We start from the raw sequence: 120,741 nt of genomic DNA on the forward strand, positions 1-120,741 counted from the left end.
ACGTATTCCGGCCGTGAAAGCCTTTGACAATACACTGAGATACTGTACCTTTATCCAAAAGTCATCTAGCTGGCCACTGTGGGAACAGAACACCTGACTGAGATCTGTCTTTGCTCTGATCCAGCGCAGCATCCTTTATGAGCCAATGTGTCTCCAGCAATTAATGTTTAATGCTGATGGTGAATAAATGACACATGGGGCCGTACAGTAAAATGCTAAGAGCTGGATTGCTCCTTCTCCGGATTGCAGAGAATCCACCAACTTGCTTTTTCTCAGGATAGTTCTCTGCACCCCTACCCCTTTCCCTTCCTGCCCCTGCCCCATACGGCTATTGCACCAACACTTTTCTTTGCAATCAGAAGGAGTTTGATAGCACCTTTCCAGACCAACGCATTTTATTAAAAGGCATCAGCTTTCGTAAGCTGCAACTCCCTTAGTTACATGCAACGGATCTGCAGATGCAATGAAGGCGTATTTTGTATGGGGAAGATCCGTTGCATCTGATGAAGGGAGCTTCTGCCTTTCCATAAAATGTGCTGCTCTAAAAACAATGCTACCAACCTCTTCTGATTTTTGGCTACCAGAGATTAACATAGCTCTCTCCTATGATTGATTTGGCTATTCTGGTTTCTTAGGGTGCTGGTTTATCCTCTCTACAACCCTGTGGGTTCTTCCACCAGGGACATCCCCAGGGTATGGTCAGAAAAGTCAAGATGGCCACTATGATGGGACGATAGAAACTCTGTTTTTTATGTGCGGTGCCCTGCGGCAGCCACCATCTTGACTTTTTTGACCATACCAGCAGACACCCCTGCTCCCATACCTATTCTTGCATGTGAGTGTCATCGGGCTGTATAAGGATCAGGGTCCAGAAATCCATTTGCAATGTGCTGTTAATACACAGAATGTCTCTTTCCTGATCTGGAGATCAAATGCAAGTCTCTGATACGGGAAGAGGGTGGGTGTTATTACAGAATCTGAACGAACTTCCTTACAGAGGCTTCTGCAAATCAGCGCTTTTAGGATAAAAGCTATTTTCATTTTAGTTTTCCAGATGGATGATGGACGATAAGAAATCATCACCTGCAAATTAAGACTAGTGAGCGCATTTCCCTCTATCCCACTCTTTTATGACACATCTCATCTGCGAAACTGATGTGGAAGAGATGTAGGCTGTATTCACACATGTTTAACTAGGTCAGGTAGAGATTTAGAAGTATTCCCCCTGAAATTGTAAGCTTGCTTAGTGTTAACCATGATTCCTCTCTCTGTGTGGGGTGTGCAAGTTAGCCTGTTGTGCCATCTGGACCCATTTAGTTGCTGCCTGGTTAACTATTTTGGAGCGAAGCTGGAAAATGGAATGATTTAGCAATAAGGTTCACTGGGTTGTGTGAATGCAGGTTCAGAATTAAGCCAGCAGATCAAAGCGCTTTGCAGCGTGTGGACTGCAAAGCCCAAAAATTTAATGTAGTGGTGAACTTTAGCTGAGATCGCTTTAAGAAGGCAACTATTCCATGAAATCAGCAATGTTAACTCCTACTAAGAAGAGTTCTAGTGTATCTTTGTTTCCTTCGTGTCGGTAGGAAGCAAACAAGAAAGCGGGTTGATGATTTATTTCTTGCATTTCTGTTACCGCTGGAATCAAAGCCAGTTCATCCCCTTCTTGTCCTGAAGATTTCTGGGAACATGTGGCTCCTTGTCCTGGGATTATTGAGAAAGAAAGAACTGAAGAGATCCCTCGAATGTATTGTTTATAAGCCAGCCGGGGATTTGTAGCCTAAGAAATCTGTCCTTAAAAATGATTTGCCCATCCTTTTTTTAAAGTTGGGTGATGGGTTCAGTTCTTAAGTTTGTTACCTGTTTCGCTGAAAAGGGCGCTCGTTTGCAAGACCAACAAGGCTGTGATTTTTAAGGATGGGGAGCAAAATCCTCCTGTATTCCCCCCTATCAGTTGTCCTTCAGTTTGATGCAAGGGAATTGCTTTAGAGCAGTGTTTCTCAACCTTGGCAGCTTGAAGATGGGTGGACTTCAACTCCCAGAATTCCCCAGCCAGCATGGCTGGCTGGGGAATTCTGGGAGTTGAAGTCCACCCATCTTCAAGCTGCCAAGATTGAGAAACACTGCTTTAGAGACTTCAGAGAAATTGTTACCAGATGTGAGCTGTCCTTATACTTGTTTAGTGAGTAGTTGACATGGCCAAGAGGTGGGTGTGACTGTCTGATCTTTCATTATACAAACTTCTCCCCATTTCCCATGCTTCCATTAAACCCTGTAACAGAACCCAGGGAGGAAATTCCTCCAATCTGGGCTTTTTCAAAACTCTCCTTGCGAAAGAATGAGAAATGTTGCTAGAATTGATCCTTTTCCAGAGAACTAATCCCCTTACAAATTGGGAGCGAAGACGCAAAGGCCCTCTGTGGCCAAGAATCATAAATGTTCTGAGATTTATCTGTTCTACTCTTAGGCACTGGGACTGGTTTTTTTCCCCCAAATTACATTGCAATTAAATCTGGGATGTGCCATTTTATTGTAACCCGGGGGTGATGAGAAAAGAAGAGATAGGGAGTTGTGAAGGTCCATTGTACACCTTATACGGGGGTGATCGTGTTTCTAAAGTTTGGCACTTGCCTCATTGTGATTAAGAATGCCTCTAACGATGAATGAGAAATAAATGTTGGCTGGGGGGGGGGGGCTTGAGTGGAAAAACAGGGTGTCTGAACCTTCCTTTTCCTTCTGCAAAACATCACAGGGCTGAATGCGAAGTTGGGTGGAAGTGTTTTAAATTTCCACATCTTTTGCAGCTTGACTGTGTCACTAACAGTTCTGCCCGTGGACAAGCTGTCAGTGTGCAATGTTTGGGGAGTACAGAAAGGCAAGTGTGACAGCCAAATTTGGCTTTCTAACAAGTCCCCCCCCCCTTTTTCCCCCCTGCAAATCCAGTTGCACATTTGGGGCCGCAGAGATCTTGTGTGCGCGGGGGGGGGGGGGGGATTCTAGGGAATGACTTGGAGCAACTTTTGCATTTTATCACCCATTCCCTTCCCTGCCGACGGCTGGGTGGGTGGCTGTCCAACTGATGGGGAGACAGGGTAGGAATATAAGACGAAATGAAGACGGGGCCTGAGCTAAAATGGCTTTGAGTTTTGGGTTATCCAGTGCTGTCCTTTCTTCCTACACCTGGGTGAACCAAACCACCATCCAGAAAATCTGCTGATTTATGGCATGTTGTGTGCACGCAGCCCCTGCCCTTTGCAAACTCAGGTTGAAGCTTTCGCGGGTCGGCAACTACGGGAACGAGCCGCCTTCGCGTCTTCTTCGCCGCCGGATCAGGCCGGCTGCCGCGGGAGGAAGGGGGGGGGGGCGCGCGCCAGCCCAGCCCGTCGGACGCGTCGCCCCAGCAACAGAACGTTGTGCTGGCCGTTTCCGTGGCAACCGGCGGGAGCTCCCAGGACCGCTCTGTCCTGCAAGCTGTCGCTTCTTCGCTCGCCCCTCGGGTTGCTCCGGCGCGGCTGGCGGGGAGAGGAGAAAGGGAGTTATGGCTTCGGATTTGGAGGAGCGGGTGCGCGCCGCTGTCAGGAACAAGCTACTGCTGATGTAAGGCCGGGGGCGCGGGGGGCGCCTTGTCCAAAATTGCACCGTTGGCAAAAGGAGTGAGCAAAACGGCAGAAGTTACAGGCAGGTGCCACCAAGCGGGCACCACGTCCTTAAAGTTGGCTTAACGAAGGAGCCTTTGCAAAAAAAAAAAAAAAAATCTCGGTGTCCTCCTTCATACCTGCTTGACATTTTAGACAATGCCTCCACCCTGTGTTTAAGTGGATGACTGTGTTAGCCTGTTTTCTGGAATTGTGTCGTCCTCTGCTAAGCCACCAGCTGAGTCTTGGATTTGTCTGTTCCAGGAAAATCCCCGAGAAAGAGAACGACTTTTTGCCTTCAGCTTGTTGCCTGCTAGAGAAGCAAAGAGAGCTGGCAGAAGTGGAGAAAACCTTCTTGGCCACGAAAGAGGTAAACCTGGCTAACCTGGCACCAAAAGGTGTGGACTTCTCTTCCCAGAATTCCTCAGCCAGCAGGGCTCTTGCTAAGAATTCCTGAGGCTGGAGTTGCATAAGGGGACAGCACTGGGATGGGGAAGCCAGCATTGAATGGATCTTGGGGATTTGTACCTGAAGGACCTATAGCGCGGGAAGTGGAACCGGGATTAAATCTTGGGGCTAAAGACCTAGGAAGCACCAACATGACCACGGTCAACCTGGTTCAGATGCAAAGCTGCCAAGTCTGTGCCAAGACTATCACTAACATTGCAACATTCTTCTTTTGCTTTTTTTCTGAACATAGTGAGAGTACAGCCAGCTGCATAGGTACATGGAAGGCCATTCTGTTAGTTAAATCTTTCTGCATTGCTTATTTAACTCTTAAATTTATATCCTGCCTTTTTTTCAAGAGCTCCACACATACATTAGGTCCCCTCCTCCCATTTTTCACTACAACAAAAACCCTGCTGAGCATGATGGGCCCAAAGCTATCCAGTGACCTTTCATGGCTGAGAGGGGAACTAGAAGCTGGGTCTCCCCACTCCTAGTCCAGCACCTTCCCCACTACACCACAATGGCTCTTGGCCTGAGAGGGAGGGACTGACGCAAAATCACCTTGGGGGCTCTATGGCTGAAGATGGACTAGAACCTGGTTCTCTCTGTTCCTAGTCCTGCACCTTCACCATTACCCTATAGTTGCTGTTGGGTTGAGAAGAAAGGACTAGCCCAGTGTCACCCAGGACCTTCTGTGGCTGAGGGACCACGACCTGGGTTCACTTCTTCATCACTTCACTTCTCCACCACTTGGGCTCTTGGGTTGGGAGGGACTGGCACAAAATCACCTTGGGGGCTCTATGGATGAAGAAAGACTAGAACTTGGTTCTCCCTGTTCCTAGTCCTGCACCTTCACCATTATACTATTTTGGATCTCAAAGAAGGAAAGGCCTTCAGCACTCAGTATTGTTGGGCAGTTGCCCATCCCAGTATCAACCAGGCTTGCTTCTGCTCAGCTTCCAAGATTAGATGCTTTCTGAGCAGTGTGGTTATTACATGAAGATACAGTAGATCAAATGTTGTAGTATTATGGGCTCCTCCATGGTAAAGTAAGTGCTTTATCATGGAGTAGCAAGCTCCCATGTAAAATATTGCTGAAACTAAAATATATTCCCAACTAGTACCAGGCAAGAACATTCTCTTGCTGCTTTTTCTCTATGAGTTTTCATTCCGTTGGATGACCGAATTTGCTGCTGACATTTCTTTCTGAGAGGATAATTTTGAAGGAAATCTCCAAGGTGGAATGTGATGTTCTTGCACCTACTTTGGGAGTGTTAATGTTCTCCTTTCACTGCACAACCCTCTCTCCAGCAACCTCAGGAGAGAACACTTTCCAGTGGGTGTTTTTCAGTAGTAATGTTTGTTTGTTTATTTATTTATATTTCAAATTTGTTATCGCTCATCTCACTGCAAAACAACTCTCAAAGTGCTAAGGAGGAGTCTAGTCAAGGAGAAATGGTTGATGAAGTACTTTTTCTTCTTCTTCTGAAGAAGAAGGTGCAGATTGGATGGAGAACTTCAGAAGTTCATTCTGCCTTGCTCTGTTCCAAACATTTGGAAGCTTTAAAAAACCCTGGTCAGATGGATCAAGGAAAGTTATGGCAGGGCTACAATGGCAGGTGAAAAAATATCAGCCTTCAAGAAAGTCTATCTTTTTTTTTCTTGTTCAAAAGCATTTGATCACATCTCTTCTTCAGCTGCTCTTCTCTGCCTCTTCCTGCCCCTTTCCAGGAGTTCCAGCAAAAGATGGAAAATTTTCAGCAGCGACGACAAGAGTTGGAACGCAAAGAGGGTCAGCTCAAACAGGCCATTTTGAAGTTTGACAAGTTCTTGAAGGTCTGTGGTCAGAAATGAAGCTCAGAGCTAGTGTCCCTGGAAAGGGTTCCTCAGCCACCAGCTCAGATGTCACTTTGGCTCAACGACTTTTTTGTTTTTCATCCCACCTTGGGTGTCACTTAGATTTCCATCCCATTCACTGCTTTCCTAGGGCTCTCTTTTTGTAATGGTCTGTGGGAATGACCTTGGGAGACAGGAGAAAGCCGCAGATTAGACAATGGCCAGACCGGCAGCAACTGAGTCTGCAGAAGGAATGGGGGGGGGGCAAACATCTCAAGAGGGACCCTCCCTGGTTTCTTGGACTGTAAAGGCAAACGGGGGGGGGGGGGGAGATGTACTTTCAGACTTGCAAGATTGATGTCAGCCTTGCAAGGTAGTCCAGACAAGAAGCACCCCCAGAAGTATTAGCTCTAACTTTATTGTAAGGTTACATTAACAGAATCTTGAATACTGTTTTACTGTCCTTTACTCATTTTTTCCCCTTTTTCCGATTTTTAAGCCTTCCTTTTTTATACAATTGCTATACTGTCTTCGTTGTCTTTAGTACGGTTTCTCAATTTTACTTTTCTGGTCTAAGGAAATAAAAGTTGGATTTGGAATTGGATTTGAAGTGGCGAGGATGGGCCCCAAAAGGGGAACAGCTTCCTGGCATGATCCGGGACCATTTGCTCTCTCGCAGGAGAACGATGCCAAACGGGGCCGAGCGATGCGCAGGGCTAATCAGGAGAAGCAGCAGATGGCTCAAAAGGAGGTGGAAGCTGAACGCCTCAGACAGGAAATCACCCGGTTGCTGACGGTGAAGAAGAAACTCGAACGACGCCTGGCAGCTCATAAGCCTTTCCCGGAGTATCTGCAGAAAGTCCTGGAGAAGGTGGAGCAGGTGAGGGGGGCGGGGTGAAGGGAAGGGGTGGAGCTTGGGAGAAGGTGGGAGAAGAAAAATCTCCAGGCAGGCAAAGGAGCACTCTAAGTCAACAGAATCAACCTCCAGACATACTTATTTTCCTTGTTTATTTATGTATTTATTTTGGTGCCTTCGAGTCAGTGTTGACTCCTGGTGATTGCCTGGACAGTCCCTCCAGTTTTCTTGGCAAGCTTTTGGATGGGGTTTGCCCTTGTCTTCTTCCCAGGGCTGAGAGAGAGAGACTGCCCCAAGGCCACCCAGCTGGCTTCGTGCCCAAGGCAGGACTAGAACTCACGGCCTCTGGGTTTCTAGCCTGGTGCCTTTAACCACCACACCAAACTGGCTCTCTCTTTTCTTAGTGTGTTTTATTCTTTTAAAATGTAAAGCACCCAGTGTTGTGCTAGAGTCAGGTGGCCTTCAAATCAGATCAGATCATCTGCAAAACATCTGTTCCCATCTCTTTCTCTCTCTTTGTTTTTCATCTGGATGATAGAAAAACGAGAACATAGTTTTCACCTTCTAGCTGCACCTGGTAGATGGACTTTGGATTCTTCATTATAGTCCAAAGGCTGTACCCCCCCAGGACTTACCTGCTTATGAGAATGCTTCAAACTTGGGATCTTCTTTTAAAAAAGCCAAAAGTTAAGTTAGGAACAGTATAATCGCTCAAACACATTATTTGATGGATTTCTTCAATGGGAACTTGTGCACTGGTATTGGCACTCCATTCTTCAGTTGAAAAGTTGCTGATGTAGGATCCGTAATGATCAAGATGCCCCTTCTCCTGCTAATTTATATCCTAAAGAAAAACAACATGAAAGGGAAAAAAATGATGGGGGAGGAGAAGAAAGGAAGCCAACTCAGGACCCTGTTCTTACACTGACTATGGAACTCTCTATTTCCCAAATTTTGTTGTTATTGTTGTTCACACAATATTTGGCTACAAGTGTGCCACACCTTAATTCAGCGTTCCTCAACCTTGGCAACTTTAAGATGTGTGGACTTCAACTCCCAGAATTCCCCAGCCAGCATGCTGGCTGGGGAATTCTGGGAGTTGAAGTCCACACATCTTAAAGCATGCTGGCTGGGAAATTCTGGGAGCGGAAGTCCGCACATCTTAAAGCATGCTGGCTAGGGAATTCTGGGAGTTGAAGTCCAGACAACTTAAAGTTTCTAAGGTTGAGAAACACCGCCTTAATTCTTTTCCTTGCTGTTCAGAACGGAAAACTCCACTGTACATGCACTTTTCAAACCTGGTACATGCACTTTTTAGATCATACATAACTCTTTTTTTTCTTCTCTAAGATCTTGGAAAACCTTTGTGGAATATCTGAATAAATGGGAGCATCTCTCATCCTGCCTTTATTCTCTGTCAGTCCCAAAATTGAATTCAGGAGTTTCAGACTGAAGTCATTTTTTATGGCTGGTAACAATACTTAGAAAAGAATAACCATTCCTTAAGCGGTGATGAACTGCACACGTTCTTGTCTTTTGGGTCCTCCCTTTTTCCCCCTTCTCCTCCCGCCGCAGTTTCAGGAAATCCCAGAGCTGATTGGTCGGTTCCAGACCCTGGTGGCCACCCAGACCAGCTTGGCCCAGAGGGAACAGGCTGCTCGTGAAGCTGTGGAGGAGGAGCGCGCGTGCTTGCAGCAGTACATGGAGGAAAGCAATAACCAGCTTCTGCAGCAAAACAATCTGGTGGCTGAGCTACAAGGCCAGCTGGAGCAAGTCCAGGCCAAGGTGTTTGAACTGGTAAGATCAGGGCATGGGTAGAGGGTAGGGTGGGATAGTGCGAATGGTGGAGGACTGTAGTCAGGCCCAGCCCAAGAACCACAGGGAAACAGTCCAACAGAGTCCAGTTCTTTTATTGCTTACACCATATAGACAAAATCTTGCCGGACTAAACCTGTACTACTCTAACCTAGTGGATCTACCCTGGGAGATTCTAGGGAGTGGCTATCCTGAACTTCTTACACTTCCCGCACTCCTGCTCCGGACTGTGTTGTCTCTTGTCTCTGCCCTTCTTGGAATGCGCCCCCCCTTTCCTGATAACCTTGCTCTCTCCTGCAATCTACCACATCGCACACACCCTTCGTAGATATATTCCATCACATCTATTGATGAAGTTGGTTGAAGCTCTTAAACAAAAGCCTTTGCTTTGTGGTTGTGTAGAGATATGCATTGTTGTTTTTTTTAAAGCCAAACAGAAATCCTCCGCACAGGTGCTTCAGGTTTTCTGTTTCAAAAAGCTGCATGATTATCTATACAACTTGTGTCAAATATACCATGAGGGGGAGAAGGGCCTTATGTGTGTATGGTGAACTGTGCTGATATGATGGAAAGTATCTATGAGGAGGAGAGTGATGTGGGAGATCAAGGCCACCAGGAGGGGAAAGGAGATAAAAGACAACACAGTCTGCAACACGAGCGTGGGAAGTGAAAGAGGTCTGGCAAGATTCTGTCTATCAGGTGTAAGCAAATAAAGGAACTGAACTCAACTGGACTGTTTCACCGTTGTTCTTGGGCTGGGCCTGACATCCACTTGGCAATGTTGCAGGGTTCCTGCTTCTAAATGCACAAAAGCTTTGTGGTTGGGCTCAACAGTTGCATACTTTTGCCCTACCCTGATGGTCAATTCATACAGAACATTAAGTTGTAGTAGCCTCATTGGCCCCAGTAGTAATGTATGGCTGTGAGAGCTGGGCCATAAAGAAGGCTGAGGGCTGAAGAATTGATGCCTTTGGACTGTGGTGCTGGAGAAGACTCTTAAGAGTCCCCTGGACTGCTAGGAGGTCAAACCAGTCAATCTTAAAGGAAATCAACCCTGATTGCTCATTGGAAGGACCGATAATGAAGCTCAAGCTCAGATACTTTGGCCACCTAATGCGAAGAGAGATCTCTTTGGAGAAGACCCTGATGCTGGGAAAGATGGAAGGCAAAAGGAGAAGAGGACGGCAGAGGATGAGATGGTTAGATAGCATCACTGAAGCAATGAGCATGAAACTGAGCAAACTCAGGGAGGCAGTGAAGGACAGGAAGGCCTGGCGCGATGTGGTTCATGGGGTCATGAAGAGTTGGACACGACTTAACGACTGAACAACAGCCTCATTGGCCAACCCCAAAATCATACATCATGCTAAACTGAAACCAAACTGGGCCATGTTTTAGCATGATATATGAAACAAAAGCCAGGATTTTCTCCTGCTTTTCCCCCTCCAGGAGTCGAACTGGATCTGCATCCAGAACACTGCTGCTGACAAGACCCTGGAGCTGGGACAGATCAAGCTGGCAGCTCTGAACCTCTTCCAGATGGTGGCCAAGCACAGGAAGCTACCAGCTCATGTACCACAGGATGACACGGAAGCCCAGCTAGATGCGGTCAGTGTTAACGGTGTTACATAAACGCTTTTAGCAATGGCAAAGTTACAGCGTGAGAGGTTTTAAATTATTAATAAGCTGACAATGGATCTTGCAAACGGAAGTAATGTAAGATGTTTATCTGGCAGCCATGGCTCCAAGCTGTGAAATTTTTTTGACCTTTTGCTGGTCTCAGTGCCTTGATAGATATCCAGGTCGTACACTTGTCTGTAGCCTAGAACATCTGGAGTAGCCATAAAGTAGATCTTGATATGAAACCATCCACATGTGGCTTTTTTCATGTGCCGTCAAGTCAGCATTGGCTCTTAATGACCACATAGATAGACCTTCTCCTAGGATTATTTGTCCCCGGCCTGGACCTTCAGGTCCTCCAAGATTCCACCCATTGTGACTATAATTGAGTCCATCCACATTGCTGCTAGTCATCCTCTTCTTTCCTTTCCTCTACTTTTTCCGGAACGATGGACTTCTTTGTATGATGTGTCCGAAATAGAGTAATTTGTGCCTGGCCATTTGAGTCTTGAATGGCCTTTGAGAAGTCTGGATCAATTTGTTCTAGGATCCATTTATTTGATTTATATCTTGCCTTCTATTGAAGTACTCAAAGCAGTGTATGTAGCACTTCCTCCTCCCAATTTTATCAACAGCCACCATCTTTGTTTCCCCATCCCACCAGGTCCAGCTTTGCATTGAAGATTTAACAGCAATACTTGCTGATTTCCGCAAAGCAGAGCCCCTACAAGCTTCACAGCCAGAAAAAGTGGTGCCATCTCAGTCCAGTACAACAGCCAGCCAGTCACATCCACTATCTAGGGTGAGTATTGCCACATCTGTAACTCACACTGTGAACCTCCTGATTTTAGCAGAATTACACTTTGTGGCAATGACCTTGGGAGACAGGGGAAAGAGCCACAGCCAGAGCAACGGTTGGATAAATGGCAGCTGAGCCTGCAGAAGGAATGGGGACATGGCTAATGTCTCAGAAGTCCCTAATTTCTTGGACTGTAAAGGTGAGGGGGCAGAAATGTACTTTCATACTCGCAAGATTCTCTTAATGTAACCTTACAATAAAGTTAGAGCTAGTACTTCTGGATGTGCTTCTTGTCTGGACTACCTCACAAGGCTGACACACTTGTATTTATCTGCATTTTTCCTTTCCCCAGTTATCCTCCATTTGGGGTTCTACTCGCAGAATCTGCAGCATTAGATGTAAACCACAAGTCCCCTATTGAAGAATTTCAGTGATCTTCAAAAATTATCCAGATCTCAGGAATTGCAACAACATACTTGGAAATGTTTGGGTCAGAACGACAGAATCTTAGAAACCAGATGGTTTTCAGCACCTTGGACAGTACCCATAGTTCCCTCCTCAATCCCCCTCCATCTTAGGGCTAGCAAACCTGCAATAATTCTTAATTAGCCTCAGAGAATAATATTCCCTAATATGGGCGCCCTTCAGATCAACTCATGAAATCCTTTGCCAAGGACCACATAGGTTGGGAGACTTCTAGAAGTTGAAATCTATTCATCTGGAGGACTTTCAGATTAGGAACTCATATTGCATATAGGTCTCTGAGGGAGGGGGAAAATGTCAAAAAATGCCTCATAATGCAAATCCTGTGACATCAGGACCCAAGAACGTACGGGTGGGAGTTGCATCCTGATGTCACTGCGCGCAGATTATCCTTCTGATGTCGTCCCAATTTGCTGCAGACCGCCACGACTGCAGCTTTTGGGACAAGAGCCCCTGTTATGTCTTTACTTATGTAAATTAATTCCATGTTAAAGGGGGCAGCTGTGCTTCGGGGTAGAGGGTGTGGAAAAATCAACATTCTTATCTGCGTGAGGTTTAAATTCAGCCGTTGTGCTGTAGGTTAACACGAGACGCTTTGATTTTAAAAATAAAAGTTGCTTCCTAACCAAGGAAAGTGGTGGGCCGTTGATCTAGGTGGTCAAGACCGCAGTTGATTTGCAAAGTGACAGGAGGTCAGGCAAATCTTGAGGTCAACAGGCTTGCTCTGAACTCATCCGTTTGCAGGGAACCCCTATCTTGCTTTAGCTGAATGGGAACTGATTCTGTACTACATGATGTGGCCAAGAGTGAAAGGCAGGCGCTCCAAAGCCGAATCTGCCTTTGTCCAAGCGCATAATTCAAGATAACTCTCTACTCCAAACCAATTAAAAAAACAGGAGGAAAGGAACGGACGGAGCATGATAAGAGCCATTTCAAACGCAGCAGCTGGAAGTTGAAAATAGTTTAATCTTTTTCTTTTAGACCCAGAGTTTACACAGTAAATAAGCGGAAGTCGGCCGCCGCAAGCAGGCATCCGGGACCCAGGACCTCTACATCCGTTTCCGCAGCTTGCCCTTCTTGGCAGTCCGGCGTCCGAAAGCCATTTGGCACAGCTCTTGCACACGTTGCCGGTTACGAGATTTCAAGCGCTTCATCCCTCCGCTCTGCAGGAAACGCTGCTTGGACATCTTTTTCCTTTGCTTGAAGATCTGCTCCTTGGTTTTCAGTTCAGAGTGGACCCTGCCTTGCTGGGAGAACGATGCAGGGTGGGATCCTTTGGAAGGGAACAAAAGGGTTGTGATGGAGTTGTGCAACACCTTGATTTTTAGGCAGGTTGCATTGTGGGACAGGGCAGGGATGGGCAGGATGCATAATGGTGGAACTACATTACAGGTAGTCTTTGACTTATGACCATTCATTTAGTGACCATTCGAAGTTACAGTGGCGCTGAGCAAATGGCGGTCACAACCAGTCCTCAGAGTTACAGCTGTCCCAGCATCCCCATGGTCATGTGATTGCAATCTGGGCACTTGGCAACCAGCTCGCACTTATGACTGGTTGCAGCGCCCTGCGATCATGTTATCACCATTTGCAAGCTTCCGTGCCGGCTTCCCCAGAAAGTCAATGGAGAAGCCAGCAAGGAAGGTCACAAGTCATCTCCCCCACCTGTCCACCCCCTCCCAACCCCTCTACGCTCACACTGGCCACTCGTGCACCCTCCCTGAGCCTCACCACACCTCCTTGGCATGCTCATGCACCCTACCCGAGCCTTGCTGTGCCTCCCTCGCACATCCCCACGCACCCTCCCTGAACCTCACCTCCCTGGCACCCTTGCACACCCTCCCTTGCACACACATGCACCCTACCCAAGCCTTGCTGCGCCTCCCTTGCACACCCCCCAGCAAGCCTCGCCTCCCTCGCACACCCTCCCTGACCCTCACCACACCTGCCTCACATCCTTGCGCCCTACCCCACCTGGCAGCAGCCACTTACCTGCCTGCTGGCCTCGGACTTGCAACTTCCTGCTGGCTTCCCCACTGACTTTGGCTGTGGGAAGCCAGTGGGAAGTTCCCTCGCCTAATGACCATGGGATTTGGTTAACAATGGCAACTGGGACTGCCGTTGCTAAGCGATGCGGTTGTGCTTTATGACCGTATTGCTTCATGATGGAAATTCTGGTCCCAATTGTGGTCGTAAGCTGAGGACTACCTGTATACAGTGAAATTTTCGATGCCTCCTAGCTGTGGCGCTCTCGGGTTTATTTTATTTATTTTATCTATTCCAGGCATTACAAACATTATTCTGCATTTCCCACTTAGAAAGAGAAGAAATTGTGGCACTGGAGTTTCTCCCAAATCTGCAGGCAAAGGTGGAAAGGCTTAAAGGCAGTGTCAGACAGTCCCCTGCCCCAAAGAGACATAATTATTAAAAGTGTCTGCTTTCACGAAGAGGAACGTATAATCTCTGCTCAGGACTTCAACAGCCTGTGGATCTCTTCCTCATCACGCAGCCAGAAACAAGGGTCTAGCTCTCATGGTGACACAGTAATTTCTTTTCTTTTCGTGCCTTTAAGTCAGCACTGACTCCTGGCGACTGCCTGGACAAGTCCCTGCAGTTTTCTTGGCAAGATTTCAGAAGTGGCTTGCCATTGCCTGCTTCCTGGGGCTGGGAGAGAGCAACTGGCCCATAGTCCCCCAGCTGGCTTTGAGCCTAAGGGGGGCCTGAACTCACCATCTCCTGGTTTCTAGCCTGGTGCCTTCACCACTACACCAAACTGGCTCTTGGGCAGTTTTTTAAGAACATTAAAAAATGTTTTCAGGTTTGAAAATAAAAAAAAACCACCCACAGCTGCACGGTAGCTGCAAAAGACTCCGTTGTTCTGAGAGTTTCTTGACTGTTCCTCCCCTTCAGAAGACTTTACGCTCCTACGCAGGGATTCAAACGACCCAACTTCACCTAAACATTTATTTTCATAGATAGGAACCATTACAATAAAAAGCTGAAGACATTAAGCCAGTGTTTCTCAACCTTGATGACTTGAAGGTGTGTGGACTTCAACTCCCAGAATTCCCCAGCCAGCCATGCTTCAAGTCGTCAAGGTTGAGAAACACTGCATTAAGGTCTGCAAAAGCTCACCTCTGCCCTTCTGCCTCTTCCTGCTCCTGTGATCGCCACCGAGCTCTGTGTCCGAATCCTGTTCATCAATCTTATTTCTCTTCTTCCATTTCTCATAGCTGCAGCTGAATAAGAAATCCAACCAACCCAAGTCTTCTTGAGCACCCCAAACTCAGCCCTTGGGTTCACCATCCCATTATTTTGCTTCCCACCCCCACCTACCCTCCCCCAGTTAAAATACATGTTGGGAAAAGGATGGTGGTGGACTCTCTTTTGACCCTCAACACTCATTGGATGTTCTAAGCTTCTGTTTAAAGGATGGGTGAATCCCTATTGACGATTGCAATGGAGGTGTTGGGACTTGCATCCAATCATGTGTGAAGATCAGACCTGGCTCACCCCTGCCTTAGAACGATTAGAGGTGGGTGGATCCTAGAGGCCACCTGGACAACCTACTTTGCTTGAGGTGAAAAACCAAAACAAGATCATCCAAAGTGCCTGCAACAGCTCCAGCCACCCATCAATTTTGCCCAACGTTCAGCCAAAACTTATTTCCCGCAATGCAACCCCAATGATCCAACACTGCCTTTTAGAATTTAGAAGACAATCTGCAGTCATTAAAACACTTCAGAGTCTTTCTTCTCTAGGTCAACCTACTTCAGTCCTTCCTTCTTTGTCCCCATTCTAAAAATGACTAGGAAGAGATATTTGTTCTCAGCTCTAATCTAAACTTTTTTCTTTTTTTGTATTATATGCACCAAATCACCGTTGAGTCTTAGACATAGATAGAAGACTTTCCCCAGGATGAAATCTAAGGATACAGGTTGGTTTTGTAGGAACTGCTGATGTAGGCGCCACTTTCGGTCCGGATCTTCTTCTTATCCTCTTGACCTGTTTGCCCAACAAATCGTTTCCGTTTCCGATCCCTGCAGGACAAAAAATCCAGTAAGGTAGGACAGAGGTTATTCCTCAAGAGGCTCAGCCACTGGGCTGAACTTCAGCTCTCAGAATCACCCAGACAACATAGGGGCACCTAGTTGGGGAATGTGATGATCTGCGGGGATGAGCTTGGGAGACAGGATGAAGAGCCGCAGACTAGGCAACGGTCAGATAAGCGGCAGCTGAGCCCAGAGAAGGAATGCGGGCATGGGAAGTGTCTCAGAAGGGACCCTCCCTAGTTTCTTGGACTGTCAAGGCGAGGGGGGAAAGATGTACTTTCAGACTTGCAAGATTCTCTTAATGTAACCTTACAATAAAGATAGAGTTCATGCTTCTGGGTGTGATTCTTGTCTGGACTACCTTGAAAGGCTGACGGGGAAGGACTGCACTTCCAATATTTCAAATGACACAGAGCTGGTAGTTTCAGGAAAATGATGCTCTAGCTGGATTTATTAATTAGGACACGTAGGTTATCTCTCCTCCCAAACAACAGCCGAATGAGGCTAATAAAAATTAAAATCATAACTACTGGAACACCAAAGCTATGCCCCACCCAGTCACTAGTTCGCACTAACTGAAGTGCCCTTCATTAGCAGTTCTCTCCTTCTTGGAGGAATATAAAAATAAAGGTGTAATAGAACTAACTCAATGCAAAGCAGACCTTATTTCTCATTAATATTGTCCAGGAAGTTTTACAGTACCCCAACAGCGAATTTACTGTTGCAAAGGCTTCATAGCTGCAGCTACATTTTCAGGAATCTTTTTGAAGTACTCAATCAACCGTGAGTGTTTAAAACAGACAATCAAGTCAAACCGATCCCAGTGTGAGATGGACAAGTCGCTACAACTTCCTTGACAATGCAACAGTTGTTCCCCATCATTTTCTTCCCAGTCTAGGCTATAGTCTGGGTTCTCTTAGTGGTCTCCCATCCCTTTTTGCTTCTGTGAGATTGAACAGATGCTAACACCTGCTGCAGGTGGGAAATCCTACACAATAATAAATGGCTTTAAAAACACAAATTACTTCCTTTTTTAAAAAAAATAACTGCTTAATTTTGGGGGGTGGGAACCAAGAGGCCCTTGATTCGATTCATCAGGAATGTTTTGAAACCAGAACTACCTTCCTGCCCATGTCTTTGGGGAGAGGGAAGGGGGGAAGCCATTGAAAATTTGCTCAGCAATTGGGTGACTCACCATTTCATGAGTTTTTTGCTCTTGTTCAGATTCTGGTTCTCATCCCCCATTAAGTCGAGGACCGCCGCGGATGCCTGCTGTTCAAAGGCGGTGCCTTCCCCACCAACACAGAGCCTGCAAAATCGAGAGAAGACACGTCCCATCAGTGGCCCTCTCGCAGTTCTGGATATCCTGCAGAAGTGGCTCTCTAGGGTTCTCCCCATTGTCTGATGTGTGATCCCTTTTTCGTTCAGGAAGTGGGAGGGGTTGAGCCCTGGAATTCCTTCTGCACAAAGCAGAGGGAGGGGATTGGAGAGCATGGGGGAGGGGTTGCATTCACAAGGTGGCTGCCTTCAAGATAGAGGCCTGCTTGTCATAGAACAGCTGCCACAATGGACACTAAACACCCGTTTATCAGGAGACAAGTACGTGAGCTTCCCCCTTGCTAACATGTTCTCCAAGATGTTCTCTATTGCCACAACTGCCAGGGCAGGGGGGTGTATTTCCAACCCAGCCCCTCATTTTTATTTAAGACATATTGCTGATGTGGGCCATAGAGGGATTCTTGAAAATCAAGACGTTAGCGGTTAGATATTAAATATTTTTGAAGAACTGGAGAGCAAGTAGCCGAAGAATGTCAGCAGCCCAGTGACTACCATGGTTCCACATTATCTACCTGCAAAGCCAAGGCTATCTCTGCTTAGGTAAGGGGTTCAACGTGCCCACCACCCCTAGCCTAGATTCTGTACATACCCACGCTCCGAAGCAAAGTCCTTGGGTCGGTAGGGGATGTAAAACTCCTTCTCCTTCTGCACGGAGAGTTTCCTTTTCTTCCTTGCCCTATTTTCTGATGGAAGATGCTTTCGTTTCTTCCCCACCACGCTGGAGAAGACATCCTGGTGCAGAAGTTCAGGAAAACAAGTTAGAGGAATCCTGATCTTATGGAGAAGGTAAGCCTTCCAGCAGCCTCTTCGTGACTAAAAAGAGCACTGCTCTCGGACACACGAAAAGTTGTCTTCTGTTGTTCTACCTGAATATGGTCTTCCCCGTCTTCCAATGGTTCTTCTGCGGCAGCCAGTTCTTGAGCTCTCACAGCAGCCAAGGACAACCTTTCCTCCTGCTTCCGCTGGTGTCGGTCGATGAACTGCCGGTCGCGGACCCGTTTGGCCCGCATGACGTCACTGGCCAGGGTTTTGTTGGTGGCATTAATTTCAAAGATTGTCTAATGAAGAAGAGCAGAGATGAAAAACGCTTCTCTGAACATCACACTAGGTAAGAGGATAGTGATTCTCCTTTACTCTAACATGGCCCCGCTCGTTGGATTCCCTTGAAACCGTCATTTTCTCAGCATCCCAGTTAGCTGCCCTCTTGATTTCCCATAAGGCCCTCAGCAAGGCTACATCAGGTGCATTGTGGGTGACTAAAATGGTGGCTCCCAAGGATAGCCATCCATAGATGATTAGAGGGCTGGTTCTCATCAGGGCTATCCAACCAAAGAGGAGCTTCACAAGAGGAACGCTTACAGAAAGTCTGAGCTGTTCCTGGATGAAACAGACCATGCCTACATAGAGGAACCAGGGCTAAAACCTGGCTAATCAAACCTCTCTCAAACAGGGCATGGAGTATTCAATAACTGCATTTCCACATCATGCCAAGCCAGAGTTTTCAAAACTTCATCTGCATCATGGAAATGACACAAATTGTGGTGGTGATGTATTTAGCAGGTAACTGGGAATAACACACACTGTTCCTGCAATTTGTTCATGAAAACCAGGTTCCGCTGTAATCATAAACCAGTCCAGGGCCAAGTTGCAAAAATTATGGGGGACGCATGGACCACTCTACAAGGTGTCATATGACTTCCAAAGGATTGTGAAGGCAGAAGTGAAATCTGATCCTCAAAGTCATGGCTACACTTACTGCCTTAGAACGGTATGTTTTGATGCTGTCCACGAATTTCAGCCGTGCCATCTCATCCTCCTCAAAACGCAAACCTTCAGAAGACCGAAAATGAAAGAACGGGTCAACTGTTGTGGCGTAGGATGCCTAAGACTGCGCTCCCACAACACGCTTAACCCTGACTGGAGGAATCCATTTCCTAGATATGCATGAACCATAAACTTCTCTAACCAAAGAGATTAGATTCACACAACTCAAAAATCCCACCCCAAAGCGAACCAAAGTTAAACCCAACCAACGTCCACCAAGTCTTTACATGACTGAGTTAAGCAGACTGCGTGTCTCCCAGTAACAGAGAATTCTCAATTCTCCCCACAATCAGATTATAAAATTAATCTGATCCATGAATATTTATAAAAAAATATATTTTCACCCCAAGATTAAATAGGTGAAACCAATCCCTAAAATCCAAAAGTTAGATAATGTTAAAAAGAACTCCCTACTTAATTCGATTTTGTCCCACTCCCACCCAGCCCTTGGAGTGATTCACCGCATCCAGAAATGCTCACTGAACAAGGGATGAATCCCTAGAAGGCTGAATTCCATTTCTTTGACCCTCTTGATGGATTCTGGGGAGGGACTTGGCCGGGATTTCTGGTACTGCTTTTGGGCATTATCAGAGATGCGACGGAGGTTCTGCAACTCAAGGGAACGCTCATGGTCAGTCTGTAGCAAGCTTTCCTCGTCATCTATGATGACCTGGGGAACACGGCCAAAAACACCATCTGAGTCTGAAAAGGAGAACAGTGAGGGGGTCAGGAAAAGCACGCATATGGTCCAAAAGGCAGGGAGGGGTTCTATTGAAAACCATGTGTTTGGTGGTGGCCCTCTAAATGAGGAACACCCGTCAGGTGGACCAGACCAGGAAATCAACTCCACAGGAAGGCTGAAACTACTTTTATTGAGACTGGCTGTAATAGCAGAATCTTGCAGGTCTAATTGTGCTGTATCTCCTCCTCCTTCTTATGCTGCAGTGAATTAGGGTGGTGTCTTCCTGAGCCACTTCCAAATGTTATCTCATTGTTCTGGACTTAAATGTTTCAGCCCCTTCTGCCTAGATAACAGTTCCTGCATATCTCTGCCAAGGTCACCTTCCCTACTTTCTACACCACCCTTTGGTATCAAGTTCAGTGTCCCCAGATCGATGATTCTTCCAAAGGAATTTCTGAGTTTTTAATCAAGTCTGTTTGGGGATTCTTTTGTAAATAATTCATTTATTCTGCTTTGAAGGTCCCAGCCAGGGAGTTGTTGTCTAGAGCTATTTACTCATGAGCTCTGGGGCCAAACCAGCATCCCCCAATGTTACTCAAATGAAATTGGGTGTTACAAATACTTCCACGTTCAGCAAAAATACATGTGGACTCACTTCTCTGTGTAGTGCAGCCTTTTTGACTTGTACTCTCTAGATCAGTGTTTCTTAACCTTGGCAACTCAAAGATGTGTGGACTTCAACTCCCAGAATTCCCCAGCCAGCCATGCTGGCTGGGGAATTCTGGGAGTTGAAGTCCATACATCTTTGGGTTGCCAAGATTGAGAAATACTGCTCTAGATGCAGTGAAAATCTGTTGTAGTCCATCCACCTTACTACTCCTCCAACCCCATCGATATATAGCCGTAAGGGCATTTTTTCTGCAGTATCTGACAGAACTAAAGCCAGATCATTTTTTCTATATAGCAAACATTTGGTTATCTATTCCTAGTTTCTAGGACAGGTCCTCTTTAAGTGTATAATTAAAAGAACTACAGTGAAACCTTGTTTGAACAGACTAATTGGGGGAGGGGGCTGTTATTTCCAGAAATTCAGTAAATCAAAGGGTATGCCTTCACAGTGATGCAAACAAATAATATTGCTGGCACCCTTTATGCCAATGACATGCACTGACAGATGTAATGTAATTTGTATCATCTGCATAACAATGTCTTTATGCAAATGGAAAGGGAGCCAGAAAATCAAGGTTTCCCTGTTTTAAGTGTAGTGCAGTCACTGGGACTCCAGACTTGAGATGACCTACTTACCTGTGGGCTTCTGATGAGGACTGGCGAGGACCAGAGGCCGTCCCAGAAATAAATGCAGGTCAAAAACGTAAGGGGTCTCATCTGGAGCCACAAGGGAGTAGGCTGTTCCACTCCTCCCCGCACGGGCCACTCTGCCTGCAGAGAGAAGACGAAATGCCCACATGATTCAAGCACTGAATGGGGCTTTTGCAACCATATATCCCCACCAGCTTTGCAAAGGTGTCATAATCAATGGGCTGTTCATTGCCCGTTCTGGAAAGTCAAAAGGTCTTGCACTGAAGATGTTACCCAGCTGGGTAATGAAATGTTTGCAAGAAAACAACCAAGCTCAGAGAACCCAAGGACTCCAAAGATCTTGTCTTCCATGTGTTTTTTGGATTGCCACTTCTGAGTCCCGTGGCCAGTGTAACGGTATGTGGGAAAGACTATGGGAGATGGGGTGAAGAAACGCTGCCAAGGGAATGGTCAGACAAGAGACAGCATAGCCCGCAGCTGGATAGTGGGCAGGGCAAGAGGCTCAGAAGGGGTCCTCCCTAATTTCTCGGGCTGTAAAGGAGACGGGGGCAGATTTGTACTTGCAATGATTCTCTCAATGTAGCTTTACAATAAAGTAGAATTAGCTCATCTGGTTGTGATTCCTATCTGGTTTACCCTGCGAGGTCGACATCAAACTTGCAGATCTGAAAGTACAATTCTCCCATTTCCTTTACAGCCCAAGGTAGTCCAGACAAGAAGCGCATCCAGAAGTACTAGCTGTATCTTTATTGTAAGGTTACATTAACAGGATCTTGCAAGTCTAAAAGTACATCTCTTCCCCTGTTGCCTTTACAGCCCAAGAAACTAGGAAGAGTTCCTTCTGAGATGTTTGCCACGCCCTCATTCCTTTTCCGGGCTCAGCTGCCTCTTATCTGACTGTTGCCTAGTCTGAGGCTCTTCCCCCTGTCTTCCAAGGCCATTCCCACATGCTATTACATTCACCCAGCTTCAAATACATGAGGGTTCTTGGCTATAGCAGTAAGTACGATCATAAATAAAACTGTGCAAGGCTCCAGACTTCAGGAACTCACCGACGCGGTGCAGAAAAAGCTTGGGCTTGGCTGGGAAGCTGTAGTTAATCACATTATCTAGAAGGGGGATATCAATCCCCCGGGCGGCCAGATCGGTGACAATCAGCACAGAGCATTTGCCGTGAGTGAACTTGCCGATGTTGATTTTGCGAGCAGTCTGATCCAGAGAGCTATAGACATGTGTGCAGTTCACCCCCTGCATCATCAGCAGCTGCAAAAATACCAATCCATTATGCCAGGAAAAAGTCAGTGAGACGTGGAAATCTGAAGGATGGTTCACACTAAACGCTTGAGCCAAGAATGTTTTTTTCCCCTTTCCCCTCCCTTTTTATTTCCTTAGTGCAGACAGTTTTAGTTCTCATCTGGACCCCAAGAGAAAAGTCAATCTCGTGTGGAAAAATGCCCCCCTCCCCAAATTTTGTGCAAGCAAATGCACTCTGAACAAATACGGCCCCCAAATGTCCCCAGCTAGATTCTTCCCTCTTTTCTATGGGATTTGTCCTCCTTCAGGGCTCATCTGGGCAGAGCTTCTGAAAGGACCACTGTTTTGTCTCTCTTCATAAAGCAGAGAGATTCTCCATCAGCGTGGACAGAAGTGCCTCCTTCTTGGAGAAAGTTGGAAGAAAAGCTGTGCCAGTTGCAAGAGGGTTGAGTCAGGGTCAAGTCTTTCGAGCAGCTGGCTTCCTTAACATTAATATCATGCAACCTGACAGGAGGAGAAGACAACTACCTCCAGACACAGACCAGATTAGGTTCTCCAACCCTTCCTTAATAAAATACAGTGATGGAACATCAAAGGATGCAGCAAAAAATAGTCTTAAGGAGATCTGTAGTGAAAAAGATACCATCAGGCATAATGCAAACCCTCTCCTTTCCCCAGGCAGCTGGGAACCATGCACATACCTCTTTCAGATATTCTGTGTGATGTTTGGTGGCCACAAACACAATGGTCTGGTCTTGTGGCTTTACCACTGTCCTCAGCAGATACAAGAGAAGGGACGGCTTGTCATCAGCACGCACGTGATAAAACGAGAGCTAGGGGACAGGAGGTTATTTAACACCAATTGCTCTAATTTAGTTCTCTTCCTGCCTGGAGGACTTATCTCAGCAACAAAGACCTGGGGTGCTGCCAATGTTTTTTGAACCATAAATCCTTTGCCATCGCCTCCGTTTTTAGAGAGTTATCCTACTGATGGATAGAGAGACAGAGTTTCCAGCCCCTTGACAATATCTTTCCAATGTTCTGCAGGGCTGGAAAGAACAAAACTCATACAGCCATGCAACCAACAGGTCTTCTATCTTCATATGAAGGGGCAGAGGATAGATGTCCGCTTAAAGCTATTACAATCAAAATTAAGAAGTCCAGAGTTTCATAACAGCTTCTTCCCTCCACCCCCAAGATTGGGGCATTTAATCTAGTTCAGCTATTATTCTGGTTGGATTGGAGTAGCGAAGAATTCAGCACATGATCCTTCAGTACCTCCTCCTTGGTAAGCTGGAGCAGACTGTTCTCTATGCCAGCTTTGTGGTAAAATTTGCCATGCGGTAAAATGCACAAGGCCTTTTCCAAACAGCTGTCCGGCTTGACTTTAAATACTCCGATTTTAACTTGGAACTATATACGTGTCTACCTCTCTTGCAAAGAGTCGAGAAAAATAGGGCAAATGTAACTAATCAATCAATAATGAGAAAAATAACAGGCCACCCAAGATCCCAGAAACCCAACTCTTCCACTGAATCAACTCTGCCCTGTTCCACGTTATGAGGAGCTGGTGACCATTCCCACCTTGAGTTGCTCGCTCAGCTTGGACTCCACATCCAGTCGGATTAATACCGGCTCTGTGAGGCCTGAGAAGAAAGGGAGAGGAAGACTCTGTCAGTCACCATTATGAGAAGGCTCCGCAACAGATTACAATATAATTGAGACGTTAAAGGCACAGAATACTGTTAGCCAAGGAGGAAAAAGACGAGATGATCTCAGCTAGCATCAAACCAAGGAAGAGAGTCACATCAGAAAGAACACAACACACTGCCTGAATAACATCCAGTTTCAATAGAAGAGAAGATCTGGAACTCAGTGTTGAACTGTGGAGTCCTTGGGGTTCTCTGAGCTTGGTGGTTTTCTTGCAGACGTTTCGTTACCTGGCTAGGTAACATCTTCAGTGCTAGCTTAACATCCAGTTCTCCAACCGCCCCTTGAGAAGATACAAATATACACTGCCCAGACAATTCTCTCACCAGCTTGAGCGAACTCCACAAGAAGTTTGGGCAAGGTGGCAGAGAACAGCACCGTCTGGCGACCATCAGGCAACCTCGAGACGATCTCCTTCAGCTGCTCTGCAAAGCCCATCTCAAACAGCCTGGCAGGGTGAGAGGAACAAACAGATTCAGCAGGAGATCAGAGAGCCTCAGATTTTCCCACCATTGCCAAAGATCCAGCTATTTCACTTCCCAGGGCAATGGTGGCTCTACCCCATGACGAGAGTCAACTTTTCTCCTTCCCAACTAAACTTCTTTTAGGCATGGAAGTTCCCTGGATGACTTTGGGGGACAGTCCCTCTCTCTCTGCCCAAGAGCTAAAGTGGTATAGTGACAAAGGTGCTGGAATAGGAGCAGGGAGACCCAGCTTCTAGTCCTCCCTTAGGCATGGAGGCCAACTGGTGATGTTTTCTCAGCCCATCATCAGCACTGGGCTCTGTGACAAGCCGGCTAAAGAAGGAGCCCCCTCATCCCATCATGCATGGCTTTACTGTGTCAACTAGGCCACTGAAACAACAAACAGACAAATGCTAAGAAGAAGAACAGCAGCAAAATCTGGCCGGTCTTGATATGGAGTTTGAATGACTTTGGCAGATCTGTCTCCCAAGGAGACAGTATAGACAAGCAAGCTCTAAAGTTTGCTTTTTAAAGTTATTGACAAGGGTCAGTGTCTTTCTCCCCCTCACCCCCAAGATGGAGGAACCCAAGGGTCCTGCCGCATTCCCCTCCGGAGGGTGGGGAGGAACCATTAGGGAGACGCACCCACCTGTCTGCTTCGTCAAAAACCACGTACTCCACGCTCTGCAACTTCAGCTTCATCTCTACTGCCACGTGCATCAGCCGACCGGGAGTTGCAATGATTCTGCGCAGAAAGCACAGGGCACGGATTGAAGCAGCAGCTATTTCTCTCACCCGGTTGAGGCCAACGGGGGCTGCACGGATGCCCCCATCCAGCACACCCACATTGGAATTACTGGGTCTTTTATTTAGAGATCTCCATTTGGAAAGCCACCCATGTCCTCAGTGACCACCGCCTACATTCAGGCCCGCAGACTTACATATCGGGGTTTTCATGCAGGGCTGCAAACTGATCTTCCATCCTATTAGGAAAACAAAACGAAAAAATTCAGAGGCTACTTAAGAAGAGAAGAAAATAATTTATTTCTTGCCTGTAGTTTTCAGCAGGCAGCTGGGCTTACACGGCCCTTGGAAACTCTCCCAGGGACCCAATGAATTAGATCCAGAGAAAAAAGCAGGGAGCCCCAGATTTATTTCTTTTTTTCCCCACCTTTTATTGTCACATTTTTAATCTTGATACATTGGTATTATTCCAATGCAGATTTCAGTGCAGAAGTGTTTCTATGATGAAAAATGATTAACATCCTATTATTTAGAAAGCTTAAAGGATTGAAAATAAAAAGAGAAAAGCAAACATTCAATCAGTATTAATTGCAATTTAGGATGTCAACATTACAAGCTGCCTTGCCTAACGACCATGGGATTCAGTTAATGACAACCACCAGGACTTCAGGGATTGCCATCGCTAAGCGATGCGGCTGCGCTTGACGACTGCATCACTCAGCGATGGAAATTCCGGTCCCAAATGCCGTCATAAGTCGAGGACTACCTGTAGTCATGAGTCCCAACTACATCCGGAAATTGGAAGGATCTGGCAGGGTGTCTTACACTTTACAACATTCGTCCTGCTTGTGCAGGTCTGGATTCAAGTCTGCCATGCTTATTTTTGGTGTCCTTGCCTCCGACATACTGATGCTCCCCCAAGACCATCAATGGGGAGGAGGAGGAAAGTTGTAGAACTACAACTCCCAGCATTCCTCACCTTTCACCAGGCTGTCTTGAGGCACTGGGAATTGTACTTTAATAGGGGAAACCAGAGACAAAATCCTTGGGGTGGGGGGCTAGTTGTGCCATTCCCAAATTAGCCATTTCTGGCAATGCTAGACTCAAATCTGCATCTTCCCCACCCAATCTTGCCAATGGTCAGAGATGATGAAAATTGTAATCCAACTTATGGGTACAGAGAAGTAGATCTGTTAGAAATGTATTACATTTTTAAGCCATAAAAGTAAGAACAATTAAGAACAAGACTTAGAAATGTCATTTTAAGCAATAAAAATTATGAGGGTGCAGATAAGACATCTTAAGCACAGATAATATATTTGTGCATGCACCCAGACACACCACTTACCTGTCTCCTCCAAGAATCAGGGCAGTTTTTAAGCCAGTAAACCGACCCAGCTGCAGGAGGAGAGGAAGGAGAATTAAAAGCCGGCTTAGCTCATATTTGATTCCAAATTTCACTCCACTCTCTCAGCCTGCAAAAATGGAGCATGCTAGTTTCTCTCTCTCTGCACAGGCATTGAGCCATCTGCCCCGGGAGGAGCTTTGGGAAGACCAAGGAGCCTTGTCTAGAGACTTCATCCAATTCCTTCAAGGCAATTCCTGCCAGGTTAAACCCTAATCCTTCGGGTTAGGCTCTGTTCTTGAGCTTAGGAAATGGGGCAAACTCAGACCTGTTGGTCTATTTTAGCAGCACTCAGAGGCAACTGTCCTTCCAGTTTCTAGGTCTGTGTAGAGAATAAGGAAGGCGAATTTGATGGAAATAGGCAAGAACCATTACCCAGGCAAAGGGGTCTAAAGCAATTTTAAGCCAACAGGAGCCAGAGAACATTCAGAAGTAGCTCACGCAGAGACCTCCCTAACTCACTGAACTATAAGGAAGAGGAAGAGGAGGAGACACAGCAGAGTCAAACTTTGGAGTCCTTGGGGTTCTCTGAGCTTGGTTGTTTTCTTGCAAACGTTTGCAAGAAAACAACCAAGCTCAGAGAACCCCAAGGACTCCACAGTTCAACCCTAAGCGACACATATTCACTTCTATTGGTACAGTCAAACTTATAGTAAGTTCAGTTATTGTAGCCCATCTCAATCAAAGTAGTTTTAGCCTTGCTGTGAAGTTGATTTGTCTGGTCTACCTAGCGGGGCTGACAGTCTGGTCTTCTAGTCCTTAGAAATGCTGAAAAATTATTCTGGCATGCAGCTATGTTGCTTTTTATCGGAAAACCTTCTTTGGGCAGCATGTTCAGCCTGCCAAGAAACTCCACACAATACAGGGCTTCAAAAGGTGAGAATATCTGCCTGCAGATTTACAATCTAAAACCTAACCGCTCACAAAGAAAAAGTTATAGAAAAGAAAAAACGGAGGGGGAGGGAGAGCAATATTGGACATCAATTCTGAGTTAAATTCTTATGCAATTATCAGCTGGAAAGTATTTGGGAAAAGAAGAGCGCTATTATCTTCCTTCCCCACCTGCTTTACTACTTGACATATTTAACTGCCTTGTTACATTTTCAAAATTGCAAGCAGTTCAGGAACAATGTGGTCTAGGAACATGGGATGCCACCGTTATTTATTTACATGTCGCTTCAACCATTGTGATTCGAAGTGGCTTACAAACCAGAAAATACAATGTTACAGTTAAAAAATACAACAGAAATAAAGGAAGGACAAAATAATTGCCAAGCTGATCATTACTGGTGTTAGATTTTAGGTTAGACGCCTTTTCAAGTCAACGCAGAACAGAAGTAACAAAATGCACGTTCTTTGTTTAGTAAGCTGTAATTGTTTAAATCAGAGTTTCTCCACCTCAGCCATTTTAAGACATGCAGACTTCTTAAAGCATGCTGGCTGGCTAATTCCAGGAGTTGAAGTCCACACATCTTAAAGGGGCCAAGTTTGAAAAACACTGGTTTAAATGATTTAAGCAATTTAATTCTTTAATTCTTGAAACAATTAAGCTCTGTGCCACCAAATCCCTGTCTGCATCGTTACGCCTGTGAGAAAATCTTGTGGTAGTACATTTCCACTGGCCAACTGCACTTCAGATGCACCTCTCCAGCACCACCTCGGAAGGTTTCAGCACGGTCACCAAATGTTCCTAAGACTCATTTGTGACAGATCACTGCGTAATTCTTTAATTCCTCAATTCCCACTTCTCCCTCTGATCTTTCGTAGTACCTCCTTGGTGAATTTAAGAGTCTGCAAAGCAAGCTCTCGGGTTGGGGATAGGATGAGGGCTCGTGCTCCTGTCTTGGCGCTGTGGGCTTTCAGTTTCTCTAGCATGGGAATCAGAAAACAAGCCGTCTTTCCGCTTCCGGTCCTCGCCATGGCCACCACATCCTTGCCGTCCAGGATCATAGGAATGGTCTGCGGAACAAGCCAACTTCACGTGAAGAAGAGGAAAATCCAACAGCAATTGCCACCTTTAAATCACAGCTTTCAATTTTACAGATAACAGAACAAACAGAGAACCTGTAGCAATTCAGACCGTGCAAAACCACGTAACGAAATGGAAGAGGGGCTGCAACATGTCACTCAGCAACTACTGAAAGTGCATGGATTCTCTACCTCCACCCCATTTTAAAGGAAGTTGACTTTTACCCCCTATTTTTTTCAGCCTGGTACGCCCAAGATTTTTTTTTTATTAAATAAATCTGTTACTGAGTGAATTAAATAATAGATAATTTACGGCCAATTTCATCGGTTTGACCAAATGGATGCAATCTGAAAGTTTACATTCAAGGGGGGAAAAACACATTACAGGTAGTCCTCACTTAATGACCATTAGTTTAGTGATTATTCAAAGTTATGACGGCACTATAATTAATTAACTGATCCTTGCACTTATGACCATCACAGTGTCCCGGGGTCATTTGTGACCTTCCCAGCCGGCTTCTGGCAAGCATAATCAATGGGGAATGCCACAAAAAAAATGTTGTAAAATTGCGTGCAGTCATGTGATGTTTCACTTAATGACTGTCCCACTTACCAATAAATTTTCCGTCCCTATTGTGGTTGTTAAGCAAGGACTACCTGTACTACTAAAGGATTTTAAAAAATCCAATAGGGTGCTTCCTGTGTTCTCACCTTCCTCTGAATGGGAGTAGGTATTTTGTATCCTTTTTTCATAATTCCTTTGAACACTGGATAGCTGAGACCTACGAAGCAAGAAAACAGTTATACTGTCCCTTTTTCCTTTCAAGATCAAAGGGTCTTCTCGGCCTTCCCAGCACACAGGTAGTTGCAAAGATGAAAGAAATTAAGAAGAATAATGCACATGGATTAGGCTGTCCTTCCCCTAAATTCCAAAAGAATATTACAGTTCTTTGGAGAGCAATTCTTCTCTTTCTCAGCAGCATCACTGCCCTATCGCCTCTCACCCCGAGAGATTTGGGATCCAGTCTGGCAGGAGTCTACCATCTTGTTTTACCCAGAATGCCCTGGGCACAGGGTTTATCCAGGGGACTACGGGGAATCACACGGTGGCAGTCAGTTGGCCTGGCAGCTGCCTTGATGCCTCCCAGGGCATCCTGGGACAAGGAGAAGACCAAGATGCAGAAGGATGCCAACTGGAGGAATCCGGTTACTCCTTGGAGAAGCTCGGAAAGGAAAAAGAAACCTGCTTCTCTGGTTCATCACTAATAAATTAAGTTCTCAGGTGAACATCTCAGCCAGCCCACTGGAGTCCCTTTAGCGATAGGCCCCCTTACCTCACCAAGTCCCAGAATCTCTCAACTCACCCATCGACTGGAAGCCTCCCGATTTCTTCTTTTTCTTGTTCTGGGCACGGACCAGTTCCTGGGTGTTGGGCTCCATCTCAGAAGCACAGTCAGACTTGGGTAAAGCCAGCTCTGGCATCTCGTAGTCCTTTGAACGCAACCGGGGAAAGACGGAAAATTTCAGATCCGGATGCCTGGGGGAAAACGCTACTGGCGGGAACGCTCGGATCCTGGTTTCTGCCTGGCTCGGAGGCTCTTCCTCCTGCTCTGCGGCTTTGTCAGCTGAATCTTTAAAAATCCGACCACGGGAAGGGGATGGTACCCTTTGGGGTTTTCCCCCCACGGCACCCGGGTGGGTTAAAGCAGGGCAAACCAGATTTGGGGCTTCCTCCCGGAGCAAAGATGCCACCTCTTTGCTCCCCAGATGCAAGCAGCGGCAGGAGGGTCTTCCCGGATGTTCTTCAACTACAACTCCCAGCATGCTTCCTTCTCACTCGTGCTCAGAGGGGCAGCTTTGCACCCTCTGGAGCAGTGTTTCTCAACCTGGGCCGCTTTCAGCTGGGCGGACTTCAACTCCCAGAATTCCCCAGCCAGCCATGGAGGAAGGCTGGCTGGGGAATTCTGGGAGTTGAAGTCCGCCCAGCTGAAAGCGGCCCAGGTTGAGAAACACTGCTCTGGAAAGCCACAGCTCAGCCCCCGCCCCACTTCTACCCCCCCAACCCGCCCCTTTCCAGAGGCCTCAGACATCAGGTGCCGGACTACAGTCCCCATGCCACGGCTGAGGATGATGGGAGCGCTAGTCCAGCCCGTCTTCCCCGCCCCGGTACCTGCTCCCCGTCGGGCTCCCGGCTTTTGCACCGACGCTGCCGCTTCCTCCTTCGCCCGGAGAAGAAGGCCGGGGCCATCGCTACCGCCCCGCTGAAACGCTCCTTCCGGCAAGGCGAAGCCACGCGCGTTCAAGCGGAAGGACCGGGGGCGGGGCTCGGAAGGGGGAGCCTGCCGATGACTGGATGCAGCGGTTTGCGGGGCGGGCGCTAGGTCCCGCCTTCCCCTCCCCGCGCGCCCTGGGGTGGCTAGCCTGCCTGTCAATCACAGCCCGGGGAGTGAAAAAGAGCTTCCATAGAGGAACGAACGTACAGAATGAGTCCTTCCGACTTGGAAGGCGCTTTCGGGTTCGCTGAGCCCCTGGCTGCAAAGGGCTCAGAAGCGCTCCAGTCCCGCTCCGGAGCCCCGCGCTGGAAAGACCCTCCTCAGCCCAGCCCACCCCAATCGCAATGTTCGGTTGGGGTGGGCTGCTCGGGGGACCACCCGCCCTACGAAGGGCGGCACACACACACACACACACACACACACACACGTATATCCAAGATCGATAGGTATAAATGTATGCGCTATATATTGGGCATATGTATGTGTATATACAGAATCTATATAGATATAGATATATATATAGATATGTATGTGTGTGTGTGTATATATATATATATATATATATAGAGAGAGAGAGAGAGAGAGAGAGAGAGAGAGAGAGAAGCATGTGTTTATATATATATATATATGTGTGTGTGTGTGTGTATAAATTTGTGCAACGTATATGCATACATTGGGGCATATTTTGTGTGTGTGTATATATAAATATATATAAATATATTTGTGCAATACATTTGTGGATTATATATATATATATACACACGCACAAATATACGTACTTTATGCACACAGACATATATATATATATATATATATATATATATATATTCACACACACGTCTGTGTGCATAAAGTGCGTATATTTGTGCGTGTGTATATATATGTGTATGTATGTATATGTGTGCGTGCATGTATTTGCGCATATGTGTACCAAATCCGCGCGTACCTACCTGCCTTGTCTCTATTGGTGCACATACACACGCGCGCGGGTGTGCAGGTACGTCCGCCCGCGCTCTCCGCTCGGCTTGCGCGCCCTGCCCGCCGCCAGAGAGGGGCCACCGGGCTGGCGAGCCGGGCTCGGCGGGGGCGGGGGGTGGCGGAGCGGCGGCGGAGACGCGGGGCCGGGCTGCGGAGCCCCCTCCGCGAGGGCTGCGCGGCGGCGTCTCCAAGGGGAACGCGGAGGCGCCGCTGCTTTCCCGCCGGGCTTGCAAGCGGCGGGGCGCGGCCGCGGGGCAAGCCTGGCTCAGGGGTAAGCCTGGCACGCACCCACCGAGCCACCCGCCCGCTGCCCGGCAGGAGCCCCGCGCCGCCCCTCCGGCAGCCTCTTCCCCGGGGCCACGCCAGCGCCCCGGAGCCCGCTGGTCTCCTCGCCCCCGTGCGAGAACAGCGCCCCGCGGGTGGCAGGCGGCCCAGGTGGCCGCGCTGGATGAAAAGGACCACCCTTCCCAGCGAGCTTGCCAGACAGAGCAGCCGTGGAGGGAGTGAGACCCCCAGGGCAGCCGGGTCGGGTCGTGGGTTAGTTGTAGCGGGGGGGGGGTCCGGGGGGGGGGTGGCCGTGCTTGGGCTGCAAAAATAGACCGCCCCTAAACAGCCCGGAAGATTTCTCCAAATTTCTTCCAGCCCCTGGGGGATTGGCAACCCGGACGTGGTAACGTGACTATGACTCGGGCACAGTGGTTGATCAATCTGGGCTTGTGGTTTAATGGGTGGGGGGAGCACGCTTGCTGGCTGGGTATCCAGACACACCCATGATTAAGCTGGCCAGTTAGTCCAGTCTGGGTTTACTACACGCTTATCTAGGCTGAATGGAGTTGGGTTTTAGTTCTAATGTTCCAACAGAAGAGAAGATCTTAGCTCGGGGCTGAACGGTGGAGTCCTTGGTGGTCTCTGAGCTTGGTGGCTTGTTTGCAGACGTTTCGTTACCCGACTAGGTAACATCATCAGTGCTGGTGAGTGTGGGGTTGGCTCCCTGTTTATATACAGTAGCTTGCCCTGCCAGTGTTGGTGTGTGTGGGGGGGTGTTTTTCTCCTTGGCAGTTCCTTGATTAGGGTATTGTTTTCTGCTTGATTGTTTGTCTGGTGTTAATCCCTGCTTATCTGGGCGTTGGCTGCTGGAGAGGATGTGTTCTGGTCTTTTGGTATCCTTTTTAGCTTTTTTATTGTCTGTTTTGAATGGTGTGTAAATGTGGTTTATCTCTATGTGTCTAAGGATGGTTGAATTGTCTGAGTGCCATGCTTCTGGGAATTCCCTAGTGCTTTTGGATTTAGCTTGGGCTCGGATGCTCGCAGTTTCCCTGTTGAAATTGGCTGAATCTCTCCATCTGTTGTGAGATTAAGGAGTTTTCATTGCATCTTCTGACTGCTAGCTGGTGTTCATGGATACGCTCCGCCAGTCTTCTGCCTGTCTGTTCTACTTCCATGTTTTGGGAAATCCAACATTTTCTTGCATGGATCAGGCCATCATGCTCAGCTACCGAATGGGTTATCGGTTAGCATGTTGGGCAAACACAATGGTTGTGTTTTGTTGACCCTGGTTCAGCCGGTTGGGTGAGCCCCGTCAGTTCTGCCCGTGCCCGAACAGGATCATTCAGTATTCACTTGTATAACTGAAGTCAATGCCATTTCCATTCCGTAATTCTCAGAAAATGGTAATTTTCTTGCACTCCAGCTGTTTGCACGTGTGGATGACAGCTTCTGCCTGCCGGGGTTGCATCCATGAAGGCCTCAGCAGGGTTGGGAGCTCCGTTGCAACGCAGAGGGAGAGCCTGTAGGATCAAGGCCACGGCTTCCTACGTGGACGAATCCCTCTTCGGCAGCCACAGAAAGTGCCAGCCCGCCGGACCGGAGTTTGAGCCACCCTGGAGGGATGGAAAGACTCGTGGGCAGAGACCCCTGCTGTGGAGTCCGGAGACCACGCGGGTGGATTCCAGTCCCTTGAATTCCCCCCCGCCAGCTAGCACCCCACGGAAGAGAAACAAATACAGGTAGGGGACATTTGGGGTGCCCTTTCTTTGCAATAAGGGTGAGGTGACACAGTCCCCCAAAGAGGGAGCATCTCATGAACGGCTTATGGAATTCACTGATTTATTTATATATCACGTTTATATAGCCGCCCATCTCACACAAAGCGCCTCTGGGCAGCGTACAACCCTTCACGATTAGGCGATTCGCTTGTTTCAGGAGAGCGTGTCTGGCTTTTCAGTTTAGGAACACGAGAAATTGCTTTCTTTCAGGCGCAAGTGTGACCGGGTTCCCATCTGCTGCTAAGGTTTAACCATGGTTTGTTGACCAAAACACAAGTTTACTAACCCAACGAGTTGAGTTCGTGCCACCAGCAAGGCATATTGAGTAGTCTAATGTTTGAATGCTGTGGATTTATGTACCGGCTATGGTTTCTGCTCCGCCTGGGATTAAGTTCTGAGTAGAAAAAATGTCCTTGCTGTCCTTTTCTTTCTCTAGAAAAAAATATAATATTTAGCTAAGTTTGCTTTCCTTTTTTTTTAAAAAAAAAGACCCTCAGGTCTGATGATTTTATTATTTATTATTTTTTATGATAAACAAGATACTAGCAAAAAAAAAAATCATATAGTTATTTCCACCATTTAGGCTCATTCTAGAATTCTTCTGGCAGCCAGAAGTATAATAAAAATATGTATATTTGTAAATATGGCATATGTAAACAGTGATTGCATGAAGATGGGAAAAAAGGGTTGTTGAATAATCATAACCTTTAGATGGAGACAGAAGAACTTATCGGAGAGAATAAAAATCAGGATGATCACATGGATTAGCCTTCAGTCAGTCTTTACATGTAGACATTCCTACTGGCCATAGTAGACCAGATGATGGGAATTGTAGTACCAACCCGCTGAAGAGCAGCAACTAGTTGGAAAAAACAGCCCTAATATGATCTAGAGACTGCAAGATTTTGCCTAAATTTCATTTATTTTGGGGAGGGGGAGGGTGGCTATATTAAAATTAGTTGAGTGTCTCTTAGACAGTTTTGGATCAAGTTTGGCTTTAGAGTGGATCTCACACAGAAGAGGAGGAATATTAGAGTCTTTTAAGGAGAAACTGCCCCAAATCATCATTATGGGAACATGTTCTAAATTCAAATAGATTAATGAATCATTTGCTTTTTTCACTTTAACTGTACATTTTTCACTTTAACTGTATTATTTAAAATGATTGCTCTGTTGTCACAAGGCACGGATGCCTAGTTCTCTTGGCAGTAGATGACAGATTCATGCGATGTGTGGACGAACACCTAGTGTATTTTCAGAAATGAAGCTTTCTTAGTTTCGAACATTTTTTCCTGTGGTTTTACCGACTCAGCCAATTGGGTGGGTTGATGAGTCAGTGCATTCTGCCACCTCTAAAGATGGGTTAAGCTCGTTGTCTGAACGTGTCTGTGTCTCTTTCCTTCCGCAAGGCTGAAAAGCCACACGCCGTCCTATTGCGATGAGACGCTGTTTGGGTCAAAGTCAGGAGGACAAGAATGGGCAGCATCGTGGGCAGCGAGAGAAGATGTGGCCAAGCTCCGCCCTTTGCTCTGGACTCCGCCTTCGGCTCCAAGAGACCCACCAGCCCTTTTCCATCATCCGAAGGAGATCCCCTTCTCTCAGGGGAAGGACAGATTGGAAGCAAACCACGGAGTAGGAACCTCTTTGGGGAAGCAGCCTGAGAACTATTCAGACACCGTCACGCACGGCATGGGAAGACCACGTTCCCAGTCCCTTACGAGGCTGGGTCATACTTCGGATCGATTTCATCCAGCGAGGTCAATTAAACAGCAGGATCAACGCACACTCAGTGGTTCTTTGAGCGCTCTTCCCACTCCACGTTCAAAGGGGCTGCCCGTTTTGTCTGCCCGGCCAAAAAGTTCACGTAAAGAAAAGCCCCCTTGGAAATAGAGCGGCCGGATGAATCCTGTAAATGGAGTCTCACTAAATCAGTGTTTCTCCAGCTTGGCACCTTGAAGATGGGTGGGCTTCATTTCCCAGAATTCCCCAGCCAGCCATGCTGTATACCGTATACAGAATAATTGCATCGATGGTGGTTTCTTCTCATCCATGTTTCTTTGGAGGCCCTTTGATGGTAGCTAGTTAACCAACAACCTTTCTCTGTGTGGGCAAGATGTGTGGGGCACGAACGATGCAAAGAGATCTGATTGTGAGGCTGATTAAGTGATGAGAACCGATGGTCTGTTTTTGCACCATTAATCCAGGAGGTCCCCATTTTTCTGGCATTACGGATATTCATACAACAGGGCGGGTCGTGCCCCCCACGGCAATTGCTAAACACCCAGGTTATTGGAAAGCAAGCCAGTGGGTTTGTTCTCTAAGGTTGCTTATGATGTCTGCATGAGACTTAGAGCGTTACGGTCAATATAGATGACGTTTCAGCCTCATGGTTTGCTTTACAGTATCTTAGCTTCCTGTATACTTTTTAAAAAAATTAAAGTAGTGCTTAAAGCAAAGTCAGGTGGGGCAAATAGCCTGGCTAGCACTAAGAGAGGTGTTTATGGCTACCACTGTGCTTTGCTTCGTTGCCATTAGTGAATAAGTAGCGGTTGGCTAAGTTGACATAACACGCGACCTTATAAACAAACCACTTTTTCCGTTGCTGTTTTGCTTACCGTGCTGGGTGAATCCAGACACTAACCCCCCCCCCCTTTTTTTTTTCCTTCTGCATTTCTGGGAAAGTGGAGGGGAAAAGAATTTTTTCTAAGCGGAGGGAGATTTTCTTCTCTTCCATTTCAGCATATGGCGTTTCCCCTGCCTTATGAGGGAGGGGAAAAAAGGCAGAGCAAACCGACACTGGGACAGTGTGAAATGATAATAAAATGGTGAAGTTATCCCAGCGGGTGCAAAATCACATGCCGGTGGTTCGTTCGGTGTGTAGGAATCAAATCCAATAAGGAATCGGGAACGACAGAGGCGGCTCTTAGCAAAGCAGGGAGAGTTGAGTGCTGATTAGACGAGGAGAGAGAAAAAGAGGTTTGTGGGTGATTCTGTTCTATTTTGCACCAGTTGGGCTGGGTTAGCACTACGGGAGCAGGATCAAACAAGAACCCAGCCCTTAGCTTATGGAACTCTCTTCGGCCTGGGTCCCAAAAGTGCAATCCACATTTGGGAAGAGGTCAGCTTAAAGAAGTGCCATGCCAGAGTTGGGCATGTTTGGCTAGCAAATGGGGTAACTGAAAACAAGGGAATCAAACTGCCTCTCCTTCGCTGTGCTGTTTGAAGACACCTTGTCGCCTAATGTACTTCTGAAATCAAAACCAAGTGGGAAGAAATGGCAGCAACTAACAATGAGAAATCAAAGGGTGCTGAAGGGCTGGTTGGTTTGTCAGCCCTCCCCAATTCTGCCCTCCCTTTTTATCACCCAAACAAGCGTGCTCGGTTTATTCCTGAGGTTCTCGGCCAGTACGTTCCATCTGCTTTTTCTTTGTATGTATTCTTGGATACGGGGGATGACATTTGGAGGATACAAGGCTGAATGTCCTGGATCAAAGAGAAGCATGGAGATCGAGAAAGAGATCTGTAGTCTGAAGCTCTCTGAGATGCTCCTCCCCTTTCTATTCAAGGCAAGAGCGATTTCAGGCTGGGAGAAATGATACAGCTTTACTACATCTCCATCTTTTTTAAATGATCAGCTTTATTAAAGAACATCCCACCCTCAGGAGGGCTCCATCTCTTCAGAGCTGCCCAGGGCAGCCTCACCACCAAAGCTCACTTCCTGCTGACGCTCTTCCTCCCCTTCCCCTTCTTCTTCCTTTTGGTCCGCAATAGTGACCTCACCAGGTAGCCCTTCCACACGGCTTGGATAAGAGTAGCAGCTCGGGCCAGGATGGCGAGCTCCTTCTCATCTTTTTCCTTCTGCTCCTGCTTCACCTTCCTCTCCTCCAAGATCTGGCCGTATTCCTCATCCAGCCGGGCAAATTTCTCCCGCAGCTCTGCCAGCTGCTGCTTCTCCACCACGTAGACCTCCTCAATCTCCTCAATCTCTTCCTGGGGAGAGAATCAGACTGTAGCGTTGGAAGGGACCCCGAGGATCATCCAGTCCAACCCGCTGCAAGGTGCAGGAAAGCCACTAGAACCATCCCTGAGAGGTGGCTGTCCAACCTCTCCTTAAAACCTCCAGAGATGAAGAACGAACTGTCTGCAGGTAGACTGTTCCACCATAATCAGAGAGCAAACCCCATCCCATTCTAGCACTGAAGATGTTATCTAGCCGGGTAATGAAACGTTTGCAAGAAAACAATCAAGCTCAGAGAACCCCAAGGACTCCACTGTCCCACTGGTGTACAGGTCTTATCGTAAGGAAATGTTTCTTAGAGTTAATCAATTCTGAGTAACTGTAACTTCTCATTATTCCTAGTCCTAATTTCTGTGGCCGTGGGAAATAATTCATCCTCCCTGGAGTTTTCCTCTGTGTACCTGAACATGGCTATTGCACCTTCCCCCAGTTATCTTGGTGCTTAAATGGAGTTACTGATGGACCACAATGGGCTTGACTGACTCATAATGCTACACCATAAACTATGGTTTAAAAACCATACCGAATTGAATTGGCCCAATTCAATAAACCAATCCAAATGAGCCATGTTATTTTAACACTCTGCGAACCTACCTCCCGGGGGTAGGTTTATGCCAGTCATCCCAGTTTGGTCACTGCCAGTTTGACCTGCTGGGGCTATTCCTCAGTTTGTTTTCTAAATTGGTGTGGCTCTTTTTCCCACTGCACACCAACAAAGGATGCTGAGCATCCGTCCAGTTCTATTACATCGCGACACAGGATAGAAGAGGAGAAAACTTGGAGGGAGGAAGAAAAAAGACATTTTCTTGTGCAAAACTCTGGCCAGATCCCCAGTTCCATTTCATAGTGGTCCTGGGAACTGCCCTCTAGTTTCCTTTGTGCTGAGGAAGGTCATTCTCCATAGGTTGGCTCCCAAATATTTGCATCTGATACAGTAGTAACATTCTGACTGCTCAGCTAGGTGATTTGGGAGGTCAAGCTGGCCCAACATATTGTGTTCCATCTCTACCACTTCTAGCAGAATATTGGGGCTGACATAGTTTCCTCATGAGGTCCAGGTAACCAAATCGTACTGCCCTGTCCAGCCAGCTGAGCCTTTCCAATGAATGTGGGAGGGCGGTGATATCTCACTAATGTCATAATCTCAGTGGTAGGAAAACTGTAATGGAGAATCATCCTGCATTTAAGACCTGGAAAACCTGGCTGATTATCGTTGCAAATGGTCTCTCAAGAGGAAAATGAAATAGGAAAAGAAGAAGCTCTTATAGTACCTGCTTTTCGATCATCTCTATATCGTATTTTTGGACCCAATTTTCTATCTCCATTTCCACCTTGTATTTCTTCTAAAGGAAATAAGTTCAGAGTAAAATGTGTCAGGCAGCAGAAATGATGATTATTTGCCAGAGCATCACAGTCATCTTAACTTAGGCTCAGAGGTTATCAGGGTGTGGTAACCAACCAGTGGCAATCCTAACCTGTTTTAAGATGCCCTGACTCTGTTATGTATGTTATGTATGAAGATAACATACAGACAGTGTTCACACAACATGCTAAACCATGGTTTATTGAATGAATCCAGGTAGTTGATTACACACAACACCCTGACCTGGTTGACGTGCTTTGACTGGATTGAGGGGGATTGTCAGGCAAATGCTGCCCCTGAACTGCAAACTAACCACAATAGTTTGGTTCCCAAAACATACTGAGAAATAAACCAGCCAACCATATTTTAATCTTAAATGTGTTGTGTGAACTCGGCCATATGTTTGAAATGAGCTGAAACTTAAAGATTTAGACAACTAAACTCTCTGTCTGTATCCCAGGAAAAATTCTGTGTCTTTAGCTCAGGCCTAAATTGTTAATGCCAAATTAACTTATTGCTTACCTGGGTCTCTAAATAGTCAACAATACACTCTGAAGTTATGGTTCTAGGCAAGGAGCAAAATCAAGGAAGACGCTGAGTCCCTGAGCTTGAGAACGACAGATGCTCTTGAAAATAAATCTGAATTAAGTTGTATTATGTATTGCCTGTTCATTGTGCCTTGTAGAGCACTCCCCAGCAGGCTGCGTGAATTTCTCTGCTCAGCCTCTACCCATGATTTACCTTCCGAAGGTTTAGTTCCAACTCCCGATTCTCAGAAACCAGGGTGTTGAATTGGCCTCGTAGCTGATGCAGTTCCTGTTGTAACTTGGCACATTTTGCCTGAGAACTGCGTACCTCCGCCTTGTGCTGTTTCTCTGCCTCCGTTCTGGTGCGCTGGATTTGGCTTTCAGAGAACTTGGCCAGATTATGCAGGTGGGTTTTCAGGTCTTTGATGGTGGCATTCTTCTTGGAAATCTGGGGAGGTGGGGGGGGGAGGTTGCTCGGTCAGTTTGGAGGCTTTGTGATCAAACTCCCAAGTGCAGAATCTTTTGGAAAGACCACATGGATCCAAACTACCCTTACAATAACACGGTTGAGGATATGTGGAGTAGACATTGGCCACAGCAGTCATAGCTGAATGAGACTTGTTTGCTGAAGTGTCCTCTTACACTTCCTAAAATCATAATCATTATTAGGGCCCGGATGTCTGTTTTAAGGTGAAAAACACATCAAGACTGTAGCATAAACTCTAAAATATGCTTAACATCAGGGCTGGCCCTACCATTAAGTGAAAGAAAGCATCTGCTGTGAGTAGTGTCAGGCATCAAATTAGGGATTAAGCCCTCATCTATCACAACCACTTAATGGAATTTAAAGTGGAATTTAAATTTAATGGAATTTAAACCCTAATTCATTGGAGCAGCTTGCTACCTGCCAGCTAAGCTTGGGGCATTTTCAAAGTCAAGCATGACACGATGCTGTCTACACAGATGGCCCTGATGGGAACTGCCCCCGCCCAAAGGTAGGGAGTCCCCCCAAGAAGGCCTGATCCCACCCACTTATAGTCCACCCACGTCTCCCCAAAAGTGGTAGTGTGCCCCTAAGCCTGTGACCTAAAGGTTGCCCACCCTCATCAAAATCACCTCAGAATGAGGACAACAGAAACCTGAGTAGAAGAAAACATTCCTTGTGAGTTAGGCGGATAATCTCACACCAGTTCAGTGTGAAAAGGCATCTATCCTGAACCTGGCAATTGTGGAAAGGCAGCTCCTTAGCATTTCTATCAACAAATATAGTCAAATCTATGCTCATTCTTTTTCCTGCCTCCCACCCTGCTTTCCAAGGGAACAAAACCCAGCCCATTCTAGCAATTAAGTCTAATTTTTGACTGGCCAAGTGTACCAAGTCAGCTTCCGTCCTTAGCTCCACCACCGTACCTCCTCATCCCTGTTCTGGATGGCTGCAGTCAATTCATCTTCCAGAGCTGCCAAGGTCTCTGTATTTTTCTTCTCCCTCTGAGAGGTTTCATGCAGAAACCGTTTTTTTTCTTTTTCTTCTAGCGGGGTGGTGAGGAGTTGCTCAAAGAGGAACTCCCTCAGCTTGGAAATACTTTTAATGAATTTTTGGACAGATGGGTCTCTGGTATGAGCAATGTCTCTCAGGGCTTGACAAGCGACCGTATTGGCATAAAGCAGGCGTACAATGTTTCGGACAGAACTTTTGAGACCTTGAGCCTGCAAAGTAAGGTGACCATCAGGATCCGCGATGCCAAAGAAAGTTTCTTTACTGCTGCCTATATACAAAATATCTTCTTCCTCCAGGCGAAAGAGTGTAGCTTCCAGCATGTTTGAGAGTCGCAGATGTTCTCTGAAGGCTCCAGTGAGGTCAGGACCTAAGACGGTGCTAAACTCGTCAAGGTTCTCAAGGACATGGGAGAACACGCTGACCAGCTCCACCTTAAAGATGGTCTCATCCAAGACAGATATGATCCTCTTTGTCTCCACAGTGGTCAGTTTCGTCCGACCAGGATCCAAGATCCTTAAGGGCACTCGGAGAGTCTGCTTTTTGGAGCGGCTTGAATCGATTCGCTCATAGGATGAAAAGAGCAACTCTGTCGTCATGTTTTCTGCTGGAGAGCTTTAGATGGGGAGGCAGTTTTTGATATTTCTGACAGTGGGTTCAGATGCTTTAGCACTTCTGATGAGTTGGATTCTGAGGGGTAGGGCAGTGTAATGGGAAGAAGGAATAACCTTGAGGGACAGGAGGAAGAGTCACAACCAAGAGGTCAGATAAAAGAAATTTGAGTCCAGGGCAGACATGTAATTTGAGAAAGCATCTGAGACATGACCCTCCCTAGTTCTCACAAAGATAACGGGAGGGAGAAAGGGGAAGCACATTCAGACTTGCAAGATTCTGCTACTATAACTTTATAATAAAAGCAGTATTAGCTTGTGGGTCTTTGATTTCCAAGTCTGGTTTACCTTGGAGGGCTGACAGCCAGTGAAAGGAAATGAAATTAATCAAATGGAATTAGAGCTAGAATGTAGTTCAGTAGCTTAAAAGAGACTCTGGAGTAACCAATCAAAGTTGCTGGGAATTGGTTGGCATTGAAATTTTAATGATGATGATGATGATGCTTGAATGGCCATGAGACAGGCCAGTGTTTCTGCTCCTTAAGCTACTCAAGGTATTTATTTATCATTATTTCAATTTAAATAGGGCAACTGGGAGGAACTGGCAGGGTACACACACTATACAAAGCCATACTTTATTGGAGACCAAACAGAACCTCCAAAGTTCTGCAGAGGAGGCAGCCAGGAGCTCGGACATATGGGACTGCAGGTCTCTCGCCCTAAGCAGGGTGGTTGGGGATCATGGGAGTTAGAGCCCAAGGCATCAGGGCGGGGATGGGTGGCATATCCCCAGCTTTCTGTGCCCCAGTGCTCTGTGGATGTGTTCAGCGACAGCTTCCATATTTCTGGACTGCAGTGAGGGGGGATTATGGGATCCATAGTCTGAGATACTGGCTCAACATGGGATGGGAGTGAAACCAGCTTTCCAGACAACCCCCCCCCCCACACCTCTTCCCAGGGGTTCTCTGGATGTGTCAGACTATAACTCCCATCCTTCCCAGGTGTATGTGTGGGGAAGCTTGCTGGGGATGATGGAAGTTGTAGTCCAAGGAATCTGGAGGGCAGCAGGGTGGGGAACACTGGCACAGAATTTAGGAAGGAATATTATAATACTTTAAAACGTCTGAATTGGCAACTGCTGCAGGCAAACAATAATAATATTAATTATTATTGATAATTATTAATAATATAATTCATGGAGAAAGTCTACGTGGTTACAAAGAGTCGACAATGACTTGATGGCACGTAATCAACCATAATATAATAATACAATATAATCTTATATTCTTATATAAGATTATTATCTATGATATAATAAAATAAGAATAAAATAATAAAATGAAATGCTGTAATAAAAACAGTAATGTAATAAAATATAATCGTAAAATAATGTGTATTAATGTAATATAAAACAATGTAATATAATGATATATAGTATTATTATGTAATACTATAATGCAATAATAAAATAGTAAAGTGATATAATATCAAATGATAATTAATGATGACTACTTAATTCAATAAATTAATTAATGGCATATTCCCATTCCTTTCCCCCTTCTCCGGAAAGCAACCCGCGCGGGTGAAGCGTCGTCTTAACGTTCAAGCTCACCCGCAACCGCGAACGGCCCCTCGATCACCACGACAACGGCTTCCCTTTCCGAAGTCAAGGCCGAGGCCTCCCGTTGCCAGGCAACCCTGGCCTGCCGTGAGACGCTAACCGGCCTTATCAGGGGCGGAGCTTCACCTAGCCAATCGAAGCCCTCGTTGCTTCCACCGCGGCCGTTACGTCGGCCAAGGCTTGTCCAATAAGGGGACGGAAGCGGTCAGAGCGTCGGCGCCGTGCCCCGCCCTCCTTCCACGTGCCGCTTAAGGGAGTCAGGATAGCAAGACTTACACTTACGCTAGCTTACACTTCGGGTTGTCAGTTGACCCTAGCGGGAGGCCAAAGGGAAATACAAAACGGAAAGCGAGCGAGCTTATCGCCTGGAAGTCGTCGTGAGTTCGTGCTCCCGGGCAGGGGGCGGAGGGGGGACTGATGAATGGCGTCACTGTATCTCAATAACCTCTAGGATGGAAACGTAACACCCTTCTTTGTACACGGTGCGGGCCGGAGAACTAGTCCAAATGCCCTAATTTAGCCATATTATTTTCTTCAAGCTTTTTTTATCATCTTATGAACAGGCTACTGACACTGATAGGCGAAAGAGCGCTTATACTTCATGTATAGGACTAAATGCTGGCCACTCAAATGGCGGAACCTGGATGGGGAACCGGAACTGACAGGCAACCATGTTTCCCTATCTCTACACTCTCCTAGAGACGCCGGAAAAGGACAGGCGAACAGCGCACGCGCACTCCTCGAGCCTCTAGGGCAAGCGGTAAGCAGGACTACTACCACAACTTCCGGATCCCAACAGGACGCTGCTGATGTGCTGAGTGGAAGCATTAATTAAATAGGCTACCCTTCTCTCCTCCCTCCACCCCCAGTCATGCTGGCTGGGGATGATGGCAGTTGTCGTCCAACACATCTGCAGGGCTGTGCAATGCTATCGCTGAGAACCTAACTTGCTTTATGGCCGGGGAACGGGCACAGCTAGCATTGCAAGCTTCAAAGGCATGTTTTAAAAAAATTAAGGATTAAAAATGGGATTGCAAACGTGCGAGCAGGCGTCGCTTCCTCCCGAGCAACCCCAAACAAACGGAGCCGCGCAAAGGTCTCCACCAGGCTTCGCGCCAGCGGCTCCAACGGAGCAAGCGGATCCCCCGCTGGACGCCTCCCGCAAAAGCCGGCCGGGCCAGCCCGGGGGCGTCTGAGATCCAGCCCGACGCCCCGCGCCCAGCCCCTTCGCCCACTTTTCGACCCCTTTGCAAAGCGGGGGGGGGATCCTAAAAAGCGGGACCACGGGAAGGAAGGAAGGAAGGAAGGAAGGAAGGAAGGAAGGAAGGAAGGAAGGAAGGAGAGAGAGAGAAAGAAAGAAAGAAAGAAAGAAAGAAAGAAAGAAAGAAAGAAAGAAAGAAAGAAAGAAAGAAAGAAAGAAAGAAAGAAAGAAAGAAAGAAAGAAAAGTTTCCCCCCCGTCTTGCCGTCTCCTCCGCAGCCAGGGAGGGCCGCTCTGCAAACCCCGCTGATGCAAACCCCGGTTAGAGGGCCGGGCTGAGGAGGGAAGTCCGCGGAGGGGGAGGAAGGCGACTCTCCCGGCGGCGCGCGCTGCGTTCACGCGCTCCCCGCTCGCCTCCCTCCCCGCCTCCTTCGGACTCGCGTTTGGCCGCTTCCTCCTCCTCCTCCTCCTCCTCCTCCTCCCGAAGTCGTCGGAAGGGCTGCGGAGGCCCGAGGAGGCGAGCGCCGGGCGGAGGATCCTCGCCGGGCGCCCGGGGCGCTCGCCTTGCGCGCTCTCTCGCTCGCCTTTCCCTTTTCCCTTTTGCAAGCGACCCGGGACTTTGGCGACGCGCGTGGGCGAGGGCATGGGGGCGCCGGCGGACCCGCGGGACGGGCTGCCGCTCTGAGCAAGCCGCTTGCGGGGCAGCGGCGGCGCCCGCCTCGCTCCCCCGCCCTGCCCTGCCCGCCTCCCCCGCCGCGCAGCATCCCCGCCGGGCCCCGAGCAGCAGCAGCAGCAGCAGCAGCGGTGGGGAGGGCGCCGGGGTCTCCCATGGCCGGGATCCTCGAAGAGGACGACGTGCCCCTCATCTTGACCCTAGAGGAGACCCGGGGCCGGAGGGCCGAGCCGGAGGGGGGCCCCAACGAAAGTAAGCCAACTTTGCTGTCCCCTCCTCGCCCCCGCCCCCGCCCCCGCCCCCGTCTCGGGCCGGCTGGGATGCGCCTGGCAAGCGCCGCGCCAGTTGCGTCTTCGGTGCGGGGAGGGGGCTCCGGCGGTCTTCGGGGCAGGAAAGGGGGTGGGGGTCCTCGGGGGCAAACGCGCGTGCCCGGGACAGGATCCCAGCTCGCTTCGCCTGCGGAGAGGCGGTCTGGGCTTGGAAGGCGGGGGCGGCGGGGGGCTGGACTCCACCGCCCAGCCTGGGAGAAGGGTGCTGGGAGCGCTCAGCTGGCACGTGGGTGCGTTCCGAGTGGGTGCCCGCGCCCTCACCCGCGCAACGGGGCTTTTCCAGCTCCGCAGAAACGCCAGCGGGGGTCTCGGGAGCAGCGGCGGCAACGCGCGGGCGACCGGCGGCTCTCTGGGCCTGGCGTCCTCCAAATGCGTTGCGCTTCTGTTCTCGGAAGCGGGGCTGGCTGGGGATCGTGGGCGGTGGAGTCCCCATCTGCCTGCGAGGCAGCTGGTCAGGGCACGCTATTTGCCAGGGGTCATGGTTTCAGCCTTGCTTTGGGGAGGGTCTTCTCGGAGCATCGAGGGAAAGGGCCACCACCGTGTCTTGTGTTGGCCGAGCCAGGGGTGTGAATTTGGCACCTGCCTGCAACCCCTTGAGACGGTGGCATCTCCAGAGAGGTCCCACCCACTCCCAAGCCCTTTCTGGAGACAGTGCCAAAGCACTGCGCCGCTAGTGGGTCTCTGGGCTTGCAGTTTTCAATTCCTCACTCCTGTGCGCTTGAAAAATGGCATCTTCTGCCTATGTACGGGTTTGTGTCTTTGTGAATGCGTGTAAATACAAGAAGTGTGGGTGTGCTGGGAAGTGGGAACGGTCATTTCTCCTTTAATGCCTCTGTGGAGGAGTAACAGCAGTCCTTCGTGTGTCCTTCAAAATCCCTGACGTTAGGCCATCCATTACAAGTAGTCCTTGACTTATGACCATTTGTTTAAAGACTGTTCAAAGTTACGACAGCACTGAAAAAAGTGGTTGCTGGTCCTTGCGCTTATGATAATCGCAGCATCTTTGTGGTCACGTGATCAAATTTTAGGTGCTTGGCAACCGGCATGTATTTACAATGATTGCAGCGTCCTGGGTCACATGATTGCCATTTGTGACCTTCCCAGAGGGCTTCCGACAAGCAAAGTCAATGGGGGAAGCCAGATTTGCTTAACAACCACAGCAAAAAAGGTCATAAAATCGGGTATGACTCACTTAACAACCATATTGTTTAGTGATGGAAGTTCCGGTCCCAGTTGTGGTCGTAAGTCGAGGACTACCTGTACCGTATCTTGGCTGAATAATGGGAACAGCTCTCCCTACCCGATTGCCCTCTACACTGGTGAACTTCAGTTCCAGAATTCTCAGCAGTACCCATGCTGGCCAGGGAATTCTGGGAGTTGAAGTCCACTCATCTTAAAGTTGCCAAGTTTGAAAAAGACTGACCCAAGGGAAAGAATTACACTTGCTGTCAATGTGGGTTAGTTCATTAGAGGTGGAGATTACTAAGAAAGCTTTCATGGGTTATTAAATGCCCAGCTTGGCATACATTTTTGAGGGCCAGCTTGTGTGTCTCGTTTAACTTGCTGGAATTGTTTCTGCGCCTTGGTTGCAACAGTGCAATCTTCCTGAATCTCTCTGCAATTAGTAATGATGGTTGATCCAAAGTTGAAAGATATATTGATTGTTCCTTTAAAAAACTTTAAAATCGTGTCAGATTTTAAAGCAAATTTTTCTCTGTCCACCCTTTGCTCACTGTGCATGAATTTTATGTTTCTTCGTGCTTCCTCCCTGCTTAATTTCCATCATCCTAAGCTAAACATTATATGGTTTTTCAGGGCTCGGTCAGTATCCATGATTTGTCAAAAACCCCTTGCTCCTTGGCATCCATATTCATCACAATATTCAGAACAGGGCTTTTCAGAACCAACACCAAGATAAATGAATGGGAAACAGCTATACTTTGTTCTAGGTTTGGGGGGAAAAAAGGCATTTTCACTGCTCTGTAGGTAGGCACAGATTCGGGTTATATCCCAACATTTATTGAATGCCTAAAAGGGAAAATACTTTTAAGGAAACGTTGCCCGTTGTTTGCAGAAAAGTAAAACTTCCACAGGATGGTGTGTGTGATGACACAACCTGGTAAGGAGTCTTAAGCGTGGAAGGAAAATGCAGTCGTAACTCTGAAAAGGAAAGATTAGTTCATGAGAATGCTATTTTCAAACCCTTTCATTATGTTTTTAAACGGTGTGTCCAAAGGCCTAGTTTTTATTTTCTGTTCGTCCTTCAATGCCATCAGGAGCTCTCTGGGATAAATAAGGGAGGCAAACACAATGCGTCGTGAAAGACATGACTTTGTCACCGATGCCAAGAGAGGAACAACAGCTGTAATAGTGTAGAGTTGCAAGCCTAGGAACAAAGAATAGATTTTAACAACCAAATTGACTCCTTTGTTCAGCTTGGGCCTCTGGGAAGAGATGCTCCTTGAGCAAACAGCCGCCTGGGGTGAATCAGCACGCGGAGGCAGGAGGGAATAAATTTGGCCCAAAGAAAGTAAGAAAATGCCACATTACGTCTGCTTGCATGAAACACCCCACTCAGTCGGGAAGAGGATGTCAACGTTCTTATTCAGATACCTGCTTTTGCCTTTTTGTAGTGAGTTCCAGAAAGCTGGCTTGGTCCAGCTGTTCAGGCGCTCAACTAGGAGCAGGAGAAGACCTGATTTCTAGTCCTGCTTGGGACGCGAAGCCAGCTGGGTGGCCTTGGGCCAGTCCCTTTCTCCCAGCCCTAGGAAGAAGAAAACAAGGGCAAGCGACTTCAGAAATCTTGCCTATAAAACTGCAGGGACTTGTCCAGGAGTCAAAACTGACTTGAAGGCATGTGCGTGTGCACACACACACACAGTTTAGATGTAGTTAATTGATAATTAATTAAATAACAGCAGGGACTGGTCCTTGTAGTTGCCAGGAATCAAGGCTGACTTGAAGGCACCCCCAAAAATTGAATGCATGTCTTGCATTCGAGGTGGCAGCCCTGAGATCAGCTGGGCTCATCTTGGAAGCTAAGTAGGGTTGGCCTGGGTTGGGACTTGGAAGGGAAATGGTCGGGAGAACGTACAGCTTCCCCAGAAAATTAAAAAAAAAAAAAAAGCTATGGAAGACCTGCCCAGAAAAATGTACTGGTGGAATCACCAGGACTAAAATTTGACTTGAGGGCATCTCCGGGGTGGCGCAAGAGAAGGGTGTAAAGTGCGCTGATGGAGGAGTGCACATAGGTCACATTCTGTACCATCCTGCACTATTCGGCAAGATAAATACACACAGTCACATTCTGTATCAGCTGTAACTTCCAGGTGCTCTTCAGGAGCAGTCCCATGCAGAGTGCATGTACTCTACTACAGGTAGTCCTCATTTAGCGACTGTTCACAGTTACAACAGTGATGCACAAGTAACTTTGTGACCAAACCTCGCATTGACGACCTTCACAGGTCTGTAAAGCAAAGGAAAGCTGAAGTCAGATTGTAAGCACAGCCGCGGTTTCACTTAGTGACTGCTTCGCTTAACAACCAAGGTGTTGGTCCTAAATGTGGTCGCTAAATGAGAACTCCCTGTATAATCCATCCCAATAAAATAGAATTCTAATCTTCTTGTGAAGACAGTTTCCTGATCTAGTCTACCCCATGAGGCTGACGCTATCAGAAACAGGAGGAATGTCTTCTTAGCGCCACCTCCGCCAGCAGAGAATTCTGTCACCAACATTAGTTTGGCAAAGGTGATTTTGCTTAGCAAGCCCACATTGGTGACTAAAAAGACTTGGCTGATCCCAGCCTCTCTTTTCTCCCCGCATCCAGGAAAATTGGCCAGGAGCAGAAAAATTGAGATGACGATGACGTGGATATTAATAAAGCCTGGCCAAATCATGTTTCCCGGGAGCCTGTGACATTCTAATCCTAGTTTTTTGTTTCCAACGCTTGTTCTGCGGGCTTCTGAGTCAGCTCCAGCAAGCGCAGAGCCACCAGACGTTGCTGAAAAGTTTCCGTTGTTTCGGAAGCGCAGGTTGAACGCTTTCCAGGGCTCGCTTAGGGTGCCGTGCGCGGTTTCCACCTGTTCCCAAAGCAACCAGCCAAATGATGGCGTGCATCTCGGTAATGCTCTCATTCCTCTGTGCAAACCAGCAAATTGTGTGTGTGTGTGGGGGGGAATGCCTGGGTTTTGGACATCTTTGCAAGCACGCATGGGTTCAGGCCAAGGACATGTATCTTTGCAAGTCAAGGGTGCACGTCTCACAGCCGTATGGCTGTCTGCGCCCTTCAACTCGATCCGTAAGGCCCTTGGAAACTTCTCTGACCAGGGTTGCTGAAATGCGCCTCCCCGCCATTGTGAGATGCGTTCAAACGGGAGCGTAAAAGAAGCAGGTTTGCTCTAAGAAAAAAAAGGGATTTCTAAAGGAAATTTAAAATTTAAATTGGAAACAAAATTAAAAGAAAATCAGGCCTCTCCCTAAGCACGGTTTGGCTGCAGATGCAATGTGATCTTGACTTGCTTCAACGTGCTCCGTGTGTCTTTGTGACTAAACTGAGGCTCCCCTTCCTTCGTGCCAACAAACAATGGTTGCTTGCTTTTGTTCTAAGCCATCATTAACTTCTTTGGCTTTGTCTGAATTCTCATCCTACGCTGAGCCTTCAGGGGTTTATAAATGCATTAAGCAGCCCACGTCGAGCTGCAACAAGACATCATCGCGTTTATTTTTTCTAAAAAGGAAACACAGCAAATATTTTGAGTTTAAAACGATACTTTAAGAACACACAGGAGTGGATCGAAGTTGCCACAAGTATGATAGGTTTTTAAGACCTCTTGAGAAACAAATCTTAACTCTGCAATTTTTAACATTGTTTTTATTCTTGCCTGCGGAATATACGCTTTGCTGTAGGCAACTTAAGCACAACCCCCTCCCTCCCAATGTTGGGTTTCTGAGAATTCACCACACTCTACCTGGATGACCTCACCTTTCTTCATGAGCTCTAGAAACTTGACATTCTCTGGGGGCCACATCTTCTCTCTCAATCACATCCATCACCGTTTTAACATAACAGTGTCCTGTCTTCCTTGGGAAGGGTATGTCTTAGGAACGAACAGGCAGAGAATATACCTGCCTAGAGTTTGCAATCTTGTCTCCCTGCTTTCCATCAAGATGGAGGCAACTACGATGGGATCCATGATATGTCCAGCCCTGCAACCGGAGATCGCTATCCTCAATGGAATCATGGAAGACAAAACTGGGAAATGAACTATCAGGAGGCGGCGATCTACTTACAGGTGGGCCATGGTCTTTCTGTTATGCCTTGGAAAAAAGAAGGGAAGGAAAACGGGAGGATGGGTGGGATCCCAGAATCCCCCAGCCTGAAGAACCATTGGCATCTAAAAAGCCTGCAGAAGAAGAGGAGACATGGGAGGGCTTTCAGAAGGGACTTTCAGTCTTGCAAGATTCAGTTAATGTAACCTTACAATGAAATAGAACTGGGATTCATTGTTGTGCTTCCTGTCTGGGCTAACATCAACTTTGCAAGACTGCAAGTATTTCTCCCCTCCTCTCCTTTTCCTCTCTGGAAAACGTGGGAGGGTCCCTTCTGAAACATTTCCCACACCCTCCCTCCTTCCATGGGTTGAGACATCTTTTACATGCTGGTGGTCCCATCTGCAGCTCTTCCTCCTGTCTCCCAAGGTCATTCCCCCATACCATGGCAGAGCCCCTAGGTGCATTGACCAGGCTGCTGAGAAGTCTAGAGCAGTGTTCCTCAACCTTGGCAACTTTCAGATGGGTGGACTTCAACTCCCAGAATTCCCCGGCCAGCCATGCTGGCTGGGGAATTCTGGGAGTTGAAGTCCACCCATCTGAAAGTTGCCAAGGTTGAGGAACACTGGTCTGGAGACTAAGCGCTAACTTCAGGAAGACAGGCAGAAGGAAAGGGAGACCTTCACAGCTTGGATAATAAAGATTGTAGGAGAAGCTTCATAGAACCCTGGGGGCAGGCCCTGTCTCTTCCATGGAGGGAAGTGAGTCATGAATCCATTGCTCCTCCATGTTGGCACAGGGCATCAGGTGGTGTTGGGTGTCTCTCATCCTCCCAGCAGTTCTACCTAGTGGTGAGAGAGATTGTGGGGCTGGACTGCCACAAGCTCTGATCAGCCAGAAACCCAGCTTCTCCAGCAGCACATTAGCTTCATTCTTCTTTTCTCCTGCCGTGATCGATTTGCCCATTCGTTGATCCCTCCTTTCCTGCAGGAGCACCCCTAGATCCTTTCTCTTACTTTCTTTCCTGCCACAGAGTGGGCTAAAAGATAAGTGACTGGTCCCGAGTCCCCTGCTCCGCTTCCATGGGGTGGACATGGACTGGAATTAAGACCTCCCAACTCTTATTCCAACCTGTGCAGCATCTTGTTTAGCTTCTTTTGGGGCTCCCTTTCAATAGGAGGAATAGGGAATTCTTTATGAGCATTTTATTTAAGGTTTCTGACATAACTGTGTGGGCTTCCTTCCTCTCTCCCCCCTCCCTCAAATATTCCAGGAAGGAGAGAACAACGATAAATTCGTCACCCATCCCAAGGATGCCAAAGCTCTCGCGTCCTACCTCTTTGTCCACAACCATCTCTTCTATCTAATGGAACTCACCACGGCGTTATTGCTCTTACTGCTGTCTCTCTGCGAAGCCCCCGCGGTTGCCATATTTCGCCTTGGCATTTACGTATGTAGTAGAAGGAGAGGGAGGGAGAAGGGAGTGCAAGACCTTGGAAGGGGAGGGAGAAGGGGGCGGAGAGGATCTGGGTGCAAGGCAGACGTGAGCTCCATCCCCCGCCCCAAGACAGCAAGAATTGCATTTCCAACGTATTGGGGAAGGAGAAGGAGAGACGGGCTGCCTAACAGCTTCATACCACATGCTAGTTTGGCTAAAATGAGATTCGGTGGTTTGTGTCTTGGAACCCCAACTGCTCTTTTGGATGTAGAGTGAATTAGGGCTTCATGTGAAGCCACGATGTGCTTTATTTGTTAGGACAAATAGTGGAGGAGTTATGTGTATCATATGAATCTAGAAATGAGGCTTTGTTCACTAGGGTGTAACATGGTCAAATAGATAAATTGGGGACAGCAAGGAGATTTGAATGCCATGGTGCTCAAGCAGGTTAGCAAAGTGTAAATGCTCACTGTAGTCATTCTCTTGAATTCTCTCCCCTTCTTCCCCTCTCTTTGCACACTCCACTACCCCATCCCTACCTGCCTGCCTACCATCCATCCATCAATCACTCCACCCATTGTTCCATCCCTCCCTCCCTCCCTCCCTCCATCCGTTGCTCTATCAAACTCTCCATCCATTGTTCCACCCATCCCTCCATCTCTCTCTCGTTCCCTCTCCATCCATCCATCCATCCATCCATCCATCCATCCATCCATCGCTCCATCAAACTCTCCATCCATCACTCCATCCATTGTTCCTTCCTTCCTTCCATCCATCCATCCATCCATCCATCCATCCATCCATCCATCCATCCATCCAATCATCTGTTCCTCCCTCTATCACTCTGTCCATCACTCCATTGCTCCGTCCATCGATCCACACACATGCATAGTTACAGAGAGTATGCTTGCATTGAGGAAAAGCCATGCAGTTTAAGTTCAAAAGTGTACTCAATATCCTGCCTTTTAAGGGGAAAAATAAATATAACAGTGCATCAGCAGAGCTTTGAAAAATTTAGCAAGGCATAAGAATGAACCAGGGCATTCTCCAGAAAGGATAGCTCATTTTGCAAGAACTCCATGCACTCTTGGATGGTGATGTAAGCTCCTTGGTTTTTATGAATGAGCTAAGGAACATGGATGCTCACCTCTTGTTTTTCCCCCATCTGGTTTCAGGTTCATGCCACCCTGGAGCTGTTTGCCTTGGCCGTTGTGGTGTTTGAGCTCTCCATGAAATTAAGATGGCTGGGTTGCCATACCTACATCCGGCACAAGAGGACCATGGTCAAGGTGAACCCTCACCTACTTGATCTGGGCTGGCAAGAACTGGACTGGTATTTTGACCTGGAAATAAATCCCACCATGTTTGTTCTTCTTCTTACGTATATATTTGTAAGCCAAGTCAAGAAACAGACACCATAAGAAATACTAAGGCTTACTTTACTGATAAGCCTATAATAACAGAATCTCGAGAGCCTAACAGCATTTCTCCTCCCCTCTCTCTTAGACCAGTAGAGTCAAGGTGGGGCAATTCTGAATTTCTTTCTTACCTTCCTTGTTTTTCTGGGCTCAGCTCGTGTTTTCCCACCCGTTGCTGCATATCTTCTTCAAGGCCATCTTGATGCTTCTCTGGCCCGAAGCCCAAATCTATCTGTTGTAGCTGAGCTATGTGGTTTGACAGTTGGGGAAGTTTTCTTCCTTCATAATCATCTTTCAGCTTTCAGCTCAGGAGATCAGAGTTCGCCATCTGCTTGCAACCAGCAGGAGTTGTTGGAGAACTTCTTAGAACAGAAGTTTATCGGTCTCCTGGGTTCCATGTGTTTGGCTTAAGCCATCCTTCCACATGATTGCAACTTCACCTTTTAATATAGAAGAGATTTTTTTTTTCAGTGGAGGCCACTTCATACTCATTTCTCCTGGGCCTTGCTTTTCACGGGATGATCTCCTGTTAATGTCAGGAAGCCAATTCAGGTGTAAGCAGAGCTCCATTCTAGCAAACGTTTGGAGGAATTGACAAACAGGGGCAAGGAAGTGCAACCTGAGGCCTCCGAGTGTCCTTCAGGGCAGAAGTGGGAAAGCCATGGTCCTCCAGGCTGCACTTCAGATCCCAACACCCCTCCCAATGGCAATGCTGGGACTTGTAGTTCAGGAACGTCTGGAAGCCACTAGTTGTCCTCCCATGGTTTTGATGGAAGGCACAATGCCATTCTGCCAAGGTTAAACCTGGAATGCCCTGATATCTCCTCTGTCTTCTCCCCATGCAGACCTGTGTCCTGTTCCTGCAATTTATAGAAGCGGTCGTGGTGTTGGTGCGCCAGACATCCCACCTTCGGATTACGCGAGCCTTGCGATGCATCTTCCTGGTGGACTGTCGTTACTGTGGAGCTGTGCGAAGGTAATGGAGAGGCCATCTTTGACCAGGCTGGTGTGATATTCTTGGTAACAGGACCAGTGTTCTCTTTCACTTGTGTTTCGATACAGAATTATGTGACCCATTGATTTTAGTCAGTCCTTTTTGTTTGATAGCAACTAACTGGAGGTCTGAATTATGGCAAACGCCAAATGTGTCCGTAATCTGAGTCATCCAGTTTCCTCCTTATAGAGTCATTAAAATATCTATAAAGCCATTGGCTACAGTCAAATATTATACACACTTAATCTGTGGCCACTGTTTTTTGGGAAACTGGAGTTCGCCTTGCAGAACAAAGGAACCATGGCTTGTGTGATCCCTTCCTAGTTTTCCACTTTTCATCTGCTCCTATCTGGAAGCTTTCCATGATGCTTCAAATCAACCCAGGAATAAGCCAAGTTTCTGTATTCAGAAACCCGGGACCCAGGAAGCAACACCACACTAGAATTTCAAATGATGGCTTAATCTTTCTTTTTCTTTCTTTCTTTCGATGGATTTGCAGATCACCCTAAGCCAGATCAAGCAAACTATGTTATGGCCTAGCACAGTTCAGACTGTTATGCCCCAAACAAAAATTACACATAGCAGGAAAAATCTCTCAGAGGAGAAAGGATGATTCCCCCCCACCCCCCTTTCTAAAGCAGTTTAGTGAAGGGGCGAGTCAGGTTTCTTTGCACAAGAATTTATTCTAAAATTTGTTTGTATGTCTATTTAACTCTTGGGGCCTTTAAACCATGGCGGAATTTTATTGGCATCTCGCTGGATGATTTTAAGGCATGGAATCATCAACGCATCAGAAGATTTTTCTCTAAAAGAATTACTTTTTTTTTTTTCCAGAAACTTGCGCCAGATTTTCCAGTCTCTGCCTCCATTCATTGATATTCTCCTCCTTTTACTTTTCTTCATGGTCATCTTTGCTATCCTGGGTATGAACATTTCGCGATTCTGTTCATTCATCAGGGTTTTTGGGGAAGGCAGGAAGAGTGGGGTGAGAAAGAAAATCTGGCCAGTCCAGTTTTCAGTGTTAGGGCAGGACCCTTTCAGGAAGGGCGGAAGCATTTGCAGCCAACTGAGATCCGAATGACAAAATGTGGGTCGAGATGTCACAATGCAAGTGCGCAATGCATTATGACATCACTCTGATGCACTTGTGTGTTTCATTGTGGGGGAAGGACAAAAGGCCCAGTGTGTGCATTGCAACATCACAACATAAGATTCATCCTTTCACCTCTTGCTCTGCCCGTGGACACCGTTGAGCGTAGGCCAGTTTAACGTCTGTGGAGAGATTATTCCATAGATTATTCCATATTCCACTATTCCTTCTTCCTCTTCCCCAGCTAAATTAATCTCTGCAGACTTTTGTAAAGTCAGCACGGCATCTTTTTCAAAATTCAAGGACTAAGTCATCTGTAATATCTTCACCTACCCGAATCTTGAGCTTTTCCCAAGCTAAGCCAAAGAAAATAGCAATATTTCCACTCTCTTTAAAATAGAAATGGGACCAGGATGGAAAGAGAGAAATGTGGATTTATGGAACATTTTCTCTCTATATTGCCTTTTTAAACGTAACTTGTTTTATCGTTCTCCATTCTCTCTTTATTTTTTCTAGGATTTTATTTGTTCTCTCCAAACAAATCTGACCCTGTAAGTAAATCATAAATTCAAGGACTCTTGAATGTTTGTTCTTGGGAATGTCTTTACAAATCTTAATCGGGACACTTTGAGACACTTGGTTGAAGTTTCAGTGGATTTCGGGTCAATGAAGGACAGTTCTGGATTGACTGTTTGGGTCAAGGCGCTGTGCTTCTCAATTCACTCAAATTCCTTCCCCCTTTTTAAATGAAGAAAATATCTCATCTATACAGAACTTGAAATTCCAACTGTGTTGGCATCGTTCTGCTTAATTGTTTTGCGCAAAAGGAATTTATGTCCACCTCGTGACTTGTTTCTCCACTGAAGTTACAGCCAGGGATTTTTAATGAATTGCTTTTTACTGAAGCAAGCAAAGACAAGAATTAAAAATACAGAATTGAAAATAAGAAAGGAAGAACAAAAGCAAGCGAAGAAAACACCTTAGGAATATGCCTAAGCATGTAGGCGTCTATGTATGAGACCTTAAAAAGAAATTTAAGGGTTTTATATGTGCACTGTGTCCCTCCAGAACAAGAGGGAAAAATGGATGGGAAAATTCTAACTTAGCTCAGAAATGATAACTGGATTGGAACGAAGTGGCCCTTAATGGCAAGATTCTTCAGAGTCTTTTTTTAAACTTTTGACACGGCAAGGCTTCACAGTTTTAAATACTGCAGAACTGAAGAAACACATTCTTTAATTGCTTTCTGGTACTGTACCCCACCTAGCAACCAAGGCATGTTTTCAGCATGAGCTTATATGCCTCAAGGAAGGGAGGTTGCAGGTTTTATCATTGAGCGTTGTTGGGTGTTGCTTCGGACAGGACTTGTCACTAGCGCCAAGCACGGAGCTAAATTATAGAGGGGTGATTTGTGTACAGTATTAGAATTTCCTGGTTCACATTGAGTCCAATTCTTTGGCCTAACCTACTCTAGAGACGATTGCTACTATAGGAAACATTTGATGCCATGGAGGAATGGAAGATGCTAAATCCGTAGCTTATTCATTTATTTATTTTTGCAACTTATTGCATACACTGCAGCTTGCTTTGGGCTCCTTTGTCATCCTGTGCAAATATGAAAAATATTGGGGAGAAGGTTGGGAACGTAACCTGTAATTTCCAGGATCCAGGGTTTGATTCAGCCTGGATTATAACTTTTCCCCATGCTGAGATCATCCAGTTGTGGGTTGAAGTTGTGGCTGTGGCTGGTCATTCCTTTTTTTTTTAATGTATCATTTTTATTAAAAGTTCTAAAGACAATAATAAGAACGACAGCAAAGTAAATTAGAACAGAAAAAGTGACAAAGAAAGAAAAGAAAGAAAGAAAGAAAGAAAGAGAAAGAAAGAAAGAGAAAGAAAGAGAAAGAGAGAGAGAAAGAAAGAGGAAGGAAGGAAGGAAGGAAGGAAGGAAGGAAGGAAGGAAGGAAGGAAGGAAGGAAGGAAGGAAGGAGAGAAAAAGCTAAAAGTGCAATAAAAAAGAAAAAAAGAAAGAAAAAAAGAAAGATATAAAGAAAGATATAAAGACAGAAAGAAGTGGCTTCTGATATTCTGACATTATAAGTACAATTATATTTTAACTTCTCTCTCTAAATTTACATCATGACTCTCTTCTTTCTAATATCTATCCTGTCTACTCATCAAAACCATAAATCACAAGTTCATTTTTCCCCCTTTTTATGCAAAAAGCCCATAAACGGTTTCCAGTCACCAACAGACGTAGATATTTTCTTTTCTCTAATCAAAGAAGTCAGTTTATCCATCTCAGCAAGATCTGTCCATTTCGCCAACTGTTCCTCCGTAGCGGGAAGTGCCGAATCTTTCCATCTTGGTGCATATCATAACCTCACCACAATAATCATAAATTGAAATAATCTTCCACGACTCTTTCCTAACTGTGTCCCCATCAACCCTAAAAGGAAAAGCTCTGGCTTCAACTGAATATGCATCTTTAAAAATCTCTGTATCAATGTATGTATTAGTTCTGGCTGCTAATTCCAAAAAGTTTTTTTCCAGTTGACAGCCACCATAATCATTAAAAATAAAAGGTCATGTAAATGTCGCCAAGTCTGGTTTTCTGTAAAACTGAGAAGCAATCAAGCTCCTTCAAGCCATGGGATGTTTCTGAGCTGGGACCATTGAGAGGCAACCATTTTGTTTTTTTCTTTCACCCGTGGTTTTTCTTTCTTTTGCAGTATTTCAACACTTTAGAGAACAGCCTGGTGAATCTTTTTGTTCTCCTGACTACTGCCAAGTAAGACTTGGGTCCTTGAGGAGTGGTGGTGGTGGTGATGGGAGGGTAGAAGAAAGGCATCAACATGACCTTTCCAGCAGTCCACGTTAAGTATCTTTCTTTGAAAGAGGGTGAATGGAGCTATTTCTCCTGTGTGCATTGAATCATCAGAGACAGAGGAGTGAGAAAACCCAACGCTAGTGTGTTTTTCAATATTTGTTTGGGAAGTGCAAACAAAATTGCCTCCTTGACAATCAATCAATCCATTTTATTTCAATCATAGACCAGCATAGAACTGATAACATAACGATTACACTAAAATAGAAATAAAAATAAAGTCATATTGATAGAATAAAAGAAGGTAACAATAGAAGAGAATATATGTAGCTCAGGGTTGCACTGTGGAGCCTTTGGGGTTCTCTGAGCTTAGTTGTTTTCTTGCAGACGTTTCATTACCCGGCTAGGTAACATCGTCAGTGCTGGAAGGGAGTGGGGTTTGCTCTCTGCATAAACACTGATGATGTTACTTAGCCAGGTAGCGAAACGTCTGCAAGAAAACAACCAAGCTCAGAGAACCCCAAGGACTCCACAAAAGAAGGTAAAGATCAAATTATTAACGCAAAATTACAGAGTGCAGGAATTAAAACACAAAAGAATCCTATAAAATTACAATTAATTTTACAATGAATAATTAATTTTGAATGAATGAACGAACGAATGAATGAATGAATTTCACCTCCTTGTGTAATGCAACCCTCAAATTTTCCCTTTATGTATAGATTTGATTGGTTGATACCCTGCCTTCCTATTCAAGGAAGTACTCAAGGCAGCTAACATAATTTAACAAATTAAAACCAAAGCTGTTCCTGCTCAGAAGTAGGTTTTTCGGACTTGATGTAGTCTTCCCTGGAGTTGGGCACCGCTTTGGAATCTGTCTCCCAAAAAAGTTTTGGACTGTGCCAAGGAGCCATGTCTTTCCTGGGATTTCATGACTGCTTTTTGGAGAACAAATCTGAACCATTGTACAGCCTTACACCATAAAACGCCTCTAATGGTCTCTCTAGCTGGAGATGACTCTTCGTTGGTTTCTCTTTTCATCTCTCTTTCTTCCGGAATAGTTTCCCTGACGTGATGATGCCCTCTTATTCCCGAAATCCGTGGTCCTGTGTATTTTTCATAGTGTATCTTTCTATCGAGTTGTACTTCATTATGAATTTGGTAAGTTGCTCGGCTACGCTCTCCAATCTTTTGTGTGAATGCTTTGTGATCTTTCTTCTGAAAGAGAACATCAAGATGCTTAGCCTAGAAGGATCTAGGCCTTGTTCAATTCCACTATGTGGACCAGACCAGGAAATCAACTCTACAGGAAGGCTAAAACCTCCTATAAATTAGCTACAATTACAGAATCAATGCTGTTAATTGGCTATAATAACAGAATCTGGCAAGTCCTTCTTATACTCCAGTGAATTAGGGAGGTGTCTTCTTGAGCAACTTCCAAATGTTATCTCATTGTTCTGGACTTAAAACATGTTTTAGAGCCTGGTTCCTGCATACTTCCATCAAGGCCAACTTCCTTAATCTGTACATCTTGTTCTTAAGAGACTCACTGAAAATGCAGATTACTTGATGACCAGATTAGCCCCAGTTTGCAGGATTTACACAATGGCATTGAATGATAAGCTGACCTGAGCACTTGGGTTTGCCTGACATGCTAAACCACAAAAAGCTAGCCAAGGTTAAAACAAACCAAGGTGAGCATGTTGAGTAAGTGGAAAGTCTGAATCTTTTAATTGTCCTGCAAACAAGCTACGATTCTCCCTTTGCAAAGTTTTTCAACGTTGACTCATCATGATTCTTGATGGATTGCTGCTAACATTTAGATGTCTAATGCAGCCTGTCAGCCTTTAGCTGCAGTGAAAACATCTAAGAACCTTGCAGCCCTTTAAAAATTGGAACTGGAATCCAGTTTGTCAGATATGTGACGTGGGTGTTTACACCACAATAACTGTGTTCAGTCTGAAGTAAAATCGGATCCCTGTAGTTCTGTAAAATGTATACCTGGTGTAGGCAGTTTGACGTTTTCCACAACTTCTGGCCTACAGGTTGCAGCTAGTCAAAGTTATCTTGGGTAGATGGGAGTGTTGAAACCGAAACTTCTAGAGAAGTTCTCTCCATAGCAATCTCAAAATCTGGATGTTCTCCAGATGTAGACTTCCAACTTAGATGAGATGGGTGGCCATACAAATCGAATAAATAAAATAAACTCTCAGAATTCTTGGGTGTGGCCATGCTTGCTAGGAGATTCTGGGAGTTGAAGCCTATTTTTTTATTTTTTATTCCACCTTTTATAGAGGAGCTCAAGGTGGCATACACAGTGGTCCCTCCCTCTATTTTTTCCTGTTTTTTCCCTACAACAACCCTATGAAGTTGATTGAGCTGAGAGGGAAGAACTGGCCCAGAATCACCCAGGGTGCTTCTTTGGCTGAGCAGGGACTTGGGTCTCCCCACTCCTGGTCTAGCACCTTCACACTACCCCACTCCAGCTTTTGGGCTGAGAGGGAGGAACTAACCCAAGCCACTCAGGGAACTTCCATGGCTGATTTGAATCTGGGTCTCCCAGCCCCAACTCCAGCACCTTCACTGTTGTAGACTGGCTGTTTCATACCTCTGGAAGATGCCCAGGTTGGGGAAAGCTGGCCCAGAGGAGTTTCCCAGCTGTGCCTGGAAATGCTAACATGCTCAGATTTGGTATCTGTTGATGTGAAGTATGCACACTCACATTGTAAGACTGTTCCAGCTCACTAGAAGGATGGAAGCCAGGGATGAATAACCTTTTACTGGAGATGGTTGCCATACACAAGTGGTCCAACCCACCATGGTAGATTAAGCCAATTAAAAACATATAAATATTCTAAGTCCAAGTTGGGTATGGGTTTTTTTTTCATTTTCATCTCTTAAGCTATAAGAATTTGTTCCTGGCCATAAGAACACACTGCCACATTCTTGGGTGCTAGACAGAACATTTAATTTACATGGTATTCCAATTTCTCTTTTTCTTCTTGCAGCTCCTTGCTGTTGTCTTTGATACATTCAGTGACATTGAAAAAATGAAGTTCCGGTCACTGTTGCTTCACAAACGCATGGCCATCCAGCATGCCTACCGCCTGCTGGTTAGCAAACAGGTAGGTGGTGCTGGGCGCATGTAGAAGAGGTTGCTGTTGGGTGTCCCCAAGAATAAAGGTGGTGTGATGGGATGGGAGAATAACCTTGAGGAACAGGAGGAAGAGCTGCAGCCAAGGCAATGGTCAGATAAGAGAAATCTGAGTCTGGGCTAGAACTGTAACCTGAGAAAGCGTCTCAGACTTGGCCATCCCTAGTTCTCTCTGGGGTAGAGGCAGGGAGTGAGGAAGCACATTCAGAGTTGCAAGATTTTGTTACTATAACCTTATAATAAAAGTAGTTTTAGTATTCATAACTTCGGTGTTCAGGTCTAGTCTACCTCAAAGGGCCAACAACAATCCTTTGGCTGTGGCTTTTCCTCCTGTTCCTCAAGGTTATTCTCACAGCCCATTCTAGGTGGTCTCCTGAGAACTGGATTCAGCTCCGGATGACCTCTGGATATGTCTATATAGTTTCTGAGCAACAGTATAGAAGTAATTCATCATTGTCTTCTTTCAGGATGTCTTTGGACCTCCCAGCCTAACTAACAAGGCTGGGATTTTCTGGTGGACTCCCATCCAAGTACGAACCCAGCCTTATCCCATTTAGCTTCCAAACTCAGAGAAAATCTGTCCAGGGGAGGGAAAGACAAGCCAGATGTTGGCACCTGCTGAGGCAGCCCCTCCAAAAGTTGGATCCCCAGTACACCTGATAGGTTCAGATCTTCCAATTGGAGTCACGCATCATGCTAAACTCTTGCTACCAACATGGCACCCATGGGTGTCCACGTCCACAGATACCTCCCTTGATGCCTACTAGATACCCTGCCCCACCTGTTTTTAAGAAGAAAGGGCACAGCTTCGAGCATCTGCAAAAATGCTTCTGTTGTAGTAATAATAATAATTGTAGTAACAATAATGCCGCAGACCCAGAGGCTTTCTTAGCCTTGTGTATTGGAAATGCACCCATCTGTCCAGGGGAGGGAAAGACAAGACAAGTTGAAGGGTGTCAAGCATCCTAGGATGCTAGAGAGAGGGAATGGGAAACAGGCTTTCCAACTTGCCTTCTGGTTTATGGGATTTGACCCCATAGCAGCCATGCTGTGAGCATGCCCAAGTCATACTTTCAAAATTCAACACGTGCCCACCTGTTGAAAAAGTTAAGAGGATTCCCATGGAAGCCCCATGATGGCTTAGGGCAGTATACAAACCTGGTCAGTTTCCCTGTCAAGCGGATCCCATTTTACGCACGGGGTTGCCAGATACTAACCACCACCGAATTCTCTACAGCTAACGGAGGAGGCAAATTGAAAAAAAAGCTTGTAGCGGCTACCCTCTGTACGTCCTCTGTGTAACTCACTCCTTTTGTCTCTAGAGACCCTGCGGGATTGCTTTCAAGCAGTTTGATGGCCTGATGCGCTTCTATGCACCCCGGATGAGCATTCGAGACCGTTATCTTACTTTCAAAGCACTGAGTCAAAGCAATGCCCCTTTGGTCAGGTGAGGGCACTTTTTTCTCCCCTTCTCCATGGGCGAAGATAGGAAGAATCTAAATGTTTCTTTTCCCAGAACAAATTACAGAATATCAAAACCAGGACTCATCATTCTTCAGAAAGTGATTCAGGAGAGATGCCCTGAAACACACTGGAATATGACTGTCTCTTTAAAGCAGCTACATCTTTGCTGAGGCTTTTGTGAGAGTTCGGAAAAGGATAAATATAGGTGCTTTAATGAGTCAACTCAACAAATCTGGAGGGCAATAGGATGGGGAAAGTTTCTTTAGTGGGTGAAAATGTAGGTAATGTAGGGATTTTCATTCATATGCCATAATGGAAGTAGTTTTATATCCAGGAAGAAAATTAACTTAAGAAATGAGTCTCATGTGATGTTAAATGCATGGTGTCCTTAACATGTTTTGTCAAGATCAAATAAAACAGGAGCTTTTTATCACACAGGTGAGGGAAATGCTTGTGTGTGTGTATACATGGGCATTTTTATGCTAGTGCATGTATGAGTTGCTAACAAGTATCTGGCAACCTTGTATGCTGAGCATTTAACACATTTTATAGTAAGGAACATTCTTCTAGGGGAGAGCAATGAAATTTTCTCAGAAGAGGAACAAGATCTTTGCTTGAACCTGTGCCTCCTGATTTTTGCAAGCCCTCAGCAAATCTGGTGGTGCAAAATTCCTTATTTTTAGCTTTCTATTAGCTGAGTTGGCACGTATGGACCGCTTGCACGACATCTGTGTAATGAACTTTCCCCAAGACTTTGATTTAAACTGTGTGCAACCCACAGTCCCAAACGTGGGACTGGGCCCTTAATGTTTGAACTGGGGGGGAAATAGCCAGTTTGGTCTAGCGGTGAAGGCTCCAGGCTAGAAACCAGGAGACTGCGAGTTCTAGTCCTGCCTTAAGCACGAAAGCCGGCTGGCTGACTTTGGACCAGTCCCTCTCTCTCAGCCCAACCCACCTCACAGGGTTGTTGTTGTCGGGAAAATAGGAGGAGGAAGGCGCATTAAGTATGTTCGCCACCTTGAGTTATTTATAAAAAAATAAAGGCGGGTTAAAAAAATCTAAAAAAATATAGGATTGCGAAATCTGAAGACATGTTTGAATTGGACCACTGAATGAACCTCAAAAATGCACCCTCTTAAAGTGAACCATTGTCTCTTTCAGTTTGAAGGATATGTATAGTTTCTACGAAGTTGTTGGTTTAAAATGGAAGGTAAGCTGTTGGTTTGACTGTTTGGGTGTCTTTGGCTTAGGGGTGCTGGATGGGAGGTGACCCCCTAGAATGCTGAGGATCAAAAGGGACACTCCGTGGAGGAAATGAAACACTGGGAAGTGTGTATTTATTATTTATTTTAGAATCCTGGAGGCAGAAGGGATCTTAAAGGTCCTCTGGCCCAACCCCTCCTCCCTGTCAACTCCACTACTCAATATCTCAGCCTCTGCTTGAAAGCCTCCACTGAAGACGAGCTCATCCTCGCTTCTTCTGTTCCACAGAGGCACCCCCTATTTCCCCAGGCCAAAAATGGCATTTGCCCTTTTGCATGAAATTCCCGCCAGGAGACAGTGGGAGGGCTCACATCCCCCAAAATAGTTGGGGCCAGGATAAAAACGGCCTTGGCTTGGATTTCAGTGAAATGAATGTGAATTAAATGTGGTTCTAATAAAATCTCGCTCTGAACGAAGGGCGTTTGCCTTTCGTTCCTTTTTTGAAAAAAACGTTAATTCAGTGGGAACTTTTTTAAGTCCTTGGGGTTGACCCCAAGTTTTCCCGGGCTGTGCCTCCATGTTCAGAGGGTCCAGGGAGGGAATTGGGGGGGGGCGGTGATGATGAAAGCCCCACAGTGCTCTGCGTGTACAGAAGGGACAGAACTGTCATTGCATCGGCCTCACGCTGCCTTCACCATTATAGCAAAAGTATCCTCCGGATGCCTCTTCCTACGTTCTGCGCTGTGTGTAAAATTATTCCACCTAAATGAACCCAAGCTGATTTGGGGGTTACTTTCTTTCCCAGGCGAAAAGAAACCGTGAGCATTGGTTTGACGATCTTCCAGGAACAGCTTTCCTTATTTTTAAAGGTAAAACCCAGCAGTTTATGATCCGGGTCTGACGGTCCTGTCTCGAATGCTTCAAACGCTCTTCTAAAAAGAGTGAGCCCGTATTTTTCCCACGATACTGGAAGTAGAAAGGGACATGCAAAGTTGGGCTTGATAATGTCATGGCCAATGTAATGGTATGTGGGAAAGACCTTGGGAGACTGGGCCAAGAGACACTGCCAAGGGAATGGTCAGATAAGAGGCGGCATAGCCCGCAGCTGGATAGCGGGCGGGGCAAGAGGCTCAGAAGGGACCCTCCCTAGTTTTTTGGGCTGTAAAGGAGACGGCGGGTAGATTGCACTTTCAGATTTGCAAGATTCATGTCAGCCTTACGAGGTAGGCCAGACAGGAAACACAACCAGATGAGCTAATTCTACTTTATTGTAAGGCTACATTAACAGAATCTTGCAAGTCTGAAAGTACAATCCTCCTGCCGTCTCCTTTATAGCCCAAGAAACTAGGGAGGGTCTCTTCTGAGCCTCTTACCCCACTCACTATCCAGCTGTGGGCTATGCCGCCTCTTATCTGACCGTTCCCTTGGCAGCGTCTCTTGGCCCAGTCTCCCCACAGGCAAAGGTCTTTCCCACGTACCATTACATGGACACATCTGTGAAGATTTCTTGGTGACAATATATAGAAGTGGTTCTTCTCTGCTTTCTTCTGGGTTTGTTTGTGTTTTACTTCTTGGTCTAACCTACAACTCTGATATCCTGTTGGCCTCCCATCAAAATCCCAACCAGGTCCATGTCATCAGGCGTGGGAATCTGGAGGTATAGCGGAACCCATACAGTAGTTATACTGAGTGTAGATTATTTTAGACCCCAGCTGTGGATTTTGTTAATTTGATTGTATTGCTTTTGCACGTTTTTTTAAAATATGGCTTGATTTATTTATTTTTTTTAGTTTTTAAATGGTTGTAAGCCTCCCAAAATCACGGAGTTGAGATCGGTGGCTATAAAAATGAAGCAATAAATCAGGAAACAAACAGTATTTATTTATTGCTGAACCCAGATAAAATCAGCCAGGCTGGCTTCTTCTTGAAAAATACTGATGTTAACCCTGTAGAATTGTAATAGCTAGTTTGAGAGGCACTGTGTTTCTTATTATGTTAAGCTGGAGTGGGAGGGTTTTTTTTCCCACCCAAAAGCCATATTTCTTAGTTAGGGGTAAGGCAAAAGGGGGATTGCTTCTTCTCACATCTCTCTTTTTCCCCCTTTAGATCCAGCCTGGGGTATTTCAGGGAAACTAGCAGAGAGTTAGTTGGGGCAACAAGGATCGGAAGCATAATTCTTTTTCCTTACCTCTTCTTCCTTTCAACAGGTATTAACATATTAGTGAATTCGCGGGCCTTCCAGTATGGCATGTGTAAGTGTTCACTCCGTTTTAAGGGGCTGGTGGATAGAGTTACACAGTATATCGAATGGTGTTTTGTTCTGGCAAATAAACATTGCAGTGAAAAACGAATACAAACTAAAAAAAACTAAAAGAATAAAAAGAAAAAGAAAAAGTGCAGAAAAGAAGAAAAAATAGCAAGAAAAATAGAAAAGAAAGAAAAAATATAAATATAGTAAAGAAAAAGAAAAATATGTATATAAAGAAGTGACTTGTTTATCACAAGTATAAAGAATTTTAATAACTTATCACCTTCTCTTAAAACACAAGTGATCTCTTCTTCCCATATCCCAAACTGAGCAACGTATCTTTAAAGCTGGTCAATTAATCATTTATTAATAAATATATTATAGTTTACAGCAGTCTTCTCTAGACCCCTGCCCTCCAAATGGGTTGGACTACAACTCCTTTGGTTCACAGACTGTAGCCTACAATCACAATTTTTTATAAAGTTGGGAGTGTAGCACAACACATCCCTGGAAGACAGTTTCAGTTCCAAGTTGCAACAGATTCAGGTTGCTCCAATGGCCATTTAGTATGGCATAAATTGAAATTCAGGAATAAATCATGAAGAATGAATCTCAGAGTTGGCATGTTTCCCTCTGCCTTCCACATCCTCTTATACTTTTGTGCTATTGCTTTTGGATTGAAACCTAACAAAGGCAAGGATTGTGTGGTTGGGAATTAATGTGATGTAAGCTGCAGTGTGAACCTTAACTGTTGGGGAGGAGGGTAAAAATGGTTTCAAACCCATTGGCCCAAAAGTTGGCTTCCATGGGAGCATCTCACCGATACATGTTGGTGGAATTGAGTCTTTCCTGCCTTGTTTGAAAGCTATGCTGTTGTTTTCCATTATGTCTTGTAGATATTCTGGTGGCAGTGAATGGTCTCTGGATTCTAGTAGAAACCTTTATGTTGCGAGGTACAACACAACATAATGAATTTCTGTTTATTGAGCTCATCTTCCCTTCCCTTGGACATGATTTCAGCTGTCCTCTGAAACTTTCTGCTGTTTCTTTTTCAGATGGAATATTTTCTCGAGATGTCCCTTGGAGTTACGTTGTCTTCCTTACAAGTAAGTCTTCAGCAACTTGATTTCCAAGGGAGCATTTGGAGGTATCCTTAGAGAATAAAAATGATGGGACGCTAGACTCAAAAAAGAAAAGAAAAATGGAGTAAGATAACTTGGGTGGAAGGGAGACTAGAGGAAGGGGCACTCCTGGTGTTCTGTGGCTGCTGTCCCCCCCACTGGTGCAATTAAGGAAATGTGTGCAACCTTCTGTGGATCTCATGGTGTGAGAGCTCCTACAACATCTTCTCAACCTTCTAAAAATGCCCATTGTCTCCCCAAAAGTTGGGGACCCTCAATACAGAAGGATTTAGCCTGAGTCCTCAACGTTAATTCTGATCTTCAAGCTGCTACATAACTTGATTATGTGGGATTACTAGGGAAATCATGCAAAACAGAAAACCCAATGTATAATGGTAAATAGGTCGGTCGGTCGGTCTTTATTGCGGTCTTTGACCAACCTGTGTTCATATACAGACACACCTACAAAAAATACATAAAATATACATTAAAAGAAGTTAAAAGAGAGAAGGAAAGGAAGGAGAAGGGAGAAAAATTTAAAAGTATCAAAAGAATGCAGTTTTATTGGACAATTTTGGTTGACGATTACAAAAACAATCACAACACTTCCTCTTCTCTGTGGACAGTCTATGGAGTTGAAGTGCTGTTGAAGATCACGGGTCTGGGGCCTAAAGAGTACCTCTCTTCTGGTTGGAACCTGTAAGTATCTCACCATGTAAGGGATTTGGCCTCAGAGACCCATAGGAATGTAACTTGCAAATGCCTCCCAGAAGATCCACTTCTGTATCTGTTTTCTTTCAGTTTTGATTTTGCGGTCACTTTGTTCGCATTCTCGGGTCTCCTGGCACTGGCGTTCGACATGGAGCCGTTCTACTTCATTGTCGTGCTGCGGCCTCTGCAGTTACTGAGGTGAAGATACAGGATGGGCCAGATACATGCAGAACTGGAGAACTGGGGGTCCTCTAGATATTGAGGAATTACTGCTCCCAGCATCCCTTGCTCTTGGCCCCTAATTGCAAGGGATGCTGGGAGTGGCAGTCCAGCAACATCTGAAAAGCTGTTCTGAGGTAGAGAGAATTGGTACCATAGAGCTGGTAGGATGAATGATTGGACTCCAGGATAGCCCCGAATGGAAGAAACCATGGGCTGGAGATAAGTGAAGAATAGTTGTGACTGAACAACAACAACAACAACAACAACAACAACTCCTCCTCCTCCTCCTCCTCCTCCTTCTAATAAGTGAAGAATAGTTGTGGCTGAACAACCTCTTCTCCTTCTCCTTCTCCTTCTCCTTCTCCTTCTCCTTCTCCTTCTCCTTCTCCTTCTCCTTCTCCTTCTCCTTCTCCTTCTCCTCCTTCTCCTCCTTCTCCATCTCCTCCTCCTCCTCTTCCTCCCTCTTCCCTCCTCCTTCCTCCTTTCTCCTTCCTCCTTCTCATTCAATCCCTGTATCTCCCAAAACCATCCTTACAGTATCTAAGATTGTGCCCTCCAGATGTGATAGGACCATAAGTCCCAGAATTCCTGAACAGTGTTGCCCATGAGAAATATGGAAGAACCAAGATACTTGTAGGGCATCATCAGGTTGAGGAAAGCTGAATGAAAAAAATAAATAAATCTGAGGTTGCTGTAGTTGGAAAGAGATCTTCTGGGGCATGGTTTCTAGTCTGCAATGCACTAAGCTAGAAGATATTTTGGTTTGGTTTAGTATGTTATATGAATCCAGACATTATGGTTTGGAAACCGTGTTTTATTTAGTGTGTTGTGCAAAACCACCTGTGATTTATTCAATAAACCAAAAAAACTACATGGATGTGTACATGTAGTTACCCAGAGCTGAACTTAAAGATGTGGTTGATTGCGTAGGATTCCTGGATTCACACCTAGCAGTTAACCACATCTTAAGCAATCAACCACATCTTTAAGTTCAGCTCTGGGTAACTACATGCACACATCCATGTAATTTTCTTGGTAACAGTGGAAAAATGGTTGGTTGGTGGTCTCCCATCCAAATACTTACCAGATCTATCCCTGCTGAGCTCTCCAAGCCAGCTCCAGTCAGACCGTATGGGGAATAGTTGGAGTGTTGTGCAAGTAAGCACATCGTGTTTAGTTCATTGCTACCAATTGATTTATTTTGAGAGCGGAAGCATTTTGGCACACTCAGAAGCAGCCGTTCTCCAGACAGTAGCGCAGGTTCCCTTTCTCTTACTACAGGCTGTTTAAGCTGAAGAAACGTTACCGGAACGTCTTGGATACCATGTTTGAGCTTCTTCCCAGGATGGGCAGGTAGGAAGAGCGAAAGATTTATCTTGCTTCCAGTCTTTGTTCCTTAACGTGCTTTATTAATTACAATACTTGTCTTCCGCTCTTCCCATAGCTACGTTCAATCAACCTCAGAGCATAGTAATCAAATGATACTGAAAACAATAGCCCTCGTAACACATAGCCATATAAAAAGATATTCAGCATTAAAACCAACAGAATCGCAAGAGAGGAGGGAAAACATGAAGAAAAATGCAATAACTCAGGAAATTCAAAGGCTACAGAAATAGGACACGTTTTTTGCACGCATCGGTTTACATAAGCAAACTTGATTGTGGCCCCAGTCAGCATTTTTGAAGAAACAAGCCCACAATGATGGCTGGGTTGGTCCAGGAGGGGTGTGTGCAGAGGGAAATCTAATGACCCAAATGAGCAATGCATTTTTTTTTATTTATTAGATTTTTTTAATCCCACCTTTATTATTTTTATAAATAACTCAAGGCCGTGCACCTACCTAATACTTGTTCCTCCTCCTGGGGGAGTTTTGCAAATCTGTGCCTGAAATGAGCAGAAACTAGATTGTGCCAATTCAGAGTCTTTGATGGGTTAGAGAAGGTTCATAGGAGGGGAACCAAGACGATCATGAGACTTAAGGACGTGCTATGAAGACAGGCTGAAGTAACTTGAGATGTTCAGTCTGAACAAAAGAAAACTTAGGGGAGATACGGTACCCATGTTCAGGCATGTAAAGGGAAGATGGACAGTCTACCCATGGAGGTTGTGGGTTCTCCATCCCTGGAGATGTTTAAGAAAAGACTGGACAGTTACTTCTCAATGGTAATGTAATGGGTTTTCCCACACACTGCAGAAGGCTGGTGTCGCTCATCCTTGTAGTCCTTTCCAGCGTTATGATTCAATGAGTTGTTCTTAGCTGAAGTCAGAAATAGAAATCCATCATTGAAAAACCACCTTGTTGAATGGCACCTTGGCTAAGCCCTGCCTTTTTCCTCTAGCCTAGGTCTAACGCTACTCATCTTCTATTACTGTTTTGCCATTGTTGGCATGGAATTCTTCTCAGGAAAACTCTACCCAAATTGTTGTAAGTAAGTATCTCCATGTTCCTTCTCTCTGAAAAATATACATGGACTCAGGTCAGTGTGTTAGAATTGAAGGGACAACCTCAGGTCATTCAGTTGTTTAGCTCCAAATTTTCAGTCCCAGCCAGCTATGGCCAGGGATGATGAGAACTGGAATCCAGCAACATCTTGTGGGCCTTGGATTGCTCGCTTGTCAGATTAGGAGAAGGGAAGCCAGAGGGATTGAAATCACACGGACACCCCAAGTTGTAAGATTTTGGCCATTTTGAATTAATACACTATTAACTTAATCCTGGAAGGAACACCATTTTCAGATGCTCTTGATGATGTCTGTGGGTGTTGGGTGGCCCACCTTGAGTTAGTTCACAAGGTAGTGCAACACTTGAAATGAATTAAAATTGTACCCATGCTTCCTTCCCCACCTTGAATAAAGAAAACGGAGGGGATTTTTATGAAGAGACTCAGCATAATGTAGTGGTTAAGGCGCCAGATGTGGACTTAGGACGCTCAAGTTCAAGTCCCTGCTAAACCACTGAACTCACTTTGTGACATTGGGCCAGTCACTCTGTGTTTCAGCCCAATCTGCATTACTCTGACGGTGATGTGGGTGTACAATTAAGGGGTACATTCATATACTTTATGTAGGTCTCTCAGGAAAGAAGATATTGATGCAATAAGTACATAAAAGTCACCTCCCTGTGGGCTCTGTTGAGGAAAATGGGATCAGAATCCCATCAATTATGGAACAGTACAGTCACAGACCTTTACTTCTCTGCCCTTCTGTGCCCCCTCCTTGTAAAAGCAGGTTTTTGAACTGCCTCATCTCTCAGTTTCTTCTTTCCTGTTTCCTCATCTAGCACCAGCACGGTGGCAGATGCCTTTCGCTGGATCAACCGCACCGTTGGGAACAAGACTGTGATGGACCAAGGATACTACTATCTCAACAACTTTGACAACATTTTGAATAGTTTCGGTAAGAGCACCAGCCTACTTGGCTTTTTTTAGTGTGAGCCCTGTGCTCCAGGACAGAGAAGGTAGGATGATCTGGTCTTTGGTCTAGGATCCTGGTTCTCTTTGTAGCTGAAGAACCACCCAAAAGTTCTGACAGAAAACGTAGATAATACAGTCTTTCCAAAATCCCTTGTGATACTAGATCATACTAGATACTGTCATGCTAGATGGATACATGCCAAGGGTGAAAATAAAACCACTTGTCACTTGTATTTAATTTCTTGAACCGAGGCTTAGAAGGCTGCATCCTGTGTTTGCATCACGTTTTATCATGCCAAGCCAAGTCAATTCAAGTAGTAAAGCAATACTTCCATCAGTTTTGTGGTTGGCTTTGCACAACACACTAACCTAGGCTAAAATGCAGTTGATTAATTTGAGTTTTTTGCTGTGGGAATTTAGCCATTGTCTTTGCGCGTTGGGTGAATTAGGCCATCACGTGAAACCATCGTTGACTGTTTGGGTGCCACCTGTTATGTGCAGATAGCCATAAATTTGCTTCATGCAACACACTTAACCCGAGTACTGAATGAACTGGTGTTCTGGGTTTGCATTTCTTAAAACATGCATTAATCAAATGGTTGCAGGTTCACCCAACACACTACACCACAAAGAACTATGTTGAATATTAACCAACCTTAATATGTTTAGTGAATGCAACCATTGCTCTTCAGTTGACCTACCTAAGCATATTCTGTGAAATGCCCCCAACATCCCTTTGCTGAAATTCAGCAGCAAAAGGACCATTTTCAACAGTGAAACATTGGAGTGATTGTAAGCTCAGTGTTGGTGACCTACATGTTGTGTAAACTGTACCCCAAGACCTCCAAAGACGGCATTGTTCAAACCTGATGTGCTCTAGTGATGTTCCTGTATCAACAGTTATAAGCTTGTTCCTGCCACTCGTGGAGCAATACCCCCCCCCTTTTAAGAAATTAACATATTTTGGGAAGGATGTTCTTTACTCTTTTCATGGATTTCATGGATCCTTGAAGTGGAAATGTTGAGTGAAAGACAATTGTTTCCTGCTCATTGTCTCCCTACCTTTCTTTTTCTTATTCAGTGACCCTATTTGAGTTGACCGTAGTCAATGATTGGTACATCGTCATGGTAAGTCTACAAAGAACCCCTCCTTGGCTGGAGCAATTCCATGTCTAAATTCCCCCACCTTCCGGGCCCTTTCAGCTCCAGAGTATTGCAATGAATAAGCCAAATCACTGGCAAGAATGAGTAATGGTTAGAACAATGCTGATGGCTAAGAAAATGCAGTTTGAAACTCAAACTTGAAGCCACCTAGATGATCTTGAGCCTATCATTTTCTGCTTATCCTAACTTTCAAAGGTGTTGTGACAAGAGAAGGGAGGGTGGGAGTGAGAGAAGATCTGGGCATCATGCCCTGAGTTCCTTGGCAGATAGATGAATTAAAATTTGGGTATAAATTTTAAATCAATCAATCAATCAATCAATCAATCAATCCGAGATGTTCTGTTGGGAAGATATTGACTGGTTTCCTCGAACTGATCTTTTTTCTTACAGCAGCATTTTAGCTAAGATTATAATATCATACATCTGAAAGAGATTTGGAACTGTTGAACTTGGTGAACTGATCCATTAGCATGGCATGCTGGGAAAAAAACCTTCATTCCTTACTAAAGAATGGCAGTGTTGCCCTTTCTAATATTTAGCTGAGAGCAATTTGCAAGGTCCTTTAAAACGAAGTGGCAGTTAAGGACATAGAAATAAGTTGAGGAAAAGTAGAAATCGGTAATGAGATTGGCGTCATACGCAATTTTCAAAGCCATTTTAAAAAGGCAGAGTTTTCTTTTTTAAATCATCACCACCACCTAGTTTTGGAGTTTTCTTTTGTTTTTCAATTTCGTGGTTCCATCTCTTATTCTGTGGCTTCCAGCATTACAATACCCACCAGTGCAACCAGTTACATTTGCACATCGAAATTAGTTTAATTGTATACAGAGGGTTTAATTCGTGGTTAAACATAGATAGGATTGCAGTAGAAGGCAACAATATTGCCTGAATGTGACCCTTCTTCTCAAGCATATATAAAATTTATTTACTGGGAGGGTGCCTTTGTATTCCCATCTACGACCCCTCACTAAAAGACCCTACTTTCCTTTGTCTTTTCTAGGAAGGCGTGACCTCAGAGACTTCTCACTGGAGCCGTCTTTATTTCATGATTTTCTACATTGTGACCATGGTCAGTGTATTCAGCCAGATGCTTCAATATTACGATGCCCTTTTGGACAACGGTTACGATTACATCCTTTTGATTTTATTTTTTTAATGTAATTTTTATTAGCGATGTTTACCGAAGTAGAAGAGAAACATGAAAATATACGAAGAAGAGTTAAGAAAAAGATCAAAGAAAAAATGCAAAGAGCAGTACAGATAGAACAAGAAAAACGATAATTAAGCTACTTCTGTTCTTTTTCCCAGTAGTTACAAACTTAGGATCTCTCTTCCCTCTTTAAGATTATATTACATAGTTCCCTTCTGTCCCATACGCAATCCTTTTTAATCAGCAAATCTAGAAATCACCATTTCATTTTTTTCCCATTTTCAGCAAAAAGTTCATAAAAGGTTTCGTTTATAAAAGTACTTATTGTTTTATTCCTGTTCAAACAGGTCAATTTTGCCATTCTGCAAATTCCACCATCTTCACAATCCAATCCTCCACAATAACATCCTTTTTATGTTGGCTAACTATAGGATAACTGTACAACTCTTCCAGCTGCTTTGATAGCTGATATTTTGAAGATTATTGTAGCCATAGGCCTAGGATGATGGGTTCAAGAACTATTTTGTAGCTATAGCTAGTTGGCCGAGCAGTGTAATGATTTCTGTCCATATGAGTTTAAAAAAGAAAGAAATTTACAGTAATTATTTCTGTAAACCAGCTTGAATGTCTTTTCCAGTTGTCTTCTGGAATGCTTCAATGGACTTTGTCTTACTTTAGTGGGGTGAGCCTACGTAGATTAATCCTGAATATCGTCACCTCTGTAAATGATGTAATTTCTGTCACTTGAATCAATTTCCACATTGGCATGGTGATATAATTATGTCCATGATGTATTTTATGTAATTGAAGTTGGCTTACATCATTTATGTAATGGTGTCATTACAGAAATGATATAAACACTTTGGATACAAAGCATTTTGTCCGTTATTTTGAGGTGATGTCCGAAGGAAAAGTTTGTCAGTTGTATCTGAGCTCTGGAAGGCTGAAATCTGTTAAACTGAGAGGTTACTATATTTAATTCATAATTTATTCCTTCCCAGAGAAGGCCCATGTTCATCCATGCATCCTGAAATATCTCTAACTTTCCAATGGAAGAGAATATATGTAGCTCAGGGTTGAATTGTGGAGTTCTTGGTGTCCTCTGAACTGTTTGCTTGCAGACGTTTCATTACCCAACTAGGTAACGTGATGATGTTGCCCAAATGTTACCTAGTTGGGTAATGAAACGTCTGCAAGCAAACAACCAAGCTCAGAGAGCACCAAAAAACCCACTCTTATCTTTATTAGTCTTGTTACTGCAGCTTGGCCACCAAAAATCAAGAGATCAGGATGTTAGAAGAGGAATCTTCACATTGCCACTGACTTTGGACTTCTTTCCCAGGTGGTGATGACAATCATTGTAGCTTTTATACTGGAGGCATTTGTATTCCGCATGAATTACGCCCGCAAGAATCAGGATTCAGAAGGTATGTGGACATATTTGCCATCTGCTATGTCCGTCTTGCTATCCGTCTTCTCCCCGGTAGGCTAGATTCAAATTAATTAAAGAGGCACACACAAATCAAGGAACATCTGATGGGATTTTCCTGTAGAAAGGCAAAGAAGCCATTGTGAAAGAATTCTAGGGAATGTTGTGTATCAAACATCAGACCTATTTATAGTAAACTCAGTATTCAGTTTTTGCATCTCTTTCATCCATCCATGTTGGGCAATGGTCTGGATAGCTCTCTCTTTTGGGCGAAGGACCAGTTTCTACCTATTACTCAGTCTGCTAACGGACAGATCTCATATTAGCTTATTTTCCTCTGAGTGTGTGAGAATGAACTCTCTTAATTCTGAGCAGGAGAAGAGGGAAGAACAGTAGCTCTGGGTTCTGTTAATGTTGGAATGCCAGAAACCAACTTGTTTTTGAACTGTGGCTAGGAAGTTGATGGCTGCTGGCTTGGATGTTGTTTAAAAAGCAGAACTCAGCAAAATCAGCTCTAGGGTTAAGTCTTTTTTCCACTTGCTTGCTGCTTTTCCTCCATTCTGTCTCAGATCTGGACATTTTTGTAGCTCTCTCTCTGTCAGGCCTAGCCCAAGGAACTCCAAGAGACAGTGCAAAATCAGTTCAGCTGTGTTTATTAGCTACAACCTCTAGCAAGAATCTTCCCAGACTGAAACCCCATCTCCCAAGTCAGCCAGCCACAACGGTGTGAATTCCTCAGGGAGGTGCCAGTCTCATCCTCTTGTAGTTCCCACGCTCCTGTGGTGAGCTAAGAAAATGCCTATCTCCCTGAGCCTGGCCTTCATAATTCCATTCCATCATACTCTCCTACTGTTATCTAGCAGCTGGCTTCATCCTTGACTTCTTTCTCCAGCAGAAGACAGTGGGATTGTGTTTGAGCGGGAGGTCTCTAAGGAAGAAATTGTGACTGTCGCCGAGTTATACGGGAGGCATGGCAACACCTTGGCAGCTAGCCATCTCCTCAAGGTCATTTCCCAAATGGACCGGCACCGGGTGAGTCCCATAGGCTGGAATTCCTGCCTTTTCTGTTTTCCTCCACTCTGTCTCCCCATCCCCATGTCCTTCAGGATGAGAAGTCTCAGCATGGGCTAGATCAAATGATTTCTCCAAACGTCACTGGCTAGCCACAGGTGATTGCTGATCCTTCCAAGGGCAGATCAAGGCACCAGTTCTTGTGATGCTCACCAGATTGTTTTTTTCTTGGATCGGTGGAGGAGGTAAAAGAAAAACTCTGTCCAGGATGCTTTTAGGCTGGGCTCAGAAATTTCAATGGTTCTGAACTAACACCAGGGAGACCCAAATTCTAGTCCCTGTTCAGCCACAGAAGCTCCTTGGAGGACTTTGATCCAGTCCCTGCCTTTCAGCCCAAGAGACAATGTGGTCCAGTAGTGAATATGCTGGACTAGAAGTGGGGAGACCCAGGTTCTAGTCTCCCCTTGGGTATGGAAGCTCCCTGGATGACTTTGGGAGACAATCCCTCCCTCTCAGCCTCAGAGCCTGTGTGGAGTAGTGGTGAAGGTGCTGGACTAGGAGTGGAGAGACCCAAGTTCTAGTCCACCATCAGACACCGAAGTTCCTTGTGAGTCTTTGAGCCAGTTCCTCCCTCTCAGCCCAAAAGCAGGATGGTCCAGCGGTGAAGGTGCTGGACCAGGAGTAGGGAGACCCAGGTTCTAGTCCTCCCTCAGCTACAGAAACTCCTGGAGGAACTGTGGGCTAACCTCTCCCTCTCAGCCCAACCTACCTCACAGGATTGTTTCTTGGGGGAAAATTGGAGGAAGGAATGCTTTGTATCCTGCCTTGAACTCCTGAAGGACAGGCAGAAATCCAACAAATAAATAGTGCACATTCTGAGACATCTCACGACCAAGGGCACGTTCCCATAAAATCAACTTTAGCAGTATAATAACCTTACCTTATGTGTGATATTCATATTGAACAGGACACATGGTTTTCCTCTTGGACACACTTCTATGGAAAAGGAAGAAAATTGGGAGAAAGGAAAATGATCTGTAGCTCCTCCTAAAATGAAAAGAAAGAGAAACATCCCTGTGTAAATCCCTCTGTGTCTTTAGCAGCATCTGCCCTGATGTGACACACTGCCAATGAGTTGGACTCCTCTACCCATAATTCCCAGCTAACACTGTCCTTGGTGCTGTGTTAGCTGGGAGTTATGGGCAGAGGGGTCCAGGTTGGGGACAGCTGGTCAGAACAGAAAGTAGAGTAGTCCTCCCATCTAGCTGAGTCGAGGTTTCCTTCTTCTTCTCACCATTTGTCTTCTGCTGCTTTAGCAAACCTCCATGCTGTTCTTGGGCCGCCGATCGAGGACCAAAAGTGATTTAAGTATGAAAATGTATGAGGAAGAGATACAGGTAGGTGGTGTGAGCTTCAGAGGTTGTACACATGGTGCTTCCTGGACTTCAATGGCATAGGGGTATCTTGGGCAGTAATTTTATGGTGGATAACTGAAGAACAGTCTATAGTGGAGTTCAGCAACATGATGTCCATGGGTACCAGTATGACCACATGCACTGCCCTGGATCCTATGGGCTTCCTGCTCCCCTTGACTTTATTTATCTTTAAATTCTTTCAGTCTAGGGCAAACATAAGATAATGGCTGTATCTCCTGTACCAGGAGGTTTTAATAATAACGTGATTGGTGTCCAGCTTCCAGGTTGGTCAACTCTACAACTCCTACATTGGGATGCTGATCAAAACTCACTAACCCTTTCACAAAGAGAGGAACAAAATCCTCCATTGTGGTACTGTAGCTAGAATGTTGACGGTGTGAACGTGGAGCCCTGTTAGGTTGCAACCAAACAAAATGTGTTGCGTGAAGCCAACTGTGGCTGTGGGTAAACCATGTTTCTGCTTTATTGTGTTGCATGAGCCAAGGGCTGAAGATGGGTGAGCCCAGTCAAACCTTGTAGGCCTGAACATTTCTCAGAGTTGTTCACAATAAGGAAAATGAGATTGTTTGTGCTACTTTCTCCTTCTCTGAAGGTAGCATCAAGTGATTCAGGAATGAAAGGTTGGTATTTATCTGATTCCAGGCTTTGCCTCCATAAAAAATTTTGGGGTCTGCCTGATATCATGGCTCCTGTTCCGTTTTCCCTGGGTGGGCATTCTGGTTTGGATGGCTGTGGATTAGTTTAATGATGCCAGTCTTCCATTTTCAGGAATGGTATGAAGAGTATTCCAGGAGAGAAGAACGACAGCTTCCTTGGCATGAAGATGATGAATTGCTCAACCAGGCCTTCCACCCTCCTGGCCTCCGGCAGCGGTCACAAACAATCATCTAAGCTTTGCTTATCGAAAGCAGATTCTCCTATGCATTCAGCCTGGGCTTGCCGACACAGCGACTATAGCCTCCCCTCAATCAGATTTTTCTTTTTTAAATGATCCTAATCTCTTGAGTTTTCAAGCCAGGATGCTGACCTCTTGGGAGAAGTCAACCAGTTTTATTTTTATTTTTTAAATTTAAGCCTTCTCCTTTCTTCTGGCATCTGCACTAGTGCATGGGAGGTCTGGAAGGACTCTTGACCTTGCAGTAACGTTGTGCCGTGGGACTAACGCACAGTCCGGCCTGGCCAAAGTACAGCGGGACTTTCTTTTGGAGAAGACCTGTGGGTTTTCTTCTTGTTGCTGTGTTCTTTTGCAAAAAGCCAGTTGTTGTGTCAGAGCTGTCAGATGCACTGGCCCAGAGAGCTGGGATCCGGCCCATTTGCAAGCAAAGATGACAAGCAGGAGTGCGTATTGAATGTATGTTCCAGCGTGCGCCTGATGTTATCTTTCATCAGGCACTTCTTCAGATGGGCTAGAAATGGCAGGAAGGCTGGTTGAGTCCCCAAGCATCAACTAGATTGCCCTCTCTGCATTCGTAATGAACTAAATGCAGTTGAGTGAAGTCATGTAAAGTATATACCACACTAATTTTCCCCACCCTTTGTAACTCATCAGCAGCTATAAAGACTCCTAGTAGTCCAGTCATTGCTTGCCAGTTTTTACCAAAATGTAGCAAGGCTCTCTGGCATATAACAGGACCCAGGGCCAACTTGGGCTCAGAATATCTTCCTAATGGAAGTGGATTCCTGGTTCAGTGAGATCCTGAACATGTATAAGACTCTATTGTGCTCATGTGCTCACAAACTTTGTCCTGTGTTGGCATAATGATTCTTTCACTTTCTGGGAACTGGAAACTTGAAATGGCACCTTCCTGGAGCCGTTAACAACTACAGCCCAGAAGGCAACCCTGCCAATAGGCATTGTACTAAATCCTGAACTAACCCTGCCAATAGGCATTGTATTAAATCCTGAAGCAACCCTACCAATAGGTATTCTATTAAATCCTGAACCAACCCTCCCAATAGGCATTCTTTTAGATAATGAAGCCACCCTGCCTAATAGGCATTGTAGTAGAGCAATAATTCTTTGACAGAAAAGACAAACGTGATCCAGGGATTGGTGTCTATCAGATTTTGTTATTGATCCTCTTCTGTAGAAATTCCTCAGTCTATTACCAGGCTTGGGGTCTCTTAGGAAGCCCTCTTCCCCACAAGAGAAACAAACAAGTGGATCATATATGTTTTTATCATTCTTTGATTTGGAATAGGAACCTTGGCAACGCCTAATGCTTGTCTCAAAATACGAAGAAGCATTATGCTCATCCAGGTTTGTCTCTGGCTATTATTTTAATCTGGATGGCAAACAGGCCTTCCATCATTCCTTGCAATTTATAAGCAGAAAAGACAGGTTTTTCTTCTTTTTTCTTTTTTCCTTGTCCCTTCTGTATCTTTAGGATCACCAGCCTAAAACAATTAGGAAACTTCGCTTTCTTATGCCTGCTAACTCTCTGGCATAGCAGAACCTAGTTAAAAACAACAAGCTTATTTTCATGCTAAATAAATAATTGAGAAGTGTTGGCTCTGAATAAGCTATTTTCCAGTTGTTGGAGAGAGGAATAGTACACCTTACACAAAGCCAGTGTAAGGGGATGGATTTGAGATAAGCAGTTACCAGAAGTGAAATTTTCCTGTCTTTGCTTATAGCATCTCACTCTATGCTGGTTCCTCCAGATGCCCTCAGTTACATTAATGGCCAGGGAAGATAACAGTTGTACCCTAACATTACCAGTGGACACCAAGTTGGGGAAATGAGAGTTCTTGTACCCATGATCACTGATGATCTTATTTGTTTTCTTCCGAAAAAGAATGAGGATATTTTTTAAGGTAGATGTCCCCAATTTAGATGACCTCCAGGTAGATGGACTTCCACTCCCAGAATTCCCAGTGCCTGCCATGCTATATAGGGCAACTCTGGGAGTTGAAGTCCACCCATCAGGAGTTTATCCAGATGGAAGGTTGCCTTAAGGTCCTTTGGAGAGAGAAGGGGCATCTTAAGAAAAATACTATTGGTTCAACAGGGCATTAGTGTTGACAGTGGAAGGTATTCCTTCCTGATATATCCATCAGATTTACTATTCCTTTAGAAAGGGGGTAGGTTTGCAGAGCTGAACAGATGGGATGTTTTCTAGGGGCTGTTCGTTAGAGATATGCTATGTTTTGGCTCTGAAGCAAAAACAGAATTTCAGAATGGGTAGGGCCATCCAGATCATACCTGTCTATGTGTATGAAAGAGGTGTCTTTCCTGGAGCTTGCACCACCATTACATTTGGAAAATACAAATTTAAATTAGGGAGGCGCTGACTGCATATGCATACACATACTCAAAGCACCTTATTGTACCCCATCAGCCCTTTCTAACTCAAATTTGGATTTTCCTGGGATTGTAGGGTGACGATGCAAGCCCATGAGAGCCACAACTTCTTTAAGGAGGTGCTGATGTTTGCAGGATGCACAACTCTGAAGCACATTTTCAGCTTTGGATCTGAAGTGCCGCATAGCCTCGGAGTACGCACTCGGTTTAGTATTTTTTTCAACAGGAGCCTAGGTGATCCTTATCTCGCTTACCAACCGTTTCGGTGGTGTCACTAAGCAGAAATGAATGCTGAGCACCTTTATAATTTGGACTTGTTTTGCTCACTGGTCAACGAGCCAAACCTGGTGTGCACATGGGGCTCATTTTGCACACTGTGCACGCCCAGGCTAGTTAAGAGGAGTCTGCTTGGCACCACCTAGCCCATCTTTTGCACAGTTCTTTGATCATCATCCACGGCTAAGCAGGTTGTCAAAACCTAGAGTGATGGTCTTTTTGGTTAGCATCAACCAGAATGTGAAGCTTTATTCTAGTGCTCAAATAGTAGTTTCTGCTAATGGGAAGGAGAGTTACTCCCAGTTTGGATGCACTACTGGAAAGTCACAAATACACATATAATATTCAGTTTATCAGCCTGGATGGTAAACAATGGAATATAGTTTTAGATTTTCTTCCTCTACTTGGCATAAGAGATGCTGGCAACTTAATCCCAGCCATTTGTAGAGCAGGATATTTTTTGGGATGTTTTCATTATTTTTGCTCTTGTTTATTAAATAAGCTAAAAATGATTCCAGAAATGTCTTTCTTCTGAGTATCTTGGAAGGAAAAAAAAAAAAAAACGCAGGGACATTTCTTCCTAAATACCATTTTCTCTGCTCTTAACTCCAAAGACAATCACTTGTAGGGGATGAAACACTTGATGGGTTTTGGATACTGGAACAATTTGTATGGCCAATATAACAATGTCTGAAACAGTATTGTATAGATGTTTACAGCACATTTAATAAACTTTCTAAAACCTTTTCCCTTTTTTTCCATCCCCTTTTTTATATTTAGACTATATGTATATAAAAAACCTGAGTTGATTATTTGGTTGCCACCGTATCTAGAGAGATCTGGGTTTGTCGATACGTGCATTGTTAACCTCACGGTTGGATTCCTACAGTATGCTCTCCGTAGGGCAGCCCTTGAAGACGTTCTGAAGACTTCAAATGGTCCAGAAGGCAGGGGGAAAAGGGCATCTGTGGGTGATGCCATAGGACATCCAACCTTAGTTCAAGGTTCACAGTGTCCCACCCAGTTCATAACTCAAAATACATCCTCCTTCCAGCCCACCCAAACCTTAGGATTCAGAGAGAGCAGCTATCTCATGAGTAGGGCTCCAAGGAGATTCCTACATAGATTTTCTACTGCTGGACAAAAGAAAACATCAAATTGTTGGAGTTGTTTCATACAAAGGCATGCACACACCACGGACAAGCCCTGCAGTTGATCGATGCTCTTTATTATTTAAATTGATGTCATCTTACATCAAAGTGGGATGGGGAAATTACAGCACTTAACGCTTTTTTTGAGGTAGATCATTCAACAAAAAAGCTCATTGGAAGTTAAATGTATTTACAAAGATGAGAAAGGATCCGGAGCTGGGGCACCATCTCTTAATCTCAGTTTGCCTCCAACTCACTTGGCTTCCATTATGCTTAGAAAAGAGAGAGGGTTAGTCATAAGCTGCTTGCTATTTCCTTACCAGGTTAGTCTTTGAGTGCCCCCCAAAAGAGAACCCTTGTCAATTGACCACACTGGGAGCGGAAAAGGAAGCGAAGCAGGCTGGGCGTGCTTCAAAAAGGATTTGGAAGACTTTAGACCTTGTATCAGTGCCTGGAAAAAAAAATCTGACAAAAGATGAAGTTAAAAAAAACGCTCTTATGAGCTCTGAAGCATCTGCGTGGGTGGGTCTGTGGGTATAAACATAGACATTAAACTCTTCTGAATCACTTCCAAAACATGCATAACCCCATAAAACATCTGGAGAGGACAAGATTGGAAATGAGAGTTCTGACAAATGCAGCTTCTGGTTTTCTCCTGTGCTAGCCTTCTCTGCTAGAGGAACTTCAGGCTAGAGCAGTGTTTTTCAAACTTGGCAGCTTTAAGATGTGTGGTCTTCAACTCCTAGAATTCCCCAGCCAGTTGAAATCCACACATCTTAAAGCTGCCAAGTTTGAAAAACACCGATGTAGAGTTTGGGCCTTGGCCTTAAATTTTCTCTAAGCCTTTATTGCATAGATGCTCTAAAGAATACATAAATAAAGGTTCAGTATCTGGTAAAACCTGGATGGGGTATAGCCATACCGGAGACAAATTTGAAGCGGAGGCTAATGAGAACTTCTTCCATAGACAAAACTTGGGATTTACAATTTGTTTATGTGTATCCCTTCAAGTCAACCTTGACTTCTGGTGACTATGGACAATTCCTAACAGTTTTCTTGGCAACTTTTTTTTTTTTTTTTTTTGAAGTGGTTTGCCCTTGCCTCCTCCTTCCTAGAGCTGAGAGAGAGGGACTGGCCCAAAGTAACCAGCTGGGTTTGTGTAATGGTATGTGGGAAAGACCTTGGGAGACTGGGCAAAGAGATGTTGTCTACAAGACTGGATAGCGGTGGAGCAAGAGGCTCAGAAGAGACCCTCATTAGTTTCTCAGGTGGTAAAGGAGAGGGGGGGTGGGGGGAGAATTGTACTTTCAGACTTGCAAGATTGATGTCATCCTTGCAGGGTAAACCAGATAGGAATTAGATGAACTAATTCTACTTTATTGTAAAGCTACATTGGCAGAATCTTGCAAGTCTGAAAGTACAATCCTCCTGTTCTCTCCTTTACAGCCTGAGAAACTAGGGAGGGTCCTTTCTCAGCCTCTTGCCCCACCCATTATCCATCTGTGGGCTATGCCACCTCTTATCTGACTGTTCCCTTGGCAGTGTCTCTTTGCCCAGACTCCCAAGGTCTTTCCCACATACCATACAGTTTGTGACTAAGGCACAACTACAATGTACAGTCTCCCAGTTTCCAGCCTGGTGCCTTTATCCCCTACACCAAACTGGCTTTCCAATTTGCTTAAAAAAAAAAGATTTGCTTAGTGATGCTGAAAACAAACTTGTGATACTGCAGCCACAGCTATGTAGGGAAAACACGAAAAAAAGGAATCCCTCTGAAAGTGGATCTAAATGCATTTCATAGAATACAGAACAAAATATTCTGAATAAGCATGCCTAGGATTGCACATATATTTCTATGCTGGCTCAAGTGAAAGAGGTGGTTCATCACCTTGACTTTATGCCATAAAGCTACATCATGGACAGTTCTTAAAACTGGCAACTACCACCCACAGTTCTCCATCAAACTCTTTCCTATTTCTTTTGTCATCTCCAGATGTAGCAGTCTACAAGTCCCATCATCTCTGGCTAGCTAGCAAGCGCAGGACCAGATATAGACCTAGTGAGGTCCTACTCAATGGGAAGAGGTAGAGGGTCCATTTGGGAAGTGCTAACAGAGAATAAGATGGTGTCATGATTCAACTAGGCAAGACCACCACCGTGATCCAGAACAATGATGGGGTACCGAAGGGCTACCTTTGAGTAGAAGGTGTGAATGCATGCAGAAAGAAAGGGCCATGAGAACCATACAGGAAGGCTTAATTTACGTGGACTTTCATATATGAAAGTATAATAAAACTGTCACAATAAAAAAAAAAACTTAAACTTTGAGAGGTCTATTCAAGCTGTGAGGTCCTAAACTGTAATTTACTTAGCTTACGCTCTGAAATGGCCACTGGGAAACATTTCTCCATTGCTCATCAGGTTGAATTGTCCAAGGAGGTGACATTGGCAAGACCTTTTGAGCAAGAATCCCTTTTTGATCTGTTCTCAAGGGAAGACGTGGTCTGAGCAAGTTCACCCGCAAGACTACGCAAGGCTTCCAGTGTGCTGTTGCCCAACGTGGAGCCCAAATCTTTGTGATCTCGCCTCAGATGGTCGAGAAATGGCTGAGAAAGAAACTTGCTCCACTGTTTCTTCACTGCAGAGGCACCTGTTTCTTGCTGACATACAGATTGTGAAGCAAGTTTTCCTCGGCCACCTCCCAGCAGCTGCATAAACCATATTTGCACAAGGTCAACACCCAGTCTGTGCAATTGATGACTCAGCCAAATGCTAATCCACCAGCTGTGGGTGACAAAAAACTAGGAGATCGGTGAAAGGCCTATTTTTGCTTCAGAGTGCAGCAAAAAAAGAGAGCAAGTCGAGAAGAACATGTTAAGCCATGATGCACAGCTGGGTGGGCACAGCTGGCTGAATGAATCCGTTGTTAATTGTGCAAGTAAGTCAGGGTGCAAAGGTCCCAGAATGCTTTACTCCTCATTACTGACTTAGCAAGAAGAATGAAAAGACAAGAAGAATGAAAAAGAATTGCTCAGCCACTACTTTTCTGCAAACCACCTACTGTGTTTGAGGGCATATGGAGAAATATCTTTGATCCTATTAAATATGTATCGTATTTGCTCACCCAGCACAATAATAAAAGGAGAAAGAGGAAATGGGGAGAATAAAATAAACAACGCTTTTCAAAGGTGTCAGAAAAATTGGGAGGGAAGAGGAACCAAGAACTACACAGAATTGCTCATGCCTTTTGCACCCAAACAGTTCTTTTGCCTCATTCCGATTAACAGACCTGCCTTCAGAGACAATGAAAAATGTCCTTTCTTTGTCTCGTGAGCTTGCAAAATCTATCCCTTCTGTATGTCCCTTTGAAAAATGCTGGCTATGTTCACACATCATGCTTTCCCTGGTCAGTTACAAACCTAGCCGTTTCATTAGTCCATCATCCCAGCCTTGTTTAGTTTTAATCCTGGTTTTGTAGCTTAGTATGTTGGATGAAGCCAATCTGTTTAGATGATTTGCAGGTCAGGGTAGTTATACAAGCCTTAAAAATGGGCTAATGCAATAAGGTGGGGAAGCATGCTGGTGAACACACCCAAGTGATCTGTTTTTCATAGGCTGCTGGCACGTGATTCCACCCACCTTTCCATTTCAGAGTTTTGCTACATATCAACACAGCAGCAGGTCTACAAATATGCCTCGCTCGTGGATGGAAAATGCCATTTGGTGCCTAAACGTCAACCTTCACAATCCGATCACTGGAAAGACAGTTTTTTCTATGCTTTTTCTTGACAAAACTCTATCTTAATAGCCAACAGCAGGACGGGGCAAACAAGTCAAGATGGCAGGGTCTTACCCGTTTCATAAGAGTCTTGAAGGCACCCCTGCTAACAACCAGTGGTCACAGTTGATGGAGAATTCAGTCCATACTTTGGATGCGTTAAAGACTCAGTTCAGGAGCTGAAAAATACGTCTAATAAAATTCATTTCTTAAAAAAAAAAGGATACCTTAAAAAAAGTATTGCTATCTAAATAGTGTGTTTTCCGTAGAAAAGCTAACACTGACTGAGATGGGGTCTCAAGTATCCTGCAACCCTGGCTTGGTTCTAAAATCCCAGAATCACATAAAGGGCTCTGAAACAGCTGGATTGATGCAGGTCTGTCACAATGCTCAGGGTTCCACTGATCGTCCTTCTCTCAGCGGCCACCATCAAACCTGGCTACCAGGCCCTCTTGAGAACTTGCCAGCAAGTCTTTGTCTCAGAAGGCACCATTTTCAAGTAAATAACAGGATCCAATGCAGGTCCAACCTTTGGTGATGTAGGCGAGGTCTTAAGATGAGATGCCTCGTTTAGACGGTGGGAATTCGGATCACCCTGAACTCTGTCAGCAGTGCAACTGTTAAGAACACCAGGTAGTACGCAATGAGGCAGTAGCCGTAGCCATGACCCAGGTGAAAGCACTGGGCAGGTACAGAAAGGAAAGAAATTATCAGGCTGAGGCCCAGGGCTCCTGCTAGAATCCATACCAAGAGGCCATCCGACTCCAGCTGCAAAGGAAGAAGAAAAAGGGTAGAGTAACCACTTTGTCCGGATAGAGGAAGAACCTCAAAGTTCATCTAGTTCAGGGTTCCTCAACCTTAGCAACTTTAAGATGGGTGGACTTCAACTCGCAGAATTCCCCAGCCAGCTGGGAGTTGAAGTCCACCCATCTTAAAGTTGCTAAGGTTGAGGAACACTGATCTAGTTGACCCTTCTGCAGTGTTCAGGAAAGCCAATTAAATCACCACTGAGAGGGGGCTGTCCAGCCACTTCTCAAAAGCCTCCAGAGACGGAAGAACCCACAGCCTCCATAAGTCCAGGTAGTCCTCACTTACCAGTGGTAATTGGGACTGGGAACTCCATTGCCAAGCAATGCGGCCATAAGGAGTGATGTCACATGACCGCACCGACTTACAACAGCAGTTCTGGCAGTCCCAGTTGCTGTCATTAGGCAAATCCCATCCTGCAGTCACGTGATTGCCATTTGCAACCTCCTGCCAGATTCCCTGTTGACTTTGCTTGTGGGAAGCTGGACATGAAAGTCACAAATGGGGATCACGTGACCAAAGGGATGCTGTGATGGCCGCAACTATGAGGACCCATCATAATACCCCTTGTTCAGCGCCACTGTAACTTTGAACAGTCACTGAATGAGTGGACATTAAACACGAATTACCTGTACTCTGTTCCATTCTTGTACAAGTCTTATCATCAGGAATTTTATAATTAAATGAAATCTAGTGCAAATTACACTCATTATTTCTGATCCTAGTTTCTGTCATAAAAGAGTTCCTAATCATCTTCCCCATGACCCCCTTTATGCATTTGAACACGGATATTACGTTTCCAACTATCCCCCCAATCTTTTGTTCAGACCGAACAACATTATTACCTAGTCATATAATGAAACATCTTCAAGCAAGCCACCGAGCTCAGAGAGCACCAAGGACTCCACAGTTCTCTAGACCTTTTCTAACCTGTCAATATCCTCCTGGAAATGAGGCTCCCACAACTGTACACCATACTTCAGGTGTGGTCTTACCAGTGGAGACCAGAGTGGAATAAAGATTTCCTACTTTTTTGACCCAAGGCTTCTTCTAAAGCAGCCCAGAACTGCAGTAGCCCTTCTAACAGCTGTCTCACACTGCTGTCTCGTGTTCCCCCGAGGAGACATTTCTTAGGGCCAACATAAAACACATCAGGAAAGAAGTTTGACCAGGTAACCAGTTAGCAGGACGGGGAGGTAGGTCTTCTCACTAGAGGTCTTCAAGCAAAGGTGGACAGGCATCTGCTGAGGACCCACTATCTTTTCTGCATTGAGCAGGGGGCTTGGATTAGATTGGATCCTTCTCGCTTCCAAATCTTTCTCCATCCCTCTCCCAAGCTGTGGTTACACATTCTCAAGAGATGCCAAACTGTAAAGACCCCACACGGTAGAAACAAAATACATATAGTCTCTTGGCCTTCCTGAAAGCAATGCTCTTAAGGCATCTTCTCCCTCCTCGTTCTAGAAACGCGCAGTCTCTCTCCAATCAACGTCTTGAAACCAAGACATTCTGCACGCTATTCATTTCCTATTTAAGGCCCTGGTTCTCCGCTCAGGGCAATATCAAGCACAACAAATCATAACACAGAAGAACGTGGCATTCAGAAGTCGCAGGGGACTGAGCAATAATGAGCCCCAGCCCACTAAAACTCATAAAAAAGGTAGGGATGGTGATGGACTGGGCTTAACACCAAAAGAAAGCTTATGCCATGCAGATGTTTTCTCCATCGGTTACCTGTCCAGCCAGTAAGGAAACCAGGAGAAGGCGCACCCGCCCCCTTTAAAAATGATCCATGCGCTCAAACCAAAGCCCTGCCTCTCGATCCCAGATGCCACATTCCGATTTGAGCAGATGGATCAGTTCCCAGTGGGGAACAGCACTCTGCCCATCTCAAATGGCCTCTTTTGAACGTTGATTGCATCCAAGGGCGTGCATTAGAGGAAGCTGCAGCCGTTCACCAGCTCTTCGGCAGGAAAAAATATTGCTCATCCAAGACTGCTCTTCCTGCTTGCCAGATGGTTTTATTTTCAGCCGTTTCTCTTCTGCTTTCCCCGTCAGAAGAGCAGGGAGGGAATAAAGGAAGCAAATAAACACAATTGCAAAAGGAAGGTGGACTTTCATACCCTGACTACTAATTTGCTGCTGGTCATTTGCAAAAGGCAGCCAAGCCCGACGCCAACAAGCATATCTGGGAGCGAGTTCAGGAGGAAACGTTTCTGCCAGGAAGAGTAACCCATTCCGGGGGGCTGAGAGTTTTCCTAACTGGATCTGCTGGGTGCACATTCACCCCAGGAACAGTAGTATGTTGGAAATGTCAGGTTTTTCTCCAAGAGTGGAAACTTTTCCCTTAGCAGCACCACTAGGGAATTTTACGGGCTATGCAATAGCCAGTTCTTCGAGGAAATGGTTAGAAAATGGGCCAATGGACTTTAGACTGGGAGGGAATTGAATTTATTATTTTTTTCAAACAACTGCAGCCCTCCAACTGTGAGACTGGGGCAAAGTCCTGGCTGGGTTAGAAACCCATGTAAAATGCTGCCTTGTCCATGGAATGATTCACCTGCAAAGCTAACATTTTGGGCAGAAAGGTTGGGCACAAATCAAAGAGACAACACCAACACTGTGCCAAAATTTGCCTAGATATTTTTCCCAAAAGTTTTCTTCCCTTGCCCCTTGGTGGGGTTTGTTTTCCTATTTTTTTTTTTTCTCCAGGGTGCTGGGAGTTGCTTTCCCATTTCTCTTGGGGGTGTTCTGGAGCTGACTCAATTGTTGGAGATGGTAGAGGGGGGGTTTGCTAATATTTTTTGCAACCTCTTGCAACCACCTGGCCACTGCAGAAGTGCAGGCCTGCTCCATTCCACCCTGGTGAAGGTCTGATTTTTTTCTCCTTTAAAAAAAAGTTTAAGAAGAACATCTTTCATCACACTAAAGGAGAACAGGTTGGAAAAAAATGTAGGGTTTTTTTCCCCTCTGCATGGTGCTATATACAACCTCCATTTATATCCAGTTTACAGGAGATGAGAAATTGTACTCAGAAATTTAAACCTGGCCAGAGCAAATTGTACCAAATCAGTTTGATAGAAAAGGGATGTGATTATTAAAAAGCAATTAGCACCCAGCTATTTGAGCACTCCATTTTTTAGTTATGATTGTTAAATTATTAGGAGACATTCCTGGAAGTTGAAACCTCTTTGTGATCTTATCACCCACACCAGGAACTGCCTTCTATGAATCTTACAACAGATAAATGCAGGATGGGAGAGCTCTCAAAATGACTATTTATCAAGGTAGCTACAATGGAGCTTCTGGATCCAGAGGCAAAATATTTGCAAATCAGATTTGTAAGACAGGTAATGGGGAATTCTGCTGCCTTGGACCATAAAGATGGATTAGACTGATCCTTGGTGTGATCCAGGTGGTCTCTTCTTATACAAAGGGTAGAGAGAAAGATATGTTTTCCCGTCTTGAGGAATCATCAAAGCATCAGAGCCAAATGTAAAAAGCTTTCTCCAACTAGATAGCCTCCAGACACACCCAAACTCCCAGTCCCTTAATACATCTGGAAGTGAGGAAATCAGTCTTGGAAAAGCTGTAATACAAACTCTAAGCGGATTCATCCATTCCACCGAACAGACCAACTTCCCCATCTACAAAATCGTAAAAGGATACTGAAGATAATACCCCCAAAACAGGCTGAAAAAGCCATCCGGGGATAGCCTTGACGCGCCATGGTGAGGTCGGAGAACATATCTGTGGGGAGAAAGAGAAGAAGACAGACTCAGCATAGAGCATTCAACTCCCAAATAAAGATCTGGTGTTGGAAGGATTTTTGTTTTCAAATGGCTTTGCACAAAACTGGCCAAATCTAAACCATCATTCCGTTAGCCATAATTGACTGGGTTTGCAAAACACACCATGCTTAAACCAGCCACCTGAGGGCTTAATGCGATGTTTAAAATGGGGCCAGATGTAACATGTATGTATGTATGTATATATGTATGTGTGGAGAGAGAATAACAATACAATGGAGATCTTAGTACTAAGTCATCAGCACAAGATCAAAATCTTTATCGTACAACCAATACTTTGACGTCATTTGCTGAGTTTTTGTTTTTTGTTTTTATGTTATCCTCAACTCCGGATGAAAAAGTCAAAGAATGTTAGGCTTGTAATATTGACCTCCTAAATTGTAATTCATATCGACAGAAGACTCTTCTCTTTTCTCTATTTCCAACACTCTAAGTCATCTAAATAATAGAATGTCGATAATTTTCAATTAATACCGTATAAATATTGTATAGATGATATCGGATCGTATAGAAACAATACAGTGTATTAAGATTTAGGACAGTGTAGGAAAAAGAAAAAAGAAAACACTAAAAAAAATAAATGAAATGGGCTGTTCTCTTGGGCATCCCATGTGGGAGAAGACAAGTAACTTCACGTTTCATGGCATCATCGTGCAAATTACATAATTTACATCATTTGCACAACGTTTGCGCATGAGGTCATCATGGTTCTAGCCCATCTTTGCCCTGGTCAAGATCCAGTCAACTCAGTTCCCACCCCTTCAATTCAAACCCCGTGGAACAGGCCCTCAATTAACCCAAGTTAACTGTCTTCTTTCAGCCCTGAAGCTTGGTCATCCAGTTGCTAATTTTCTTTTGACCTACCCTACATCAGAGGGTTGTTGGGAGGTTAAAAAGCAAAAAGAGCAGAGGAAGGGAAGGTAATAAATCATAGTTGGAGATGAGCCCATGATGGCTTGTTCTACTAACCCCCAATGCTGTTTCCCCAGGCCAGCAGTGTCAACCCCAAGACTGTGTTGCTTAGACGAAAGATGACACCTAAAGTCTGCAGGATGTTAACCACTTCGGTAGCTGCTGCGTTGATCCACATGGCACTGACAAGGAATCCCAGAAAGGCAAAAACCTGTTGCCAGAAGAAGAGTCGGAAGAGAGTGCAATGAATTCACACTTCCCATTAAACCATGGTTTTGTTCTAGCATTGCCTATTGAATGAGCTGGAGTCAGTCATGCAGTCAAGCAAAGTGATTGCAGATTTTTCCTTCCTTCCTTCCTTCCTTCCTTCCTTCCTTCCTTCCTTCCTTCCTTCCTTCCTTCCTTCCTTCCTTCCTTCCTTCCTTCCCTCCCTTCTGCCCTCCCTCCTTCTCTTTTCTGCCTCTCTGTCTCCCTTCTCTCCCTCCCTCTCTCCCTCCCTCCTTCTCTTTTCTGCCTCTCTGTCTCCCTTCCCTCCCTCCCTCCTTCTCTTTTCTGCCTGTCTCCCTTTTCCCCCTCCCGCCCTCCCTCCTCCCTCCCTCCTTCCTCCCACCCTCCCTTCTCTTTTCTGCCTCTCTGTCTCCCTTCTCTCCCTCCCTCCCTTCTTTTCTGCCTCTCTGCCTCCCTTTCTCCCTCCCTCCCTCCCTCCCTCCCTCCCTTCTCTTTTCTGCCTCTCTGTCTCCCTTCCCTCCCTCCCTCCTTCTCTTTCTGCCTGTCTCCCTTTTCCCCCTCCCGCCCTCCCTCCTCCCTCCCTCCTTCCTCCCACCCTCCCTTCTCTTTCTGCCTCTCTGTCTCCCTTCTCTCCCTCCCTCCCTTCTTCTTTTCTGCCTCTCTGCCTCCCTTTTCTCCCTCCCTCCCTCCTCCCTCCCTCCCTTCTCTTTTCCGCCTCTCTGTCTCCCTTCCCTCCCTCCCTCCTTCTCTTTTCTGCCTGTCTCCCTTTTCCCCCTCCCGCCCTCCCTCCTCCCTCCCTCCTTCCTCCCACCCTCCCTTCTCTTTTCTGCCTCTCTGTCTCCCTTCTCTCCCTCCCTCCCTTCTTCTTTTCTGCCTCTCTGCCTCCCTTTTCTCCCTCCCTCCCTCCTCCCTCCCTCCCTTCTCTTTTCCGCCTCTCTGTCTCCCTTCCCTCCCTCCCTCCTTCTCTTTTCTGCCTGTTTCCCTTCCCTCCCTCCCTCCCTCCCTCCCTTCTTCTCTTTTCTGCCTGTCTCCCTTTCTCCCTCCCTCCCTCCCTCCCTCCCTCCCTCCCTCCCTCCCTTCTCTTTTCTGACTCTCTGTCTCCTTTCTCTCCCTCCCTCCCTCCCTCTCATTTCAAGCTGGGTTTTTTTGCACCTCTAGATGGCGGTTTGACTTGGGAGGGACATAAAAATGAAATCAACAGAAACCACACAAGAAATCATGTCCCTGCCCTGCGCACATGCATCACTCTAAGCCACAGCTGCAAGGAGCCAAGCCGACAGGAAACAGTGGTTTTAGGGGCACCATGCCAACCAATAATGAATACATTTGAAAACATGTATTATGGCTCACTACAGCTTTTCCTAATGTAGGGACTCTCCAGATGTGTGAACATAGCATGGTATAGCTGAGGATTCTGGGAGCTGAAGTCCCCATGTCTGGATCGAGAAAGATTCCCTTAGGGGAGCCTGGACTTGATCCAGGTGTTTGCACAATCTCTCCTCTTGTTGCATTCACATTTTTGAAGAGGTTGGACAACTTGGCTGGAGTCTAGCTAAGGGATCAAGGAGGAACAGCTGGATCCACAAGGTTTCAATCTGAACTACTTTGAATTCCAAACATCCCATTTGGGGCCAGAAAAATAAATAGTGTGTTTTGAGCAGAGTGGAAGCGTCCCAAACTCAAAACAGAGCTGTTTTGGGCTGAAGAGAAATGCTCAGAACTGCCCATTTTGCATTTAAAATGGGATCTTCATGTTTGAGATGCTTCCAGTCAAAATGTTTTACACACCCGAGCGCTGAGGACCAGAAAAAGAACTTGGAAGATAGTGTTTACATGGACGAGCAAAAAAATGTTCAGTTCTGATTTCTCCCCAGAAGCAAATACTTTTATTACACCAAGAGTCCATTTCAAGACCAAGGGACTCAAAATATTTTGCAATAAGGAGCAGTCACTGTAGCAAATCACTGTTAGGGAAGTTCATTTATTCTCCCATTAAGCTGGGCGAGAGGAAAAGAGATGATGAGATCATCTACTAACTAAAAAAAAGTCATCATCTTTGCAAATAAAAAGAACTCCAGTTTGTCCATGGTGAGTCCTCTTGGAAGACTAGTTCAATGCATCTGGAGAGTTGCTGGTTCCCCATTTCTGATTCCATTCTTTATATCCTTTGACACATCCAACACATCTGGAGGTTGCTTACATTGGGGAAGGGTGGACCAGCCAGTGCTAAGACCTGGTTCTCACATCAATGAGCCTCGATTGTGGTCAGCTCAGTTTCGGCCTTACCAGTTTGTGGGAATCCAGCTGTGACGGTTTGTACATCAGGGTTTCTGGAGTGGTGGAATTGTTTGGCAATTCCAGAAGTGGAAGACACCAGGTGGGGGAACGTCTAGACTGAGTTTCACAAGAAGGATTCCAACCACATCTGTAGTACTCCCACCTCTTCCCCCAAGACTCACCAAGTGGTAGCGGGGTGGTTCTTCATTTTTTGTGGTGCAAAAGATGACCGCAGCTAAAGTAGCCCCAACCAAGACCACGAGACCCCAAACTGGGAAGACCCCCTGGAACTTGTAGAGACCATCTGCAATAAAAACACAGCCTCTTAAACCAACCCCTGGTGCCCATTCTTTGCCAACCCTTGTAAAAAGGAAGGCAGTGGGAGAATAAGAACATTTTATAAAGCATTTCCACATCACATATGCCACTCAAGAACCCAAGTTTCTAGGCGGGTGTTGAATATCTCCAGAACATAGCCAGCTATCTTCTAGAAAATGAAATTGTAATGCCAACTAACAGTGGCTGCTTATCAGCCCTTTGAGGTCGAGAAACAAACACCAGAAGAATTCCAGGAACGCTCCTTGCAGGGTATACTAACAAAATCTTGAAATTCTGCCAGAGATTCTCTCTATCCCATCTTATATGACACACACTTAAGACAAGATTACAGTGGAACCTCGGGTTACGAACGCTTCTATTAACGAACTTTTCGGGTTACGACCAGCTCCGGCTGCAAAATTTTGCCTCGGTTTGCGAACTCCGCCTTGGGGTACAAACAGGATACGCGGCCATTTTCCCTCCCGTGACACGGTCCGCGGCCATTTTTCCGCCCCTGACACGTGGTCCGCGGCCATTTTTCCACCCGACACGTGGTCCGCGGCCATTTTTCCACCCCTGACACGTGGTCCGTGGCCATTTTTCTGCCCCTGACACGTGGTCCGCGGCCATTTTCCGCCCCTGACATGTGGTCGTAGGGAGGGGAACTCTCCCTCCAAGCAATAGCCGCCTCCCTGTCCTCCATGCCAGAACAGATTAATGGTAATTACATTGAACCTTATGGGGAAATTTGCTTCGGGTTGTGACCAATTCGGGCTGCGACCAGAGTCACGGAATGAATTAAGTTCGTAACCCGAGGTACCACTGTATTTTGAGTTTCTTTCTCATTCATCCTTCAGTCTCTAGACTGCACGGTCTTCAATTCATCTCAAAATTCCTTTCTACTGACATTTCAGTTTCCTGCCCTCATCCCTGTAATGTGCCCCTTCTGAGAATATTAGGGAGTGAAATGGGAAAAAATACACACGCGCACCCACAAAGGGGTGCTCAAGATTAAGACAAGTCATCGTCCTGCTTGCTGTTAGCCATCTTCCTGATACCTAGCAGAGTTTGTAGAGGAAAGTTGGAAACTTACAGGTCCCAGATTTCAGGGTGAGAATGCAGATGAGTGGGCCAGTGACCAGGTGCAGACAATTCAGAGGCCGCTTCCAGTTTTGATCTTCCCGGTCAGGGTCAACAATTGGTACTGTCAGCAAAAGGACCAATTCCACAGGAAGCTGTGGAGAGAAGAAGTTCTCAGCAGGTCACTCAAAATGGAGATCGTTCTGCATTGTTCTGCACTTCTGCAGAGGACTGTTTGAATTGAGGAGACACTTGGGGGCACTGCAGACACTCAGTTATGTCTGCAAGAATTCATAGGAAAGAGAGAGAAGAAGAGAAACAGTGTGTGTGTGTGGGGGGGTACATTGCTTTTTTCCTGCTCAAGAGCTGTGTTTGGCCTTGGAATGACATTCTAGGCCAACATTCAACTCAACAAAAGTCCTCTTAAAGATCTTTATCAGGGTCACTGACCAGCATTTTGTAATTTTTGTCAAAGGCTTGCCGAACTCAAATTGATATGCAAAACATTTTCTAGGCGATGGATAGAAATTAAAGGGTCAAACTAAAATGTACGATTAAATACATGAAGTAGAAGACCAAAAAAAAAAAGTCATATGCTTAGAGTTAATTCACTAGATTAGAAAACATCTTTGTGAATAAAAAACCAAGATGCTAAAATACTAAATGAATACTGTATATATTTAAACAGACTTGTTAGCAGAAATGGCACAACTGACCTGTTTGGTCAAGGATAAAATAGGAAGTACTTTTAGAAAAGGCTGGAAACCTTTTCTGGACATTTTGTTGAAAACAGAAAAAAGTGAAATGGTGATTTGTGGATTTGCTGATTGAAAAAGGGGTTGGATATGGGACAGAAGGAATTTCTGTAATGTAATCTGAATGAGGGAGGAGGCATAATAACTTTATTTATAACTGCTGCAAAGATCAGAAGTCGCTTCTTTAATTAACATATTCTTTTCTTTTCTTTCTTTAACTCAGTGTTGTCCAAACTTGGCCACTTTAAGATGAGTGGACTTCAACTCCCAGAATTCCCCAGCCAGCATGGCTGGCTGGGGAATTCTGAGAGTTGAAGTCCACTCATCTTAAAGTGGCCAAGTTTGGACAACACTGCTTTAACCGTATTGCTTCCTTCACTTTTTATCTTTTTTCTTTCTCTAACTTTTCTTTATACGTTGTCTTGTTTATCTGTTCTCTACGTAAAATTTGTCAATAAAAATCAAATCATATATAATAATAAACAAACTTGTGATCACTGACCAGTAACACACAACAGAAAGACATTAAGGACCTAAAATCAATAAAAAGTACTCTTGATCTGACGACACTTTGTTGTATCAAATAATCCCCTTTGTTGTTGCATTACAAATTAGAGTCCTAATGGTTCGGGAAATTACACGTTGCCTCCCTAATGGAGAACATTCTTTTATCCACTCCAAGTAAATATATTAGCTATCCTATAGATAGAGATGGCCTTATTGGGAAGGAGGAAAACATTTGGAAGCTTTTCTTAAGAGATGTCATCTTCAAATTGCATCAGGCTACAGTTTCTATTATTCCAGTGGTGGCTTCCAAACCCTTCCATCTCCCACAAAGAGGCCTTCAAAAGTGCTGTTCACTTATAAAATGTCCTTGTTCCTTATGTTTCAAACTGACTGCTTTATCACGAGAGATGTGAAGTAGTCACAGCTCTGTCTGTAGTTTTACACACGGGAAACCACAAACATGCGAAACCAGAGGGGTTGGACTGCATTTATTAACAACAAATGGGAAACAATCGTTTTGCGTTCATGTTTGCACACCTTCATGTAGCCCTAAATGTACTGAATGTGTCTTTTTTTTTTTTTAAGAAGGAAGAGGAAGTCATGAACTGTTTGTCCTTAAAAGATAATAAAACTAAAACTGCGGAAACGTCCTGTGCTTTACAGAGTTCAACAGGAAGAGCCCAGTCTGAAGGATCTCTCTAAATGTCTATGCAGCAGAAACAACAGAGGGATGGAATGAAAATGGATGGAGAGAAACAGAGAAGAACACACATTTCCCCCTTAGTTTCATGATGGGCAATTTGGAAATGATAACATGTATTTTTAAGCAAAAAAAATTAGCTGGGCTCACACTACATATTACATTAGACTACAGGTTGGAAGGCGAAGATAATTTAGCTTAACTCTACCCAATCCAGGTTCCACTATTTTAGTGTCCTTGACAGATGGCCCTGCAGACTCTGTTTAAATATCTCCCATGTAGAAGAATCTACTATCTCCAAGTCACTCTCTTCTCTTGTTGAACATCTTAGTATTAGAAATAGTTTTCTAGCATCCAATTCTACATTTTCCTGTCATTTAAACCCCTAATTTCTTGTCTTCTGGAACACCTCTGAACAATTCTGCTTATGATAGCCCTTCAGATGTTTGAAGATAACTCCCATCTCTCTCTTCTCTTCTCCAGGCTAAACATACCCACCCACCTCCAACCATTCCTCAGAAGATCTTCCTTCCCACCTTGGTTCTCCTCTGGACACATTCCAGTTTGTGTGTCCTTCCTAAAATGGGGCACCCAGAACCAGATGCCATATTCTAGGTGTGGCCTGAATAGAGAGGAACAATGACTTCTCTTAATCCTGACAGTATAGTTCTGTTGATATAACCTAGGACTGCATTTGCTTTTGTTATGTCATTTTTTGGGGCAACCATAACATACTGTTGGTGCATGTTCAGCTTGTGATCCATCAAGGCCTCCAGATTCTTTTTGCGGTTGATGGCTCAACATGTGGGGAATAAACCACTGCCCTAGAAGTTGTTTGAACCGGCTGTAATATTAGGCAATAACATGATAGATTGTTTAGGCACAGTCCACTGGGTCTAATGTGTTGTGTTGAATGTAGCTTTGAGATTCAGTGAACAGCTGTATCATTTCTTAGAGGATTCTTCTGCATCCTAACATTCTTAATTTTGGACCGTATCCCAACAGGATTCTGGGGCTTGGTCCAAGACAAATGAATACTATCAAGGCTGAAGACCGCTGGGTTAGAGGGCAGCAGATAGATGCAATTTAAAGGCTTTTAGATGTCCCTTGGGGAGAGTTTGGTAGGTAGAAGATTTTTTGTTTTTTTAAAAAAAGGTATAGCCCTAACCTTGCAGGCCTTGAGCAGTTTCCAGTACCAGGGTTTCCTCCTCCACTTCCTATAATCCAGAGGATTGATGGACTGAGTCAGAATCTGGAACGTGGTCTCCTCTGAGGGCAACAAAGGTTGGTATTCTTCCTCTGCATAAGTGAAGGAAACAAAAAGCTATGTAAGTGGGCAGGAATCAAGATTTCCCATTCTCTCTTTTTTGTTGTTTTGGTGCCTTCAAGTCAGTCTTGACTCCTGGCAACTGCCTGGACTAGTCCCTTCAGTTTTCTTGGCAAGTTTTTTGTTGTTGTTGTTCAGAAATGGTTTTGCCATTTCCTTCTTCCTAGGGCTTAAGAGAGAGGGACTGGCCCAAGGTCACCCAGCTGGCTTTATGCCTAAGGCAGGACTATAACTCATGATCAGGTTCTAGCCTGGTGCCTTAATCACAACACCAAACTAGCTCACCTCATTCTCATATCCTTCCCCCAAAAAAGAGGGGTGGCAGGATCTTTGAAGTTAGGAAAGGAAGTCGTCAAGCTTTCATCCAATGTGCTATCATCTTAAGAACAACTACTGAGCAGAGGAGATCAAATAATATGTTGAACCACTGAATCCCATCATCTCCAGCAAACACAGAGGAAGTTGTAGATGACAGAAACTTCACTAAGGGTGGTTGGGTTATTTAGGAGTAGCTGATAAAACTCTACTCCAGATAAAAATCTGCAAAGACCATGGTAGACTTCTGCAACCAGAACAGAGACTTCATTTCCTCCCTTCAGAAGATCCTCACGAATTCAATTATTTGAATGTTTATCAAAAGCGTTTCTGCATGGGAAGCAATGGAGCAGCTTGTAATAGGAAAATATTATGGGCTACACAGATAATTAAAATCAATTCTAAACATTCTGCATGCTCAGAAACCAAAAAATGTAAATGCCTCACCCCCATTCACGCTTGCAGTGTCTTCCTCTTCAGAATCTGTTGAAAGATCTGCACAGAGAGAAAGAGAGAGAAGTAGGAAATGCATTTATTATATTTGCATACTACAAATTTTGAGCTTCAGCTACAGCGTAAAGCAAGCTGATGGAGCATCTAAGGCAACTTGACCTAGCACAATTTGCTCTGGTATTTCAGACAGACGAGATTGTCCCTTTAATTACTTCTTAGCCGGCCACTTTGTAACAGCAGTTGCCACAAACTAAACTCCTGTCCTCCATCCAAAGCAGAAAGGCTTGCTGCAGAGAAGATGATGATGCTGAACCCAACTCACATCTTTCCTGACCTTTGGCCATGCTGATTTGGAGCTCATGGGAACTGGAGTACTGGAACATCTTGAGGTCTAGATGTACCCCATCTTTGGCCTATAGATTCACCACACCTCACCTGGTTCTGGATGGCTGGGTGGAGCCAATCTTTCTCTGCGTTGTCTCTTGTGAAGCCAGGTTGAGACCACAACAGTCAAGACATAGAAGATGTAAAGTCCAAGGAAACCTGGGAAGGAAATATATTACTTCACAGCAGCTGATGCTTGTCTTCTCTGCTCATCAAACCTTGTCTCCAGTTCATGTACAAGTTATGGATCAACTTCCCTTTATATACAAACAACCTCCTCTGTAATGAATTTCCATAATAAGTAAAAACACAGCTTTAGGAGAAAGCATTTGGTGACGTTAGGTGTTGCTCTCTACCCATATTGATCAAGGCCATGATCATACATACTCTTGAGCACTGTTGGGTCATTTTTCATCTTTTTTTTCCTCCTATGTATGCCACTCTGAGCCATTAGGAGTAGAATAACACAGAAATGTTAAGCAATGAAACAGATAAATAAATAAAAATTCTATTTACGGAAAACATTTAAGAGAGCATTCCTGCTATATAGGTGTTATTCACATGCAGGTAGATCTATCCCACAATCCTTTGTGATCTGAAACATTTCTACCTCCATTTTTCTCAAGTTGCCTCCTCATTCGCTAAAGAGCAAAGAGCATTCATGTTCACCTCACATGCTCAATTCCACAGATTTAGAGTGTGCTCATTTCAAATCTGAGATCTTTTCAGCCTGTTTTGAGCTCAACCCAACTGTTTCATGCTCAAAACAAGGAGGTGTTTCAAATGAGAAATGTTCTGATCTCCCAAAACATTTTGTCCATCACCAATGTAAGAGAAAATCCCCTCTCTTCATCTAAGCTTTGTGGTGCAGGCCAAACGTGACTTTATCCTATGACTGGAGAATTGTCGTGCAGAGTTGATCTCAAGGTCTTTTACCAGGCTTTAGATCCAAGGGGATGCTGAGAAGTTAGGCATCTACTCAGTAGCTCCCACGGATTGTCTTGAATCAGTAAAGCTTTGAGCAGTGCAACAAATTGCAATGACCATCACACTGAGATGCTATTTCCTTATCTTAGAATACTCTGGAGCAGTGTTTCCCAAACTTGGTATCTTCCAAGTATGAGGACTTCAACTCCCAGAATTCTCACCAATGGCTACGCTGCCTGTAGAATTCTGGAATCTGAAGTCCATACATCTGGAAATGGTCAAGGTTGGAGAACACGGCTCTGGAGTGATGCATCTGGGGCATTATGGGAAATTCAACTGGCAGATCAACTCAGCTATGCAACTCTGGTCACTTGAACCAACCTTGAACAGGCATCAGCTACAATCCTGTTGGGATGAAGGTGACCCTGTTGCATCACCTGCAGAAGGAGTCAGGCTCTGTTCCCAGAAGACAAAACACGAAGATGGATTCTCTACCACCCAACGAGGATTTTTTAAGGCCCCTTTGCCTTGTAATACTTACTCAGAGCTTCTGCCAAGGTGACTTGTTCAAAATAGAGAGACACAAAGGTCAGGAACACTGCGATCATGTAGAAGACAGCGTCCCGTAGGAAGGGACGAGAGGCAGCCGTGAAAGGCCTTACGAGGGCTATGCCACCTGCAACTATAGTGGTGACGAAGATGCCAGCACCTAGTAAAAAAGAAAAAGAAAAAGCAGCTGGATGAAATTTCCTTTTTCTTTTACTCAGCCATACACATTTTCACGGGCTGTGAGAATCACCTTGGGAGACAGGAGGAAGAGCCGCAGCCCAGACAATGGTCTGAGAAGAGATACCTCAGCCCACAGAAGGAATGGAAGTGGAGAAAGCATTTCAGAAGGGACCCTCCCTAGTTCTCTGGGAAGTGGAGGCAAGAGAGGGGGGAAGTGCTTTCAGACTTGCAAGATTCTGTTACTGCAACCTTGCAATAAAGGTAGTGGAAGTACTCATGGTTTGGGTTTCCTGTCTGGACTACCTCAAAGGGCTGAGACACACAGAGAATTTCTTCTCCTACATGTTAGAAGGTTGGGGCATGTAGACAACAGAAGGTATATAAGGTACTGTGGGGAGGGGGCCCAGCGCGGCCGCCCACCTAACTGCCTGCTGTCATTGCTTCTGCACTTGGGTGAAGAATAAATCTCCTAACTTCATGCAATTCGTCAGTGTCTTTACTCCCGGCTCAGAAATGGACTTGGTAAGATAACCTTTTCTTCCAACATTCATTTATTCCATCCTACCCTTTCAAAGGGTTAAACATTTCCATGTATTTTATATTAATTATTATTATTTAACTAAATACCTGCATGTCAGCAGAGGATCCACAGGTCAAAAGGGTAAAGCTGGCTTTGCAACACACCTGTCAGGTTCAGGTGTGAACCTGAACTCCACGAGACAGTGCAAATACAGTTCTGTTGCGTTTATTAGCTTCCACCTCAAGACAGAAATCTCACAAGACTGAATCCTAGTTCCCAAGTCAGCCAGCCACAACACCACGAATTCCTTAGGGAGGTGCCAGCCTCATCTTCTTGAACTTCCCACGCTCCTGTTGGGGGCTAAGAACACGCTTATCTCCCTGAGCATGGCCTTCATAAGTCCATTCCATCACAACACCTAACAACCAGGCTGAGCTTCAACCACACCGTTGTGGCTGCCATTTTGTCTTTTTCTGACACCTTTCTGCAGGTGTGGGTGTGTGTACTGGAATAGAACTGCATCATATCTAGGAAAGAATAAGTTCTATACAGCATCCTTTACATTGGGCACTGATTCAGAAACTGATTTAGATATTTTTCCATCTCTTCCAGCACAGATGGGCTGATCTCATGCCAAAAGGAACTTTCTTTGGAGAAAGTCAACACAGAAGACAGCTCCCACAGGTTAGAGAGGAAGACACACCAAACTTCACAGAGGGTATACAGCAACGTATATTGCGGTTATATGTGGCATTAAGCTATAAAAGAGCTTACTTGGGTGTGATTTAGCACAACACATTGAACCCAAGCCCTGCACCCTGCCAATCAGAATTTCTCATGTGTGACCTTGGACAACGGTAGCTTATCTAACCAACCATAGTTCAAACACACCTTGGTTTGAGGCAGTAAACAAACCCAACCATTAGCTTCGCCACTCTTACCAAAGATAGATCCAATGGCTAGCCCAGCCGTCCGGGGATCAGAGAACGCGACCACCGCGCTGAAGATATCAGGTGCCCCATTTCCAAAAGCCAGAAAGGTGACACCATGGAGGAAAGGCTAAGGAAAGAAAATCCACCACTACTGATCTGTTTAGGAGTGGGCTTGATCCCATTATTCTGATGACCTGAAGACATAGTCAGAGAGATGGTTTGCTTCGGCACTGGAGGAAAAAGCAGCCTCTTTTTAAAGGTGTTTGTCTTCTGGGGTCTTTTCAAACATCTGATGATGACCATCAACATCATCAACATCATTGTCATCTTAATGTGATGCCCAGTTAATTAGAAGTGATATTTTTTTCATTGCCACCTCAACATTGTCAACTAAAGGCTGCAATGTTTTCATCCACACTTCTAGCTGTACCCAAATTCCCCACCCAACTCTTATGCTCTGTGGTCCACCTTCCCCATGTCATGGGTTGTCTTCCAGGGAGCTTCTCTTCCTCCCACACCTTGTCCCCCACTCCGAAAAGACCAGAGGAACAGGCCTAAGGAAGGATACTGCCACATTATGAGCCAGCTGCAACTTGGTGGAGATGGCCGATAAGTTAGGGCAGAAGCTAGAAGGTGGAAGAAACAGAAAGATTAAAAATGTCTGAGATGTTGCTTCCCCTCTTATTTCTGTTCCTCCCCACTTTGCCTCCTGAAAATAATTTCCCAGTTTAAAGACTATCAAGGCTTCACTCCACAGGCAGGAATGAACCTTGAAGATAAGTTCACAAGAAACCCAAGAACTTTAGAGCTTTCCATCTGCCCTTTGTTTTTGCAGCAGATTTGCTATCATGTTGTTTTTCACTGATGGTGTGAGAGCTAGGGTGAGGTAGGGATCAAGGTGCTGGACTGGTGCTGAAGAGACCCAGGTTCAAATCTCCCCTCAGCCATAGAGGCTCCCCAGGGGATTCTGGGCCAGTCCAACCCAACAGGCAGTTGGGTGAAGGTGCTGGGCTAGGAGTGGGGAGACCCAGGTTCTGGTCCCACCCCAACCACAGATGCTCCCTGGTTGACTTTGGGCCAGTCCCTTTCTCAGCCCAACCTATCTCAGTATGGCAGAAGAGGCCCCCATACTGAGGCCCTGAATGAAAAACAGGAAACAAATCTAAGATATAAACAGTCGAATGCTCACAAAGAACATGGTAGCAGCATTATGATGGCTTGTGTGTATGTCTGTGTGAGAAGTACTTTCACCGGCTGGATTAGGCCAGAAAGCCGTTGGGTAATTTTGTGCTTTGACATTTTGAAGGAACCCTTAATATATTCTATTAACCATGTTATCCCCTTAAACCATTGTATGAAATTAAGCCACCATATTTACTCACCTGGACATAGCATGCTCTGTGAACCTCAGAATAGTTAACCAAGGTTGAGTATGTTGTGTGAGCCCAGCCACTGCATATTTAAGGGGTGCAATGATGGGATCAACCCCAGTTGGCCCATCCAATTTGGTGGCAATTGATAGGTCTTGCTCACCCTGCTCAGGTTACAACCAGATGCAGCACTAGGACTGGGTTCCAACAACACCATAGCCCATCCAATGGTGTATACATGGGCCATCAGATCCCAGGCGTTTTGTGAAGGGGCCTCTGAGAACATGCATGGTGCCTATTCTCCAAACCCAACCCATGTTTTGACCATGGGGGCAGAAAACAGCTTCTGAGCCAGCAAGTCCTATCTGAATGAAGTTCATCTCGGATCTTTGGCTCTGAAAGTGATTTGGGAGTTGGGGTTTACTACTCACAATTTCTCAGCTGTGACTCCAAGGAGAACAAAGAGGTAGAGAAGCCAGAGAACCTACAAGAAACCAAAGACAAGGGCATTTGCTGTGAACCAGGAGGAGGAGAAACACCATCCAACCTTCCCAACCAGGTACCTCCCAGACGGGTTGGGACTACAACTCCCAAGATTCCAAGACAGCAGGGCCAAAGTCCATAGGCACAGCAGCTCCAGCCCTTTCAGGGGACACCAGGTTGAGAAAAGCTGATCTAGTTTGTCCCCACTATTTTTCTCCGACCAAGCAAAAAATCCAAAGAAATTGCCTTCTTGGAAAAACTCACTTAATGGAATATGTTGAAATTCAGCCCCAATCCATTTTAAGTATGTTGCTGAAATGTAGTTCTGAACACACTACTGGAGAACAAGCACCATTCTACCATAGAAAAGGGTACCTAGAAGCTAGAGTGAGCAATTATAATAAAGTTCTGGATCTGTTCCCTGCTGCACACAGGACTAATATCTCACTTGTCATTTTCTAACAGAAGCCGAGACCCCAGAAAGCTGCTGGAAAGATCTCCCGCAGACAGAAGCCCCTAATTAACACTACCCTTTGTTACTCCCTCCCTTCGTAAAGCTATTTGTTCCTCAAAGCCAGTCTCTCTCAAAGTGTGGTCTGAGACCACTGAGGGTCCCCCCAAGACTCTCTCAGGGGTCTGCAAAATCAACAGTATTTGCCAGATATTGAAGCTCTTTCTAAAAATTCAAAATGCTCTTCTCATTGTTACTTTTTATTTGTTAAAAAAAGTTAGGATTTTTCATGAAACATATGTTATTTATGTTAATATCTAATGGGTTTAATATTGTTGGGTTTACATGATTCAGCAAACCAATATTCTATGAATGTGTCAATTTTAATTTCTAATATGGTAAATATCAATCAATATAACCCATATCCATATGTTTTCTCTCTCTCTCTCTCTCTCTCTCTCTCTCTCTCCCCTTCCTTCCCTCCCCTCCCCTTCTTCTCTCTTTCTTATTTTCTGTGTTCTTTCCCCCCCCTTAATCTTCCTTTAATTTTGTATACTTTTACTGTATTGAAAAATTCATATATATACTGGCCAATCTGTTAATGGTATACTGGTACTGGCCAGTCAACCAGGTATCATAGTAGTAGACAAGGACCAGAAAACAGTGGTGGTGATAGATGTAGCAGTGCCAAGTGACAGCAACATCAGGAAGAAGGAGCAGGAGAAGCTGGAGAAGGACCAGGGCTGGAAGGAGGAACTAGAGAGGATGTGGAAAGTCAAGGCCGAAGAGGTCCCGGTGGTGGTAGGAGCCCTCGGGGCTGTGACTCCTAAGGTGGGAGGGTGGCTCTACCAGATCCCAGGAACAACCTCAGAGCTCTCTGTCCAGAGAGTGCAGTGTTGGGAACAGCCAAGATACTGCACAGAACCCTCAAACTCCCAGGCCTCTGGTAGAGGACCTGAGATTGAGGAAGACACAGACCACCCATAGGGTAAGAGGGGACTTTTTTATATATAAAAGATAAATATAACCCATACAAACAAAAGCTCCTTTGGGGTCTTCCACCATTTTTAAAAGTGGGAAGGGGTTCTGAGAGCAAAAAGATTAAGAAACACTGATCTTACTGGAGGCTTACCCTCCAAACACGACATTCCTCACTCCTGGAGAAAAAGCAATAAGGTTAATAATAATTCATGACAATCACCATCACCACCATCACCACACTTAACTTGGAACTCTGCAGGCTTTCGGGCCAATGGGCACCTTTGGAAACCTGAGTGCTTATGGGGGCACATTCCCAAAATGGGTAGGGCCACCTACAATACACCTTCTTCTCAGAAAGCGACTCCTCTTTAATCCTTGCAGATGGTCTCAGCACTCTCTGCAAGTGGGCACCCTTCCCTACTGCACCCTCCCACCGTTTTTATTTTCCCAGAATGCTCATAGGATTTCTGCCCCATGCTTGCATTCCGTAGCCAACCAGCTCTGTATTTTTTGGGTTCTTTCATTAAAAGAACTTTTTAAAAATCAGGAAGGAGGAAAGAAGCCATCAGGAGAAACATGCAAAGAGTCTCCTCTCTCCCCACCAGGATTCTTACATAAAGAGTCATGGCCAAAGGTTGCAGAGCAGCGGGGAAGACGCAGAAGACTCCGTTGAGGTAGTTGAGAAAGCCACTGTCCATCTTGCAGTCCGGGTTATGCCGGATGAAGGAACAACGGTTCGATCGATTCTGTTTCCCCACTTCTCTACACTAGAGCGGAGAGAGAAAACGAGAAGCACGCTTAAGAGATTCCACGGGAACGGTCTGATCACCATCATCTTTTACATTTTTTATTTTCCCAACTAGGTAACATCATCAGATGTTAATCAGATGTTACCTAGTCGGGTAACGAAACATTTGCAAGAAAACCACCAAGCTCAGAGAGCACCAAGGACTCCACAGTTCAACCCTAAGCTACAGATCTTCTCTTCCATTGGAGTAATATTTATATGATTAAAAGTTATTAACACCCTATTATTTTAAAAGCTTAAAGTATGGGACATAAAAAGAGGAAAGAAAAAATTCTATCAGTATTAATTGCCATTTCACATCAAAGTAGTTATGTGATAATAGTTTCAGTCTTGAACTCGTTACTTAATAGTAAGATCTCCATTGTATTGTTACTTTGTGTGTGTATGTGTGTGTGTGTATATATATATATATATTGTTACTTTGTGTGTGTGTGTGTGTGTGTGTATATATATATATATATATTTATAATAGAAGAAGCAAATTTAACAAAAGTTAAAATACTTAAAATACCTAAAAAATAGAAAGAAAAGAGATGGTAATCATAATAATAATAGTAAGAGAAAGAAAAAAAGACTAGTGATTTCTGACTCCCCACTTTTAATACATTTGCTAATTTGCAATCTTTCATATTTTTATAAGCCTTTCTATCCTGCCTTTTGGTAAAACAATGTTCTGTCCTTCAGTCTTCAAGGAAGCTAGGAAGAAAACTGAAGGCAACATACGTTGTATTTATTCATTGGTTTATAACTTCTATGGCTGCCCAATCACATACAAATAACAAAACTGGACAGAAGATCATTTTTCACTAGGTTGGGAGGTAAACTGGTAGTAGAGCTGGTTTAAAAGTGGTTAGATGTGGCCCAATAAGATATACCAATAAAAATGCTCTGAACTTGACAAAGACCACCAGGCAGATAATGGGGCGGTTTTCACAGATGATACAAGACCAGAAATGGATTGCTTTGTTTTAATTTAACATATTGTAAATCCAGGCATTGTGGCATGCAAATCATGGTTTAAAGCTTAGTCTAGCCTGTTTCTCATCTCTGATCATTTTATAAGTTGAGATAGGACTATTTGATTATTTCTACTAGATAATGTGGTCTCTTTTGATCAATGTAACCTTGTTTATATACAGAAGGAATGTAAGTTGCTCAAAAATGGTGGACAATCAGAAAGGCATGTAAGCCTAATGAAATATTATTGAAAAAAGGATGCTTAAAAATGTGTGAACCTGGTCATTGCCACAAGATGACAGCCCTTGGAAATCATGGGGGTACAATTTGTAGTTCTGCTGAAGCTGTTTATATAATCCCTTCCCTCAATCTCTTTCTCACTTTCAGCAGTCAAGGTCTTCTGCAGCCCAAGGGTCTTCTAGAAATAATTCATGCTATGGGAAAAGCAGCTGTGTGCTCAAGTAAGCTTAAATTTATTGGTCTTAAAGCTGAACTTGGTGGTTTGCTTGCAAATATTTCATTACCCAACTAGGTAACATCATCAGATGTTCGCCATGGTAAAGATGTTGGACTAACCCCAGGGAATCCAGGTTCCAGTACACCATCAGCTATGGAAGCTCACTGGATGACAGGGCCAAGAACTCACTCTCAGTCCAGTCTAACTCACAGGGGTATTGTGGGGACAACATTGGAGATGCAAGTGCTATGTAGCTGTTTTGAGTTTTTGGAGAGTTGGCAGGATAGAAATCCAAACCTAATGAATAAATCATATATATAAGGTAGAGGGGAGCCAACTTAGGGCCAATGAGATTTAAGAAAAAAGGTGGTCAGAAGCTCCATATATACTCAATGTTTACTCTAGACATACACCCCTTTCTTTTACCACATCCATTTCCTTGTTGTCCCACCCACAGAGGCCCTCAACACCTTCAAGAAATGCATGTCACAGTTGACTCAAAGAACCTTAATAAAGGATATCAAAAGTCACAATGAAGATGTGAGATTTGAACTCCCAGACAAGAATTTTTCAGACAAGTTTCCATAAAACCATTTGGCTAGGTCCTTGTGGGAGCCAGCAGCCTACAGATCTTGTCTGCTCAAGTTCTTGGCAAAGGGAAGGCAAGGTTAGGAGTCAAAAGCATTTAATCTTCTGCTGGTCCTTGTCTTTTCCAGACCCAGAAAGTTTCTCAATCCCTTTGCCTTGATGAGAAGATGAAGAGAATGGGTCAAGAATGACCATGTATAATGGTTAGCTGGTAAACCTAGCCAATATCTGACCTCTCCTGAATGTGGATCCTTACTCATCAATGATTCTCAGAAGCGTACAGAGGAAGCCAATAGAGAGACTGGGAGACTAGTTGCATCTACTCCCAGTCATCTCTTCTATTATGAAGTAGCTGTGATGGAATGGACTTATGAAGGCCATGGTCAGGGAGATAAGCGTGTTCTTAGCCCCCAGCAGGAGCGTGGGAAGTTCAAGAAGATGAGGCTGGCACCTCCCTAAGGAATTCATGGTGTTGTGGCTGGCTGGCTGGCTTGGGAACTAGGGTTCAGTCTGGGGAGATTTCTGTCTTGAGGTGGAAGCTAATAAATGCAACAGAACTGTATTTGCATTGTCTCGTGGAGTTCTTTGGGCTGAACCTGACAGTAGGTGGCTACATTCTACATCATCTGAAGCTTCTAAGCTGTATTCAGGTTGCAGGACAAAGAAAGCCCATTCTTGATTATCTCTAAACAGACAGGTTACACTCAAGAAAATCAAGGTAATAGATTACTCTGCACATCAGGATAGTCTAGAAAGGGGGCAGGGGTGTCCACAGGATGAGGTGACAAAAGTTTAGATGGTGACCACAACTGTGTGATCAACTCCCATCCCTTTTACGTGACACTTGTAAAAAGGCATAGGGCTTTGATCCCGCTGTTGCAATCACCATATTGACTTTTTTCACCTCATCCTGTAGACCTCCCTGGGTGGTTGAGTGGCTTGTCAGTGTTTTAAAAAGCCATATGGGGAGCACAATGCCTTTGCATGTGCAACAACTGTAAAGCTTAACCATGGAAAGCAAACATGTGCATTAAAGCAATGAGAAATGGATGCATTGTGCTACACGTTTATTAGCACTGTAAGCCTCTCAAAGATAGTTCCCAACAATTGTTGCTGAATATGTTGTTATGTTTACCAGTTGGCCTCCTCTACTTATTGGATGCAGAATTGTTATTCCACAAGAAACAGGAGGCCCCTTATAGAGTGCAATGTGGTAGACCACCTTTGGGGTGACACTGAGGCATGACAGCCAGACCATGAGTCAGGTAGCAAAGAAATGTAATCTATAGGTTGCTCTAGAGATTTCTCCAGGTGGGAGCATGAGATGACCTTGGCTGACCTTGAAAATGCTAAGATGATGTCAATTATACTGAAAAATTTTTGGAAGAATCTTGTAACATATATCATCAGTAGATGAATGGGCAAAGGTTAAAGATGCCCATGTTATTTTGAATGAGATTCCAAAATTGGGGAATCTGACTGTTTTTGAGGAGTATTAGTTATATCCGGTGTGGGAAATAGTCAAGAGAATGTTATTGAGTTTGGAAAAGTATGGTTAGTCCAGCTATCAAAGATTGGTTTCAAGGAATGTATAATTTATCCATTTTTGAAAAGGCAATTTTTCCCCCCACTAATCATGACACCATATGTTTCCCTTTGACATAGATTTCACAACATTTTACAAGACTAGGAGAAAAAAGTATGCACAATTTGGTACATTGCTGTTCCATGATTATATGAATAAGTGATATATTTAGGTGACTTATATTGATTTATGATATTGATCTTTTGGGGTGTTTTTCTGTTCATTTTCTTGTTTTAGTCTTCAGTCACCCATCCAGTCTATCAGCACTGCAATGGGATATACACAGAAATATATAAATACCATGACCCTCCCTGTCCCATTTCTCTATCCATACAAGACAGATCTCTTTGAAAAAGCCTCTTCTAAGGAACCAATTATGCGTTAGGATAAATGTTTCCCAAGACTGACTTTAGCCCCATCATAGTTAAAAGAGAAGCCTCTTTTTTGCAACTTACGTCCACATGTGGGGCTGAACTTTGGATTCCAATAGGTTGCCCAAGGCCATCGACTAAGAAGGGTGCTAGGAACTTGGTTTCCCATGGTCCATTGGAAGATCCAACAGCGTTTGCCTCCTTGACCAGCAGGAAGGCCACGCTAAGCACCCAGAGAGTTTGCATAAGGCCCAGCCAGAAGATTTGCCTCGTCATCACAGAGAACGCTGTCTAGAGACAAGGATTGCACATCACGGCATCGGGAGCAACAATGTCAAAAAGGAGGAGACAGCAAATCCAACCACCAGGAAGTTTCACAAAGTCCAGCCGTTGGTGGAAATGAAGAAGTGAGCTCAGCAGAAAATTGGGGAATGTGTTACAACAACATCCCTCTGTAGGGAGAAAGAACCTGTGGAGAAACCAAAGGGAGAAAACTCAGGCTGGAAGAAAATAAAATAAAATAAAATAAAATAAAATAAAATAAAATAAAATAAAATAAAATAAAATAAAATAAAATAAAATAAAATAAAATAAAATAAAATAAAATATGCAGATCTCTGCAGCTCAAGGTCTGGGCAATACGTCAAGGAGGATTCATCTCATCCTTAAAGGATAGCTTGGGTGGTTGAACCTTTTTCGGGTTCTTCCTCAAACAGCTTTCTCCAACCAGGGGAACCTCAACTTCCATAAACCCAACTTGGCGGGGGTCAAAATGCAGATGTGGGGAGCAGGTGACTACACTGAGTAACGGATTCTGGGAATTCAGCACATCTGGAGGACACCAGCATTGGAGAAGCTGATGCCGAAGAACAACAGACCTGATTCCATGCCACACTCATTTTTGGTTCCCCTCAGTTTTCCATTGTGAAAAATTCAGTAAGAATAATAAGGAACTCTGCTAGTATTATTTACTACTTGTACTACTAGTAGTAAAGTTTTCCACCAAATACTGCCATATTGAAAGGAAATGCTAGAATTCTTGTGTATCACTGAAACCTTATTCCCACTCGCTCTTATTAACTCATCCTCAAAGAAAATGGTTCCTTTGATGTTCTCCAGTCCTGATTGATCCTAAGCAGATCAGATCCTAGGATAGGTACAGAGAGGTTGGGCACACACAACACCAAGCTGCCCCAGACTGAAATGGGGCTGGATAGCTTCTGATTCCACATGTTTTGGGAACTAGTTCACCATGCAATTAATTTGTTTTGTTATACAGGGAGTTAAGATGCCTGGGTTACAGATGACCCATAGTTAAGAACGGAGTCTACTGTAGCAAAACTAAAGTTAAATACCCAACAATTCAAGTTAAATACACAATGGTTCAAGTTCATTACACAATACTACTTATATAGTATTATACAATAATACTGTTCCGGTTTATGTACAACTTTGACTTAAGGACGGATCTTGGGAACAGAACTCGTTCTTAAACTGGGGACTACCTGTACTGCCAAAGCAATTGTGCTTTGTTCATTCTGAGGACTAGCAAGTGGTGTGAACCTCACATTAGAGCTTTGAAAACATCTCAGTGGGCCTGCCATCTTCTTAACCCAGAGAGGGCAAACTTTTCAGACACAAGGCCTACTTACAGCGCTGGGCAGAAGATTTGTAGATATATATTTGCCTTTTCACTAATTGTTTTTTTATCACTAGGAAACACAATCAAGGGAAAAGGGGTGTGCATGTGTGTGTGACTACAAAGTAGCATACCAAACAGTATAAACACACCCAACAAAAAAGGAAGAAAAGGAACACTCCAACAATATATATACATTGCAATAGAGCTGTAAAAGCTATCTGTCTGTCTGTCTGTCATCTATTATCAATCATCTATATCTATCTATCTATCTATCTATCTATCTATCTATCTATCATCCATTATCCATCTATCTATCTATACATCCATATACACACATACATGAGAGAGAGAGAGAGAGAGAGAGAGAGAAAGAGAGAGACAGAAAAGGGTAAAATTTTAGAAAGTAACAGCTGGTCATTGACCGAATAAAGATCTATTCTGTTCAGAAAGTAACAGGTGGCGGGTGGGTATTAAACTTATCCTTCCCATGTACAGTGAATATAATCGAGATACTTAAGAGCAATAATCAGAGTGGCCTAGCCCTACATTATATATTTAACCTAAAGGGCATTTTGACCTGATGACCTGACTGAAACAACACAGCAAGATCATAATGTCCATTGTGTAAACTCAGCTCAGCTATAATGCGAGTTGTATGAACCAAGCCACTGTAGCTTAGAAACCCTGGCTTATGGCTTTGAGTCTTCTGTAAACCTAATTAACAGTGGTCTATTTAACCAACTGTTGTTGAAACCTACAGTGTGTGAATTCATCTCAGCCTTTTCTCCATGTGTCCTGGGACTACAACCAGCCAGGTCAGCAAGAATCCTGGGAGTTGTAGTCCCAACATTCACCCACATGTGGGAGGCATGAAATTGGTGGACATTAATCCTGACCCCTTAAGAGGGTCTCATCGAAACCTTCTGCAAATCAGTTTCCACGTTCTCCAAATTTTGAAAGTGTACCTTATTGTTTTCTTCTTCATTGTTAGTGGAGGAAAATAAATAGCTACACAAAACTGGAGAAACCTGGAATGGGAGTAACAAAAACAGACAGACTTGCAGTGATATTTAACACACTCCCTCTTGCGCTGATATTAAGATAGCAAAAGGCCTTTAAGGAATTCCTTCACTCTCACCTACTTGGGAAGGTCCCAATAAGCTTTTTTTTTTTTTTTAGGTGAGTATTTATTGTGAACAGCCTGTAAAACCAGCTGGACATGTTCTGAAATAACAGCCTCAGAAGAGATGAACATTTTTCTTCACTTTCTGGAGCTGGGTAATCAACCTGCCTGTTTTATGTCTTTTTTTTAAAGCAGGAAGTGCGAGGATGTCTCTTCAGTTACCCTGAAGTTCATTCATAAATCTCTCTCTTCCTCCCTTTGCATCAAACCTTTACACAATTCTTGCAAGCGCCAGCTTTCGAAAGATCTTAAACAAAGGGAATCCACAATCTCTCATCAAAGGACTCATGAACTCAGAGATCTTCCCATAGAATCCAGTCGGGATTCGATCTATACCCCACCCGGCTGGGGAGTGCCCATGGAAATCTAAGGCTGATTCCTAAATAATGTCCTTCCGTAGCCATAAGGGATGGAGTGTGACAGTAACCAACTGCTTAAGACACTCACAGAATGTGTAAGCGAAATGCAAAGAGGGCCATTAGCTTAATTGACTGGTGTGGGTGGGTTATAATGCTATTAAGGGGGGTATAATTCTATTAAGAGGCATAATCTAAAGGTACTTAATGACAGAAGTGTGCAGGGCTAGCTCGGGTTACTTTCTGGAGGGGGGCGCTGCCTGCAAACTTACTTAGAAAGTAAGTGATCCTTAGAAAGTCATATGTGGCCAAGCTTGGCTGCCTGATTAACATACAATGGAGCTAACATGAATTCTCACAAGCAGATGATCCGAGTTCACACAGCCCACGAAACCTGGACCCGTAAAACGCATGCGGCGTCAAAACACAGACCCGTATTGTGGCTTAACTTCAGGGCCTGGCTGACGAGCTGCGACCAGGGCTGGATTCGGGCACCCCCGTGACCTGCCCATTCTTTGAGCCTATGCTAGGCTAATCGGGCATGTTGTGTGAATCCAAGTACACCAGCCTGGCTGAAACCTGCTTGCGACAGACCAGAGAAAGTTGGGAGACCAGAGAAAGGGGGGGGGGGTCTAAAAAGCAGGACGCAAGCAAGCCTGTAACTGGCCCTGATCGTGGCACAGAGCCTCCATGTACAGTGGCAGCTAATATCTGGCTCCCAGATTTGAAAGCTCTTATTTATTGATGGATCTGCCGCATTTATATAGCCGCCCCTCTTGCACAAAGGGTGAGTCTTTGAGACGCCGGTGACCCGTGCACGAGTCTCACAGTTGGGCCAAGGATATATACCAGGAAAAGCACCCTAACTGGATGGTTTTTCTTTAATTATGTCACTTAGGATCCATCTATTTATTCATGTTCATTTTATTTATTCGGTTTATACAGCCTGCCTCCCCCTAGTGTCACCCTTGCCACCACCGTTTAAGGTGGGCCAAGCCTCAAGCTCCAGCGACCGAGCCGGCCGCCAAGCCTGGCAGCCTAGCACGCATTTGAACTCGCCCCCCCCCCCCGCAGCGCTACACCCCACACCGCCCCCGCCGGCTGGGGATGATCGGCAGCGTCCTCCCACCCCGCACCTGGCAGGCGGATCCGGCCGAGCAAGAGCCAAGCCCCACGCGCCCCTGTTCCCACGACCGGCGCATCACGCCAGCCGGGAGCGCGAACCCGTAAACAGCCTCCCCGTTCCTCCAGTGGCATTTGGCCGGCGGCCCCGCCTTCCTAGCCCGGAGCCCCCTCCGGGAGATCGCCGCCCCCTCCCCCCCCGTACCTGCAGGCTGAGCCGCACCTGCCCACTCGCCCGGCCCGCAGCAGCAGCGAAGCGCCACCCAGACCTCGGCGGAGCGCCCCCGGCCCGCTTTCTATAGCCGGGGCCAGGCGAGCCGCAACCCCGCCCTCCCTCGCCGCCCCGGCGGTGGCTTAAAGAGACAACGCGCCGCTGCCGCCCTGCGAGGCCCGCCGCTCCGCCCAGGCCACGCGCCCGCGGTGCCCTCGCCCCCTTTCCCGCTTGCCTCGCCAGCCTTCGCGCCGGGCTTTGGCGCAGCTCTGCGGGACGAGGACTCAGCTCCCTGCGCTCCGGGGCGGTTCTTGCGCCTTTCCTGGAGGGTGGGAAGGAATGCCAGCAGCCCCCTTTGACCCCACCGTCGTCCCAGGAAAGGGGGGGGGAACGGGGTGTGGGTGTGTGGCGGCTGGATAATCCGAAGGAGTTCAGCGAGGCGACCAGGGTCGGGGCGGGGGGAGATGAACTGGTTTGACTCTTGGATTGTAAAAGTCTGGAGCTCCCTGCCAATGCTTTAGGAAAACAAGCCCCCTTCCTTTGCAACCCCATCGTTTCTGAGCAAGCATCTCTTCCCAAAAGTTTCACAAGCCTTCCTTAGGCCTCCCACCCGCTTCTCCCTCCACTTCAGCAACCCCTCCGCTCATTTTACAGATGGGGAAACTGAGTTTTTAAAAGATTGGGGCTTGCAGGAGGCTATCTGGGAAGAGGTAGTCGGAAGGAAGATTGGAAGATCGGAATCCAGCTTCTCGCTCAAGTCTCTCCCCGGCAGATGAAACAGCCTGCTAAGGTTTAATGCTGTTGATGTTGTGCTCAGGACTGCAATCTTGTAGCATAGTTTCTTCTTTTGGAAATAAACTTGGCTTCGGAATATACATCTCCGGTGTGAAGTTGCAGCAGGATTATTTGGAGATGAGATCACTGGGGTTGACTCCGATGGCTGAGTCAGAACTAGAGATTAACATAAATATGCAGAAAGAAGAAAAAAGGAGGACATGTCAACATGTGTTGAATACCAGCATGAATGCACATGATTTTTTAGGGCAGGGCCTGGGATCAAAAAAAGTGTTGGGCTAATTGATGAAATACACAGCGGATCAAAGTTTTCTTCACTCATTTGTGAGTGAAAGGCCCTACGGTAGAAAAACTCTTGCTAAGGGCAAAAGATCATGTCAATTTCATGCTCTGGATGATTATCCACTAGCTTAGATCAGTGTTTCTCAACCTTGGCAGCTTGAAGACGTGTGGCCTTCAACTCCCAGAATTCCCCAGCCAGCCATGCTGGCTGGGGAATTCTGGGAGTTGAAGGCCACACGTCTTCAAGTTGCCAAGGTTGAGAAACACTGGCTTAGATGATTTATATTTAATACTGAAATGGATTGGAGTCCAGAGATCATTCTGTTTTTCTAAGCTATTCTTTGCAAACCATATCATTTCAACAGCAACAGCAAAAATGCACCGATCTGGGTTTAGGGATGGCTCTGGCTATAATGTCATTCAGGAATGATTGCCTAGACTGATCACTGAATGGTTTTGTTCACACAGTCCATTAGATTAGGCTAAAATGGAATTAGGTTATTTCTGGCCCAGCATATTGGGTAAACTCAACCAGTGTCTTAGCTTGTATCACATTAAGCCAAAATATATTTATTTGCTTGGACGTAATTTGTTATAGGGACCTCTGTGGTTTTTTTAAATGCAGGCTTAGAGTTCAATGTGTTGTGTGAACCGAGCCTCAGTGTCATATAGCTAGGGGGCAAAGAACCTTACTTTCTGCCTTAACTTTCCTTTAATACCATAATGTGTGGGGAGATGGAGAACTTCACCTGTTGAACTGCCACTTTTTGCACAATTCATAAAGTCAGAAAGAGGGAACTGGCGAGGACAGTTGGCTAAGCGTGCACACTAATAACTCTTGTCTTGTAAACTAATATTTTGGATTTGATTACCACAGTGAATGAACAAGAAAGGCTGCGTTGCACAACGTAACGGGCCGAAATGTGGCTGTTTATTTTCGGGGTCTGTGTTTTGCACAAACGTGGCCACAACGGCAAAAGAAATGTTTATCCATTCCTCTTTCCTCTTATTTTTTGACGCATTATTTATTTTATTATCAGCATGTAGACTCTCTGTTTTCTGAGACAAACTCCATAACAAAAAGTTATCTGGGCATCTTAGGATAAAACAGAAGAGAAGGGGAACCACGGTAAGTAAATGCATTTTGTTTATAAAATAGAGAGAAGAACTTGGGGCCTTCCAGATGTTTTTCAATTACAGTTTTACACTTTCTAGCATTCCTCAACCCTGGGGACGGTTGCTTGAACTACTGGAAGAAAGCTAGGGTGACGATGACGATGACAATGATGATGATGATGATGATGATAAACAAAAGGACAAGATATCCAGGAAAATTCAGGAATCGGAGATGCTCCCTATAATTCAAACCCCGCAACCCATCCTTCTTCAACCTGGACACCGTCCAGATGTCTGGACTTCAATTCCCAGAATTCTCCAACCCGCCTGGCCGCTGAGAATTCTGAGAGTTGAGTCACGCCTGGGGAAGATGCCAAGTTTGAAGAAGGCAGTTGTAACATACTGAGACCTAAGAGGTTGGTCGTCCCTTCCTTCCCTTCTGCAGGAAACAGAGTCCATCTCTGCTGGATTTTGTTTTGCTGTTGCGCGCTCTCTCTCCTCCTCTCTCCTCCTCTGGCAGGATAAAAGCTCTTCAGGCAGACGCCACCGTGTTACCTGGCTGGTGATATAAAAGTCTTAAGAGCTTAAAAGGTCAGCGTCGAATCTTATTCAATTGCTCTTCCACGATCACATGCTCCAAGTCAAGAGAGCCATTGAACCCAGCCACCCGGGCGTTGAGTTCATGCCCCAACTGCCCGTTACAGTCAGAAAAAAGGTACACTTTTCTTTCTTTTTGCTGAAACAGCCAAGGCCTTTTGCAGACTCGGAAAGTCTCAACCCCAACACACGTAGTCCTTGTTTAGTGACTGCCTTGTTTAGCGACTGCTCGCAGTTACGACGGGGATGAACAAGTCATTTTGTAACCAATCCTCACACTGACCACCTTTGCAAGCAAAGGAAAGCTGAAATCAGATCCAAAGCCCAGTTGCAGATTTGCTTAGCAACCACTTTGCTTAACGGCCACGTTGCCGGTCCCAATTGTGGTCACTAAACGAGGGCTACCTGTACTTGGGCAAGATATGGAAGTTTTCAAGGACAGCTGTCTTTTAAGACCCAAACTGTCCAGACTTTGGTCAGGACATTCCTAGGGGCATATGTGTCTGGAGGGAGGGAGGGGGAGGCAATGAAAATGTTTTATGTATGTATGTATGTATGTATGTATGTATGTATGTATGTATGTATTCATTCATTCATTCATTCATTCATTCACCGAGATTTCAAAATGCCCAACTGCAGACAAGACTGAGGGCTGTACAGAATTAAAATCCAGAGCAATCATATAAAACAGAACCAGAACATGCCAGATAAAATCTTACAGGGGTTCACCCCCCCACCCCTGTCCCAAGGCCTTGCAGACTGCCAAGTTTCCAAGACCTTATAGAACATCATCAGGGCATACATGCATCATGAAGTCATGACACAAATTCTAGGACTTCATGTTCTTGCCCCAAGATGCAAGGAGGTAAAGAGAAGATTTGCATCATGGCACAAACTTGGCTGTCTCTTCATTGGGGTTTCATTGTGGTTTGCTCGGGACAGCCCCGAATTCCTTTCTGCTGCAAGACGTCTGTTCCCACCTACAAAAAAACCCCCTTATTAAAAGCATCGGTCTGCTTGTAAATTCAAAGAGGTTGCTGGGTCTTTCTCTTGATTTTACCTGCACCTTGTTTAAGCTGTTGTAGAAGGAGAGTTGTGCGGATTGCACAAAATCAGAAAGGATCTGGGAGCGCCTTTGCCGACCCACAAATCTTATTAAAATCTTTTAATAAATTAAAAATCTTTTAATAAGATTTGTGGGTCGGCAAAGGCACTCCCAGACACCTTCTTGTTTACGGCAGCAATTCTTCATTCCCTCGCTTTCCTTCTTCCACATGTGTTGGACCTCCTCTTCGACTCTACAGCCAGCCCATCTCGGAGCTGACGAGGATGGAAGTTGTAGCTGAAGCCGTCCAGAGAAGGGTCTCAAATCGAGGAAGATTAAGGTCTTGGTCAACCTGGCAATTTGACGGGCACACCCATGTTGTTTTCTTGGCAGCAGAACCAAGGTGGCTTCCTATTGCCTTCTTTGGAGATGATTTTTCAACACCCCCCTCTAGCTTCTCGCTTCGGGAACCCCAAGTGGTCTCCCATCCAAGCCCTAAAGACCTTCCTGAGCTGAGTCCTACTTTTTCTGCAGCCGCAGGGTGCTTCTTCTGGGCAAGCCCACTCCACTCCACCCCACCCCACCCCACCCAGCCCACACCTGATGCTTCTCCATCCACATCAAGCCGGACCCTGCTTTGCTTCCAAGCCCAGAGACCCGGTCAGTCTGGGGCCACCAGCTGAGAAACCCCCTTCCCCACACG

General features: G+C 45.1%; 6 protein-coding genes across 18 annotated transcripts; 3 read left to right on the forward strand and 3 right to left on the reverse strand.

The window, feature by feature from the left end:
• Positions 1-3,130: 3,130 nt before the first annotated feature.
• Positions 3,131-12,610, forward strand: CFAP73 (cilia and flagella associated protein 73). Its single transcript, XM_025175545.2, has 8 exons — positions 3,131-3,594; positions 3,897-4,002; positions 5,814-5,918; positions 6,598-6,798; positions 8,350-8,571; positions 10,039-10,197; positions 10,874-11,011; positions 12,473-12,610. Exons 1-8 carry the CDS (start codon positions 3,218-3,220, stop codon positions 12,494-12,496), a joined length of 1,332 nt encoding a protein of 443 aa, XP_025031313.2. The 5' UTR covers positions 3,131-3,217; the 3' UTR covers positions 12,497-12,610.
• Positions 12,438-30,561, reverse strand: DDX54 (DEAD-box helicase 54). Its single transcript, XM_007442014.4, has 20 exons — positions 30,423-30,561; positions 29,617-29,743; positions 28,964-29,034; positions 28,055-28,243; positions 26,228-26,277; positions 25,077-25,118; positions 24,785-24,880; positions 23,998-24,119; positions 23,546-23,607; positions 22,663-22,794; positions 21,760-21,970; positions 20,693-20,827; positions 19,186-19,407; positions 18,638-18,711; positions 17,748-17,939; positions 17,471-17,613; positions 16,739-16,852; positions 15,427-15,531; positions 14,627-14,724; positions 12,438-12,764 (listed from the first exon to the last, which is right to left on the reverse strand). The coding sequence occupies exons 1-20, from the start codon at positions 30,498-30,500 to the stop codon at positions 12,541-12,543; spliced, it is 2,487 nt and encodes an 828-aa protein (XP_007442076.2). The 5' UTR covers positions 30,501-30,561; the 3' UTR covers positions 12,438-12,540.
• A 257-nt stretch (positions 30,562-30,818) lies between these two features.
• RITA1 (RBPJ interacting and tubulin associated 1) lies at positions 30,819-37,173 on the forward strand. Of its 7 annotated transcripts, none has more exons than XM_088143240.1 (4): positions 30,821-30,971; positions 32,365-32,474; positions 33,194-33,509; positions 34,958-37,173. In XM_088143240.1, the coding sequence occupies exons 3-4, from the start codon at positions 33,241-33,243 to the stop codon at positions 35,436-35,438; spliced, it is 750 nt and encodes a 249-aa protein (XP_087999366.1). In that variant the 5' UTR covers positions 30,821-30,971; positions 32,365-32,474; positions 33,194-33,240; the 3' UTR covers positions 35,439-37,173. The 7 variants fall into 7 exon arrangements, with proteins under 7 accessions (XP_087999368.1, XP_087999367.1, XP_087999366.1 ...); XM_088143239.1 differs by lacking the exon at positions 30,821-30,971 and adding an exon at positions 31,530-32,028; XM_088143238.1 differs by lacking the exon at positions 30,821-30,971 and adding an exon at positions 31,530-31,774.
• On the reverse strand, positions 37,170-44,484 carry DRC10 (dynein regulatory complex subunit 10). Of its 3 annotated transcripts, none has more exons than XM_088143237.1 (5): positions 43,175-44,484; positions 40,867-41,679; positions 39,785-39,904; positions 38,838-38,909; positions 37,170-37,538 (listed from the first exon to the last, which is right to left on the reverse strand). In XM_088143237.1, the coding sequence occupies exons 2-5, from the start codon at positions 41,548-41,550 to the stop codon at positions 37,260-37,262; spliced, it is 1,155 nt and encodes a 384-aa protein (XP_087999363.1). In that variant the 5' UTR covers positions 41,551-41,679; positions 43,175-44,484; the 3' UTR covers positions 37,170-37,259. The 3 variants fall into 3 exon arrangements, with proteins under 3 accessions (XP_087999363.1, XP_007442074.1, XP_087999362.1); XM_007442012.4 differs by having other exon boundaries at positions 39,671-39,904; XM_088143236.1 differs by having other exon boundaries at positions 39,671-39,904; positions 43,075-43,185.
• Positions 44,485-44,841: 357 nt separating this feature from the next.
• On the forward strand, positions 44,842-79,970 carry TPCN1 (two pore segment channel 1). 2 transcript variants are annotated; one of them, XM_088143234.1, is made up of 27 exons: positions 44,842-45,307; positions 50,552-50,676; positions 51,927-52,103; positions 53,267-53,380; positions 54,355-54,485; positions 55,338-55,426; positions 56,110-56,144; positions 58,326-58,384; positions 59,482-59,581; positions 61,429-61,545; positions 62,897-63,021; positions 64,200-64,248; positions 65,047-65,110; positions 66,449-66,493; positions 67,386-67,442; positions 67,545-67,595; positions 68,237-68,309; positions 68,412-68,519; positions 69,825-69,896; positions 70,886-70,975; positions 71,827-71,942; positions 73,041-73,087; positions 74,124-74,192; positions 75,616-75,700; positions 76,595-76,734; positions 78,030-78,110; positions 78,918-79,970. In XM_088143234.1, exons 1-27 carry the CDS (start codon positions 45,211-45,213, stop codon positions 79,038-79,040), a joined length of 2,439 nt encoding a protein of 812 aa, XP_087999360.1. In that variant the 5' UTR covers positions 44,842-45,210; the 3' UTR covers positions 79,041-79,970. The 2 variants fall into 2 exon arrangements, with proteins under 2 accessions (XP_087999360.1, XP_087999361.1); XM_088143235.1 differs by having other exon boundaries at positions 44,843-45,307; positions 76,598-76,734.
• A 2,919-nt stretch (positions 79,971-82,889) lies between these two features.
• SLC8B1 (solute carrier family 8 member B1) lies at positions 82,890-116,375 on the reverse strand. Of its 4 annotated transcripts, none has more exons than XM_088143245.1 (16): positions 116,216-116,370; positions 111,774-112,158; positions 107,538-107,690; positions 105,440-105,492; positions 104,206-104,264; positions 103,648-103,752; positions 101,999-102,166; positions 100,582-100,689; positions 100,141-100,188; positions 99,220-99,350; positions 96,103-96,244; positions 94,874-94,995; positions 92,244-92,397; positions 91,135-91,215; positions 89,589-89,653; positions 82,890-87,426 (listed from the first exon to the last, which is right to left on the reverse strand). In XM_088143245.1, the coding sequence occupies exons 2-16, from the start codon at positions 111,963-111,965 to the stop codon at positions 87,229-87,231; spliced, it is 1,779 nt and encodes a 592-aa protein (XP_087999371.1). In that variant the 5' UTR covers positions 111,966-112,158; positions 116,216-116,370; the 3' UTR covers positions 82,890-87,228. The 4 variants fall into 4 exon arrangements, 3 of the variants coding, with proteins under 3 accessions (XP_087999371.1, XP_087999370.1, XP_087999372.1); XM_088143244.1 differs by having other exon boundaries at positions 116,198-116,370; XR_015796591.1 differs by lacking the exon at positions 89,589-89,653 and adding an exon at positions 89,200-89,507 and having other exon boundaries at positions 87,298-87,426; positions 116,198-116,375.
• Between the last annotated feature and the right edge of the window lie 4,366 nt (positions 116,376-120,741).

Source organism: Python bivittatus, unplaced genomic scaffold (genome assembly GCF_059951505.1).
Source record: "Python bivittatus isolate LINGU-HERP-01145 unplaced genomic scaffold, Pbiv_v1 ctg000280_np1212, whole genome shotgun sequence".
NCBI lineage: Eukaryota > Metazoa > Chordata > Lepidosauria > Squamata > Pythonidae > Python > Python bivittatus.

Coding starts and splice junctions, on each gene's coding strand:
- CFAP73 (XM_025175545.2), top strand. CDS start 3,218: ATGGCATGTTGTGTGCACGCAGCCCCTGCCCTTTGCAAACTCAGGTTG. Junction 6,799..8,349: donor TCCTGGAGAAGGTGGAGCAG/GTGAGGGGGGCG, acceptor CTCCCGCCGCAG/TTTCAGGAAATCCCAGAGCT. Junction 8,572..10,038: donor AGGCCAAGGTGTTTGAACTG/GTAAGATCAGGG, acceptor TTCCCCCTCCAG/GAGTCGAACTGGATCTGCAT.
- DDX54 (XM_007442014.4), bottom strand. CDS start 30,500: ATGGCCCCGGCCTTCTTCTCCGGGCGAAGGAGGAAGCGGCAGCGTCGG. Junction 18,712..19,185: donor AGGGATTCATCCCTTGTTCA/GTGAGCATTTCT, acceptor GGTCTTCTGAAG/GTTTGCGTTTTGAGGAGGAT. Junction 17,940..18,637: donor AAACATACCGTTCTAAGGCA/GTAAGTGTAGCC, acceptor CTTCTTCATTAG/ACAATCTTTGAAATTAATGC.
- RITA1 (XM_088143242.1), top strand. CDS start 33,241: ATGAAGGCCTCAGCAGGGTTGGGAGCTCCGTTGCAACGCAGAGGGAGA. Junction 33,510..34,957: donor CGGAAGAGAAACAAATACAG/GTAGGGGACATT, acceptor TCCTTCCGCAAG/GCTGAAAAGCCACACGCCGT.
- DRC10 (XM_007442012.4), bottom strand. CDS start 41,550: ATGACGACAGAGTTGCTCTTTTCATCCTATGAGCGAATCGATTCAAGC. Junction 39,905..40,866: donor TCCAGAACAGGGATGAGGAG/GTACGGTGGTGG, acceptor CCACCTCCCCAG/ATTTCCAAGAAGAATGCCAC. Junction 38,910..39,670: donor TGGAACTAAACCTTCGGAAG/GTAAATCATGGG, acceptor TATTTCCTTTAG/AAGAAATACAAGGTGGAAAT.
- TPCN1 (XM_088143234.1), top strand. CDS start 45,211: ATGGCCGGGATCCTCGAAGAGGACGACGTGCCCCTCATCTTGACCCTA. Junction 52,104..53,266: donor TATTTCGCCTTGGCATTTAC/GTATGTAGTAGA, acceptor ATCTGGTTTCAG/GTTCATGCCACCCTGGAGCT. Junction 68,520..69,824: donor CGGCCTCTGCAGTTACTGAG/GTGAAGATACAG, acceptor CTCTTACTACAG/GCTGTTTAAGCTGAAGAAAC.
- SLC8B1 (XM_088143245.1), bottom strand. CDS start 111,965: ATGACGAGGCAAATCTTCTGGCTGGGCCTTATGCAAACTCTCTGGGTG. Junction 107,691..111,773: donor GTTCAGCCCCACATGTGGAC/GTAAGTTGCAAA, acceptor TCTCCGCTCTAG/TGTAGAGAAGTGGGGAAACA. Junction 100,690..101,998: donor CACCTTGGCAGAAGCTCTGA/GTAAGTATTACA, acceptor TTTCCTTCCCAG/GTTTCCTTGGACTTTACATC.